The 131,231-nt window shown below is 59.7% G+C and overlaps 6 protein-coding genes and 2 long non-coding RNA genes across 11 annotated transcripts; 5 read left to right on the plus strand and 3 right to left on the minus strand.

Moving 5' to 3' along the window:
- The first annotated feature begins 13,021 nt into the window (after nucleotides 1-13,021).
- Mknk2 (MAPK interacting serine/threonine kinase 2) lies at nucleotides 13,022-25,683 on the plus strand. 2 transcript variants are annotated; one of them, XM_027952447.2, is made up of 14 exons: nucleotides 13,022-13,154; nucleotides 13,292-13,426; nucleotides 17,010-17,097; nucleotides 17,218-17,319; nucleotides 17,397-17,494; nucleotides 19,780-19,859; nucleotides 20,102-20,175; nucleotides 20,345-20,449; nucleotides 20,562-20,617; nucleotides 20,721-20,816; nucleotides 21,243-21,437; nucleotides 21,975-22,139; nucleotides 23,076-23,119; nucleotides 23,372-25,683. In XM_027952447.2, the coding sequence occupies exons 2-14, from the start codon at nucleotides 13,376-13,378 to the stop codon at nucleotides 23,613-23,615; spliced, it is 1,398 nt and encodes a 465-aa protein (XP_027808248.1). In that variant the 5' UTR covers nucleotides 13,022-13,154; nucleotides 13,292-13,375; the 3' UTR covers nucleotides 23,616-25,683. The 2 variants fall into 2 exon arrangements, with proteins under 2 accessions (XP_027808248.1, XP_071460439.1); XM_071604338.1 differs by lacking the exons at nucleotides 13,022-13,154; nucleotides 13,292-13,426 and adding exons at nucleotides 13,897-14,036; nucleotides 16,285-16,402.
- An 11,156-nt stretch (nucleotides 25,684-36,839) lies between these two features.
- Btbd2 (BTB domain containing 2) lies at nucleotides 36,840-51,787 on the plus strand. Its single transcript, XM_027952445.2, has 9 exons — nucleotides 36,840-37,216; nucleotides 44,482-44,601; nucleotides 46,168-46,324; nucleotides 46,863-46,968; nucleotides 47,350-47,547; nucleotides 49,676-49,868; nucleotides 49,951-50,038; nucleotides 50,207-50,353; nucleotides 50,551-51,787. Exons 1-9 carry the CDS (start codon nucleotides 36,840-36,842, stop codon nucleotides 50,710-50,712), a joined length of 1,548 nt encoding a protein of 515 aa, XP_027808246.2. The 3' UTR covers nucleotides 50,713-51,787.
- A 5,016-nt stretch (nucleotides 51,788-56,803) lies between these two features.
- Csnk1g2 (casein kinase 1 gamma 2) lies at nucleotides 56,804-79,458 on the minus strand. Of its 2 annotated transcripts, XM_027952513.2 has the most exons (12): nucleotides 79,351-79,458; nucleotides 64,389-64,839; nucleotides 59,709-59,749; nucleotides 59,552-59,621; nucleotides 59,324-59,472; nucleotides 59,022-59,256; nucleotides 58,872-58,957; nucleotides 58,704-58,788; nucleotides 58,460-58,608; nucleotides 58,139-58,222; nucleotides 57,950-58,056; nucleotides 56,804-57,850 (listed from the first exon to the last, which is right to left on the minus strand). In XM_027952513.2, exons 2-12 carry the CDS (start codon nucleotides 64,573-64,575, stop codon nucleotides 57,796-57,798), a joined length of 1,248 nt encoding a protein of 415 aa, XP_027808314.1. In that variant the 5' UTR covers nucleotides 64,576-64,839; nucleotides 79,351-79,458; the 3' UTR covers nucleotides 56,804-57,795. The 2 variants fall into 2 exon arrangements, with proteins under 2 accessions (XP_027808314.1, XP_027808315.1); XM_027952514.2 differs by lacking the exons at nucleotides 64,389-64,839; nucleotides 79,351-79,458 and adding an exon at nucleotides 60,564-61,109.
- Nucleotides 78,494-83,544, plus strand: LOC139702693 (uncharacterized). Its single transcript, XR_011705263.1, has 2 exons — nucleotides 78,494-79,058; nucleotides 81,158-83,544. It is a non-coding gene; the product is annotated as an uncharacterized lncRNA (long non-coding RNA).
- A 3,370-nt stretch (nucleotides 83,545-86,914) lies between these two features.
- Scamp4 (secretory carrier membrane protein 4) lies at nucleotides 86,915-102,818 on the minus strand. 2 transcript variants are annotated; one of them, XM_027952777.2, is made up of 7 exons: nucleotides 102,749-102,818; nucleotides 94,291-94,341; nucleotides 92,860-92,988; nucleotides 92,347-92,503; nucleotides 90,855-90,956; nucleotides 89,852-89,969; nucleotides 86,915-88,539 (listed from the first exon to the last, which is right to left on the minus strand). In XM_027952777.2, exons 2-7 carry the CDS (start codon nucleotides 94,295-94,297, stop codon nucleotides 88,360-88,362), a joined length of 693 nt encoding a protein of 230 aa, XP_027808578.1. In that variant the 5' UTR covers nucleotides 94,298-94,341; nucleotides 102,749-102,818; the 3' UTR covers nucleotides 86,915-88,359. The 2 variants fall into 2 exon arrangements, with proteins under 2 accessions (XP_027808578.1, XP_071460500.1); XM_071604399.1 differs by lacking the exon at nucleotides 102,749-102,818 and adding an exon at nucleotides 95,512-95,594.
- Nucleotides 90,931-92,067, plus strand: LOC139702683 (uncharacterized). Its single transcript, XR_011705239.1, has 3 exons — nucleotides 90,931-91,008; nucleotides 91,116-91,197; nucleotides 91,380-92,067. It is a non-coding gene; the product is annotated as an uncharacterized lncRNA (long non-coding RNA).
- Adat3 (adenosine deaminase tRNA specific 3) lies at nucleotides 95,567-102,826 on the minus strand. The gene is made up of 2 exons (XM_027952772.2): nucleotides 102,749-102,826; nucleotides 95,567-96,932 (listed from the first exon to the last, which is right to left on the minus strand). Exon 2 carries the CDS (start codon nucleotides 96,918-96,920, stop codon nucleotides 95,865-95,867), a length of 1,056 nt encoding a protein of 351 aa, XP_027808573.2. The 5' UTR covers nucleotides 96,921-96,932; nucleotides 102,749-102,826; the 3' UTR covers nucleotides 95,567-95,864.
- Nucleotides 102,827-115,634: 12,808 nt separating this feature from the next.
- Nucleotides 115,635-125,338, plus strand: Abhd17a (abhydrolase domain containing 17A, depalmitoylase). The gene is made up of 5 exons (XM_027952774.2): nucleotides 115,635-115,724; nucleotides 119,527-120,102; nucleotides 122,324-122,518; nucleotides 124,589-124,768; nucleotides 124,872-125,338. Exons 2-5 carry the CDS (start codon nucleotides 119,771-119,773, stop codon nucleotides 125,095-125,097), a joined length of 933 nt encoding a protein of 310 aa, XP_027808575.1. The 5' UTR covers nucleotides 115,635-115,724; nucleotides 119,527-119,770; the 3' UTR covers nucleotides 125,098-125,338.
- The last annotated feature ends 5,893 nt before the right edge of the window (nucleotides 125,339-131,231 follow it).

Consider the following 131,231-nt stretch of genomic DNA (forward strand, 5'->3'; position numbering starts at 1 on the left):
GGGCTGGGGCTGGAACCAGGGCTTTGCACATGCTGGGCAGGCACCCTACCACGGAGCCCACCCCGGCCCCCTTTATTGTATTCTGAGACAGGGTCTCATTGAGTTGCCCAGGCTGTCCTGGCTCATGCAGCTCTCCTGCCTCGGCCTCCTAAGGTGCCCTGAAACTGTCACATGTAAAAAAATGTGGGGCTGGGTGCTGTGGGACACACCTGTCATCCCAGCAGCTCGGGAGGCCGAGGCAGGAGGAGCACGAGTTCAAAGCCAGCCTCAGTAAAGCCAGGCACTCAGCACCCCAGTGAGACCCTGTCTCTAAATAAAATGCAAAATAGGGTTGGGGGTGGGGCTCAGTGGGCAAGGGCCCCTAAGTTCAATCCCTGGTACTAAAAAAAAATGTGGGGAGCGGGTGACGGTCTTGGAGCCTCTGTCAGTGTGCAATGTCTGCAGTGGCCTGTGCTGCTGGCCTGGTGGACAGGAAGAGGCCACAGTGAGGCCCTGGGGGTCGGGCGGCGGCTTCCTGGATACCTGGTCCTCAGCACCGCCCAGTGAGAGGAGGCTGTCACTGGGAGGGGCTCCTGCCCTGAAGGCCACACCTCTGTGCCACTCCAGTGCGTCCTCAGGCAGCAGGGGCTGGGAGCAGGGGGCAGCCCACGTGGGCAGAGGACCAGGGCCTCTGTTCCTTCCTGGCTCCACCGCACCTGGGCCTCTGCTTGGTCAAATCCAGGGGGGAGAGCACAGGACCAGATGGGTCTCCGATGTGACCTAGTGATGCCACATGCTTAGCCACAGCCACCCCATCCCTGCGTGGGACCAGGCAGGCCCCACCCACGTGGCTGGACCCTGCGGGCGTCTCTGGTGCCCCTGGTAGGAGGTGGAGTGCACCTCAGAGCCTGTGCACACGGGCGGGCTCCGGCCTGGGCCTCACCCCAGCCTTCTTAGTGTCCCTGGGGGAGTCCCCAGAGCAGGCCCCAGGGCTGTGGGCAGGCCAGGTCCTTCTGGGTGGCGTCCTGGGCCCTGAGGGTGCAGGGCAACAGTCCCTGCCTCCTCCCCTCCAGGCCAGGAGCTACCCAGTTGTGACAGCCAAACATGTCCCAAGAGGTGGCCCAGGGTCCACTGGGGGCAGAATCAGTCCCATTTGAGAGCCTCTGGATCAGGGGTCACCACAGTAAACACAGCCCAGCGTCCCCCGGCTGAGCCACTCTGTTCCTAGACAGGACAGGATGCCACGCCTGCCTGCCTGGGCAGCACTGCTGAGCGCCCTCCACCAGGGCTGGCCGCTCCCCTGACTCTGCCCCTCCCGAACCCTGTCCTGCCCCCAGTGCCCTGGGTCTGCCCCACAGCCCTGCTGGGTGGCAGCTCCTGCCGGCTGCGCCCTCCGCTCCTTCCTGATGCTCTGCTCACCTGTCCCTGCCCTGGAGGTCAGCAGTGCTTTCTTCAGGTCCAGTCCTGGCCAACAGAGGACAGGCTGCCTGACGGCTGCCTGGACCCAGGTGCAGCTCACAGACCTGCCGCCCGCGCCCCACAGGCGCAGTCCAGGGTTCTCAGTGCACTGACTGTGGACGCTGCGCAACCGTGGCCTCCGCCCAGCTCCCGGACAGTCCACTACCCCAAAGGAAGCCGCGACCCATGAGTCTGTCCCCAGCCCTGCACCGCGAGTCCACGTCCCGTCTTGGCACCCTCCTGTTGCTGGGTCACACGCTGTGGCTCTCACTGAGCGCAAGGTCCTCAGGTCCCTCGGCGCTGCCGCTGCCACCGCGCTCCTGCTGGTCATGGGACAACGTTCCAGCACAAGGATGGGCGTGCTAGGGTGCGCTGTCCCCCGCTGGCTGGGCACCCCCATGTGTCCAGCTCCGCTGCTCTGCGCTGCCCTTCACTCGGTACTTCTGCTCACCCCCTGGGTGGCCGCCTAGGGGTGCTGCTGGGCCATCGTCCCCCTCCCAAGCTGGTTAGTGGGTGGAAGACAGGAGCAGCTGGCAGCTGCCGCCCCTCCCCTGGGAAAGCAGCAGAGGTGGCCTCAGCTCCAGGCCACCGGCCCTGTCACTCTGCTGCTCAGCCTCTGGAGACCAGCCCTGGCCTCCCGAGAGAGGCTGGAAAGCAGAGGAGGTGCGGTCAGCCCGCGCCACCCCCGACCCCTCGGCCCGGGCCCCCAGTGCTGATTCACCAGCTGCTGGAAACTTCTCTGGCCGTGCTCCACTGCTGCCCTGGTCTTGACCTCAGCATGTGACCGGCACGAGGCCGCGGAGGCCCCACCGCCAGGTCTCTGGAGGGCCATGATGCGGGGAGCTGCCAGGGTCTGCACAGTGGCCTGCAGTGGCACAGCCCTCTGCCTCCGCCCAGCCTACACCTGTCCCCTGGGCTGGCCAGGCCATCTGCTGAGACTCCTGGGAACAGAACCTGGCCAGCGCACCGTCCACCCAGTGTCCTCCTCAGCCCCTGCTGCCCACAGGTGCTGAGAAGCCAGCCTTCTGGTCACTTGTCCACCAGGAGACAAAGGCCCCCTGGCACAGAAGGGCAGCCAGGTGGAGGCTGTGTTGGTCTCCGAGGCTGTGACCAAGCGAGGGCGACAGCACAGGGTGTCCTCTGGGTGACTCCAGAGCCCCTGCAGTCGCCCTCTACACAGTGCTCCGCTCCACCGAGCTCTGACCTCCTGTCCCATGTCCTTCTGTCTGGCCCCAGGTCCCCTGGCCACCCACACTGTGCTGTGTGGAGCCTTGCTCTTTTTTTTTTTCATCTTTTTCCTTTTCCCCCTGTGCTGGGGATTAAACCCACGGTGCTCTACTACTGAGCTGCATCCTCAAAACTTTTTTTAAATTTTATTTTATTTTCAGACAAGGTCTTGATAAGTTGCCAAGGTGGCTGGAATTTGTAATCCTCCTATCTCAGCCTCCCCAGTGGCTGGGATGATAGGTGTGGCCACCACACCCAGCTTGTCTTGCTCATTTTCATGGCTGAATAATACTCCATTGTATGGAAGGACCACTTTTAAATTACTAATTGATGAACAGTTATGTGGCTTCCACTTTTGGGTAATTGTGAATAATGATGTTATGTACACAGGTGTATAAACATAGGTGTAGCTTTCCTATTTTAAAAAATAGTTTAAAGAGCTGGGCACCGTGGTGCATGCCAGTAATCCCAGTGGCTTGGGAGGCTGAGGCAGGAGGATCATGAGTTCAAAGCCAGCCTCAGCAATGGTGAGGTGCTAAGCAACTCAGTGAGACCCTGTCTCTAAATAAAATACAAAATAGGGCTGGGGATGGGGCTCAGTGGTCGAGTGCTCCTGAGTTCGATCCCTGGTACCTCCCCTAAAAAAATAGTTAAAGGAAATAAGGAAGGCCATCAGGGAGGAGGGAAGGGAAGATTCACTGTTGCTAGCTGCAGCCTGAGAAGCAGGGGAGACAGAATCCTGTCACTCAAAATCCAATGCTGGATGGGGCGGGGACTGTGGCTCAGCGGTGGAGCGCTCACCTAGCACGGGAGGGACCTGGGTGACATCCTCAGCACCACATAAAAATAAGGCATTGTGTTGTGTCCATCTACACCTAAAAATAAATAAATATTTAAAAAAAAAAAAAAACAATGCTGGGGTTTGGGGGGGCGGGCAAACTGGGCTCCAGCTGTTGGGGTGGTGGAGAGGGTAGGGCGAGGTCGGCCTGGCCATCAGAAGGATGGAGCAGCCGGCCGGCCATTTGTCACAGCCACAGGAAGCCAGCGCCCGCCCGGAGGCCTGCACCCACATAGCCCTGGGTGGGGCTGTCTCAGTTTCCCACGGCAGCTGTGGGTGTGGCCTGCAAACCTAGAGACAGGCGGACTCCACCAGGGCAGAAGGAAGGGTGGCAGGGACCAGCCTGGGGCGCCGAGACTTAAAGGACCAGAGGGAGACCCCGGGTTCATCCCAGCACTGCAGAAGACAGACCCGTAAAAATAAAGGGCCGGGAGCAGTTTTGAGGACCTGCGGGGGGCTTGGGGCCGTGGGGACTCAGAGCAGAGTGAAGACCAGATGTTCCCCCTGGGAAAGGCCTTTTCAGGGAGAGAGATGCCAAGGGATTGGATGTCGAGGTGCAGACATCTTGGAAATGAGGTGTGAGGTGAAGAGCAGGACCTCGAGGGCCCAGGGGCGAGACAGGTGAGAGAGACTGGTGGCTGGACCACAGCCGGAGGAGACGCTGTGTGGGGACAGAGGCTAGCTGCCCAGGCGGGGCAGGGGCAGATCCCCGGTGCGGCCTCCCGGGGTTCTTTGTATCAGAATTTCACAAAAGCACAAGTAAGACAGGAATGAGGCCCCTCAGCTGTAAGCTGGCTCCTAAGAGGAAGCCCACGAGGACAAAAGCTCCAGGCTGACTCCAACTGAGGACAAAGGGGCACAGCTTTTACGGCATCTGCCATGGGGGCCACCTCTTGACGTCCTGTAGAGGTGGGGTCTCAGCGGCCCTGCGCTCCACCACACCTTGGCACACACCACGGAGCCTTAGCGTCGCATTGTACTCCCCACCTTGGGGCTGATTTTGTAAGCTGACACAGCCAATGTGACCCTGTCATGGCAGCGGGCGTTCTAGGCATGTGCTATGGCAGGGAGAGGCCCTGGTCGTATTTTCAGAGCAGGACAGACTATTGGCTGTCTCAGTAGCTTGGTGACCCTGTCTTTCTGGTTCTGACTTCTTGGTCTCTCGGCTGACCACAGAGTCTCAGGGTCAGCCTGCCTCCCCGACTCCGGCCTCCGGCCTCCAGCTATGCTATCTTCATCATACAGCTTTGAAGACCCAGTCTCTTTTTAACTCCCGATTTTCTGGCACGTCTGTTAATCCCATGGGACAGGAGGCTGGCTTGGCTCTCCGGTGGTGATCTGAAGACGAGTGCAGACATCAGACTGCTTCTGTGTATTTCTGTAATGAAAAATATGTGTATCAGAAAAAAATGAAAGTCCAAGAGAAACGTAGACTATTTATTTATTAGTGGAACTGGGAATTGAGCCCAGGGCCACTTTACCACCAACACATCCCCAGCCCTTTGTGTTTAGTAGTTAAGGTTTCCCTAAGTTGCCAAGGCTGACCTTGAGCCTGACATTCTTGCCTCTGCCTCCCAAGCAGCTGGGTGACAGGCGTGGCGCCTGCCCAGGAAGAATATGGACCTTTTAAAAGCTCTCTCAAGGGATGTTCGACATGGGGGCGCGGGTAGGGGCAAGCAGCAGGAGCCAGACTCCGGTGTTGGCTGCAGACAGGAGACCCCCCCCCAGTGCTCCAGTGGGAAGGAAGTGGGGTTCAAGAGGGTCCCAGTGGGAGGTGAACGTGGGGTCTTAGGGATCCTGCAGTTAGCTGAATCACAGCTCCCAAAGACATCTACATGGTCACCCTGGAACCTGTGAATTGGTCGCTTCAGGTGACAAAAGGAACCAGCTCCACTTGAGCCCTGGGCCTTCAGCATGTCCACTCCCCTACAGCCACCCCGAGCACGCTCCAGGGATACGCAGAAGTCCCTTCACCGTGTCCTCGCGCAGGGTCTGACTTTGGCTGATGGGCCAAGAAGAGCGCAGAGGAGGGCTGTCCGGGTGGTCCTGGGGGACACTACTGCCTGGCTGCTGCACCCCTAATGGTGGCTCAGAGCCTCACCACCTGCCCCTCCAGCAAGGTAGGGGTGCTTGAAAGGGATGTCTCCTGGCCACCTGGTCAGAGCAGCTGGAGCTGGTCCCCTGGGGAAACAGGCCCAGGAGGCCAAAGTCCTGGCCCGGAGTCAGTCATACCGCCGGGCATAGGAGAGGCTGACCTCGCCAGACCCGTTGACCACAACCAGGGGCCCAACGTCTCCGCCCAAAAGCAGGGGCCAGCGAGGCGCGGAGGGATGTTCGCAGTCCCATTAAGCAGTTCCCGGTCCTGCCGGCCCGGCCCGACTACGACTGTCTCATTGGGTAGACTTGGGCGTTAGCCACGCCCTTCAGGTCCCTGGAATCCTATTGGTCCAGCACCCAGGCACCGCCTCTCACCCCTGGAGCCCGGGAGACCCGCCGGTTAGATGACGCAAACGTGTTTCTTTGGCAACCGCTCCCGGACCGGACCCGCCCTCTAGCCAAGGCGCATGCGCGTGGCCGCTACGGCTCCCCGAGGCTCGCAGGCAGTTCCCCGGGGCCCGCCGTGTCCCATCTCCCGCCGCCCGTCACCTTGGGGCGGAGAGCGAGCTGAGCCCCAGAGATCGTCCTCCCGAAAGGCACGTCCGCGGAGTGGAAAAGGGTGTGGCGCGGTGGAGACCCCGCAGACGGGGCAGGCTGGTGGCCGGTGGCCTTGCCGCCCGGCGGTAGGTCGCTGGAGGGTTTGGCAGCGCAGCAGATCCACGCACCAGGGCGAAGGCAGCCTGAGCCAGACCTCGGCGCATCCTCACACCGCAGCCCAGGCTGCTGCAGTCGGGGACCAGCTGGCTGGACCTTCCTTGCTTTCCCCCTCTGCAAGATGGGAATGGGGAAGACCGCCGTGTTCCTGCCTGGATGCGTCTCCTATGGCTGCTGCAACAAGTCAGCACAAGTTCAGGGCCTTGAAGGGGCCCCAAATGATCCCCTCAAAGACCTGGGGCCTCCTAGAATTCCTGAGGCCCCGGAGAGTCCATGTCCCCCTCTTCCAGCTCCTAAGCCCCCTCAGCCCTGAGCTCCTGCCCCCTCCTCCAGCTCCAGGGCCAGCAGCAGTGTCTCCCAGACTGTCTGATTCTGACCCTCCTGCGTCCTCTCATGGGACCTGTGGTGACCACAGGGTGACCCCAGCTCAGGGTCTCCCCTGATCCCACCTGCAGAGTCTCTTCTGCCATGGAAAAGTGCCAGTCACCTCCCAGGATCTGCACAGGTACCCTAAAAGCACCCTCTCCAAAGTAGGAGCTGTAGGATGTGATGCCCCTGGTCCCTGGGACTGGGTGGGTAGCCGAGTCCTTCCTGTTCTCCCTGAGGGCCACACAGGTGTCCTATGGGTTTCATCAGTGGGTATAACTTAGAGGATGTGGCAGGAGGAAGTCAGATGACAAGCCAGGTGCCTGGACCTCAGTTACTGGGGCAGGGTGGTGGCCTTTGCCCATTTGCTGGGCCAGCCCTGCCCAGCCACATAGCCCTGCCCCCATGCCTCCTTTGGGGACTGTGCAGTGACCAACCCCCAGAGAGTCCAGACATGTGATACTACCCGGTCAGAGCAGGACAGGACCCAGGGCTGCCCAGCGGCCCACCCCCAGTCCAGGACAGCAGGCCCTGGCTCCGTCCCCAGCACTGCTGAGCCACTGGAATGAGCGTGCCTGAGTCAGTCGGCAGGAAGGGACACTTACAGCCACTTGCATCAGATGGCCCCATGGGCAGGAATGCCAGCTCAGCAGGAGGCCTGTGATGGCCTTGCCATGCCCCTCACTTAATTGGGGACCCTCCTTGGGCCTGTGGTCCCCATCCCTGGATGAGGTGGGGGTGCAGTCTAAGCTGGGTGCTGGGCCTGGACACCTGATTCCACCTCTGGAAATCCAACCTCCCAGGAGCTGTGATGGCTAGGGTGCTGCCATCTGGGCTCTCCCACACCTGCTGGTGCCTGAGGGCAGTCCTGCATCTCCTAAGCCTTGCTGGCCAGCTCTGAGCAGGGCAGGAGGGAAGCTAGCCACCCCCTGAAAAGCGCAGCTCAGTCTTGTGAGGAGGCTGCAAAGTCCCAGCAACACAGGCAGGTGCCCGTGAACAGCAAGACTCCCCTCGACAGCCAAGTTGGCTCTGTGTCCCATGGGCTAACAGCAGTGCTAGAAAACCCGTCTCAGGTTATGGGAGTGAGATGACACTCCAGGAGGCGGGAGGCTGAGGAGTCAGCCCAGCCTTCTGAGACGACTCGGTCAGTAGCGGTCAACAGAGCACCGTCTGCCCCATTCTGAAAACAATAAAACCCAAGGCTCCCAGAAGAGAAGGGTAATTCCAGGTGAGGGGCCAACGTGTGTGTGGAATCCTCACCAAAGTGAGGCACAGTCCCCCCTCCTTAGCAAATGCAGTGCACACCCTCCTGGAGACGGAAGGTGGCCTTGGCCCCTGGATCACACACATGGGACTTGGTGCACATGAAGTCTGATGAAGGCCACAGGCAACTAGAGTTTTGCCTCTGCACATGGGGAGTTGAGACGGAGTTCCTGCTTACCCCACGGATGCCATTAAAGCTCTTCCCCTTCATCCTCTGCCGAGTCAGCCCGGGGTCTCTGTCCCCCAGTGCTGTCAGACACCACAGAACCGCCCCGACCCACCCCCAGTAAAGTCTTGCCTGTGCTTAAATTATTTCCAGTTCCAGGGTTCATGTGTACAGCTCAGAACCCGACACCGCGCATGGTGCCCACTTAACGCGTGTGCGCAGGGGTGCACGCAGGCCCAGCACCCACTGCTGCTCCCACCTGTTTTGCCTGCCCAGCCACAGGCTCAGTGCCTGTCTGCAGCATCTGCTTCAGGGACACGCCACACGGTCTCTAGGCTGCAGGAGGGGAAGGATCTTTACCGCCACCCTCTAGTAGGGTTGCCAGACAAAACAGGTGAACTTCAGGTCCTCAGGAACCCTCGCTCACCTGGGTGCATCTATGCGTGGACGTACTTACACTTGGGATGTCTACGGAAAATTTGTTACTTACCTGAAATTCAGATTTACCTGGGCAACACCGTCCACCTCTGCTGCCCTATGCACAGGGTTCCCTTCCTGGCTGTGGGGCAAATGACTGAGAAGGTGACAGATGGCACGGGAGCCCAGGACATCCTGGGGCCTTCAGGAAGTGGGACTTATTCCTGGGCATTTTGTAGAACCCTGGCCTCTCTGCCAGGGTCCAGGAAGCCCTGGTCATGGGACACCTGGCAGGCCAGCTAGAGTGAGGGCCAGGCCAGGCTGGCTGGGGTCTCTCGTGGGAAGAGGGAGGTGCCTGGTGCTGATGACCGTGAGGGAGACAGCAGGTGCACATGGGGCCTGTGAGGGTCCATAGGACGTGAGAAGAGGAAAAGCAGAGTCCTGGGCTGGGAGGGCCCTGGAGTCCATCCACATGGCCCCCCTTGAGTGGTCTCCCCGCCCCCACCACCACTCTGGCTCCCTGGGCCTGATCTGCCCCCAAAGCACCCTAAAATGGGATGGGGGCCAAGGCCTGCAGTCACTGCCACTGGCCTTGGGTATCGATGCCTGTTGGTGCCCAGGTCAGGAAGGGCTAGGCTGCCAGGGCACAAGCATGAGGCTGAGCCTGGGTGGGGGACACGTGGGCTCACAGGCCGGGCCTCAGGCCTGCCCTCAGTGTGGACACAGGAAGCCACGACTAGGGCTTGGTCCCAGCCTGGGAAGGCACCTTGGCCAGGGAGGGAGGCTGCCCTGGGTGAGAGGAAAGAAACGGTCCTTCCCGACAGGGGCTCAGGAAGTGGTCCAGGACGGAGGGACCCCCAGGGGTGCGAGGCTCTGTTCTTGTCCCTGAGGCACCTTCAGGTGTGGCTTTGTGAGTGTGAGGCCGGGGGTAGAGGGTCTCGGACTGAGCTGTGGGGGAGGAAGGGAGGGCGCAGGAAGGACAGGATGGGGGCCAGGGAACCCTGCCCACTGAGGCACGACAGGGCACCCCAGAGCGTGACCCTCCACTTACTTCCTGTTTGTTCTCATTTTCGGGGGGCCAGCACCTCCAAGACCTTCTGCTCGGTGGCCTCTGGCTGTCAGTTCCCCAGGTCAGCCCTAAGTCTCCTCCAGGGCTGGCCATCTCTCCTGGGGTTTGGCGGGCACCCCTCCTGGGCCTTGCCAGTGCAGCCTGCTGCGCTGGGCCCCTGTTCTTTGCCCTTGGTGGACCTGCCCTGGTCACGTCCATGGCCCAGCCCAGCCACATCAGGAGGATCCAGGGCCCTGCTTCCTGCCTCCTGCCAGGGAGCCATGCCTCCCCAGACAGGTGGGGTCTTTCTCCAGAGGCCTGCCAGACCCTTGGGGTTGAGGCAGAGCCACCAGCCCTCCTGCTGCCCTGGCCACCATCAGGTGGAGGCCCCTGGGCACCCAGCACCTCTAGGAGCTTGGCTTATGAACGGGCATCTGTGGGGAAGAAACATGGCCAGTGGCCAGCCCCAAACAAGGCAGAGCAGGACAGGGCAGGCTGAGCGGCAGCAGCCAGGCCAGGTGGCCACCCTTCCTGTTCCCACTGGCTGCACCCAGGGCCTGGATCAGGGCCTGGCTGCCTGTGGGAGGGCCACCCCACCCTGGCCAGGACCCCCATCACAGGTGCTGGACTGAGGGACTTGGGCCAGTCTGTAGGGGTCTCCAACCTGCCCCAACCCTGGAAATGAGTGTTGCAGGGGCATAGGTGGGTCCCTGTGTGTTCTAGCCTGCCCGTGGACGTGCATGCACGCGGGAGACTGCCTCAGACACAGGGAGCCGTGTGTGTGCGCCAGGTCCTCCCAGCACACCCCCCCACACAGGTCACCCTCCCGGCTCCTGGTCCTCAGGCGGGACTTGGCTCACTCCAAGGGTGGAAGCAGAGGTCTCAGCTGGGTGACCCTCAGCGTCCAGCATGTCTGGGCACATGTGCAGATGTCACAACAGGGGTGTCCTGGTCTGGAGTGGAGGCCAGGGATGCTACTCAGTGCCCTGCAGTGCCCAGGACACCATCCACAGTGCCAGGGGGACTGGGCAGAAGGAACCCAGGGCCAGGGGTCTGCATTTCCTCAGTTTTATTACCCACAGAGTAAGACTTCTAAAGGGACCCACCTGCTGGGCTGCAGCAGACGCACACGCACAGACACACAGATGCACACTCACACACACGCGCGCGCGCGCACACACACACACTACCATGATGCGCAGGACAGGGCCTGGCTCGGGTTTGGGGAGCAGGCCCATCCACTTGGGCTCCCACACTAGACCCATACCTGGCTTGGCTGGACTAGAGCCAAGGTGCTGGGCAAGACCTCACTCCAGGGCTGCTCCCTGTGGCTGCATGAGGGACAAATTCACTTGGGTCCCGCTTGAGGGAGGACACAGCTAACCCCCCACGGAGAACACACATCCCAGTCACCCCAGGAAATGCTTCAGCTGACTGCCATGAGCTGAGCTGTGTCCCCAGGAAAACCTGGGTGTGTCCTGAGTCTTGCTGCACCTGTGAGGGGGACTTCATTTGGAAACAGGGCCTTTGCAGGTGTGAGGAGTAGAGGTGAAGCCCTGAGGGCGGTTCTGTCCAAGGTGGGTGCTGACGCATGACGCTGTCCTTGGAAGAGGCACACTGGGACGGGGAGAGATGCCCCAGGAAGACAGGCGGGGGCTGGAGCCGTGCAGGCACCAGCCAGGGCTGTCCGAGCCCCAGGGGTTGGGAGAGGCAGAAAGGGTCCTCCCTTGGCCACTGGTGGGACCGCGGCCCTGTGCCCCCCTGGGTCTCAGACCTCTGGGCTCCCGAGCACAGCAGCGTCCATTCCTACTGCTGAGATCACCCAGCTCGCGGTCATTTGCTACTTGAGTCTTTGGGAGCCCATACACCTCCTGGGCTGGGCCAAAGCTGTGCCAGGTGAGGGACAGACATTCATGGGGAGTGGCCTTTCCTCCCACCGGTTGGTGGTGTGTGGGAGAGGTGCAGAGTCCAGCCTGACCTCTCATTCTGGGGTCTTCTGATGTTCCCAGTGTTCCTCATTCACCAGCCAGCCAGCCATCCCACACACCTACACAGCCCAAGTGCACGCTCACACATGCGCACACTACAGCCAGCATTCCTATGTTGGGGTCCTGGACATGCAGGGGACAGATCTGAGCTCTTCTGGAACTGACACTGGAGGGGGGGCAGGGGCCCACCCATTCCTGTCCACACACAAAAGCACAGTCATGTGAAAGCAAAGCCTGACCCTTACACACAGAGAAGTCCCTGACCTGGACCCAGAGGTGGGAGGGGACAGCCAGGCAAGGGGGATGTGGGGAGGAGGAGGGGTTGAGGTCTCTCCTGGGCAGGTGACCTAGCAGCCCTACACAGACACCTGGGGCCTACACAGACACACAGATACACAGACGCACAGACACACAGATGCACACAGGCGCTCTCTCTCTCGCACACACACACACACACACACACACACAGAGCAGGCAAGGAAGTCAGGGGCTCCTCGCTGACCATCTTTGGCCAACAGTTGTGGAACATCAACACTGGGGTTCCTCCAAATGTCCCTGTGGCTTTAGCTGGGGTCTTGAGGGCAAGTGAACAGAGGCTGCCCAGCAGGGAAGGGGCCCATGCAACTTCAGGTCAATGGGCTCCAGCATCTCTGAGCTCAGGGCCTGGTTAGGACCAGCAGAGAGAGGTGGTGGAGGCTTCTGGAGGGACAAGACGGGGTCGGAGAGGAGGGACTACTGGGATCACAGCTGGCGAACCCCTCAGTGCCTAAGGCAGGGACCTCAAGAGGGGCTGTGCCTTACGGAGATGGCAAGGTGCCAGGACAGGGGTGGATTCTACTGGTCTGGTTGGGTTTTACCTCCAGACCCGGCCTCCTGCCCCCAGCAGCTCCTTCCCACTCCTCCCTGATATGCTGTTTCACAGACCCCAGTCCCCACACCTTCTTCTCTGCCAACAACCGGAGGTGCCTGCTTCCTGGCTGGAAGTGGCCCAGCTGGGGTAATCCTGGTGGGACTGTGCAAGGGGGTCGGCTTCGGAGCATCAAGGAACTGCAAGAGAAAGTCATAGCAGGTTGTAGAGCAGGGGCATTGCTAAGGTTAGGGGTGTTGCCTTGCACGGGGCCAGACAGAAAGATCCGGGTCACTGCCGGAGTTTCGCCGGACCCCAAGCTTCAAGCAGCTTAAGGCAGGTCCACGCCAGCTGACGCCACCAGGAAGCCCGCCTGGGTTCCGCGATCGCAGCCCCTCCCCCCTGACCCTCAGCGCCATACGCGGACTGCGCAAGCGCGCGCGCGAGAACCGGCGCGGGGCCGCCCGCTCCTAGAGCGCGCAGCCGCACTCGGCGGCCGCTCCACGCTCCACCTCACTGCACTGGGGGGCGTGTCCTGAGTGGGGGCGGGGCCAGGCCGGGCAGGGCCTATAAAAGCGCCGGCGGCGGCGGCGCGCCCGGCTCCTCTCGGCGGCGGTGGCCCAGGCGGAGGAGTCCGCGGTGGCGGCGGTGGCGGCGCTGTTCCCCGCGCGGTCCGCGGAGCGGGGTCCGGGTTGTTCGACGTCGGGCGTCGGTGGCACTGCGGCCCCGGCCCGAGCCCGACCCCGGTGAGCGCGGCCCGGAGGACCTCAACCCGGGCGCGAGGAACGGGCCCCACGGAGTCCTGGCCGCCTCCAGCCGGCCGCGCTCCCTGCGGGCCGGCCGCCACCGCTCACCGCCCTCCCTTTGTCTGCTCCGCCCGCAGGGTCCCCTCCCTGGCCGCCCCCCGCCCACGGGCCGCCCCCCGGGCCCTGTGTCCCCTCCCCCGCTGGCGGGGCCCGGACGGAAGATGGTGCAGAAGAAAACAGCCGAACTTCAGGGCTTCCACCGTTCGTTCAAGGTGAGGGCCGGGTCGGTTTGGGGGCGCTGCCGCCTGGACCACTGGAGTGGCCGGTGGGGTCAGAGCTCACCCCGGAAGCTTGTGCGGGGTCCTCTGCCTGTGCTTGGGGGTACCGCCAAAAGGGTGTGCGCTGGACTGGGTGGTCAGCAGGCCCAGGCCCTGTTCCTTGCTGCGATTTGCGGGGTCCTTCCAGGAACCCCAGGAATGGCTTAGAGTCTCCTGCCTGGTGGTTCTGTGGCCCCCGCAAGTCCTAACCAGGTGCGTGCTGGGCGGGTGGTCAGCAGTCCACAGCCCAGGGCTCTAGGTTGAGTGTAGTCCTTCCTAGAATCCCTGGCGCGGCTGGTGCCCACTGCAAGCCTCAGCGGGTTGTGCGTGGGTCGGAGGGGGTCAGCAGGCCAGAGTCTCATCTCCACCTTTGTTTGGCTGTTGGGAATCTTCCTCCAGAAATTCCTGGCCAGGTCATTGCCTCTGGCTCCCACCTCCAGATGGCCTGTGAAATGGAGGAGTGGATTGGACACCCCTCCCAGACACCCCAGACCCAAGCACGATTTCCTGTCGGAGTGGGAAGTTTCAGCAGAGGCCCAGTGGTGGCTGCGGCTGCTGAGTCCTGGTCTCAGATGAGCGAATCTGGGGGCGGTGAGGAGGGCAGGTGCTGGGCAGGGGCCCCTGTGGGGCCTGGCCCAGGGGACGCAGTGATGTCAGCTTGCCCGCCCCACCCCGCAGGCCTGGTTATGTAATGGCTTCCTTGGGCTTCCTTGGGCAGGGACCTGTTGCCCGGTAGAGAAGGCAGAACGTGTGTGTGGTGTGGGTAGGAAGGCACCCACACCAGTGTGGGAGGAGCATTCGGAGCCTAGTGAAGAATTCCCAGTCCAGCCAGTGTCCCTGGCCAGCTGCCCCACCCCTGCCCCACATGCCTGTCATCCTTGTTTCCCTCTAGGGCAGCCATGGTCATGGCCTGTTGGGAGTGTCCGGGACTGGTCAGTAGAGGGATGGACCTGAGATGTCACCTACAGTGGTCTTTCCCCTCATGGGGCAGGGTATGAGTCAAAGTGGGGTCAGCGCAAGGGGCCAGTGAGGCAGCTGTAGCAAACCTGAGCTTTCTGGATGGTTCCAGATGCCTCCTGCCAAGGCCTGCTGACTGGAGGCCCCTAGCCAGACCCACACTGCCAGGACTGTCAGACAGCCCTGCTAGGAATTAGGACTGTAGTAGCCCCCAGCGTGGCGACTCCTGTTTGACAGTCCTGATTGTGACTAGGGGGGCCCTCCGTTGGAGGAGTCTCCTTCCACAACCCCACCTCACCTCTCCTGTAACCCTTGCTATTCAGCAGGGAGGCACATCAGCCAGGCCTCTTCAGGTGATTTTTCTTTTTTTTTTGGGGGGGGGTGTTGGGGTTGAACTGACGGCCTTGGTGTGCTAGGTGAGCACTGAGCCCCATCCCCAGCCCTGTTTTCTTCATTTTACGTGCAAATGTGGAGGGTCCAAGATCATGCCAGGGTCCCCAGCACATGGTGTCTGTATCACTGTTCCTGGGCCCCAGCAGACCTGTCCCTCACCAGTGTGGCTCTGGCCACCTCATCTGTCTCAGCCTTTCTGAGTTGGAGGCTGTGGCTAGCACATGGGGACCATGATCAGAGAAGGCCAGAGGCTTACACTGGGTCCTGCAACCTTTTGAGTCCTTTCACCCTTAGGAGGTTCTAAGAGTTGGGGGCAGCTGCCTCTCCTGTCTTACCATGACAGTGGTCAGGGAGCAGGTGCCATGACTCCTTTGACCTGGAGACTCAAGTCCACCCTTCCTTCTAGTTGCCCCCTTGTGTGGTGGCTGCCCTGAGCCCCGGGTGCCTCTGTGCAGGAGCCTTATAAGAACGCTGCGTGCTAGATGCGTGTGCCTGCCTCCCTGCCGGGCTGGCGGGGTGCCCCCTTCTCCTGCCGGCCTATCAGCTCTCTGCCAGGGCAGGATGGGTGGGGAGGCAGGGAGGGCCAGTGCTTGCTTTTCATTCCCACCCACTGCCTCTCTGTGCCAGGCGGCTTCCTGGCCTCTGGTTGCCTTTTCTGCTGCAGGGTCCTTAGAGTCTCCTGGAGTGATTTCTCTACCAGATGACCCTCCTGTCAGAGCCCCGCCCAGTGGTCTCAAGGCCCAGAAAGGGGCAGTAACTTGGCCCAGGTCTCCTTGCACCTACGTTAGCATTACTCGGCACACACGTCATGGCCCATGCTGCCTGCTGCCTGTTCTCAAGGTGGTGGGGACTAAATGAGAGCTAGTTTACTAGGGAACCTGGTAGAGCCTCAAACTCCCCAGCTTATAAGGCCTGCCCCTCATGCAGGGGACTTAAGTCTAGAACTGGACCATCCATTCTGTGGAGACATTTGTTCCAATAGTCTTCTGCTTGGGGACCAAGAAGAGGCTTCTGTGACATCCATCTTCCCTGATCAGGGACTTAGACTCTCTCTCCTGTCCTTGTTCTGTCTCTTACCCAAGCACTTGGCTGAACTTGAATCCTGGCCTCCACTGGCTCCTCCCCAAAGGGGTGGGCTTCTTAGCTGGTACCAAGGCTGAGGGGGCTCCCTCCAGGGGTGTCAGGCTGACCTAGACAGTGGAGACTGTGGACTAGCCAAGGCCTGGCAACTCCTGTCCATGTCCCTATAAGCTTCTGGAGCCAGAGCAGTTCAGCTGGACTCTGGCCACCCACAGGTGTGGTGCTTTGTTTCCCAAGGTGGGTTGATGGTACTCAGAAGATAGTTTTGGATGCACAGAGCAGTTGTGGGAGGGTGTTCCAGGCAGCACAGCACACGAGCACAGGTGTGGAGGGTGAGATCTGTGTAATGGCAGAAGGGCCAGAAATGGCCTTAACCCTTGTAGGGCTCATGTCCTCGGATGCAACCTGGGGATCATGGGAGAACAAGCTGGAAGTCCGGCCTGGCGGCTCCTGCCCTACCACTGCCTAGCTGCTTTTGATCCTCACAGCCCTGTCCCCAAGGTCAGCCCTGAGGTCATGTGTCTGGGGAGGTTGTCCACATTTTGGGGATGAGTAGACTGAGGCACAGGACATGGCTTGAGTCCGTCTATGACTCAGTCCTGGGCTGGGGGTAGCCGGCCAGGTTCCTCATGGTCAGACAAAAACAAGGCTTCTCCCATGTACATGTGGGACTTGGGTCTGGATCCCTCTCTGAGGTGGGGTCCTGGGCACTGTGGAGTACTGAGCACCAACCTGGCCTCCGCCAACTCCATGCCAGGAGCTCCTCCAGTAGCCACAGCCATGAGTGTCCCTAGATATCACTCAGTGTCTCCTAGGGAGGCTCCCTGAGTTAGGTGATCACATGGACCCCTGAGAAACTGCACCGCATGGTCAGGTGCCCTGCTGAGGCCCTAGGATGCTGCACACAAGTCAGTCCGGGAGGCTGGGGTCCCCGGCCCATCCGGTGTGCACTCACTTCTAGTGTGAGTAGGGATGTGATAGTTTTTTTCTGTGCTGGGCACCCAAAGTCTCTTGCCTTGGCACTGTTGACATTTGGGTCAGTAGTTCCATGTACTGGGGGCTATGGCCACCCAGGCCTGAGTGCTTTCTTCTCTCCTGTCCTCTACAGGGGCAGAATCCTTTCGAGCTGGCCTTCTCCCTAGACCCAGCCCACCACGCGGACTCGGACTTCAGCCCGCAGTGTGAGGCCCGCCCTGGTAAGGGCCAAGAGGGCGGGCGTGGCACAGAGTTACCCCTGTGCAAGGGTGAGGGCTGCCCTGTGGGAAGGTGGGTTAGGCAGGGAGCACCCTTCTGAGCCCTTGGCCTTCCCCGTACAGACATGCCCACAAGCCAGCCCATCGACATCCCAGATGCCAAGAAGAGAGGCAAGAAGAAAAAGCGATGCCGTGCCACCGACAGCTTCTCGGGCAGGTTTGAAGGTGAGTGAGGCAGCCAGCGCAGGGTGCTGGGGAGCTGGCACCAGCCACCGTCCTCACCCCTCCCCGCCGCTCCCCAGACGTCTACCAGCTGCAAGAGGACGTGCTCGGGGAAGGGGCCCACGCCCGCGTGCAGACCTGTGTCAACCTCATCACCAACCAGGAGTATGCAGTCAAGGTGAGCTTCTCCCCACTGCTCCCCAGAGCTGCTAGCACTACTGGCCAGGGCCTGGCTGGTGTTCAAGCTCTAGCCAACAGCCTGGGGAAAACCAGTGTCTAAACATGGCCCCGGGCCCTGCAATGCAGGCCGCCCCTGGGAATCTAGGTCATCCCTCATATCCGCTGGGAAGTGACAGTGAGAGCTGGCCCCTGCCTACCCTCACCCAGGTACCAAGAGCCTAAGAGTTGCTGCCATGAGCTGGAGGCTTTGGCAGAGGCCATGCTGGCCTGCTGCGGGCCTTGCACCCAGCCCTCAGCACCCCAGGCACCACAAGCACTTAGTGGATTGGTTATAAGGACCGAAAGGCAAGGGTGCAGTGTCTGGGGCCCAGCATGGGGCCTCTGCACTTGGGGAAACCCAGTGCAGGTCCACGAGAGCTTCCTGTGTTCCCTTCTCCCCCAATTCCTCTGGGTATGTCCAAGAGGTCTGCAAGCAGAGTCCAGATGAGGCCCTGGCGTGGCCTTGGAACCTGGCAAGGCTGACTGGTCAGAGCCTGTGTTCTGAGGAGCCTTCAGGCTTTCCTCGTGACTCCACATCCGGCTCCTGGGCTGGGCGGGGTCACAACAGGGCTGCCTGCCCAGGGAGGAGGGCCAGGTGCTCCCTGGCAAGTAGGCAGAAGCCTGTAGACCCTAGTGGACATCCAGGCCCTGCCAGTGGCTTCTGCATCTGAGGCTCAGGAGGAGCCTGAGGAGGAGGAAGAGGAGAATCCCATTTGAATAGGGAGGTAGGAACCTTGTCTAGGAGAAGTTAAAGGAGGCTCTTGGCATGGTGCGAGGGCCAAAGAAACGGTCCCTCCCCTGGGAGCTCTTGGGCGGGGAACTCAGACCTGCATGGCAGCGTCCTTCTGAGCTGGGAACTCTGCAGGGCAGACTCCCTCTTCCTGTGGGACGGGGTAGGGGAACCGAGGCTTGGAAGGGGTAGGTAGCCCAAGTCACACTGTGTGGCCTTTTGGTGGCTCCTGACTGCCTCCCCAGTGCCTTGCCATGACCCAGAGGGTTTGGGGAGCCCAGGGGGCTTCCTGGTGATAGTGTCAGGGCTGTTTTGAAATCTGCAGTGGCAGGAGGAGGTGTCCTGGGCACAGGAAGCAGGAAATATTGGGACTCAGGCTGGGTGGGGCAGAGTAGCCAGATTGCCCTCGGGATAGTTTGGGGAATGTCCCACTCTGTGGGCACGGTGCAAGGGATCCCTGCCAGGAGGGACTGCACTGTCCTCCTTAAAGTGGGAGTTCTAGCTCACTTCCCCAGGGGACAGGATGAGGTTCAATGTAGTCCAGAACCTGGGGAGTACCCTACCCTCTGGACTTGGCACTCAGCAGTGGATTGAGTAACAGTGATGTCTCTTGAGACCTCTTGCTGGGACAGGTGTGTTTGTCACTAGACATGTGGGACAGTACACTAGCTGTTGGTGCCCTTCAGTTTCTCCCCCAGCCAGCGGCTGTAGTGGGAGACAGCTCTGGGCATGTGAGGTCACCCAGCGTCCACTCACCCGGTGAGAGGAGCTTGGGTGTCTAACCTGGGGAGAGAGTCCCAGCAGGAACTGGGGATCCCTGCCAAGCACCTCTGACCCCACTTCTCTGACAGCAGATATGGCTAGGTACCCGCAGAGGCAGAACCCTCTTTAAGCTAATGGGAGGAGAGGGCGTAGGCTACAGAGTGTGGGCTGACTTCCCAGGGCTCTGGGGTCCTGGGAGGCTGGACCGGCTAGTGGCTAGGAGGCTGACCAGGGCTGGCCTAAAAGACACAGGCTTCTGGAGCTCGTGGGGCCATCTGCCCAGTCTGGCACAAAGCCAGGGAGGCAGGACTTGCGCAGCCGCATGGCAAGTGGGACTGGCTGGGCTGGCAGCCAGGTGCCAGAGGCCTCCCTAGTTCCATGGGTCATGTGGGAACCAGCCGTCTGGGAGCAGAGAACTGTGGCCGGCCAACTTGTCCCAGCGCCCCCCTCAGGTATCCTGTAGGCCCAGCTCCTGATGTGCGTCAGGCCCGCAGACTCAGGCGGAGAGCTGCCCCCACTTCCTTTCCTTCCCCTGGTGCTGCTGGCTGAGGTGGCACCGTACCTCCTGCCTGTGCTGACATCGCAGTCCTGACTTCTAGCAAGTTCTGGGCCACGAAGGAGAGCTCTCGTTTCCAGAGGGGAGGGGTCTGATCTCTGATGGTGGAATTTCAGGCAGCATTCAGGGCAGGTTTCTGCCGGGGGCTTGTCTGTCCTGCTCACCCAGGTGGTCTGTGTCTCCCCACCTGTTTCAGATCATCGAGAAGCAGCCAGGCCACATTCGCAGTAGGGTGTTCCGGGAGGTGGAGATGCTCTACCAGTGCCAGGGACACAGGTAAAGTGACCTGCCCTCACCCCGGTGCCAGTCCCTGAGTCATCTTTCCCTGGATGAATGGGCCCAAGCCCCAAATCACCGCAAGCAGGATGCTGACCAGGCACTGCTGGGCAGTGTGGGTGGGTCCAGTGGCAGGCTGCAGACAGGTCCTGGTGGGCATGGGAGGGCTGTCCCTCCTAGGCTAGACACTGGGTGCTCAGGGGCCTCAGGAAGCCTCAGCTCCTCCTCTGCCCCCACCCCAGGAATGTTCTGGAGCTGATCGAGTTCTTTGAGGAGGAGGATCGTTTCTACCTGGTGTTTGAGAAGATGCGAGGTGGTAGGTAGGGGCTCCTGGTTGGGGAGTGTTGGGAGACATTTCCAGCTGCATCCTTAGGGATGGGGGCTTCGGGACACCAGGAGGAGCCTCTCAGGTGGAAGTGGGCGCTAGACATTAGCGCAGGGACCTGGAAGTGACCATGTCCTCCCTTGGCATGGCCTTGCCCCAGGTTCCATCCTGAGTCACATCCATAAGCGGCGACACTTTAACGAGCTGGAGGCCAGTGTGGTGGTGCAGGATGTGGCCAGCGCCTTGGACTTCCTGCACAACAAAGGTGGGTGGTGGGGCTGACTGTGCACCTGCAGACTGCAGGTCTGGGGTTTCTACCTGCCTGGGACTCCCGGGGAGATGCCTCCACCCCTAACCCCCTGCTCCACCTCCCTCAGGCATCGCCCACAGGGACCTAAAGCCCGAGAACATCCTCTGTGAGCACCCCAACCAGGTGAGGCAAGCTCCCACCCGGGTCCTGTGGGGTCACCCCTGGGAGTGTCCTTCTCTGCTTGCCAGGGCTGGACCCCTCCCACAGCCCTCTGGTGATCCTCCAGGTCTCTCCTGTAAAGATCTGCGATTTTGACCTGGGCAGTGGCATCAAACTCAACGGGGACTGCTCCCCCATCTCCACCCCAGAGCTGCTTACCCCGGTGAGAGTTAAGGGCACCCCACGGGCGTGCAGGGAAGGGCTTGCTGCATAAGCTTGCGTAACCTCCAGGTGCCTGGGCCGGCTCCACAGCTCCTGCCCGGCTACCTTCCCTGGAGCCGGCTTCTCGGCTTCCGCTTAGCAACAACTGCTGATTGGCTGCGGGGGGGTGGGGCGGATTCCCTTCGCCTGATGAAGCAGGGCAGTGCCAGTCCAGTTCTGGGCACTTGTAGATTGGGCGGGGTGAGCTCCAGCAACAGCTGCTGGTTGGCAGGCTGTGGGTGGGGCGGGGCCTCGGGTGGGCGGAGGTGGGGCTAGGTGGGTTCTGGGCACCTGCTGATGGGGCGGGGCAGGCTCCAGCAGCAGCTTCTGATTGGCTGGATTTTGTGGGGGGGGTGGGTCTTTTGACCACACCCTCTTGGCCTGGCAGTGCGGCTCCGCAGAGTACATGGCCCCAGAGGTGGTGGAGGCCTTCAGTGAGGAGGCCAGCATCTACGACAAGCGCTGCGACCTGTGGAGTCTGGGTGTCATCCTCTACATCCTGCTTAGCGGTTACCCGCCATTCGTGGGCCACTGTGGCAGTGACTGTGGCTGGGACCGTGGGGAGGCCTGCCCTGCCTGTCAGGTATCCCCCTGCTCTGGATGCCCCTTGTATGTCTCCTTCCTTCCTAGGGGCTACCCTTGTGCCCCAGGCATCTGTCCCTGATTGGGTCTGCAGGGTAGTGTCAGGCGTCCGGGGTTCCCTAGCCCATGGGAGGAGACATACTGGTCAGAGCTGAGGATTTGAGAATTGGTGCCAGGTCTGTGGTTGGGCCTTTTGTCCAAGATGTGAGGTTCATTATTCATGACCTTATGTCCCCGGGGCCAGGCTCCCTGAACTGCCTTTTGTAAATCAAGCTTCACCCTAGACAGTGTTCAGGTTCCCTCCAGGCATCTGTCCCTCACTTTACTTTGGCCCCAGAGCCCCCAGCGTGTCACTGGAATTAGGGCCTTGGCCCTCTCCAGTCCTCCACCCTGCATGCCAGGTGGCTGGTCCAGCACCCTCGCCTGTAGTGGGTTCTGGGGACCCTGGTAGGGCTGTCAGTCTCTGGCATCCACATTTGCCCACTGGGGTGACAGGTGTCCTTGTGGGCTGCCGCTGATCATCATACCCCTCCCGTAGAACATGCTGTTTGAGAGCATCCAGGAGGGCAAGTATGAATTCCCAGACAAGGACTGGGCCCACATCTCCTTCGCCGCCAAAGACCTCATCTCCAAGTTGCTTGTCCGTGATGCCAAGCAGAGGCTGAGCGCTGCCCAAGTCCTGCAGCACCCCTGGGTGCAAGGGGTGAGCCCCAGGGCCTGGGAGGGGACACCCAGCTCCCTGAGCTGCACCTTCCTCCAATGGATAAGGGGGAGTCTCACAACAAGTATCTGATACCCAGAGGGTTCAGCATGGCCACCCTGAGCTGCAGGGGTGGGTCTGTGTCTCCTGGGCTACACTGCAGTCCTAGGCCACGGGGTTTAGCTGAAATCCCACTGCCTCCCTGGCAGCCCTGCAAGGGGCTCACAGGAGCAGCTGCTCAGAGATTCCTGGCCTGGTGGGCCCTAGGCTCAAGAGCCACAGGGTGCCACTGTGCACCAAGCAGGGATCAGCCAAGGGACAGGTGGGCAGCAGCCTCAGGAGAGAGCCCAGCCCAGCCAAGGTAGACTCTCCACCTGCCATTTACAGTCCAGGGCCCATCCCTTTGCCTACTCTAGGATGGGCCTCAATCTGGGAAGGGCCAGGCACTTCTCTAGGTCAGAGGTCATCAGGGCTGAGCAATACCCCAAGAGAGTAAGACCACCAGAGTGCCAGAAACTGGGGTCCCTTGGAATTCCATAATCAAGGGGCAGCTCCAAACCCCTTCCAAGAGCATCCAGAAACCTGTGAGCTGAGAAGGCAGTGGGGGGCTAGGGGTGGGTTTGGGCTGGAGACTCTGTCAGGAGGGGTGTTTATTTGGAGCCCCTGGCCCTCCTGCCCCGCACTGGTGGATCTCTGCTTCATCCCCACCCTCACCCTGGCTCAGAGCTGCAGGTTCCTGGGAGCATGGGAGGGGGAGGGGGAGGGGTATCTGATGCACTGGGCATCCAGCTGTGTTCCTGGTCTCAGGAAGTGTCCAGGTGATGGAGCATGGACCTGGAGCTTCCCTTGACAGGACCCCCATTAGCCCTTGGGGACCTTGGGATGGGTCTTGTTTGGTCCCGTCTGCTTTCCAGCCCTGAGTTTGCTGTCTTATTGCAGTGTGCCCCAGAGAACACCCTGCCTACGCCCATGGTCCTGCAGAGGTGAGGCCACCAGTGGGTTGGGGGCTTGGGGGGTTAAATATTCAGCTCAAAACAGAAGAGTTTCTTTGAGCCGGGAATGGACACCTAAGCACTTGAATGTCCCTGTACCAGTTAACTTCACATAGGTCCTCTTTGGGATCCTGCACTCAGAGGGGCCCAAAGGTGTGGGGCGGGGGTCAACACAGCCCCCGGGTCACTGGAGGAAACAGGGAAGGATGTGTGTTTGTAGATGGCTCCTACCCTGTCCCACAGGAACAGCTGTGCCAAAGACCTCACGTCCTTCGCAGCCGAGGCCATCGCCATGAACCGGCAGCTGGCTCAGCGAGAGGAGGATGAGGCTGAAGAAGAGGCCGCGGGGCAGGGCCCGCCTGTTGTCATCAGACCTACCTCACGCTGCCTGCAGCTGTCCCCGCCCTCTGAGTCCAAGCTGGCCCAGCGGCGGCAGAGAGCCAGCCTGTCCACCGCCCCCGTGGTCCTTGTGGGGGACCACGTGTGACCCCCCAGTCCCTTCTCTGTACATAGGTCACCCCCTTCCCATCAGACCTAAAAGGCTTTGGCGCTGTGGCCAGTCAGGGCCCAGGGGCTGCCCTCCCTCTGCTCTGGCTGTGTCCGGGCTCGCCCAGCTGGGGGTGTTTTATAGAAGGTTTTTGCTGTTGGTTTTTTTTCCTTCTTCCCCTCGTTCCTCTCCCATTTTTTGTTTTTCTGTTTTGTTTTTGTTTGTTTTTTTCTTCCTTTTGACGGTGTTAAAAGCAAAGCAAGTGCCCCGGGGAGGAGAGCGGAGGGCGTGTGGCTGGGCGAGCCCCTCCTGCACCTGCCCGTGATGCTCACCGGTACTGTGAAGGTCTCTGTGCCCCACCCAGGCGCCTGTGCCCCCGCTGCCTCCCTCATCGCCTGCTTCCAGCCAGTCCGCCATCTCTGAGTGCTGGGGGGACGCACAGGGCCCCGCCCATCCCTCCCCACCCTCAGTATTTTCAGGGACAGCCCCCCTCCCAGTGACAAGCAGAAGCCCCTTCATTGCTTACCCCCCCGGGCACCCTGGCAGCCTGGGCGGGGGCAGGGGCCTCACTGTGGAAGGAGGGCTGGGGTTCCAGTAGGGGGCAGCACTAGATCCCCAGCCCCAGCCCCTGGCCCGAGCTCGCCTGCCCACCCGCCCTGTCCTTTGAGAGCTGACAATCGGGGCTCCTTCCCAAGCTGTCTGAATGGATCCCTGCCAGCTGGACTTGGTCTCTGACCTTGACCTTAAACTGCAGCTGGCACGGGGACATACCCACTGCTCCCTCCCACTCCCCCGGGACTGAAGCTGGAGCCTGATCAACAATCTGCCCCCAGCTGGTTCCACCAAGGTGGGTGAGGGGCAGGACAGGCACCCATCAGCCAATGTGGGGTCCCAAGGTGTCTCCTAACCCCCAGGGCACCTGAGTGCCCCTTCTCAGGGCTCAGTCTGACTATGCCCATGTCCTGCCCCACATTGGCCCCGAGTCTGGCCTTTGGAAGCTCTGTCACACACCCCCATCTCCAGAGCTGGGGCCAGACCCAGGGGTACCCCAAATCCCTCCCATCCCCCACCTCCAAGGGCAGCGACTTGTGTGTGCCCACCTTCAGGAAAACGGCCACAGCTTGGCCTCCCTTGGGGAAACCAGGAATGGCTGGGGAGGGGCCGCTGGGTGCCCCGCCAGCTCTGACCCACTGCGCCTGGCCAGCCGGCTGTGGGCCTGGGGGTCTGCCGCTGGGTCCTTGGCCGTGAACTTCTATGCAATACCAGTTCCCATTTTCTATGTGCAGTGCAGCCCTGCTGGTCAGGGGGGCAGCAGCGGGGGTGCTGGGCCACTGCCTGGCCAGTCCAGGCCTGCTCAGGTGTCTTGGGGCAGGGACTGGGCAAGCCCCCTGGCCTCCGAATCCGTGGTCAGGATCGTTTGTCACATTTAGTTAGTTTTTTTAAACCATCATTTGACTTGCTTCCCCGTTGAAGAATACTTGAATGTCGGAGGGGCCTCGCCGGAGGGGGCTCAGACACTGCCCAGCCCCTTACCGGCGTCACAGTCTGGTGGCCTGCGGGGGGGCGACGTCCTGCCCCATCCTCTGCCCTTCTGTATCTGTGGACCGACCTTTCCAAAGAGCCGGGAGGGGTGGGGAGCCGCCCGGCCCCGCCCCATCCTCGCTGGTGGCGGCGCTGCCTGCCCTGGGGACTCTGCCTGGCCGCCTCCTTTGGAAGGCCAGCAGCAGCTGTCGAACCTCCCCAGAGGCGGGCCTGTCACTTCCTCTCCCCCATTGCCTCCACGCTGCCACCGGAGGACTGGTTAGAGCCGCTACTGTGAATGAGCGACGGTCAGGAGCCACCCCTGACCCGCTCCCGGCGCCGGGAAGGGGGCTGGCGGCTGACCATGTCCAGAGGCTCAAGACGCGGAAGAACTCGAAACTGAGAAAGTGGGGCGAAGACATCCAAGCACTTTAACTCCATTGTACCAGGTGAACGATTGAGCTCGAAAGTTTTCCTTTACACCAACTGTCAATGCCAGAATTTTGTATTCTGTTTTGTAAGGATTTAATAAAAACCGTAAAAAATGGCCCCTGCCTGCACCCAGCGCTCTGCCCCTGGCCGCGCAGGAGAGTGGCACCTGGGGTGGCAGGCAGGCCGCGTCCTCTCCACCAGGACAGTGCGACAAAGGCCAGGCCAGGCTTTTCCAGCCTTCCCCGGAAGGAGGGACTGGGCACCCCAAAGCTGACCTGAGTCGCCCACGCGGTGACGGTGGCCTCCCCGCGTGCCTTGGGGTACTTCTTAACATGGCAGCTGAAGCCCTTGCAGGTGACCTGCCTCAGAACCTCTGAGCACACTCAGGTGTAGGAGGGGACAGCACATGGTGTCCTTCTCGCAGCTACCTCTGCACATGATCTAACAGCATCGGGGATTCAAACCCTCCCAGTGTGGCCAGTGCCCTCCTCTGAAGTCCAGCCCCTTAGCTGTAATCGAATTCTTGCTGTATGCAGCCTCTGTACTGAGATCAGGGGCAGAGGAGGTGAGCTGGACTGACCAGGGCTGGCTGCAGGTCTTAGGGGGATGCAGAAGTCAGGGAGGGCTTCCTGGAGGAGGGAGCACAGGGCAGACAGTGAAGCCCAGTGGTAGAGTCCAGCTCCACCCAGACGGTTGCGTGCCTTGCTTGCGGACCCATGCAGTCAGGGGTCTGAGAGTAGCCAGGTGTGGTCATGTGCGGGCCCCACAAAGCCCAGCAAGGCCAGGCCAGTTGGTGACGTCATCACCGAAGAGCCTGGGGGCGTGGCGGGATAGGGAGGTGTGGCTTATCTGGTAGGCGTGGTTATATGTCAGGAAGGGGCCGGAGCCGGTGGGGTGCTGGCTAGGGGTCCTGCGCTCCCAGCAGCAGGGGTGCTAGAGGCGTGAAAAGAGGAAGAAACTGGCGCCTGCAGACCCGCAGGGGGAGAGCAGTGGCGGTGTGCCCAGGCGTTGGGGAGGCTGAGCCCCGAGGACAGTGGGGAGCCCCTGCAGGTTTTCATTTTCTTAATGTTTGCGGTGCTGGGGACTGAACCAGAGCCGCCCTACCCCTGAGCTGCGCCCCATCCTTTATATCGTATCTTGAGACCCTCTCTCGGGTTCTCGCTGAATTTCCCAGACGTTCTCTTGCCTCAGCCTCCTGAGCCGCTGGGATGAACCCGGCACCACGCGCCCAGCTAGGCCTTATTGAGATAAAATTCACACATAACACTTACCCATCGAAAGTGCACACTTCCCAGTGGCTCAGGAGGCTGGAACAGGAGGGTGCGAGTTCAAGGTCAGCCTCTGCAACTTAGGGAGGCCCTAAGCAATTTATTGAGACCCTGTCTCAAAATAAAAATTAAAAAGGACTTGGGCTGTAACTCAATGGTAAAGTGTCCTGGGTTCAATCCCAAGTAACGAAAAAAATTAAAAATAAAGTGTGCCCTTCAAGCCTGGCGTGGTCACGCATGCCTGTGATCCCAGCAATTTGGGAGGCTGAGGCAGGAAGATCACAAGTTTGAGGCCAGCCTCAGCAATTAATTTAGCAAGACTTTGTCTCCAGCAGGACCGCGGGGTATATCTCAGTGGTAAAGGCCCCTGGGTTCATTCCCCAGCACTACAAAAATTAATAATAATAAAATAACAAAGTGTGTACCCCAGTATCTTTTAGTACATTTTCGGGGCTGTACAAACACCACCTCTAATTCCAGACATTCTCAACATCCCTACAGTACACCCCATTCCCACACCAGGATCCACGCCCTGTCTCTGGACTTGCTTGTTCTCCACATCTCCTGTCAACGGAGATGACATGTGTGGCCTTTCTGTGTTCTGGTTCTTTCTTATCTATCATCTATTAGTACTGAGGACTGACCCAGGGTCACTGTACCACTGAGTCACATCCCCACCCCTTTTTATTTTTTGAGATATCACTAAGTTGCTTAGGGCCTTGCTAAGTTGCTGAGGTTGGTCTCAAATCTGCGATCCTCCTGCTTCAGCCTCCTGAGCTGCTGGGATGACAGGTGTGCACCACTGTGCCCAGCTAGGCTTTATTTTTTAAATAAAATTGAAAGAAAAAATACAGGGCTGGACACGGTGACGCATGCCTTTAATCCCTGCAGCTCAAAGTTCAAAGCCAGCCTCAACAACTTAGTGACTTAGTGCTTAGCCCTAAGCACCTCAGTGAGATCCTGTCTCTAAATAAAATTTTAAAAAAGGGCTGGGGTGTTGCTCAGTGGTCGAGTGCTGCTGGGTCAATCCCCAGTGTCAAAAAAAGAAAGTTTTAGGTTTGCAGAAAATTTGTGAGGATCAGAGCTTCTGTGAACGCAGCATCCAGTTTCCCTGATGCTGGCCTTGACTCTGGCATGTCCCAGTCTTCCAGAGCAGTCAGGCAGCAGGACGGGATTTGGGCAGGAAAAGATGCAGCTGGCCCGCACCCTTGACCTGGCTGAGACAAGTAGGCAAGTGCTGGCTGCATACCGGCACCTGGAGGTGGAGACTGGCCAGGGACACTGGCGCGGCCCTGGTCACCCATCCTGGAAGAGGCTCCACTTCTTCCAGTTCCAGGATTTTCCTGCCACTGCTCAGGAAAACCAGTCATGGAAGAGGGCGGGCTGGGCTGGCTGAGGAGAAACCACAAAAATAAAATCTAGAGCAAGTTCCTTCGCTGGACAAGCTGTTCCTGGCAGACGGCAGGGGGCAGGGAGCGGTCAGCGGCATGGCCAGGCAGGGCGGGCAGGACGTGGTGCCACCTGGGAGGGCAGGGACTTGGCATGTGGCACTGCCGTGTCCCCTGCACACACATGCACAGATGCACATCTGTGCACTTCAGGCCCAGGCCTGGCAAGAGTCAGGGCAGCCGGCCAGGGAGCCCCGGGGCTCTGGGGTTGGCCCGGTGAGAGCTGAGCGGCCTCCTGGCTCGCTCAGTGTCTGTGAGCGAATGTGTGTGCAAGATCCTCACCGAGGGCAAAGGACCAGGCAGCAGGGGCCAGGCCCAGCTCCGTGGCAGAGGGCATCTGGGTTCAAGCCCAGTACTGAAGGGGGTAAATCCAGGGCCCGGGAAGCCCCCGGAGCACCCCACAGGCAGTAAGAGCTCCCTGATGGGCTGAGGGACCGCTGTGGTTCAAGGACTGGGGACTATGGTGTCCCGCCTGCAGAGGGTGGGGACCCAGCATTCTGTGGGGCCCAGGACACCCACCGCAGAGAAGGGCCCAGCCCCGTGTCCACTGTGTGGAGACCCTGTTTAGGGCAGGTGGACTCACAAGAGGAAGGGAAGCAGGAGAAGCCACCAAAGTCCCCTGCAGGGCACCTGCAGCTCCACCCCTCAGAGGAGGCTGGAAGGGCCAAGGTCACACCTCCAGGTGGCCCTGCTGGGGCCAGGAAGCCACATGAGGTGTTTGTATGCCTCAGTGACACACTACCCCCACGGGGACACCAGGAGTGCCCAAGTCCAGGTGAAGTAGGTGCCAGCCTTGGGGGCAATGGGAACCTGAAGGGGGAAACCCCCTGGGGCTACAGCAACCAAGCTGGGCGGCAGCTGGACAGCTGGCCAACAGTGGCCCAGGACTGTTTTCTGACCTAGAGAAGGAATTTTCCCAGGATGTGGCAACAGCCCCAACAGGTGCTCCGAGTGGATGTCCTGCAGAGCAGGAACAGAGGTGGGGAGAGTCGGCCTTAAAAACCCTCCATGCTGGGCACAGTGGCCAGAGACGCAGGAGGCTGGGGCAGGAGCATCCCAAGTTCAAGGCCAGCCTTGGCTCTTTAGTGAGATCTTGTCTCAAAATAAAAAACAGAAAGGGCCGGGGGTGGGCTGTAGCCCAGCGGTACTGCCCCTGGGTTCAATCTCCATCGTGAAAAAATTAATTTAAAGAAAAGTCCTGTTGGGCTGGGGATGTGGCTCAAGCGGCAGCGCGCTGGCCTGGCATGTGTGCGGCCCGGGTTCGATCCTCAGCACCACATACAAAGATGTTGTGTCTGCCGAGAACTAAAAAATAAATATTAAAAAAAAAAGAAAGAAAGAAAGGTCCTGTTGTGGGGTCCCAACTCGGGGGTCCCTGGGGTGGCACCAGTCTCTGTTCTGGGATGCCCGACTGACACTTGCTATCAGGGTGTCATCACCCACAATACACAGGGCCAGGAAGGGTAACCTAAGGGACGTTTGAGAGTAGCCGTGTGACCTCTGAAGCCAGGCCCTAGCACACACTGTGGCTTCCGCCTTCCTCTGGGACCGGGTGCTCTGGGGAGAGCCAGCCAGGTGCTGAGGAGCCTGGAGCAGCCCGGTGCAGACGACCCTGTGCCCAGGGTTGGGTCCGTGTGCCCTTCTCCCATGACCAGGCCTCCCTCAGAGACCTCCCACCTTCAGCGGGCACTGGGGTAGCTAACTGGGCCGCCTCTCAATGTCTCCTACCTGGGAAACTAGATTCAAAGGCCGAGAGGGTCGAGGCCATGTTTTGGCTGGACTGTTTCTCCCCGTTTTGTTTTGGGGTGCTGGGATGGAAGCCACGCTCTCGGCAAGGAGTCGGCACTGAGCTGAGCTACACTCAAGTCCCCAGCTGCTGCTGTTGTTTTTTCTCTTAAACTGGGGACTGAACCCAGGTTCTACCACTAAGCTACACCCCAGCCCTTTTTCCTTTTTATTTTAAATTGCCCAGGCTGGCCTCCATTTTGCGACTCTCCTGCCTCAGCCTCCGGAGTCGCGCCTTGAATATCAGGGCGGGAAGGGAGCCCCCAGGAAAGGTGAGGCTGGAGAGCTGCTCTGCACCGAGGCCACGACAGAGGAACCCCGCGCTGCCTCCCGGGGGGTTAGGCCTCTGTCGGGCGAATAACCCTCAGGCTGAAGTGCCATCCTTTGGGCACGTCCCCGTCCCCACATCTCTTGTGGCCTCCCGCTGAGTTTTTGCTGACCCTCTGATTTTTTTATCTCCTCAATGCCAGGCATTTTGGTTGTGAATGCTATTCCTATGTGACAGTCCCAGTGTCCTTGAGCTGGAGGCCAGGGAAGGACCGAAGGGAGAAAAACGACGCCCCACCCTGGGGGAGTGCCGTTCCGTGCTGTGGCCTCTCCGCATCCAAATTCCCGGGAGCGGCTTTGCACGTGCGCCCTCTAGAGGCCACTGCCCACCGGCCAGGCCGGGTTGTCCCAGGATCCGGTGAGACGCTCAAAATGACCCTTTAAAAATCAATGACGCCAGTGGTGCAGCGTGAGTTCCATTCCCAGCACCGAGGGAGAAAAGTAAAAGAAAATCTGCTGCAGGCCAGGTGCAGTGCCCATGCCCATCACCCCAGCGACGAGAGAGAGGCTGAGGCAGGAGGATCTCAAGTTGAAGGCCAACCCCGGCAACTTAACCGGGCCCTGTCTCAATAAAAAGTAAACAGGGCTGGCGTGCGGCTCAGAGGTGGGTGCTTGCCCAGCGTGCCTGGGCCCCGGGCTCCACCCCAGCGCGGCCAGGGCCCCAGGAGCCGGTGCTGCCTTGCTGGTAGCCCCGCAGGGTTCCCCTGGCCAGAGCCCGCTGAGGCTGGCCCTGAAACTCCTGGGCTCCGGGATCCTCGGGCCTCAGCTCCCTGGCAGCTGCGACCGCAGGAGTGTGCCCTGTGCCCACCTTGTTTTGTCCTTTGTGAACGTGGTGAACCAGCCTCGTGTGTTGATCCCTCCACAGCAGCCTCGCTGACCGCCCTGCGCACTGTGTCCAGCCGCAGCAGGGTCGGGCCTCACACTCCACCGCTCCCAGGGCCCCTTCCTCTGAAAAGCCAAGGAATCTGCGCTCTGCCACTGGGATCTCTCATAGCTCGCAGCTTGCAGGACTCACTTCAGCAAGGAACAGGACCCTCTGGGCAGTAGTTGGGAAAAGGCAGTGACTTTCCCCTCAGCAGGTTCTGTGGAGTCCCAACTCAGGCCACCCCAGGCCTGCCCGCTTGCTTGCTTCCTTCCTCCCTCCCTCCCTCCCTCCCTCCCTTCCTTCCTTCCTTCCTTTCTTCCTTTCTTTCTGTGCAGGGATGGAACCCAGGGCCTTTTGCATGCAAGGCAAGCACTCCACCAACTGAGCCGTATATCCCCAGCCCTGAAAAATGCTTTTTAGTGTAGTTGGACACATACCTTTATTTCATTTTATTATTTCTATGTGGTGCTGAGGATCGGACCCAGTGCCTCACCTGTGCTAGCAAGGGCTCCACCACTGAGCCACAACCCCAGGCCCCCAGCCCTTTATTTTGAGAGCCTCGCTAAGTTTACAAGGCTGGCCTCCGACTTGAGATCCTCCTGCTGCCTCAGCCTCCTGGGCTGCTGGGACCACAGGCATGGACTCTGTGCCCAGCGTCTTTCCTCTTTCTTTTCTTTTCTTTTTTGGTATGGGGGACTGATTGAGCCCGGGGTGCTTAACCACTGAGCCACCTCCCCAGCCCTTTTTATTTTCTATTTTAAGACAGGGTCTCACTGAGTTGCTTAGGGCCTTGCTCAGTCGCTGAGGCTGGCTTTGAACTCGAGATCCCCCTGCCTCAGCCTCCTGAGCTGCTGGGATGACAGGCGTGGCCGCTGCATTAGCCTTTTTTTTTTGTATTAAATAATCACTCTACACATAAATCAGAAAGACAAGCGATTCTTTTAAAAGATGGACAAGAAGGCTGGAAGAAAGGAACATTCAGGGTGCCCAGAAATGAGGTTAAAGTTACTGCAAAATATCTTTTAACAACACAAAACCCTCCCAGCAGACAACAGGAAGGAGGACCGCCATCCCACTGAGAAGGGCTTTTTTGAAGCCAGCTGTCACACAGCTGAGGGATAAATTTTTTTCTTTGAAAGTAAAATTTCAGACAAGGATTTGCACAGATCTTCAGTGAACACGGCTGAGTTTCCAAGCAGACACAACTGTGTCCCAGAAAGGTCCCTCAGGACACAGAACTCGCGGTCTCCCTGTGGTGGACAGAGTAACACCCCCGAGGTGTCCAACTCCGAGCTCAGGGCCTACACAGCAGAAGGGACTTTGCAGAACAGATTGATTTAGGAATTTTCAGATGGAGGAGTCATTCTGGGTCATTGGGGCCTTGTGTCACCACAGGGTCCTCATGAGAGGAGGCAGGAGGGTCAGAGTCTAAGAGCCTGAAAGGCATTGTGCTGCTGGCCCTGGGGCTGGGGGAGGGGGCTGGACCCAAGGGCTGCAGGGCCCCGGGAGCTGGAGGAGGCCACCCTGTGGCATCAGGAGGAACCAAGATTTAGCCCAGGGAGGCCCATGTTGGACCTCTGGCCTCCACACTATGCAAGGGCAGCTATGTGTTGCTTTAAGCCCCTGTCTTTGTGTGTTACAGCAGCCACATGAAACTCATACACACTCCCCGTCCCTTCCCAGTCAGCTCCTGGCTCCCAGCCCCAGCAGAGCCTCATCTTTCTCTGGTGCATCCTGTGCCATTAGGCCAGAGAAACACTGTCAGGCGGCTGCTTGTATAAATGTCAGCCACGCAGCACTGGCCTTCGCTGGCACTGTTGGGACAAAGATCACTAACGGAAGGCACTGGAAGGTGGCCACCAGGGTCAGCCGCAGCAGTCACGTGCATGTGGCCACAAGTGATGGAAAAGCTAGCCGGTCTGCTTGACACAGGACATTTATCAGCTCTCAGAACAAAGGCCCAGAGCTAGAGCAGCCTGCAGGCATGGAAGGCAAGGAGCCCCCAACCCCAGGCCACCCCAGGACTGCCCTCATCCTCCTGACCCTGCCCGGGACTGGCCAGTGAGCCTGTGGGCTGCTCACCCTCACCGGGGGCTGCTGCGTCTTAGCCCTTTCTCTCCAGTCAGGGGGTATTTCTGACTCTGGATATTGGTAGTCTGACCCAGACTTACACCTTACGTTGAGAGATAAAAGAAGGAAGAAATGACACAAGTTATGACTGAACACTTCAGAAAGACCCGGCCCGGCTCCGTGGCCCACGTGGGCAACCCCAGAGACTCAGGAAGCTCAGGCCGGAAGGTCACAGATTTCAGGTTAGCTGGGCAACTTAGCCAGACCCTGTGTTGAGATTAAAAAATAAAGAAAATAAATCAACAAATAAATAAACTTACATGACTCAACAAATAATAAAAAAACAAAATTATATTTGGGGTCAGAGGCTAAGAATTTAAGGAGAGATTAACAGAGCAGGGGGGGGGCAGACATTTTTTATAGAAAGTCAGACGCTGGGCATGGTATGGCAGCAACCTGGGGTGGAGGCTGAGACAGGAATAGCATGTTTGAGACCAGCCTGGGCACCTTAGTGACAGCCTATCTCAAAACAGAATAAAAACAAAAAAATCAAAAAGAACTGGGGATTTGGCTCAAAGGTAGAACACCCCCTGGTTTGAACCCCAATACCAAAAAAAAAAAAAAAAAGCTAAAGAAAAAATAAGCCACACAGAGCACCTGTTTGGCCTTACCCGAGCTCCCCTCTGCAGGTCATGGGGAGAAGAGGCACAGAGGACAGGAATGGGCACAGCAGTGTCCATGAAGCTGTGTTCACAACTACAGGCAGTGGGCCTGAGGTGGCCGGGGCAGCACAGGGCCGGGAGGGTCTGGGAGCCAGGGTTTCCCTCTCCTCCCTCCCACCCCTCGGTGGGTTCCTTCCTTTCTGGTCCTGGGGATTTGACCCCAAGGGCTCTCCCACTGACCTACACACACACACACACACACACACACACACACCCTTTTCACTTTTAGATTTTGAGTCAGAGGGTCTCCAAGTTTCCCAGGCTGGCCTGGGGCCTCCCGCCTCAGCTTCCCCAGCAGCTGGGACCGCAGGCGTGGCCCCTGGGAAAACAGCTAGGATTCTCACAAAAGGGACTTGGAAATGACCGGGGCTGCCGGCTCTGTGATCCATGTGTCTCCACCAGTGTTTCTGACCTTCCGGGTTTCCACAGCTGCTCCTTTATTGTTCATAGGTTCAGAGTGAAAAAATAAAATAGGCTTTGGGCTGGGGGTGCGCCTGAGTGGTGGAGTGCTTGCCTAGCAGACAGGAAGCCCTACACTACATCCTGTCCCTGCAACAGAAAAATAAGTTAATTTAAAAATGAAACAAATTAAAAACATTTTGTCTCCAGGCTGCGGCTGCCTTTGTTTGTGGTTGTAAAGGTTTATGGTCAGGCCTCAAGTAAATTTCTGTTCCTAAGCCAGAGGTTGTGAGGTGGTGGGCCAGACTCCATAAAACCCAGCTGCAGAGGATGATGGGAGAATGTTCTGGAAGACAGAGCCAGATCAGGGCTTCCTCTATGGAAGCAGATGGAGGTTGTCCCCAGCACAGGGGGATGGTTTCTACCCAAGAGATCCCTGATAGCTGGGCACAATGGTGCACTTCTGTAACCCCAGCAACTCGGGAGGCTGAGGCAGGAGGATTGCAAGTTCAAGGCCAGCCTTAGTGATTTAGTGAGTTCCTCAGCAACAAAAAACAACCCAAGAGTGGCCCCTAGAGGACTGCAAACAGATGCTCCAAGAAACCTCCTGCTGGACAGAATAAACAGAATAAGAAGCTGAGAAAGTGCAAGCTGTGGGGCTTCAGGTCCTTCACCAGCAGGCCGAGAAGGAGGGGGATGGGGAGCTCTGTGGAATTTGTGGGGTCAGTACAGAATGAAAACACGCCCCCTACTCAAAAACTACAGACCAGGTGCCTCCCTAGCAATGCAAACTGCAGCCCCTCTAGAAAAGCTACTCTGAAGCTCAAGGCGGGGCAGCCGAGCTGGGAGTGAGGTCACCCTGGGAAGCCCAGTCCTGAGCTGCTTGGAGGTGAAGGACTGGATGAGGCCTGCACAGGAGCATGGTGGACCTCAGGGTGGAATGTGGGCTGGCGGCTCCCTGTGTGTCATGGTCAGTTCCCTTCTCCATGTGAGTGTGCAGGACAAGACCCTGAGGGTGGGGTCTCCCACTACTCATGAGGTGCCAAGTGGTCAGGGGGCACTCACAGGTAGGGACAGGAGGTGGTCACCCCAGCCCCTATGGGGATGGGACAGCACTGACCTTCTCCTCTGCCCATGGCACCTCAGGCTGCCCAGGGCACCTGTGGGGCTCCAGCTGACTCACGTGCCTCCTGGGTGGGGCAAAGTCCTGGGGGTCCAGCAGCTTGCTCTGGGAGCCCCTTCTGTGCCCTCCAAGCCTGCACCTTGAACTGTGGATGTGGTTAGTGCTCACGGGTCCCACCTTCATCTACCCTGGGCCCTAGATGTGGCTGGAGGGGGACACTGTGTAGCCATCTGTAGCATGCACAGAGCACCCCCATCCCTGTCGGCTTCCCTGGGCCTCAGTTTCCCCTGGAGCAGCAGAGTCCTTTCCACACCACAGGCAGGCCACTTGGGTCTGGGGTCAGGGTGCCGGGTTCAGGGACTGGCCTCTGGGTCTCCAAAGTGGGATTTGGAATTTGGAGTCTGAGATATGAACGTCCTGGGTTCAGAATCTTGGACGGTGGCCCAGGGTTTAGGATCCCACGTCTGGAATTTGGGCCCAAGGATTCCAGTCTGATGTCCCTGAAAATCTGGGAAGTCTGTGACTTGATGTCCAAGGTCCAGGGTCCAGGATCTGGGGCCTGTGGGCCCAGTCTGGGATGCAAGGTGTGGAGTCCCGGGTCTGAGCTCTTAGGTCCTGGCTCTGATCCTTGGTCCGGGGGCCATCTAGGTTCTGGGGACAGGATCCAGAGTCTGGGGTGAGACCTGGAGACAGCCTCTGGGTTCCCAGCCAGAGTCCTAAGCCGTCCCTCGCACCCTGGCTCCCGCCCACGCCCCGCCCCTGCTCCCCGCGTCTTTCTCTCGGCCTTCTCCTCCCCCTCCCGCCCCTCCCCCTCCCCTTCCCGCCCCTCCCCCTCCCCTTCCCGCCCCTCCCCTCCCCTCCCCCCTCCCCTCCCCCTCCCGCCCCGCCCCTCCCCCTCCCGCCCCTCCCTCCCATCTCCTCAGCCCCGCCCCTCCAACCGCCCCGCCCTCTCACCTCCTCGGCCCCGCCCCTCCCCGCCCTCCCGCGCCGCGCGTCTTTCTCTTGCGCCTTCTCCTCCCCCTCCCTCTCCCATCTCCTCAGCCCCGCCCCTCCCATCGCCCCGCCCTCTCACCTCCTCGGCCCCGCCCCTCCCCGCCCTCCCGCGCCGCGCGTCTTTCTCTCGCGCCTTCTCCTCCCCCTCCCTCTCTCCCTCCCGCCCCTCCCTCCCATCTCCTCAGCCCCGCCCCTCCCATCGCCCCGCCTCTATCCCCTCCCCTCCCCTGCTCCCCGCCCTCCCGCCCCTCCCCCGCGCCGCAGCGACAAGATGGCGGCCGGTGGCAGCGGCGGGCGCGCGTCGTGCCCGCCGGGGGTCGGCCCGGGCGCGGGGGGCGGCCCCGGGCCCAGCGCCAACGCGGCGGCCCCGGCCCCCGGCAATGCTGCTGCCGCCGCCGCCGCGCCCGGGCCGCCCCCGCCGCCGCTGCCGGGCCCCGGGGCGGACGCGCAGGCCGCGGGCGCGGAGCGCGAGGAGGCGGCGGGCCCGGGCGCGGGGGCCGCGCTGCTGCGCGAGCCGGTGTACAACTGGCAGGCCACCAAGCCCACCGTGCAGGAGCGCTTCGCCTTCCTCTTCAACAACGAGGTGCTGTGCGACGTGCACTTCCTGGTGGGCAAGGGGCTCAGCTCGCAGCGCATCCCTGCGCACAGGTGGGCGCCGCGGCCGGGCCTGCACACCGAGGGCGCCGGGCCCAGCGCCGGAGCTCCGGGACCCCTGCACCCCCGGGTCCCCACCGCCGTCCGGGAACCCTGCACCCCCAGGACCCCTGCATCCCCGGGTCTCCACCGCCGGCCGGGACCCCTGCACCTTTCATCCAGGCTTTGCTCCAGAGCCGGTCCAGGAATCCCTGCACCACTAGGTTCAGGCTCTGGACCCACTATCCTCCCGATGTCCCCAGCCGTTGTCTAGGACCTGGACCTGGACCTGGACCCCTGCACCCAAGACCCCATTCCTTGCCCAGGCCCTGTGCCACAGCCTGCCCCGGAACCCCTGCACTCCTCAGTCCTCAGATCCTCGTGTTGCCCTGCGCCAGGAGCCCCCGCATCCTCCTGCCCAGCTCCTGCATTGGGACCCGCCTTGGGAACCTTCTGAGCCTGGGGCCTGCTACCTTTGATACTCCCAAATATCCCCGCCATCTCTAGCCCGCCTCTGTGCCTGCAATCCCCTCCAACTTTGGCCCTGGTTGTCCTGAAATCTCCCTGCACCCATCTCCTCTACCTCAGGACCCCACAACTGCCATCCCCGCCCTCCCCATTCAGCTGAGGTCCACCTCCAGGCCCAAGCTTTTGGACACCCTCTACCTGTCCTGGACTCTCTGTATCTGCAGGTCTCCTTTCTGGAAAAGGAGGTATTGGTCTGGGGTGCAGCCCCTAGGTGCCCCCCACTGTGGGCTCCTGGGCCCTCCTCATTTTGCAGGGTGGGGGGTTCGGCTGGGGGGCCTAGGTGCTTGGCCTGGAATGTTGTCCCGGCCTTGCAGTGAGCCCTCCACACCTCTCTGGCCTGTGGCTTGTTCTGGTCCTGTGCCCTAGAGACCCCTCTTGCTACCTCTTCCTGGGTATTGCTGTGCATCTGGTCCCCTCTGGGTTTTTCCCAGAGGCCTTGTTCATGGAGGGTCCCCAGGACCTTCCCTGTCTGTATCGCAGGCTTCCGCTCTGACTGCAGCAGGGACTGGGCCTCTCTCCTTCCCCACAAGCTTGGAGCGAGAGGCTGGTCAGTTTGTGGCCTGTGATGCCTTCGTTGCTTGTCCGGCAGCCTCCTCATAGCCATCTGGCCCTGACAGTGGGTCGGATTCTGAGCAGTTGTCTCTAAGGATGCCACCTTCTCCTTCCTGACCATGCGCCCTTGCAGGGTAGGGCAGGGCTCCTGCCCATTTGCACAAGGAATTGGAGACTCACACTCAGGGTTTCTTTTTCTTTCTTTTTATATTTTTATCTTTTTGGCTCTGGGGATTGAACCTAGGGGTGCTTAACTACTCAGCTACGTCCCCAGCCCTTTTTATTTTTTATTTTGAGACAGGGTCTCGCTAAGTTGTTGAGGCTGGCCTCCAACCTGTGATCCTCCTGCCTTGGCCTCAGTCCCGGGGTTTCTGTTTGAGGGTGCTTGTGCCCCTATCTCATGCTGACCTATCTGGGCACCTGTACCTGATTGGATTTGGGGGTTCATAGGTTTGTGGCAAAGTGAGGGCTATAGAGGTGGGTGTAAGGACCTCCAGAGAGAATTGGGAGGAGTCTGTGGCTGCCAGGGTGGTGAAGCGGGGAGGGGAGCACAGGGCTCCAGGTGCAGGAATGTGCAGGCTTAGAGGCCAGAGGAACTGGGCAAGTCAGGGCAGGGGACAGCTCCCGGGGTCTGGCGAGCCCCGTCCACTGAAATGTGGAGTGGCTGCGGAGGAGGGGCAGAGATGGACATGGCGGGTTCCCCTCCTCTGCATCCCCGTGGCAGGGCAGGGTGAGGGAATGTGGGAGGCTGCGCAGGGGTCTCATGACCTCTGGGGACGCTGCTTGGGAGGGAGCAGGGTCGGCTTGAACCTGGTGAGGGCCGTGGTGGGGCCCTGCGTGGAGAGCTCCTAGCCTCGTTCCCCGTGTGGGCACAGACCCGGCTGAAGGCCAGTCCGTGCTGATGGAAGCCCAGCAGTTGCTGCTCTGGGGAGCAGGAGCCCTGTCTTCCCTCAGGGATGCTGGAGTCTGGGGGTTTGCTCCCAGATCCCGAGTTCCCTGCCTCCGGGCGGGTGTGGGGACCCACTGCCAACTCAGTGGCTCTGGAGGCCGGGGCAGAGGATGGCAGGTTCCAGGCCAGTCTGGGCAGCTTAGTGAGACCTGTCTCAAAAAATAAAAGGGCTGGGGTACAGCTCAGTGGTAGTGCCCGGGGTTCAGTCTCTAGTACCTGGAAAAGAGGAGAGTGGGAAGGGAGGGTGGTAACTGAGGGCTGGAACCCTGGGGCCCACCTGTGCCACCTGGACGGGACCACCACACGGTGCCTCCTCTCTGTTCCTCCTGGAACCATAGCCCCTGGGTTGGATGGAGGCCTGGGTGCCTGCATCCTCATTCCTGGGACCTGTGAATGGGACCTGGCTTGGGAAAGGGTCTTTCCAGGTGGTGAAATCACCCTGGGTTCCCCAGGTGGGCCCCAAATCCAGTGAAAAGTGTCCTTATGAGCCAGAGGACACAGGAGGCAGCCCTGTGACCACGGAGCCCGTGGAGAGGGCAGCCCTGCCCACACCTCAGCCCCAGGCTGTGGCCTGCAGGACTGAGGGGTAGACTCCTGTGGTTTTAAGCCACGTGTGTGGTCATTTCTTTCTTTTTTTTTTTTTAATATTTATTTATTTTTTTAGCCGTAGTTGGACACAACACCTTTATCTCACTTGTTTATTTTTGTCTGTGGTGCTGAGGATGAAACTCAGGGTCTCACACGTGCGAGGTGAGCGTCCACCGCTGAGCCCAGCCCAGCCCCTGTGTGGTCATTTCTAAGGCAGCTGGAAGAACCCAGCAGGCCCAGTGTAGTCGCAAGAAAACGCAAGTGCTGAGGATGCCCTGCAGGACACTGGGCCAGGCCTGGGGACTGTCACCAAGCCAAAGTCTGTGGGAGGAGGCACGATGACCGTGGGATCCTGGACGGGTCCTGGGCAGAGAGAGGAGCCAGGGGAGCTGGTGTGTGGGAGTGCAGCGGGGGCTTCAGCGGGGAAAGCTGCAGCTGGTGGGCCTGGCTGGCTTCAGAGGTGGTGCCAGGCCACCCTCCTCCCAGGGCCCAGCCACAGTGTGGCCCCAGCACCGTGATGGTAGCACGAGGCTCTGACGGAGAGGCCAGGCCCTGTGTGGCGTCAGTTGTGCGTGGTCAGTGCAGCCCTGCTCCTGAGGCCCGCACACAGTAGGTGCTCAGTCGATGCTGACCTGCTGGGGCTCAGGGCAGCAGTTCGTATGCACTGCAGGGCGGAAAGGTGGGCTCCCGTCCTGCCTGTTCCTCGGTGGCCATCACTGGGTGCTGGGCAGAGCAGATGCCTCCTATTTTATCTTTGTCAAGACTTCTTTTGGGGGGAGCTGGGGAGGAAGCCCGAGCCCTGTGCATGTGGGGCGAGCCCTCTGCCCTCTGAGCTGTGGCCCAGCCCCGGCCCTTTTCATTTTGAGGTGGGGCCTCTAGTTTCCCAGGCTGGACTTGAACTTGCGTCTGCCTCCGGAGCAGCTGGGGTGACGGGTGGGCCGCCTCCCAGGCTGGTGGCCTCTCTTCACAGCTGAGCGTCGTGGTGGGTGCTGGCTTCTGACTAGTGCCCTTAGCACGTAGGAGGCTCCCACTTGTCACTGAGTCTGGAGCCTGGTGTCGTCAAGGGCCTTTGCTTCTGGTGTTTGGAGTCTTTGTTGGGTAGTCGGCTCTGTAGAAAGTGGACACGGGTGACCGTCCCCGTGGGCTGGTTTTGGAGCCCTCAGGCCACCCTCAGGTTTCTTGTTCCCCCAGCCAGGCCGTCGCCGAGGGCTAGAAATGTGAGTGGTCAGCTGTGCGCTGTGGTCTGTGGTCGGCTTTGAGCTCCCGTCGTGCCTTGGGGCCTCCTTGCTTCAGTAGTCTGTTTCTTTTTATTGCTAAAGTGGCGATAAATCGAATTCTGCTGCTGAATTCAAAGGGACGGACGGCCCATGGTTTGCCACCAGTTGTCACGGGCCTTCCCAGTTCTACTCGGGGCTTACCTGGCCCTTCCTCTTGGTCAGCACCTCAGTGGAAGGGCTGGTGCATCCCAGGAGGATTTATGTTTCACATTTTAAGAGAAACTGCTGCCCAGTGCGGAGGCCTCGCCTGCCTTCCCAGCAGCTTGGAGGCTGGGGTGAGACAGCTGGACGCTCCAGGCCAGCCTAGGTGGCCCTGCGAGGCCCTCTCTCAAGCAAAAAGGGCTTTGGACATAGCTCAGTGGTAGAGTGCCCTGGGCTCAGTCCCAGCACCAAAGAAAAAAATCCACCCAAAACCGGAGGACGGAGAAGCCCTGAGAGAGCATCTTCCCGGAGGGGCTTCGCAGGTCCAGGGCAGGCCCTGCAGCCAGCGCCCTCAGCCTTCGCTGTACTGAGCCTCCCAGGGCCCTCGGGTCCCCAGCCACCCACTTCTCTTTGGGGAGGATTTGAAGTCTCGCTGGGCTCTGGTGACAAGCTCATCTGGACTTTCTCTGTGTCCTTTTGAGTAGTGGCCTCCCATGCCCGTGGCCTTCCTGGTCAGCCCAGAGTTGTTCCCAGCAGTCCCGTCGAGTCCTCCTAAGTGCACTGAAGCTCATGGTGACACTCCCCCTTTTATTCGCGGCTGTGTAGCTTCCGTCTTCGCTCTTGGTCGTGACCCGTCTACCAAACGTCCAGCATTGATTGGAGTTTTTTTTTTTATCCTGTTTTAGCTGTTGATGGTCTTTAGTGTCTTCATGTGGTCTGAGGCTGGAACCCAGTGCCTCATGCCTGCCAGGCGAGCGCGCACCCCTGAGCCCCAGCCCGGCCCTGTTGGACTCTTTTGAAGAGCAGCCCTTGGTTTTGGGGGTCCCCTCTTGGTCCCCACCTCACTGTGTCTGCTCTGAGCGGACTGGCTGTTTTTCTTCTTTGGGTTTGTCTGCTCTTCATTCTTCTAGGTTTTGGTGGACGCTGCCACCCCTTCCCGGGCTGGACAGTGTGCAGATCGGCTTCCCGGTGCTGTTCTGGCTGCACGTGCCCATTCCGAGGTGTCCCGCCCTGGTTCCACTTGAGGGACCCCTTGACTTCCCTTTTCTTCTTTGACCTTGGCCGCTCAGAACTGTGGTGCTTGGTTGCCGGTGTCATGTCGGGCGTCCTAGGGACTCCTGTTGGCCGAGTGAGCGTGCGAGCGGTGCTGGGGATGAGCTCGGGTTTGGGTGCAGTACTTGTGGTCTTTCATTTTATTGTTATTCATTTATTTTCCAGTTGTAGTTGGACACTAGTCCTTCCCAGGGCCTCCCACGTGCCAGGCGAGGCTCCGCCCCTGAGCCACCACCCAGCCCCACTTTTGGTCTTCTGCCTTGCTTTCCAAGGGAGCCCGGGGCTGCTTCTCAGAGTGGTTCACCATTTTCGTTGTTTTTACCTTTGACTGATGTCAAGGCCAGGAGTGGTGCTGGGGTAACTCCAGGGACCAGGAGGCGGTGGAGGAAGAGGGCCCGTTTGAAGCCAGCCTCGGCAGCTTAGTGAGACCCTGTCTCAAAAAATAAAAAGGAGTGCGGGGTGGGGGCACACTGAGTGCTGAAGCACCCCTGCTTCAGTCCCAGTACCAAAAATAAGTGACTGTGCTAAGGTGACCTTGTGCACCTCAGCCGCACTCGGGGCACCCGCTGTTCACCTCCAGGGCTTCCTCATGTCCCAGACTGAAATCGGTCCCCACTGAGCACTGACTTCTGTCCCCTCCCCAGTCCTGCATGCATGACCCACGTCCATCCCTGGACCCTGCTCTCCTGGACTCTGCTGTCTCTGGGTCACAGGCTGTGGCCTTGTGTGTCTGGCTCTCACTGAGCACAGGTCCTCAGGTCCGTCTGCTCTCCTGCTCCAGGGGTGCGTGGCCACGCTGGGGGCCTTCCCTTGTTGTCGGACGCCTGGGCTGCTCGCTGGTGGTGCTGTGGGCTGTCCCACACCCTGGCGTGGTGTGTGTGTGTGTTTAGTGTGGGTGGACACAGCACCTTTATTTCACTTATTTATTTATTTATTAGAGAGAGAGAGAATTTCTTAATATTTATTTTTCAGTTTTCGGTGGACACATCTTTATTTTATTTGTATGTGGTGCTGAGGATGGAACCCAGCGCCCCGCGCATGCCAGGCGAGCGCGCTACGGCTTGAGCCACCTCCCCAGCCCTTCACTTACTTATTTTTACGTGGTGCCGAGGATGGAACCCAGGGCCCCCCAAGGGCTCTGCCGCTCTGCTCTTCTGGGAGGAGGAGCCTGGCCGGGAGGGGCTGGGGACGCACTGTGGACCTGCAGAGGTGTCCAGGCTAAAGGTTGCCGGGGTGCCTGGACAGAGTGTGGGGTGGAGCGGCCACCCTGGGGAGGGTCATGTGCTGCTGTGGGCCCCGCAGGGCACTGCCCCCACTGCCTTGTCAGGTGGCCCTGGGCTGGGGGGCCACACCAGCCCAGCAGGCACCACTTGGTTTCTGCCTTTGGCTTCCGCCTGGTTGTCAGCTCCCCCTGTGGGAGGCCAAGAGGCTCTTTGTGGAAGTGAGGTGTGGGCCAGGGGTGGAGCTCCAGCATGACTGTGCACATGGGGTAGCAGGGGCCTGGTGCAGCCCCCAGGTGGAGACCTGGGGCAGGGAGGGAGGAGCAGGCTGCCCGGGAGCAGGGAGGGCCTGGGTCCACCTGGAGCTGGTGCTCCGCCCACTGGGAGGGTGTGGGTGCTGGGCGCTCAGAGCCTGCGTGTGCGCAGTGTGACCCACCTGGGGGGAGCTGACGCAGGGGCTTCCTGTTCCCAGGGGCCGTGGGGAAGCTGTGTGCCTGTCCCCCGGCCCCAGCTCTCAGCTCCACCTCCCAGGAGCCCTGGTGGGGCCTCCCAAGAGACCCTGCCCAGGACCGAGCAGAGCCGTCCTGTCTGTCACCATGGAGGCCTCCTCCAGCCCCACACAGGCCACACCAGCTGGGTGGCTCCTCTGCTTTCACAGAGCTGGGGGGTCACCTGGCAGCCTGGCCCCGCCTGTCCTGCCCCCTGAAGGCCCTTCCCCTGCTGCACCTGGCTCCAGCCTCCCGTGCTCTGCCAGCTCAGGCTGACCAGCCACTTGTCCTCTCTGCCTGTCTGTGGCCAGGTCCGCATGTCTAGCCTATGGCCTGGACAAGGAGCCTTCAACGGGTGCAGGAGTGAGTGGGGGATGGACAGGTGGGGGCCCCAGAGGTCCCCAGCAGAGTGGCCACAACCAGGGCCAGGGGCCAGGGCCCGGCCGGGGACACAAGTGGCTCACGGGCGCTCTCTCATGCCCAGGTTCGTGTTAGCTGTAGGCAGCGCTGTCTTTGACGCCATGTTCAACGGGGGAATGGCCACCACCTCCACGGAGATCGAGCTGCCCGACGTGGAGCCGGCCGCGTTCCTGGCGCTGCTCAAGTAAGCTTCGGGCCCTTCTTGGAGGTGTGGGCAGGACGCAGAGTCAGGACGGAGACCGGCTAGAAGCAGCTGTAGAGCCCGCGCCCCGGGGTGGGTGGGCTGGGCTCTGGAGAACCCCCCGTACGTTTTTTTAGTTTTTTTACCTTCAATTTTTGCAGTGCTGGGGTGAGCCGGGCTGCATGTGTGCCCACAGGTGCTGGCCACCGGGCGCCCGTCCCCGTCCCCCCGGGGGGTTGGGCTTTTTCAGCTGAAGCAGCCCCAGACCCTGGGGAGCCTTGCCTCCCGTTGGCCTGGTCAGCATGGGTTCTCTGGCAGCTCCACGGGACACAGGGCATGGGGTCTCATTTGCGCTCCAGAGACGCAGACCGAGGTCACAGTTGGAGCTCCTCACCCCTCTCTGCAGCCTGGCCCTGCGCCATGCCATTAGCAGCTGAGGACTGTGAACAAGGAGGCTGCCCGCTGACCAGCGTGGTGTGGGGACTCCGTGTGCCCAGCCCCTGGGAGGCCGAGGGGGGGACAGCAAGTCCCAGGCCAGCCTGGGCAGCCTGGCAAGGCCCTGTCTCCAGATGGAAAGTGAGGAGGTCTCGGATGTGGCTCGGGGATGGAGCACTCTGGCTTCATTCCCCAGCACCAAAAGAGAAAGTCACAGTCTGGTTCCGACCCTGTGGGGTTGGTGTCCCCCTGCACTGTTCAGGGTTAGCCGTGGGCTCAGAGGTGTGCAGCCCTGCATTCTGTCTCGTTCCAGAACCTTCTGTCTCCCATCAAGTAACTCGGCCCCCGTGAGCAGTCCCCTGTCCCTCCCCTGTCCTGGATCCTCCTGTCACCAGGTCATACATACACTGTGACCTGTGTGTCTGAGCCCCAGGTCCTCGGGTCCCTCCACCTTGCTCCTGCGCTGGCTGAGGACATTGCAGGGTGCATGGCCACGCTGTCCTCCAAGGACATGTGGGCCGCACCTTTGGCAGTGTAGGTAGTGCTGTGTCCTCCGCGTCTGAGAGGGTCCTGCCTCTGTCCTGGAGAGGGGCCTGCCGCCTCTGGTGTGGAGGGTCACTTCCCATGCCATGTTCAAGTACTTTTGCCTTTTTTGAAGAATATAACTGTACTTTATTTATTTGTTTTTGGGTGGTGCTGAGGCTGGGACCCAGGGCCTCTCCTGGGCTGGGCAAGCGCTCACCACTGAGCCACACCCCAGCCCACTTTCGCTTTTTCGACCAACCCCAACTCTGGTCCACGTTCAGTGTGGTGGACAAAGTGATGTCAATGCCACGCAGGACCTGGCTGGCCTGTGGGTTCTGTCACTCACCAGAAGTGGCCAAGGTGACAGCCCGGGAGGGGAGCCACAGAGGAGCACTGTACAGCGTTCGTCTGTAAGCGGCAGGGAGCTCTCTCAGGCTGTGTCCCCAGTCACAAACTGCTGCCCAGTGCCCATTCTGGAAGGTTCTGGAAGAAGCCTTCTGGCTGGTGAGCCAGGGTGGCCAGACCCTGCCTACCTGAGGGCCGGCACCTGGGTCTGAAGGTCGAGGGGCACCTGAGCCGTCGCCATGGCCGCTGTGTCCACCTCCTCAGGTTCCTGTACTCAGATGAGGTGCAGATCGGGCCTGAGACGGTCATGACCACGCTGTACACAGCCAAGAAGTACGCGGTGCCCGCGCTGGAGGCCCACTGCGTGGAGTTCCTCAAGAAGAACCTGCGGGCAGATAACGCCTTCATGCTGCTCACGCAGGTGGGCGGTGAGGGGAGGGGGCACAGAGGGGAGGGGGCACAGAGTGGAGGGGCCGGCCGGCCAGAAGGGGGAACCCGCCCAGCACTGCGGGGAGCCAGGGTGGGTGGGGAGGCGGGTGAGGAGGAGCAGCTGGCCAAGGCGGGGGGTGGCAGGGGTGCAGGTGGCTCTGCCCAGGGAGCTCGGACACCAGGAGGGCACTGGGTGCCTGAAGGGTGCTGCTCTGTGGGTCCCAGCTCTGGGCCCCGAGGACTGGGGTCCTCAGACCTCTCGCTGGGGTCTCCCTTGGCCTGGGCCACACACCTGCCAAAGCTCTGTTCCTGTGAGGGGTGGTGGCCGCCCTGAGGCGGAGGGAGGAGCCCTGCCCAGGCCTTGCGAACGCCGCGGCTGAGCTGGAACCACAGCAGGTGCTTGGAGAGGGCGCTGCTGGGCTGGTCCCCACTCCTGGCTCGAGGCGAACTCCCTGCCTCCCGAGCAGCCGTGCCCCAGGCCTGGGCGTCAGCGGTGCCGCGGGCTCAGGGTGACGCCTGCCCGTTGCCAGGCGCGCCTGTTCGACGAGCCGCAGCTGGCCAGCCTGTGCCTGGAGAGCATCGACAAGAACACGGCGGACGCCATCACGGCCGAGGGCTTCACGGACATCGACCTGGGTGAGCACCGCGGACTGCCCGTGGGACGTGGGAGGGACGGGATTTTAGGGTGGCCACAGGCTCTGTGCAGCTGGGCAGAGGGCTGGCTGGGCGAGGACTGGACACTTGTCCTGGGGTCAACATGATCCCCATCCACTTAATGGGTCAGCAGACTTTTCCTCCAGAGGGCCAGGTGCTCCCTGTTGGGGACCACTGGGTGAAGTGGCCCTTACTGAGTGCTCGGCTGCCCTGAGGGGGTGGGGGGTGGCACGTGCCCACAGGCCTTTCCCCCAGTGCGGGCAGGGCCAGGTTTCCCCGCAGCCCCAGCCCCGAGCCCCAGCCATGGGCACAGCCCAGCTGCCTGGTGGGCACCCAGCTCACGGCCCCTCCTGCCCGCCGCAGACACCCTGGTGGCTGTCCTGGAGCGCGACACGCTGGGCATACGCGAGGTGCGGCTGTTCAACGCTGTCGTCCGCTGGTCTGAGGCCGAGTGTCAGCGGCAACAGCTGCAGGTGACACCCGAGAACAAGCGGAAGGTGCTGGGCAAGGCCCTGGGCCTCATCCGCTTCCCCCTGATGACCATCGAGGAGTTTGCCGCAGGTAACCGTGTGCCGGCACCGGCCCTCGCGGGGCTGCTTTTCATCCCCCGAGAGCTCTGACCAGGAGCCCAGGGGCTTCCCTTGCTGGCCATGGGGTCCCGGGTCATGGGAAGCTGGGAAATGCAAGCAGCGCAGAGCTGGGGCCCAGCCTCCGCGGTCAGGCCCACCCGCCTCGCGTTCCCGCCTGGCCTCGCGGCCTGCAGGGCTGCCCTTCCCTGCCACTGGGTCCTGGCTGCGTCCTGGCAGCCCTGGCCTGGGAGGGCGGCTCGGACATCTGGGGCTCTTGGGCTCTGGTCCGGCTCAGGCCTCTGTGTCTGGGGCAAGGCCGTCTGAAGTGGTGGGCCCCACTGCGTGCCAGGACTGGCCACCGGGTGCTTGTGGTGGGCTTTGGGTCTCCAGCTGGAGGGTAAATGGGGGCCAGCCTCAACCATGCCTCTGCCTCGTGTGAACACTGGGAAGGCCACCCGCGGCTGGTGGCACTGTACCCCACCTCACCAGGTCCACACGCCCTGCTCCCACCCGAGTGCTCAGCAGAGGCCGCTTCATCACATCAGTTTTGGAGGGAGCAGGGTGGGCTGGACGGGGCACTGCTTTGGGCAAGACCCACCCTGGGGGTCGCACATGGTGTGTATGGGCACCAGCAGGGCAGAGTCTGGCCTCGGCCCAGGGTACCGTGGTCTCGGCGCCTCCCATCCTAAATCCCTGGCCAGCCCTGTCCTTTCATCTGCCCTGCACCCCACTCCCACTAGGCGCCAGCCATACCTCTGGGACCCACCTTGTGTCTCCGCCCCCTATCCAAACCAGAACCCTGATCTTCCCCTCATCCCAGAAATGACCCTGTGGGTCACCTGTCTGCTGGGTCAGACACCTGAGAGCTGCCACCACCAGGGTCTCCAGGCCCCATTCCAGCCCCCACCCCAAGGTCAGTGCCCTTTCCCCAGATCCTAGACCAGGGTGGCCCCGATGCCAAAGCAGCATCCCTGACCTTCAGAAGGGAGGACCCCACCCCTCGCCCTGCTCAGTGGTGAAGCCCCCAGGTGACTTGGTGGTTGTAGGAGCCTTCTCCCCAGCTTGTTCCCCTGTGGTGGCAGGGACATTGTGGCTCTGCGGGGCAGGAGGCAGTGCAGGGGCTGGAGCTGGAGTGAGTAGGTGGCCTCTTGCCCATGCAGACTGGGGCACCACCAGGCACCCTGCTGCTTGCCCACCCCCTCCTCCTGGGGGAATGTACTGCTCACTGGTTCACTTGGGAGTGCCAGGTGGCAGGGGGACTGCTGGTGTCCCAAGGCGCAGGCTTGGCCGAGGTGTGTCCTCACGGGGTTTAAAGGCCCTGCCCTTAGTTCCTCTGTCCTGTTGTCAGGGGCTCCTCAGCATTGGGCCGTCACTCCGGGGGCTGTGGACCAGGGGTTCTGGTGAAGCGAGCTGGGAGAGGGGCCCGGGCGGCGTCCAGCCAGGCTGGATGGGTCTGGCCTCCCGCGCTTTCCTGGAGGAGGCGGCTGCAGAAGGGTAGGGCTGTGAGGTTCCTGCTGGCGCCTGCCTGCCCCTACCTACACCCTGTGGCCTCTGGCTAGTGTCTACCTGTGTGTGGCCATCTAATCGGTCACCCGTGTACGAGTGAGGCCTGTCCATGTTCACTTCTGTTCATGCCCCGAGTGTGACCTATCCACTCTCCTGCCACATCTGGGCATCTGGGTTTCGGCCTTCTGGACTCTTCCCTGGCCCTGGGCCTGCCCAGGACAACTGGTCATCATCTATTAGAGTAGGTTCTTTGGAGCAGGCCTTCAGGGCCCACCCTGGAGCTGGGAGCCTGAGTGAGACCACCTCAGAGGCGCTGTAGGGGAGCCCTCTGTGGCCAGGACCCTCCCCTCCTCCGCTGTGAATGGAGGTGGGTCCCAGGACCAGGGAATGGGGCAGGCCCCTGAGCTTTCACCCAAGTGAGCAGGTGGGCGCTACCCTGCCCCAATTCCAGGGCCTGAGGGGATAGCCCCCCGAGGGGATGGCCCCGAGGTTGGAAGTCAGGCAGGCATGGCCACTGGGAGAGGAAGGCAGGTGTCCTGGGCGTCCTGGGGCTCGCTGCCGGCCTCGCCTTCCCCAGCCCTCCCGCAGCCTGCCTACCAGCCCCTCTGCCCTAGGCCCCGCGCAGTCGGGCATCCTGGTGGACCGTGAGGTGGTCAGCCTCTTCCTGCACTTCACCGTGAACCCCAAGCCCCGCGTGGAGTTCATCGACCGGCCGCGCTGCTGCCTGCGGGGCAAGGAGTGCAGCATCAACCGCTTCCAGCAGGTGGAGAGCCGCTGGGGCTACAGCGGGACCAGCGACCGCATCAGGTGCGGGGAGGGGGGGGGAGGGGGGGAGGGGGGTCCGGCGGGGGTCCTCCCTTGGGTTTTGACGGGCTGGTCGCCTCCGCAGGTTCTCAGTCAACAAGCGCATCTTCGTGGTGGGCTTTGGACTGTACGGATCCATCCACGGACCCACGGACTACCAAGTGAACATCCAGGTGTGTCCCGGGCCACGCCCACGCCGGCCACGCCCACGCCGGCCACGCCCACGCCGGCCACGCCCACGCCGGCCACGCCCCAGACCCTCCCACGGTGCTTGGTGGGAGGCCTTCGGGCCCCTCCTCCCTGGCCCCACCTGCCGCTGAGCAGCCCCTTCCCGCCCCCAGATCATCCACACCGACAGCAACACGGTCCTGGGCCAGAACGACACCGGCTTCAGCTGTGACGGCTCGGCCAGCACCTTCCGCGTCATGTTCAAGGAGCCCGTGGAGGTGCTGCCCAACGTCAACTACACGGCCTGCGCCACGCTCAAGGTGCGCCTCCCGCGGGGTCAGCAGCGCCTCCGGCTCTGGGCCTCGGGGGTCTGCCTCCTGGTGAAGACCCCTCTGGTGGGGGCTAGGCCACCTGTGCCCCGTTGGGTCCTGAATGCTGTGCACACCCAGGCGTCCCCTCCCTCAGCACTTGGAGGCCCTGGGAGACCTGACCCCATTGTGCCTCCCACTCCCTGCAGGGTCCTGACTCCCATTATGGCACCAAAGGCCTGCGCAAAGTGACCCATGAGTCCCCAACGACAGGGGCCAAGACGTGCTTCACCTTTTGCTACGCGGCCGGGAACAACAATGGCACATCTGTGGAGGACGGCCAGATTCCCGAGGTCATCTTCTACACCTAGGCCTCCCCACGCCACGCCCTGTCCACAGAGGACAGCCAGGCTCTGAAGTCATCTACACTAGGCCACCCTATGCCATGTCCTCTCCATGGAGGACAGCCAGGGCCAGCCCTGAGGTCATCTTTTATACCTAGGCCACCTCCTGCCACCACCTGTCCTGTGGAGATAGCCAGGCCCCTGAGGTCATTGTCCACACTTAGGCCACCCCACAGTGTGCCCCCAGCCAACCTCCCTTGGCCATGCGTCCACTCCCTGCCCCTTCTCAGCATCACAGAAGGTGACCATGTGGCCACTTGTGTAGAGGCACTGGGGAAGTGGCTAGGCCGGGGCTGGGGCCCTGAGAGATGGTCCCTCAGGTTTGGGGAGCAGGGCTGTCTGAGCTGCCCAGGTCAGCCAGGGCCAAGGGTCAGCCAGGTCCTGGCTGGGCTTCCGCCACTGTCCCTGCCGCTCAGGGCCCTCTGACCAGCTCACCAACCTCAGGCCCTGGTTGCGTGGCCCGAGCGTGTCCAGCTGCACACTGCGGTGCCCTGGACCCCGATTCTCTGCTGAGAGACCCTGTGCGGGAGCTCGAGAGCCACTGGTTTGGGTCTTGTGTTCCCTCTGTGCTTGTATGCTCCCTGGGGACACTGGGCCTGGCCTGCCGTGCACCTGAGGCTATGGTGACCCCTTGCCTGCTGGGTGTCCCCTCCTCCAGGGCACTGACCCAAATCCCAGGGAGTAGACTCCGTGGGGGCTGGGGCTCCTGTGCCATCCCGAAGGGCAGTCCCAGCCCAGGTGAGGAGCCCCACGGGAGGGCCAGCCCCTCCAACCGTTTGGCCCCTGTAGCCCAGAGCAGGGCCTCCAGCCTGTGTGCTGAGGACAGTGCCCCAGCTGCAGGCCGGGCCGGCCAGGTGGAGCAGGAGCCCCGAGGGCACCACCCACTGCCTGGCCCAGAGGCTCTGGAGGGTGTGAACCACCCCACACCCCGCGCCCATCCCTGACTCCTCCTGGAACCCACGTGCTCCCCAAAGCCATGGAAGGTGTGCCCACCTCACACCACGTCCCCAGATGATTTTTTTAAATAAAGGAAAGAAACGCAGCTGCCCTGAGCCGCTGTGTGCTGCTGCCCACTCGGTGCTGTCCGCCCAGCGAGTTTGCGAGGGCATCTCCCCAGGATCAGCCTCTGCAGCCCAGGGTGGGGACTCGGGGCTAGCGCCTGGGGTGGAGGGACAGGGCCTGGGGCAGGGAACTGCAGAGGCCACCCTGAGGGCCCACATGGCAGCTGCTCCCAAGCCTTTGGCGGGTTCCCATGCCCATGGATAGCAAGACCCCAAGAAATCCAGCAGGAGAGGTCACAGGGGCCTGAGGACGGAGCCGAGCCTGGCAAGGTGTGTTGTCATGGTGGACTCTGGGCAGCAGGGACGGCCACGCCACGCTGGGCAAGGGTGGGGGGAGGGTGCTGCCAAGCCACGGAACACCAAGCCAAACGTGAACAGAGAGGCACCCCACCAAGGACCCAGCAAGATGCAGACCGCCTGGCACAGGCCCCCGTGCCCCAAAACTGGAGTCATCAGAAAACTTGTGTCTTCAAGGCGGGCAGAGGTGGACAAGAGGCGCAGTGGGAGGGTCGAGTTCAAGGCAGCCTCCGCAACAGCGAGGCCTGGGGGGGCTCAGTGGTGAGGGCCTCCGAGTTCAATCCCCAGGACCAAAAAAAAGGAGACTAACGGTAGGAATACAAACAGAATTCTAGAATGGAAAATACAGTAATTAAGAACTTTCAGGAGCTGGGATTGTGGCTCAGGGGTAGAGCACTCCCCTAGCACGGGCAGGACCCGGGTTCGATCCTCAACACCACATAAAAATAAAATGCATTGTGTTGTGTCCATCTACACCTAAAAAATAATATTTAGAAAAATAAAAAGAACTTTTAGCTGGGCATGGTGGCACATGCCTGTAATCCCAGAAGTTTGGGAGGCTGAGGCAGGAGGATTGTAAGTTCAAGGCCAGCCTCAGGCCCTGTCTCAAAATGAGGGCTGGGGGTGTAGCACACTGTAGAACACCTCTGGGTCCATCCTCCTACAAAAAAAGAAAGAGTCAAAAAAGAAGATGGTAGAGTTTAATTCAACTCCATCAATGATCACACTAAATGCAAGTAGCTTTATTTATTAATTTTTTAGGTTTTTGGTGTTTTTAGTTTAATTTTTTATTTTATTTATGTATTTGTGGTGCTGAGCATCGAGCACAGTGCCTCACACGTGCCAGGCAGGCGCTGTCCAGTGAGCCCCGCCCCTCCCCAAGCTTGCGCACTGGGGAGGAGCCCCAGGGCCTCTCCACCTCTGAACTGCACCCCAGTCCTTTTTATTTATTTACTTATTTGTTTGTGAAGAAGGGTCTCGCCAAGTTGTCAGTCTGGCCTTGACCTTGTGTCCTGCTGTGGCCACCCAGGCTGCAGGGTGGCCTGCAGGGTTGACGGTGGCGCCCCCCCACGCCCAGCAAGTGCATGGACACTGAGCCACGCTGAGCCCAGCATGGACAGCAGGTGTGACCCGCGAGACCTGTGTTGATGCACATGGCTCCGACCAGAGCCAGGGGCACCTCCAGTGCGGTCCTAGACAGTGACCTGAGCAGGCAGAAGGTGGCCAGAAAGTCCCCAAAGGTTTACACACAAAATCATACAGAAGTTGGGCAACACTGAAGATCTTGAAATTATACCAAAATTGGACCCAGCAGAGAACTGAGAGGAAAACATGCCCCGACTGTGGGAAGCCCGGAGCTGGACACTGAAGAGAGACGCAGGGTGGGTGGGGCCAGTGGCCGGGCACTTCCCGCACAGGGCCCCGGGGTCACCCCAGACACACACACACACGAAGAAAAGGGAAGAGAGTTCAAACTCTGTGGTCTCAGCTTTCATCTCAAGAAATCAGGTTCTTGATGGAACCCTGGGACTCAGCCCAGGGCTGTCCTGCGCTGAGCCACCCCCAGCCCTTTTTATGTTGAAACAGAGTCCTGACTCGCTGGGCCTGGCTCAGTCGGCGACCTCCTGCCTCGGCCTCCCAGGTTGCTGGTGACAGGTGGCAGGTGCGGTCCTCATGTCCACAGATTTTCCTTCTCGCTCTTCTTCCTCCTCTTAATTAACATTCTGCAGGTTCTTAAGTTTGTTTTGAAATGATGTCAGATTCATAGAGACTCTGAAGAAATTCCACAGCCAGTTCCTGATCATGTGCCGACACTCGGCTTTCCCCAACTTCCTGACAATGTGTCCAAGTGCAGTCCTGAGACAAGAGGAGCATCTTGCTGTTGTGTCCCCAAGGGCTGCTCCCAGGAGGAGAGTCGGCTGTGCCTCTCAGGTCCTCCCACGCTGGAGTAAGGGGCGAGGGGCTGGCTGGGCTCATGGCAGAGTGCTCGCCTGGCGCATGGGGGACACTGGGTTCCATCCTCAGCACCACATAAAAATAAGTAAAAGAAAGATATTGTGTCCATCTACAACTAAACACACCCACACACACACACACTCTCAAAAAATTGGTGAAAAGGGCTGGGGCGCAGTTCAGTGGTGGAGCACCTTGGGGCTCAACCCCAGTACTGGAAAAACGGCCCCACCCAAGGTGAGGAAGGGAGGAAGCCACACTCCCTTGGGACGGAGGCACAGCTACAGGCCTAAGCTCCAGGGGGGAAAGGGCCTCCTGGGGAGCAGAGGCCACTCTCCTGGGGCACCGCTGACTTTGGGCACAGGTGGGCTGGCCGTGCTGCAGGAGACGTGACACTCCTGCTCAGTGCTTGCTGGAGAGCTGGGCCGGCTCCTGAGTCTCTCCAGGAGAGGCCAGTGTCCAGACCTGGCCCAGGGCTGAGTTCAGGTGCGATGAGTGCCGAGCAGTCCTCATCTGTGAGCTCAGCTCCCCACCAGAGAAGAGAGCTGGCCTCCTGCACGCTGTGGCCCTGCTGGGGACACAGCACAGTCATGGCAGTGCGAAAGTCGATCCCAGAGCCAAGAGCCGGGCAGCCAAGACCCCTGGGCCCAGGCGTGTGAACCAGGGTGCAGACCTGCGAGCACACAGCGGGGCTGGGGGGGAACCTGCCCTGTCCACGTGCGCTGCTGGAACAAGCTGCCTGAGGCGGGGAGCTATGAGGAAATGAGGCGCACCAGCTCACAGTTCCTGAGGCACAGTGTGGCACCTGCTGGGCCTCATGGCGGGGTGGCCCGAGTGTGTACAAGAGTGGCTGTGTGTGCAGAAGGGGGCAAAGGCTGTCCAACGCCACTCTTGTAGTGGCCAGTGGCATCCCTTGACACCCCGCTCAGTCCAGGGAGCCTGAGCCGGTCTCTTGGGGATAGTGATCCACTTTGGGGGGTGGAGCCCATGCCTCCTGCGTGGCTTGTCTGAGTCCCCAACACCTCTCACACTGTCATGTTGGGCACTGGATTTAACCTCAGTTTTTGTTGGGGACAGACTAGAGCAGAGAGGGAGAGAGGTATTCTATGACTAACACATCTGACTGGGCTGGGTGCAGCTCAGGGACAGAGCCCTGGACAGCAGCACGAGGCCCTGGGCTCCTCCCACCACTGAGAAAGGATAAAACAACCTGAAAAGAATCCACTGGGTGGTTTAAACAGACAAAGTGAAAAAAAAAAAAAAAAAAGATTAAAAAGTCCAAAAAAATCGTCCAAACTAAAAAGAGAAAAACATGGAAAAAAAAATCAGCAAAGAGCCCTGGAGGACTGGAGGTGGTACAAAGTGGCCGCCCTGCACAGGAGGGGAGTGGGAGGGAAGGGCTGCAGAGCGGCCGCGCACAGACCTCCAGCCACAGAGCCCGCAGGTCAGCGGGGAAGCGGAGCCACAGCCCGGGGCTGAAGACCGGGACAGCGAGCGCCCCGACCAAAAAGGGCCTGGCTGGAAGGGACGACGGCGACCTCTCTCAGGAGCTGGGAGTCATGTGAGGTGCTAAAAGGCACCTCAAGAAGCGAAGCAAACCCCCAAATTCATTCCCAGCAGAAACCACGCTCCGCTGGTGGAATAGAGATCCGGGCGGCGCCACTGCGGGGAGCTGTGCGGGGACCGCGGGGCACAGCCCAGGAGGCCTGTGCCTGGACCGCGGAGGGACAGGGACAGCACAAAAGGGGGAAATGGAACCGGAAACCATTCGTCCACTTGCACTTTCCCATCAGTATCCAAGGCCGCCGCCCAGGCTGGGAGTCTGGGTCCGCCCCCAGCTCCCGTCCCCCCCCCCACCGCCCGGTCTCCCGTCCTCTCCCCGCCCCCGCCGGTCTCCGGTCTCCGGTCTCCCGTCCTCCCGGTCTCCTTTCTCCCAGCCTCGGTCTGGAACGCTGCTGCACCTGCGCAGGCTGGAGTTCACGTCCCCACCCTCGGAGTGCCACCAGCAGAGCGGGGTGCACTGGCCACGCCTGTCATCCCAGCCACTGGGGCGCAGCTCCCCCAGCAGGATGCTCGCTCTGAGGCCGCTCTGCGCGGAGGGGAAGGGACCCAGTTGGCTCAGGTCTCCATGAGCTTGAGAGGCGCTGGGCTGTGCAGGGTGACAGGCGGTTCTCGTCTCCGTAGGTGAACTCGGCTGTTTTCAGGGAGGCTCCCAGAGTGGGGACCACCGTGACGGTCCCAGACCTCTGGCTTACTTTCCTCAGGGCCCATTCGACGGGGAGACTCCAGTCCGCTTCCTGGGAAGTACCCTGGGACGACAGTGTCAAGTCCGTGCGCCCCCTCTGCGCCCAGGGAGGTCCTCCTCTTCTGGCGTTCTCCAGTCTTGCTTCCTCCCTGGGCCGGGGCTCTCCCCACCCGCGGGAAGCGGGCGAAGGGCAGGAGGCTGGGACCCGCGTTGGGGTCGGCCTGCTGCGGGCGGAGGGCCGCTGCCCGCCTCTGGCCCGAGGAGAGGGCTCTGGGCTCCACTGTAGCCAAGGGAGGCGCTGCCTGGCTCCGTCCGCTGCGCGGGTGCTGCGTCCCCCAACATGCGGGCCGGCAGGGACCTCCTGGTCTCCGACCTGAGACGTGCATCTGGAGACCCGTTTGTGGCTCTCCCGGCCCCTCGCGTCGGCTCGATTCCTGCTTCGTGCTCCCGTCTGCAAACTCTCCTGGCCCTCCCTTGGAAATACCAGGCCGGCACCCAGGAGTGGTTTCGTTTTTCTTTTATTTTTTAAAAAAGCCCCTAAATTCTATGGCTTCAAGGAAGCGTCAGAGAAACGTAAATGCCATTTCTGTACACTTTGTAAAGCAAGTACTACTCTCCACCACCGCTGGGGAGGCCCCGGCGCCTCCGCCCACCCCCGCAGCCTCCAGGCGCCCCCACCACATCCTGGTGTGGGGCGGGGGCTTTAAGGCGTGGTCTCCCGCGGCGGTGCCCCTGCAGAGGCCGGGAGACCAGGAGCCGCAGCCGGCAGGCAGCAGGAGCCCCGCAGCCCCTGCGCCAGAGTGGGGACAGAGGCCGCACACCCTCGGGGTCCTAGGCGCCTGGGCACAACCTCCGGGAGCACGTGCGCCCACCCGGTGCAGGCCGGGCTGGAAAAGGCTGCCGCGCCCTGGCGCCAGAGCTTTGGTGCAGCATTTTGGTTGGGGGGCTGGCTTCAGCTGCAGCCCCGCCCCCACCTTCCCCTTTGGTTTGGGGGAGGCCCGGGGGGGGGGGCTCACCCAGACAGCAACGCCTGGGCCCCCTCCTAGGTGGCCTGACAAGATGACCCAAAGTGCCCCTCCCAGGCTGGGCCTGCCCCCCCTCGAGAAAACGGGCTTTGGATCGAGGGAGACAAGCTGGGCTTTATGAGGCTAACGAGTGGCCTGGGGGCCTCCAGGGTCACGCGACTCATCACCACGGAGACGGGAAGGGCTGGGGCAGGGCAGGCCTCTGCTCCTTTTTCCTTGTTTCCTTGTTTTAAATAGTTAATGCTCTCGAAGGGGAGGACTAGACACAGCTGTAGACATTTCGGCCGAAGTCTTAGGTGAAGGAAGTGACCCCACGTCCTGGGGGTGGGGGCCTGCGGTCCACGCGCCCCGCAGTCTGCCTTGGCTTTCGGTGGGGCTCCGGCCCCAGACACCGTGGAGAGCCGCGGGCCTCCTGGACAAGCTCAGCCAGAGGCTGCGCGCAGTAGGTGCAGGCGCTGCAGGCACCCGGTCACTTGTGTCGCTGCAGAGATTTTCTCTTCCTCCTCTTGAAGAAACAGCAGCACCTGTGCGACAACACGAACGAGGGAGGGAGGTACCAGGCTGGCAGTCCATACACACTCTGCCCAGGTGCCCCCTCCCTAGAGGTCCGCCCCAAAGCTCACTTGGTATCATCTGTCACTTCCACCTCAGCAGGGGCTGTGATTGGGGCATTGGAGTGACCGGCTGTGGGGTCATCTGCATTCAGCTCTCCATTGGTGGAGTTCAGCGCCTGGGTGGGCGGGGGCAGTGGGGGAGTCATGCCAGACGCCTGGCACCTCCCTGGGATGTAGGGGGCCCCGGGCCACCCTCACCTGGTTTTTGTTGTGTGGCTGGGCTTTGTCCCGGTGCTGCGGCTGGGTAGGCAGGTCGGTGTGGACGGTGCCAATGGGTGTTGGCTGCGGGAGCGGGTGTCAGGATAGCCCGGGAGGCCCGACTCTGACGCCCTAGGATGGGGTTCTGACCCACTACCCACTACCCCTGCACACAGGTGTACCCCAGCGCAAAGGGCCGAAGCCCCCCTCCTGCAGGGGGCTTCACAGCCCACTGCCCAGCATCACCTACTAGGGACTTCCTGGCCGGCCACCCACCTCACCTACTAGGGACTCTCTGGCCCACTGCCCAGTGTCACCTACCAGGGGCTTGCCGGCCCAGTCGTACTCGTAGTCGAACACGAAGCCGCTGCGGTCGAAGAGGTCGGAGAAGAGCTTACGCAGGTAGTCATAATCGGGCTTCTCAAAGAAGTCCAGGCGCCGCACGTAGCGCAGGTACGTGGCCATCTCCTCTGCAGGGAGAGGACACCAGCTGGGAATGAAGGAGAGGGCGGGGACAGGGGCAGGACGGGGGCTGGTGGAGGTGCGGCAGGGGCGGGCCTCTCACCTGGAAAGCTCTCGCACAGCACCTCGATGGGTGTGGCCCTCTTGGTGTCCCCGATCTTCTGGTACCGCTCCTTGAGCGTGTCGGCCTGCGGGTCCCACGGTCAGTGACCACGCCCCTCCCCACCCACGCCCCTCCCCTCCCCTCCCCCGACCCGCACCGCCCACCTACCTTGAGCCCCTGCCAGGGCAGGCTGCCGCGCAGGAAGTACATGAACATGTGGCCCAGCGCCTCCAGGTCGTCGCGGCGGCTCTGCTCTGCGGGGGACAGCAGGCTCAGCGCGGCCCGCGCGCCCGCCCCCCGCCCGCGCGCGCAGCTCACCCTTGCCCAGGTGCGTGTTGATGCTCATGTAGCGCGCCGTGCCCGTCAGGCTCTTGTGCTCGCGGTACGGGATGTGCTTCTTGGTCTCGGGGTCGATGTACTCCTTGGCCAGCCCGAAGTCGATGATGTGGATGACGTGCTGCCGCTTGGTCCCCGGGCGCCCCACCAGGAAGTTCTCGGGCTTCACGTCCCGGTAGATGAGGCTCTTGGTGTGCACGTACTCCATGCGCGTGATCTGCGGGGGCCGAGCCTCAGCGCGGGCCCCGGCCCCGCCCCCCCCGCCGCCCGGCCCGCCCCCGCACCAGCTGGATGGCGATCATGAGCACCGTCTTGAGCGTGAAGGTGCGGTCGCACAGGTCGAACAGGTCCTCCAGGCTGGGCCCCAGCAGCTCCAGCACCATGGCGTTGTACTTCCCGCACGGGCCGAAGTAGTAGACCTGAGGGATGCCCTCTGCCGAGGGGACAGCGTGCTAAGCTGGCCGCCGGCCGCCCCCTGCCCCGCGCCCCCCCCCCCCGGGCCTGCCCCCTACCTGCGGCGCTGAGCTGTTTATAGAACCGGTACTCCAGGTGCAGCTGCGGGGCCCGGGACTTGATGGGCTCCTGGGGAAGACGCAGACGTTACCCCTCCGAGCCTGCCCGGCGCCCTGGGACCCTGTGGGCCTGGCTGGGAGGATAGGAAGGACTCACCAGTTTGATAGCCACGTACTCATTTGTATAGAGGTTCTTTCCTGTGGGGACAAAAGGCCATCAGGGCAGCAGGGCCCTGTCTTCCCCACCCTGCACGTAGCCCCCACGTACCCCGAAGCCGGTCCATACCCCATCTCCGTTCACCGGAGGCCCCAGGGAGGCAGCCCACTAAGTCTGACCAGCACCCCGGGGCAGGAACCTTGCACCCCAGGCTGGTTAGGGCAGAGTCCCTCCCCCCACACGAGGCCCTTCAGGCTTCCATCCCGAAAACGGCAAAATACACTGCAGCACGTCCTAACAGTTTGGGCTTTCACTGCTAGATGGAGAGGAAGGTGTTCACTAAGCCTGCCCTAGCCCTGAACCCCGTGAGGGCAGTGTGGCCCCAACTTGGTGACTTAGTCTAGCTCTAGGCAGCAGCCGGCCCCAGGTGGGCATCTACTGCATGAGCAGACTCCCACCCCACCCCCTCAGGCAGAGCTGCCCCCGCACCCTGGTGTGTTCACCTCGCAGCACACACACCACTGCCCACCTACACTTGTCAGTGTGGAAGGCCACCCCCAGCAGCCCTGTCCTGCCCTGGCTCTGACCACAAGGCCACATGCTATGTCAACGACTGGGGCCCTCCTCCTGCCCTGGTCCTGCTGCAGGAGAGGCCTCCAGGTGCCCTCCACCCACTGTAGCTGAGTGGCCTAGGTGCTTGAGACGGCAGCCATGGGAACCCTGATGAGGCGGACAGCACACAGGCCAGGTGGCCGAGACCACAGATGGCCACACTCTGCCCTGTGCCTGCAGCCAGTTGCAGTGGCTCCCCTGGCTTTGGTGTGTTCCTGGGCCATGCTGGCCACTCAGTCTTACCAGTGTCTCCAGTGGCCTGCAAGTAGGAGCCTGCAGGATGTGGGCGTGAGCGACTGCCTGCGGTGAGCAAGCTCCTCTCCACTACTGCACACTGCCCCTGGCCTGGCCCCCAGTTCTGGGAACAAATGGGGCTGTCCATCAGCATAGTTCCAAACATGCCAAAAATGTGAGGAGAGCACAGGAGGTGGCCTGCAGGCCCACACCACCCAGGGGGAACTCCAGGAAGAAGGGCTCTCAAGAGGCAGCTGGGCGGCACCAGGCCGCAAGTTCGGGGTGTGCACCTGCTTTCTGCTATGGTCACCCACTTGGGGTACGCATGCGTGGTTTCCAATTTGGGACCCTCCTGAGAACTGGTGCTGCCAGGGATGCTGGTGCCCTGGCCTCTGCAGGGCCAGGTGGAGTGTGCCGCCGCACCCTGCCCCTTCACTGAGCGCCGGCCATTCTGGGTGCCCTCTGTTCAGGTCTTCTGCCCGTTTTCCACTGGGTGGTTTTCCTTCGTATCATACGGTTGTGGTTCCTGTGATTCTTGTTTCTCGGTTCTGGAGACTGAACACAGGGTGCTCTACCACTGAGCCACATCCCCAGACTTCCTTATTTTCTATATTGGGGCAGGGTCTTGCTGGGATGGCAGGCTGGCCAGGAACCTGTGATGCCTTAGCCTCCCAGGTGCGGGGAGGACAGGAGGGCCTCTGCATCTGGCAGCCAGTGCTGTCAACGGGTGCTCTGCAAACACCTCCGCACAGTCCCGTGTGCCTGCTTAGCAAACGCTCTTAGTGTGGCCTCGGCCTAGCTCCGAGGACATCTCTTAGTTGTCGGCGGTGATTTTCTTCCTGTACTCTGTTGGAGAAGCCTTCAGCTGCCCTGGCCTTCTGACTGCATATCTGGGAGCATGAGAGTCCAAGGGCTTGGAGGTGGCCTGGGCTTGAGAGGGGCATGTACACAGGCGTCTGAGGTCTCTGTGGACCTGTGACCCCAAGGGGTTCTCTGAGGGCTCCTGTGAGGGCCCTTGCCACACATGCAGAAGGTAGGAGACTTCCAGGCCTGACACAGTACAGCTCCCAGGGACCCTGGGCCAAAGAAAGACTCCAAGGCCACACAGGCTGAAGGACCCTAGGGCGTAACCACTGAAAACAGACACCTCCCCAGACTCCCTGAGGCCCTGCTGAGACTCCAAGTCCAGAGCCCACGCCCCATGGAGGGGGGGTAGTAGACCCGATGTGTCACCAGTCCCAAGCCTGCAAGACAGCAGAGTCCCTGGGCCAGCTTCAGGGGCCAGACCAGCACCACAGAGCTTCGCCAAACCCCTGAGCAGGAGGAGCGAGACGCAGCCAGAGCAGGGAAGGAGTGAAAGGTGCCACAGATGGGGGCCCTTAACAGCGCTGTGGCTTGGACATGCCCCTGGAACCCCAGACTCAAGTGCGGAGACTTGACCTCCAGGGCAGGGGGTGTGGCAGGGGTGTTTGGCCCACAGCACCCTCAGGGAGGGAGGTCTCCTGGAGGGTGACTGCAGCCTCACTCAGGCCCGGCCTCTTGGCCATGGAAGGACAGGAGGCCCCTGCCCGTGGATCTCCAGCCTGCAGAACAGTCAGCCCATAGGCTGCTGTTCATTATGAAAAAGGCCTCATCTGGGATCCTGTGCCGAAGCCCAGAGCAGATTAAATTAGCCACTGCAAACAAGTTCAAGGAGGCTGGGCACCGTGACCTCGCCTGTCATCCCAGGACTTGGGGCTGAGGCAGGAGGATCACAAGTTCCAGGCCAGCCTGGGCAACTTAGGGAGGTCTCTCTCAGAATAAAACTAAAACGGTGGGGGACATGGCTCAGAGGCAGGGCCCGAGTTCAATCCCCAGGACCAAAAAAAAAAGCATTTTTTGGTTCTTTGCTCATGCTAAGCCCATGCACTCAAAATTCTAAAACAACTGACACCTCAAAACAGTGGGAGACGGTGTGTGGAGGACCCAGTGTGGAGGGTATGTGTGGTGCTGCCTGTGGGAACCCCACGTGGGAGACCGCTGTGCAGACAGACCTCAGGGTTTCTCCTCAGCACACAGACTCCACGACCAGGGAGGACAGCTGCGCCCCCCACAGCCCAGCCAGGGAAATGCCACACATCTCTAGCAGGAAGTGAAGGATGCAACGTGCTGCTCTCCGCAAGCAGGTGGCCTTACAGCTGTGCCGAGTGACGGCTGAGAAACAGCCCCGTCACTCAGACACACACTGCACCACGGGGCAACGCCCGTCACCCAGCTGCTCAGGAGGCCGAGGCAGGAGGACGGCAAGTTCCAGGCCAACCTGGCAACATGGAGAGGCCCTGTCTCAAAAATAATAACAATAAAAATAAAAGTAAGGGCTGGGGCTGAGTGGCAGAGCGCTTGCCTAGCACACATGAGGCCGAGGCCACGGGTTCCGTCCCCAGCATCACATAAATAAACAAGTAAAATAAAGGTATTATGTCCATCTACAATAAAAGTTAAAAACAAAACAAAAAAGTGAAATACGCTGAACCAAAGAAGGGAGACAGGAAGAGCCCACACTGCGATTTTAAAACCTCGGTAAAAGCCCCCCAGCCCCCACGGCACCAGCTTCTGGGCTCCCTGCCCAAGGACAGAACCCATACAGCCACCTGGGTCCCCAGAGGTGTACGAGGCCTGCCTGGGCTGTCCAGGGACTGCTGTGTGTGCGTGCGTGTGCGCACGTAAGCACACTAGTGTGTGTCTGTGTGAGGGTGTGCGCATGCTCACAACCTGGGTCTCGCAGTCCCGGCAGGTGGGACTCCACCTGCTCCTGAAGACCCGGAGCCTGGCTACAGGCAGGAGGCTCCGGGGCCAGTGGCTTCTGCAGAGCTGAGCAGGCTGGGGGCAGGGCCACTGCCTGCTGAAGAGAATGCAGGGAAACACTGCCCTCCTCAGGAGGGAGGAGGGGCTGCCCAAGTGCACAAAGCAGATTATGGACCTGGCGTTGGCCACGCACTCGTCAGCCTGACCAATTCCCTGAAGCCCACATCAGTCCCTCGAGAGGGGAACTGTCATCCACCCCATCAACAGGTGAGGAACCTGAGGTGGAAGAGGGGATCACAGACCCCAACACACAGGAAAGGAACAAGTGGGGCCTGGGGTGTCCACCACCCGTGTCCTGGGCCCCAGGCAGTTGCCACAAAGGTGCTGTTAAGTCAATGTCCACTGCTCTGACAACCTGGGGCTCTGATGAGGCCCAACCTGCATGGGGCGCACACAAGGCAGGTCCTGCTGCCACCCTGTCCCTTATCTGTCCTTCTGCCTGTCCCTGCTCCCTCTAAGTGACCCTGATTCCTGTTATGACAGGCACCAGTGTGGGGTGGAGCTCCCAAGGGTGTGGTGCTGACCACCAGGGCCCCCAAGGGAAGGCACCCCCGGCCAGGGAGGGGCCTGACCCTGGGCTCCCAGTGCGTGCCCCTGGGACCCGGCTATGCCAGGTGTGGTCTGAACGTGGAACAGCACGGGCCCTGATGCGGAGCGTGGCCAGAGCTCTCCTGAGCTGACCACCGAGCAAAGCTGGGCCTGCAGAGTGGAGAGGCCTTTGTCCAGCTCAGAACCTGGGCTGGGGTGGGGTGGGGAGTGACCACTTTAAAGAGCATGGCTTGGCCTCTTTTCCCACTGTTGTGAGCCCCTCCCTGTGACAACACCGCCCCCAGGAGGGAGAGTGGGGCCCAGGCTCTCTGCTCCCCAAGCCCACTCCAAGGTGAGAGGCTGACCCCCATTTATGATCCACAGCAGCTCAAGGGGTGTTGGCCACCACGGCGGCGGCCTTGCCGCACCGACCTCCCCAGCTGCTGCCGGTGGGCGGCTCACCTAGGCGAAGCTCCCCGAAGTTGCCACAGCCTATCTTCTTGCCAACGCGGAAGTTGGGGCCCACCATCAGGACCCCTGAACTGGTCCCCGAGCTCCGGACGCCATGGCTGCTCCGGCCCGCGCCGGTCTTGGACATTCTCCGGCCCTCCTCCAGCTCCCCTTTCCCTCCTTTCTTGTCAAGATCCATCAGTTTGTGGTACCCTGGCCTCTCCACGGTGACTCTGCTGCGTGCAAAGCCCGTCTGTGAACCAGAGGTCGCCGCTCTGTGTTAACACGCCATGGGCCCAGCGGCGTGGGCGGGGCGGCCTGCGGCTCCCGGCAGGGGAGCTAGTGAGAGGAGGGCGCTCTGGTGGGCCCTGCCGTGGTGCTCATCTCCCGGGCCTCAGGGTCACGTAGGGGGAGAGGCATGCTGCTGGCAAGGTCCCTCGGCCTCAGATCTCGTGGCGCCCAGCTGCAGAGAGAGAGAGGCACAGGTCAGGAAGCCAGGAGGACCAGGGCAGAGCACTGTGGGCCCCCCAGGGGGGTGGAGGCAGTGAGCAGGGTGACTGAGGACAGCACCCAGAGGGGCCCCAAGTAGCCGGTGTTCTGGAAGGATCTCTGGAGGTCTGAGCGGGACAAGTGACATCCCTGCCCCAGACCCTGGGAAGCCCTTGTATGCACCCACCCCCCACCAGAGACACTGATGATGGGGTCAGAGGCACAGCGAAGTTGGTGGGATGGCCAAGAGGAAGCCTGGGAGTTGTCAGGGGACACTGGAGTGGCTGGGCCCATGCTGAAAACCACGTGGCCAGGAGGCTGCTGGCAATCGGCAGGTGGCCGAGGCCCTGGAAGGCTGAGCCAGGAAGAGGTCTCCAAACCAGAGCAGAGGGCCAACCCTCCAGCTCATCTCTTGGCCAGGGAGAGGAAGAGGGCACACGACAGAGGACAGCAGACAGCATCCCGGGCAGAGGCGTGGCCTCACTGCCCGACCTCAGCTGGCATCCCTGGATGGCTGGCGACACTGGGGAGGAGGGGCAGGCCTGGGAAGGGCAATGGCTTCCCGCGGCCCAGGTAGCCCTGGCAGCTGCACTACTCCGGTGAGAAGGCAGCGGGCGCTCGGCTGGCCAGGGTGGGGAGGGTGCACCTGGTCCTCCAGAACTGCCCTTTGACCTCCCCTTTCACTCAGGCCTAGCACCAAGGCCTTCCTAGCCAGGTTCCAGGTCTTGCCCTCCTATCCAGCATCCAGCTGCTCCCAGCAGGGGCCTCCGACCTCCCCACAGCACAGGGAGGCCTAGCGCTAACACCACCACTCACCAAACTCGTCCGCTGCTAGAGGCCGCACCCCTGAAGCAGGCTGGTGCCTGCCTGCTCTGGCCTCTGTGCCCGGGCTCACCCCTGCCTGGTTGTCCTGTCTCTGGCCCACTTAGCAGTTAGGGTCAGGCCGAGATGCAGGGCTGAGGGGGGCTGGAGGAGGACCGGTGGGCACTAGGGCACTTGCAGGCCATACCTGCACAGGCGCACTCACTCAGCCCTGACACAGCTGGCCTGCACATGAGGGGGGGCCCGGGGCCCACCCAGGACCCAAGGACACTCCTGGGGGTCAGCAGGTGATAAAGGGGCCACGCAGGTAGGTGTGACAAGGCTAATAACCCTGCCGCCCCACCTTGGGGCCTCACAGCCCCCGGAGCTGTCCACATTAAAGGGCCTGCCAGCTGCAGGTGGACCAAAGGTTCAGGAGCCACTTCTGGGTCGCAGATGGGGACCCGAGATGATATGGTCACAGGGACATGACGACACAGGGCAGTCTCAGGGTAGGTGCATTCGTGAGGCCTCCTCAGAGGCCCAGACTGCCTAACCAAAATGGCACCTCAAAGCTGCCCCACCCTAGTGTCAGAACAGTCCTGGGGGCAAGTGCAAGTGCCAGTGTTGGAAGGAGGCTGGTGTCACTCCCAGTTCCTGCCCAGCAGGGCAAGAAAGGGCTGCAGTCAGGGTCCCTGAAAACCTGGCCTGGGTCCTAGGAAAAGTGCTCCGGGCACAGGAACCAGAGAGCTAGTGCGCCCAGGCTGCTCCTTGGCCCACACCTGGACGGAGCCCCAGGCAAGTAAGTGCTCCCCGGCCACACACCCCACCACTCCCCGCCCACCACTCCCCGTCCAGTCCTGCACGTCTGTGTTGGCTATTGACTTCAGGCAGCGCAGCCCACCAGGACCTCTCGCTAGGGTGGCCCATTCTTGGGGGACTGCTATTGACACTCCAGGTGGTCAACAGGGAACCAAAGTGGGGGACCATGCACAGCACCAGCTCTCTGGATGCTGCTGCCATCACCTGGCTGTCACCATAGGGCACAGCAGCAGCATCTGAAGAACATGTCACTGGGCCCCTGAGAGCAGAAGCAGGTCAGGTCAAGAGGGGAAGGGTCACCTCTCTAGGGCCAAGGGCCTCCCAAAGGCAAATCCCACAGGTCGGGGCTGTACCCAAGAACTGTCACCCAGCCTTAGTTGGCAGCCCAGCCCAGGGGAAGTCAGGGTGCCTAGGCTTGGAGGGCAGCAGCCTTCACTGTGGCCCTCAGGGTTTGACGCACAACCCTGAACAGGACTGCCACCTCCCAGATGGTCCTGATCGCACCAGCCACTGTGTGGGCCCACAGGGCCGTGCTCACTCCTGCTCAGCCCAGGCTGCCACCACTCAAGCCCGCATGTCTATGGCTTCCTTTCCCCACCAGGGAACCGGCCATTCCTTGTCCAGCTGAAGGGCAGATACAAGCCCTTGCATTCAGTGCCACTGAAGCCACACGTCAGCCACACACACTGCCCTTGGGCAGCCACAGGGGCTGGAGAGACACCTGAGAACCACCCAGGACCCCAGGTGGGTTCCCCGCTGGGAAGGGGACATGGAGCTTTAGCAGGCGGCCACCAGCCTCCAGGACTGCGGGCACTTGGCTGCCCTGCCCTGCTCTGCTCTGCCCGCCCCTCCAGGACAGCTTCCTTCTGTGGCATCTGAGTGGAGAGACGCAGGAGGACACAGAGCAGTGTCCTGGGGCTGTGCTTGGGATGACACTCACACCTCAGATCACACCACACAACCTCGGCTGACCAGTACCGAGGCCAGACGGAGAAGCAGGCCCTGGCCCTGGCCGATGTCACACAGCAGGAAGTCCGGCCTCCAGCTGTGAGGGTGGCTTCAGCTCAGGCCCTGCTGAGTCAGGCAGTGGGTCAGCATGGCACACAGGTGTGGGCTGGAAACAGCCGCTGGCTGGCTGGGGACGCAGGACACAGCAAGACCAGCACACGCTGAGAGTCAGTGGTATGCAGAATGCCCAGATCCATCACTTTATTATAATCTGTAAACTGTGCCACGGAATTCACATGAACCATCATTCCTACATCCTGTCTCTGCAAACTTCCGTCCTGGACTCTCCTGTCACGGGGTCACACACTGCGGCCTTGTGTGTCTGGCTCTCACTGAGGTCCCTCCACACTGCAGTTGTCACCACGCTTCTGCACGTGGATGGGCATGCTGTGTCCCTTCGTCCATCATGGATGCCTGGGCTGTCTGGGTTGTCACCCTGTGGAGCTCCAGGGCCGTGTGGAGACTCTCGGAGGTCTCTAGAAGCAGTACCGCGCCTTCCCACAGCTGCACTGTTGCCCACTCCCACCAGCTCAGGCCCCTGCGCACGCTCCCAGGTGCTGTGCTGCTCCACGGTGGCCACAGCCCTCTTGGTGGTAGGGGAGAGCTGCAGAAGGCTCGCTGACCCAGTGTGCACGGCTCTGCAACTTCTCCCCAGACCACACGGGGCAGTCAGCAGCAGGGTGCAGATGAATGGCCATACCTGAGCAAATGGTAAGGATGGGCCACCCCCGCCCTGCTCGGCGCTCCTCACTGCCCCCGCCTGCAGGACTGAGACGACTGGTGAGGTCTCCAACCTTCCTAGCTGTCCAAACTGAGCCCTCCTGGACACCAGCACAGGGTCTCCCAGTAGGCCTGCGTCCTCTCCCCTCTGGAGCTCTCTCACCCCGAGTGGGGACCTGGTACCACAGGGGACACCCAGTACATGGAGATGGGAGGCCAGTTCTCAGCAGCAGCACCTCCAGACATCACTGGCTAATGCTGGAGCCTCCTGGCAGGACTGTGCTGGCATCCAGAGCAGACCCACAGCGGTGGAACCACCAGCAGGGACTTCCTGGGGAAACACAGGGGTGGCAGGACGATGCCCAGAGGGCTCCTTACCAGAGCTACTTCAGAAGAAAGCATGCTCTGCACCCCAGGCCAACAGGATGCCCTAGAAGCTAGCTCACCTGGCACCTCAGGGGAAGGACAGCAGCTTCAGGCTGGGCCAGGCCCACATCCTGACCTGGGGGAGCCACGCCCACCTGCAGCCTCCACTCACAGGGCTGGCCCTGCCCCACCCAGGAGGACCAGGAGTGCGCACCTCCCCTGGGTGGGGGTTTGCCAGGGGCCGGCTGGGCCTGTCCCAGTCTGCCCTTCTGCTGTGGGTGCCTTGCTGCCAAGCAGACAGGCGTGGAGGAGGCAAGGTAGATGCTGCTGCACTGGGGGGAACCTCATGGCAATGGCCAGGGCACAGCCACACCCAGTGCAGAGGGGAAAGGGATGGGCACCAAAGAGGCTCTGCTGGGAACTCCCATGCTTGTTGAAGGCCTCCCAACATGGAAAACTGCCGCCACCAGCCAGGCCCTGGCTCTTGCCCTCCCAGCAGGCAGCTGCTCCGCCTGTTGTCCGTTGCCGGAGTCCACCAGACCCCTCCTGGCTGTCAGGGCTGTGACACTGGGGGTGGCTGCTGCATGCCTAAGGCTGCTCCTGGTGAGCTTAGACATGTCCATTCCGGACCAAGGCCTTCTCTGGAACACAACTCTGGACAAAGGAACGTGAACTGAATTCCAGGGAAGAGACAGGAACCCAGAAAACAGGCTCATGAGGGAGGCAGGAACATCGCTGGCTGTCACAGGACCGGCAGGGCCAGTGCTCACAGGGCAGGACAAGGCACAGAAGGAAGCCTGGCTTGCTAGGCAAGCGGGAAGACGAGGTACTGGGAGCAGAGAGCTCCAGAGGACCAGTGCCCGTGGGGCAGGCCCGACCTCAGGAACCTGGTGGTGAGACAGTGTGGATGGTTCGGCCCAGAGGAGCCTAGGCCTCGGTGGGACCCTGAACCCCAGCTAGCAAGGAGGCGCAGACTGGCTTGGTGACCACAATAGGGGTTCTTCACAGGGTGTGTGGCAGTGCTTTGTGCTTTAGTTTTTCCTTACATTTAAAACTGCTCTTAAAAATTAAGGCTATCAATCAAAAACAAGAAAAAGAAACTTGCAGAACCCAACAGACTTCCCAGTGCCCTCCCTTTCACTTGGTTGGTGGATCAGTCCCCCAAGCCAGTCAGCCAAGTGTCCACACATCATCCACATAGGCCCCATCCTGCAGCGGTGAGAACAGGGCTGCCAATGCCCATGAGCGTGCAGTCGCAGGGCCCGCATGTTCTGTTGACCGCACAGCCTGGCCTCCCATTCCTGGTGACCAGCACCCTATCAGAGTTCCACCAGGTGCCACGCCACGCAGAGCCAAGACCTCTCAGAGTAACAAAGACCACAGCTGCACCAAAACACTCAAACCTCCCCAGCATCCCTCAAAGTCGCCCAAGTACAGCACCTGAGGCCAGCAGGTGGGGACCCAGAGGTGGTGCAGCGGGGCCAGGTGATGGCAGCCCTGCACGCCAGGCTTGCAAGACTGGGGCTGTGCCCCGGGGACGACCTCCTGAAAAGGGCAAATGTTCACGCCACCGACAAGTGGCTCTCGGGCCTGCTCCCTGAGGCCACTCCTGGGGTAACGGCCCTCCTCCCCTTGATGGTGGCGGGCTGGGCAAGGCTCACAGGGAGAAGCTGACTCCAGGGAAAACAGAGCTCGGCACACTCCCTAACAGCAAGACACTCAGGCCCTGAAATCTGCACAGAAGCACCCAGGACACCACCCCAGGAGCTGTGCTTAGGAGGTGCATCAGAGCTGTGAGCACTATGATGTGGGGGCCAGCAGGGCACCCCCAGCTCAGGTGGTGTGGTCACCTCAGTGTCTGGGCTGCCACAGGGCAAGGGCACAGAAGTCACTGAGGCCAAGCGGTTCCCACACCTCACCTGGGAAGGGGCTGTGGCCTCTGCTCGCGCGCCTGCTCTGGGGCAGTGTGATGCTCACAGCCTTTCCTCTCCCCCAGCTGGAGCTCCACCTCCCAGGCTCACTAGGCCCCCCAGATCACACCTGCCTACCCCATGAGCATGAGAAAGGTGACAGCACCTGGGAGACCCCAAGGCCCCTCCTAGGGAAGAAGCTGCCACCAGACTCAGGCCTCCTGGTAAATCCTGGCCCAGGCAGGGCTAAAGGGTGACGGTCATCCACCAGCAGCACAAGGTGTCAGCCTCTCCTGGACACACTGACCCAGCAGGGCTACCTATGAGGGGGCCAGGCCTGGGAGTGTGGGTTACCTAGGACAGAAGAACAGGGGGACCCTAAGCCACTAGGCCCATCTTTGCCTGGGAGTGGGTTCTGGGGTGAACGGAAATGTCACCATTAGACCCAGCTGGGCTAAAGTGAAGCTAAAAATACCAAGGGGGAGGGTGGGTCACTAAGCCCTCTCCCTGCCCTAAAATCAAACTTTGCCTCAGCCTGAGCCGTGAGGCCCACAAAACAGCTCTCCCCACGCAAGGCTTCCCCCAAGGGTGGAATTTCAGGGCACAGATTGGGGACAGCTTCTGCCCAATGGTCTGGCCTGGGCAGAGGACAGGGCCCAAGGCGAGCCTGTGATGCTCACTGCCCAGGCAGCTGACCAACAGCAGGGCAGAAATGGGGAGCCTACTTGACTGGACATGGCTCTGGGTGGGCGCATCCCCTCCCAGTCAAGGCCCGCCCAGGAGAGTTACCTGCCCTGTTCTTTTTGGGATTCTCCATCTTGCCAGGCCCAGGCCAGCTCCCCTGCTGGAGATACCAGGGGCCCCTTCTCTGCCTCCTCCACTCAGTGATGTCACAGTCCCTGGCTGACATCACCAGCACAGCTCCCAGTCCGGAGCCAGCACCTATCCAGGGGCACAGGCCAGGTAGGGTGTCACTGGGAGGGGAGACCTGGCTGCAGTCTGCATGCTGATCCCCAAAGAAAGTGGAGCCTTGTGACATGGGAGGGGAAGACGAGGGTCCACAGGAGAGAAACTGAACACCACGGACCTGCCACGGACCTGTCCCAGCCCAGAGCTCACGCACTAGCGTCTCTGCCAGTGGGGCCCTTGAAAACTTCTATAATAAAAGCCAAAAAGAAAGAGGCAGAGCCAGGTGAGGAGGAAGGGCAAGGAGGGACGGCTGCATTCATCTCATGGGCCACAGGATGGGTCCATCCCTGCTCCTGCTGGTCACAGTCACAGAACTGCCAACAGGCCAAACTCAGGAAGCTAGGGCCCCGGCTTCTGGGCCTGGCCTCTCCTCAATTCGTGGACTTCACCGTGGGCAGCACCCTCAGGCTGCAGGAGGCAGTGCTCTGGGGACCCATGGAATCCCGGCACAGAAAGTCTCAGATGATTCTGCCTCCCAGGAGGCCTTGGGCAAGGCCTGGGGACACCTGAGGTGTCAGAATGGGGAGCACCTGGCATGGAGTGGCAGAGGCCAAGGATGCTGCTCAGCACATGCAGTGTCCAGGACATCACCCAGAGAATAATCAGGCCCAGGGTCCGTAGTGCCCAGCAAGGACCACAGGCTCAGGAGAGGTCCACACTCCCCCAGGTGGCTACAATGTCATACAAAGGTCTGTGGGAAGACACAGACATTGTCACCTAGATACCACAGCACAAGCAGATGTAGTAATGGGCACACAAGGAGCCAGCTGCAAGAAGCCACCACTGGGGGCAGCCCAGCTCACTTCCTCTTGCGCTCTGTACTTCCCTCCACACAAGCCTGACCGACTTCCATGGAAGGAAACAATCCACAGAGCAAAGGTGACATCAAAAGCCATGGACAGGCTCTTATGGCAGATGGTGGCAATTAGGGAATACCTGTCCAGCCGGTCACAGGGGGGGAGCGTCCTGTGTCTCAGGGTAATAGTAAGTCAACTGGGGTAGCCAGACAAGTCCTGGCAGGGAAGGACCACCCCAGCCACAGTCCCCATGGGAGGAAACCCTGTGGTTGGGGAGATGAGGGGGTCCAGTTGAATCCTGGAGGCGTAACCACGAAGGGCTGCAAAAAGCTCTGCACTTTAAAAATAAAAAACAAACAAACAAACAAAAAAAAACCCCCATTAAACGTAGACTTTTAATGGGTGAATTATTTTTTAAATATTTTTTAGTTGTAGTTGGACAAAACACCTTTATTTATTTATTTATCTTGCGTGGTGCTGAGGATCGAACCCGGGGCCTCGCAGTGCTAGGCGAGCGCCCACCGCTGAGCCGCCACCCACCCTGCACTGACGTTTTATATTTACTTTGTCTTCAGTGCTGTGACTGAACCCAGGGCCTCACACAACACCTCTGATACAACCGCAGGTTCACAGTGACTTAAATTTCTTTTAGATTTTTTTTTTTTTTTTTAGTTGTAGGTGGACACAATACCTTTATTTTATTTATTTTTATGTGGTGCTGAGGATCAAACCCAGTGCCTTACATGTGTTAGGCAAGTGGTCTACTGAGCTAGACTCTAGCCTATTTTTTTTGTACTGGGGATTGAACCTGAGGGCACTCTACCACTGAGGTGCACCCCCAGCCCTTTTTGAGACAGGATCTGCTACATTGCCCAGGCTGGCCTGGAACTTGCCATCCTCCTGCTTCAGCCTCCCAAGGAGCGGGGATGACAGGTGTGGCCACCATGCCCGCCCTGTGTTTTTTATAGACTGAAGTTTGAGGGAGTACCTGCCCTGGTAAAGACACCACCAGGCCCAGAGTGCAGAAGGATCTGGAGAACACCACATCAAGGTCAGGGCTTGTGGGGGCAGTGCACAAAGGGCCAGGTCCACAAGCTGGGCCTCTGTTTGGGAAAGTGGCTATGTGATGTATGGACTACGAATGAAACTGCTAAGAAACAGTGGGCACAGCACTGGCCAGTGCCCAGGGGCCAGCTGCACAGGCCAGGAAACTATGAGAACCTGTTGCCATGTAGGACCAGGGTCCTGCCTAAACCACTGGCTTTTACTGTGGGAGGGTGTATACATATTCCAGAGGAATGCAGAGGTGTGCGCTCACAGGAGGTACAAGACCTGGAGCTGGGGGTGCAGAGAGGAGTGGGCAGGGCTGTGGGAGCACTGGTAAGTCACCTACTAGCCCTGGCCCCCAGGGTGCAGTCCAGGGCTCCTGCTCCTAGCACGGCACACCCCTGACCTGGTCAGTGAGGTACTGGGCTCACCTCACCTGTGCACAAATACCAGAGGCCCTCTCACAGTCCCAAGACCTTTTCTAGACCATTCTAGGGGCAATGAGGAGGGGTGCCCCAGCATCATCTGCCTCCAGGAACCCCCAGCCCTCCCGATCATAAGTAATCTGGGACCTGTTGGCTGGGGCTTCCTAATTCCCAGAGGCCTAGGTTAACTGCAAAAACTGAACTTCCAGAAGCCAGCTGCTTGTTCCCCTCCAGGAAGGCCAGACAGTTCTGACCGCCCCTCCTGGGGGGATGTCTGAGGTCATTAGGAGGGATGTGCCTGGCCCTACCCCTACATGGGCAACCCCCTCAAGGCCCTAGCTATATTCTCCCTCACACCAACAAAGGAACTCAAATGGCCAACCCAGGAGAACAAAGGAGATGTGTGCGAGCCTCTGTCACTCCCAGGATATGGGGAAGCACAAGCCCAGCATGCACCTACCAAGCTCAAGTCACCCAGAGAGCCCTCCTGGTAGGGCAGGGTCATGTGTGCAAACTGCCCTTGCCCAGGTATTCCACAGACCAATATGGCCACCACGGACCTAGGAACAGTCTTTTATGCACACCACTTCCCTCTCACCTGGGAACTGGGGGGATCAGACAAAAAAGGCAGAGGTCACTATGAGTCACACAAACATCCTGAAGCCACCTCAGAAATAAGGTCCCCGAGGAAGGCGAGCCTCCTTCTACATGGCCTGCAGACTATGTCCTCATCTGGTTTCAAAGACAGAGGGGTTCTTCCTATGGATCTAAACTGGGCCATGGCATGTCTGAGTTCTGGGGAGCAGAGACTTCCAGCTAACTAGAGGTTTCATTGAAACCCATTAGTTTTAAGCCGAATGGTATCAAGGTAAAATTATGAGCTACAATAAATCATCTACAGTATCAACTTCTGCTTTTCAGAGAATTGGACAGCCCTGAGGCCTTCCCCAAGCCCACCCTTGGACCCCACAGTAGCCCAGGGCAATGCAAGGTAGCCTCAGGTGGTGCCCACACTGCCCTGAGCCCTGAGGTCCACACACATACCTCCAGCACAGGGGCTGGGAAGCAGAGGCCCAGCCAGAGACGGGGAGACCCAAGATCCCCCCTAGGGACTCCTCTGCTCTGCAGGGGGCTCTGGGGCTTCTGGGCTTTAGGCAACAGCGTGTACCCCTCCAGATCGGGCACAACCAGACCTGCAACCTCTTTCTGAACCTCCATCAGGAGGCTCCTGGGTCACCCATCAGGTTCAGAGCAAGGTGTCCTTATATGGCACTAGCCAGTCAGGCAGCCCTCCATTCCTGCCCCACAGCCAGGGGCAGCCCAGCATGGCTCTTCTCTGGAGAGGGATGTGTGCCTTTGGCCCAAGAGGCCCTCGGAACACACAGGCTCTGCATCATGGCCCACACGCTCCTCAGCTGGACTCTTCACACGCCAAGAAGTGGCAGGCAGAGCCTGGCAGTTACTTACCAGGATGGGACGTAAAACGGCCAGCCATTCTGAGGGGTGCAAGCAGATGGGGGAAGCCTCAGGGAGGGTGCTGGGCTACTCTCTGATGGGGCCCTTTGAGTGTTCTGGGGGAGGCTAAGCAGGGCTGCAACTTGAACCCTGGGTCCAAACTGTGGCTAGTTCCTGTGTGTAAGGGAAACACTCAGGCTGTTCAAGCGAGGAACAAGGTGCACTACTTACGCCTCCCTGAGATGACCCGGAAGCCTCCTGGGGGAACCCTCACCCCACGGCACAGCCCTGGGATGCTCTGTGGCCGTACCTGAGTGGGAAGTACAGGTGTCCTGCCGCTGGGCATTAATGGGCATAAGCAGCAATTTCCTTCTGGGCCTGAGGCACTGCTCTGGCCACACTGCCCCGCTCTCAGCCAGCCCCACTTGCAACAGGGACCTGGTACCTCAGAGACACACAAGAGCTCTCACAGGACCCCTGGGAAAGGGAGTGGCAAGCAGACCCTGAGCAAAGGAAAAAAGTGCTGGTGGAGCTGGATCCCTAGCCATCCAGCCAGGCCTTGTTAGGAACAGCAAAGGACACAGAGCAGAGGAGACAGACTTGATGGTGGTGGACTCCCAGGCTCGGTTCTGACTGCCTGCTGCCCCACAGACTTCCTATGTCCTCCCTCTGTCCAGGATGGAGCCAGCTGGGGACAAGGTGTGGCAAAGCAAAGGAGTGTGGAGGTTGGCAGGACGCCAGCCTGTGGGACACACTGGGCCCCTCTCAGAGGTGATCGAGGACTCGGGGTCCCACCCACGCCAAGAGTCAGCAGTCAGAGAGGTCTCATCTGGAGACTGGGAAGCCAAAGGAGTTCGCGCTAATTGGCTGGTAGTCCCCTATTCAAACGCTCCAGGTACACCGTTCTGTTTCAGGAGCTCGTGAGTCCTGCTGGTGGCCACCAGTGCCTCACCGTGAAGTCCTAGCCTCAGCCCACTGAGCAGTTGTGCCCTAACTGGGTATACACAGATACAGAATGGGGTATGCTCCAAAGCCACAAAGCCAGGCCAGTTCCAGGACAGGGCCACCTGCACAGCCACAGTACCTGAACACAGGTAAGGTGGAGCTGGCACTACTGGCAGGAACAGGGAAGATGCCAAGAGGACAGGAGACGTGTCCTCGCTGCTCCACAGGACCAGCCCAGCCACCATCTGGACTCCCACGAAACACAGCCCTCCTTGCTTCCACTGGCACCGCAGGCGCTGGACCAGCCTCACCAGCCCCAGTCCTCCTCCACCCAAGCAGGAGGGCTAGGTCCCTCTGGAAGCAGGGTGCTGCGGTGCAGCTACCTCAGAACCAACACAGCACGAGTACCATGAGCCACTGTAACGAGAGCAGGCTGAGGGGACCTTCCCCACCACCAGACAACTGCCCTTTGAGCATGGAGATGTGTGTTTGCCGCCACAAGCCAGCACCAACAGTTACTCCGCAAACATGACCTGGGACACTCACAGACCAGCTGGAAGAGGCTCTGCCAGCGCATCTGACGCCCAGCCCAGGAAAGCAGGCCACAACTGAGCATGAGTAGGGTCACTCTCAGTGCCCAGCGGGACACTACGTAGGGCATGAGGCCCCAGCTAGGGCCCTGCCATCACCACAGCACTGCCTGGGTCTCCTGGGCCCAGGGCCTCCTTTGCATGGAGTCTCTCTGCTCTCCAGGTCAAGAGAAAGCCAAGCAACCTGCTGATGCTGACCTGTCCGAGGGTACCAGGGGACTAGAGCCCACACCAGGCCTGGTCACACAGATACTAAGATCCATCAGAACCCACAGCCTGGCCTCTCTGTCTGCCTTCTCCCCAACCACACCCACCACACAGCCTGTTAAGGCTGCCAGGGACTGTGAGCCCCTTGCAGAGGGAGAGGCTGCTGGCTGCTCTGTGGCACCCAAAAGGGACAACAAAGCCACATGTATGTTCCTCCATGGAAGCTCCCAGGGGAAATGCCAAATACCAGCATAGCTTCTGTCCCAACTATCTGGTGACAGAGCTGGCCAGGGCCCCAGGGCCTGTTTCTCAGATGGGCACCAGCCCACCTGTAAGTTCCCACGCTGCAAGTGGCTCCATGTCTGTCTGGCACACCACATACTTGCCCTGATCCCCAAATTAATGGCTGGCATGCTGGCTTCCCCAGAACTGGCATGAGCAGATAGGGAGACTTTCAATTTTAAAAAGCCTCACCTACTTCCTTTTGCAACCCAGAGGTAATTACCGTATAATTAAAAAGAAGGAAGAGAAGTAAAGAAGACACAGGAGTTGGTAACTCACACAAATATGTCTGCACAAAGCTCCGCACTGTCATCGACAGCACCGCAGCCGGCTGGCCTCCCAGACATGTCCAGAGCCTACAACAACAATTCATCCCTCATTTCCCAGAGGAACTAGGGTGATCAAACCAGTCAGAAGGCTGCCTGACATGCTGGCAGGTCCTGCTGCAAACACAGCATGTTCAAACCAGACCTGTGGCAGGATGGCCACTGCAGACTCACTGGCCACCGTGGCGAGGAGGGGAACACAGCCAGCTCCTCCTAGAGCTCACCCCACCTGCCCACTGGAAACTCAGCTGGCCTCTGAGCCCTAGATCTGGCCCTCCCCTGGGGCCCCCAGTTCCCCTGCAGGGGGCCCTCCCACACATGGCTCCTAAGAAGCACCAGAGCTCAGTGTACCCGGCTGAACACAACATCTGAGCCCAGGAGACCCAAAGCAGGCCTGTGTGTGCCTGCACGGCGCTCTGGGTGCTGCCTGGGAAATTCATCAGTCAGCGCCACCCAGCCTTGGTGGAGACATAAGCAGAAAACAAAAACAAACTACGAGCCACAACCGCAAACTTCCCCCTTTCAAACCTGTGGGTCCTGTGCACGATCTGCACTCTCCCCAAGGCTCCTGGGGCAGGGCAGGGTGCCCAGCCCCTTATGAGAGGGAGAATTCTCCAAAGGTGGTTGGGTTTCCCCCTAGACTGGAGGGCCCTCCTATCTTCTCACTGGTCTCACACCCACAAGCTCCCAGAGCCTCTGTGCCAGAGACACCCAATGAGGACAGGGCCTGTCCCAGTGATGGGGAGGGAGGACCCCAGAAGTGGAAGGTCCAGTGGATGGGGGCTGAGACAGTGACCCAGGCCTGTAGTCTATGGAGTAGAGAGAGAAAATGCTGGCCTCCACCTACACATACACACCCTCCAGGGCTGCTTCCTGCAAACAATGCCATCCGGAGGCCGCAGAATAAGAACCAGCTGCCCCAAAGCCGGTCTGGTCCTTAACACACACGTCTCTCCATCCCAACCTCGAAATCAAGAGTCTTCCCCCCAGAAAGTTGGGGCAGAAGGTCTAGGCAAGGATCCCAAGGGCCAGCTCAGACATCTCACCCCTCCCTCCCTGATCTGTGTGTTTCCGGAAAACAAAGCCAGTGGCCAGGGCGGAAGGCAGAGGACGCTGCCAGCCCAACTGGGAGTTCCCCAGCAGCACCCGCAACAGGTTCCCCCAACAGACCCCTTTTCTCGCACCAAATCCACGGGCTTTGCACCTCAAAAGCTTCAGGACCACACAGTGGAGGTGGGGCACAGGAGAAGAGGGAAGGACTGGGAGTGGAGAGGCATAAGGAGCCAGGCCCAGACATCAGGAGGCCATCGGACCATGTGGGCAGGGGGCCTCAGGACGAGCAGGAGGCTGAGGAACACCTATGGGTGGGCGGTGGGCTAGAATCTGGGGATCAAGAGAAGGGACAGATGGGTTGGGGACAGAAAGGATCAGTGGAGGCCAGCAGGATCTGGAGTGTGGGGGTCAACAGAGTAGGATCTGGAGTATGATGGACACGGACAGAGCCTGGAGGTCCAAAGCAAAAGGTCGGTGGGGTTGGGGTCCCGGGGTCCACAGCGCGAGGCCCGCGGACTGCAACACTTCCCCAGCGTGGAGGCGGGGTCCCAGGGCGAGGCGGGGGCCGGAGCTCAGGGTCCGCGGGACCTCCGGCGAGAAAGCCGGGTCACTGGGGGTCACCAGGGTCCGGAGCTCGCGGTCGGCGGGTGTGGCACGGCGGGGTCCCCGGCACGGGACAGGGCTCACGGGGGCCCCGAGCTGGGGCGGGGTTGTGGGGTCGCGTGGGGCGGATACCCGGGCGGCGGGCGCGCGCGTAGTTACCTGCGCTCCGCCTGGGGCCCGCGGGCGGCAGCGGCCGGCCTCAGCAGCGCGGCGTCCCCCGCTCCGGGCCCCGTGCGCGCTCACGGTCCGGCTCGGGCTCGGACTCCGGCGCCCGTTCGGGCCCCCGCTCCGGCTCCCGCGCCGACGGGGCCGGCCTCGGCATGTTCGGCGGGAGGGCCGGGCTCGCCGCTCCGCCGCGCCCGCTCCGGGGCCCGCGCGCCTTACGCCGCCAGCGTCGGCCAGCGGGGGGCGGCGGCCTGAGCGCGCCACTGCGCAGACGCAGCTGGGGCGCGGGACGCGCGCGCCGCGCACGTCACAGCGTGGGGCGGGGCCGAGGCCTGTGGGGCGGTGGCGCGTCTCTTTGCGACAGCGCGGGTTTCCGCGCGACAGCCGCTGCGCTTTGCGGCAGCCCCGAGGCTGCTGGGCCTTCGTCCTCTGGGACGCCGCAGGCGCGCGGCCGCGGGGTCGTGCGTTAGCGGGGAAGGGGCCGAACGGATCCCAATCTCCGTGAGGCGTGGCTTCCGCTGCCCGCCCGCCCCGCCGTCGCCATGACGACGCGTGTCCCGGCGCCACCCCACCGCGGGGTCTGTGACGCCACGGTCTCGCCATCTGACGTCATGGCGGGTGGTGCCGCGGGGCGTGGTTTGCGTGGGCGCGGTGGTCTGTGTGGTTCCGAGGGTCTTGCTGCGCCGAGCGAGCCTCGCACGAAGGGCCCGCTGCGGCGCGGAGTGCCTCGTGTGCACACAGGACGGTGGTTACCGCGGCGGGGGCTTCCCGCCGTGCTGAGCCGTGGTCACGCTGACCAGGAGGAGTGGCGGGTGTCAGCCCTGGCGTGACCCACGGCCCGGTCTGCAGCGGTGACCCGGGGCCGCTGTCCAGTGCCAAGCGCAGGCCGCGCGCCGTTGGAGTAGTTGCCGAAGTGCCCTCTCCTGCATTGTCTGCCTGCCTTCGGCAACTACTCCAACGGCGCGCCCGCTGCGCTTGGCACTGGACAGCGGCCCCGAGGAAGGAACTGGGGAGGGTCCCGGGCCCCCTCAGTGCAGCACCCCAGGAGGAGCCCTGGAAGCAGGGATACCGGGCTTCCAGAAATGGTTCCTGGTATCCCCATGTCCCCCACTGCCTCCCGGGTGGGCGCCGTTTTGAGCTTGGAGGACACATACCCATTCAGATAGGTACTCGGTGCCTGCCAGTGCTCTGAGGATAGAATGGCCAGCTAGTCTCTTGGCAGCATGGCCCAAGGAAGGGGGAGGCACAAGAAATAAATGGACACGGTGGTTTCAGATGTTTAAAACGGTGTGTGGAAGGGCACCCTGGGGTAGGATAGCACCTTGGGCCAAATGACCAGAGCAAGCCAGACTCTAAAGGCTAAATGTAATCAGAAGGGTTCTCCTGCAGGTCTGTGGCCACTTAGAACTGCCCGATGGGAAGGTAGAATGGCAGTGTTCTGGGGGCCAGCCCTGGGAGGTGTAGGTAGCAGGTGTGTTCTGCAGCATTCAAGCACTCAACCACAACATGGGTGCCTCCTCCGGGGGCATTTGCACCTTGAACCTCAGCTCTGGCCATGTTCCTGCAAGAGTGACCATGCAGCTGGAAGAATGCAGGACACAGGCCAGGCTGGGGCTGTAACAGGTTGGGACCATGTGACTCAGGACCAGTCACTTACCCTCTAAGTCCTCTGCATTTTTGTAAACCAAGGATAGCCCAGGGGTACATCATAGGAATACACAAATTAGTGAATGAACAACTGTTAGCATAGGACCAGAAAATGTATTTCTTTTTTTTTAATTTTTTAACATTTATTTTTCAGTTTTCGGTGGACACAACATCTTTATTTTATTTTTATATGGTGCTGAGGATCGAACCCAGCGCCCCACACATGCCAGGTGAGTGCACTACCGCTTGAGCCACATCCCCAGCCCAGAAAATATATTTCTAATCGTGGGATATTTGAAAAAGCAAATGGTACCGGTGGTGGGGACACCTCCTTCATCCCAGGGGGGCAGGAGGAACACAGGTCCAGGCCAGGGTGGGTGACTTAGCGAAGCCCTGTCTCCAAAGGGCCACAGAGGTGGCTCAGGGTGGAGCTCCCCTGAATTCAGTCCCCAGGGCCACACAAGAAGAAGTGCCTTCCGTGCTGACCCTGTTTTGCTGCTGCTGGAGAGGGAACCCAGAGCGTCACACTTGCAAGGCAAGTGCCCCACCACTGAGATACCCCGCCCTTTTTGAGACATGGTCTTGCTGAATTGTCCAGTTGTGATGCTCCTGCCTCAGTGTCCTCGGTTGCTGGGGTTACAGGTGTGCACCACCACGCCTGGCCCTCATTCGGTCCACTTCAAATGGGCTCCATATGTACCTGATTACTTTTGGTTAGTCGTGGGGAAGCCATTTAGGGAAAGCTGGCTGGGGGTAGAAAACAGCCCTTTTGGGGGTCTTTGGGGCCCACCTTCTCTGCCTCACTATGGCTACATCCAGGTGTCCAGCACCAGCCCAGGGATAAGCAGGTGCCTTGGTTAATATTTATCAAACCAAGTTCAATTAATGCTCCGGTATCCAGGCCTCCTTCCCCAACTGGTGTGAGACCTACTTGCCATGGGAGGCCCAGGTGACCTGCTGTAGACAGGGGACTCTGGGTCACCCCTCAAGACCCTTTCCTCTGCTGATTTGCATATTCCCATTTTCAAGATGTGCAAACTGAGGTTTAGAGAAAGTAAATGAATTGCCCACTCTGTCTGGGATTGGAAACTCCCACGCTGCTGCTCTTAACTGTCAAGAGCACTGCCTCCCAGTGTCCCATTAGGTGGGGACCAACACTGTGCCACCCCAATCACAGTAGCTGCAGGATGTAGAGCTGTGCCCTGGAACACACAGGACTGACTGGGGGCCCAATCTCCTGTGTTTAGATGTTGTGCACCTCAGGGCGAAACAGGCCAGAAGGCGTGAGGGCTGTGGGGCCCCTGATGGAGGCAGGTGAGAGGAAGCACAGGGTTGAGCTGGCCACCACTCTGACTGGCACAGCAAGAGCCAACCTGATCTGTGAATGTCACGGGCAGCGGAGGTGTTGGCCCTGTCTGGTATTAATGGCGGAACAGATGGTGGACTTGACCTGGTCTGCCTTCTAGAACATCTTCCCTCCTGTTGCCTAGATAATGCACAGGGTGACTGACCATCCCCGGTTACCTGAGTTTCCTGAAGCTTTGGAATTTCAACAGAAAGTCCAGCAAACCCGAGACAGACACCCTGAGCCTGGGCCATGCAGGGCCTTATCAGGGACCCCCAGCAGCTGCCAGGAGGGCGGCCTGTTCACCCACTCCCTAAAGCTAAGTTCAAGGGGTGAATGATGTTATGGTGCAGATACTGTGTCCCCCAAAAAGCTCATGTGACAGTGCAGGAATGTTCAGAGGTGAAATGGTTAGAACTGTAACCAATCAGGGGACTGATGGTTGGTTCTGTTGGACTGTCTGAATGGATCATTGGGTGGTGACTGTAGGCAGGAGGGTGTGGCTGGAGGGCGTGGGTCATTGGGTGCCCTTGGGGGTTGGGTTTTGTCCCTGGCTCCTCACCTGCTCTGCTTCCAGGTGGCCTCTCCACACTCTGCCTCAGCTCAGCCCCAGAGCAGCAGCCACCGATCATAAACTAAACCTCTGAAACTGAGCCCCAGATAAAATTTTTCTCCTCTAAGTTGTCACAGCAGTGAAAAGATAAAAACAAATGGTATCCTCTCCAAAATTTATGTCCACCTAGAACCTCAGAATATGAACTTTTTTGGGGAAAAATAAGTGTTATCCTGGGTGTAATTAGTTACATTAAATTGAGGTCATAGCCAGATGCGGTGGCACACACCTGTAATCCCAGCAGCTCAGGAGGCTGAGGCAGGAGGATCACAAGTTCAAAGCCAGACTAGCAACTTAGCGAGAACTGTTTCTAAATAAAATATACAAAGGGCTGGGGATGTGGCTCTGTGGGGTCAATACCTGGAATTAAAAAAACATGAGGTCATAAGGTGGGTGCGGTGTTTGTGCCTGTCATTCCCAGCTACTCCAGAGACTGAGGCAGGAGGATCACAAGTTTGAGGCCAGCCTAGGCAACTTAGTGAGACCCTGTCCAAAAATAAAAAGGACCGACAGTGTCACACTGTGGTGTAAGTGTCCCTGGGTTCAATCCTCAGTACCAAAAATAAATATAAATAAAATAAGATTCCAGTGGTCCTGAATCCAACGATGGGTGTTCTTAAAAGAAGACACATAGAGGGGTCACTTGGATACAGTCAGGGGTGGGTCTGTGCAGCCACAATCCCAAGGCTGCCTGGACCCCAGGAGCTGGAAGTCAGGAGGGAGCTCCCTGGGAGGGGGGAAGGTGGCCCTGTGGAAGCTTGTGCTGGTGGCCTGCCATTGCCCGCCAAGAGGAAAGAGCTGAGCAAGTCACCACTGCTGGCACCTGGGCATTCAGCGGGCCCCAGCTACAGAGGGCTTTCCCATCTCAAGTGGCCAGGGGCCCAGTCTCGCCACCCCCCAAGCAGACGTCCTCCGAGAGGATGAGAAGACCTGGTCAGCACCTCACGGTCTGGATCAGGTTGGGAGCAGTGGACAGCAGGAGTAAGTGACTCACGCCCAAGGTCGACGCTCATGACATGGTGTTTTCCTGAAGCCGCTCCAGGGACAAAGGGCCGAGTGCACTCCCAGAAGGGCAAAAAGAGGCAGGGAGCGTCTGCCCTTGTCGTCACCCTTCGCCAGGTGCCCGGGCCTCAGCCATGTCCACTCAAAGACAGAGTAGGCCTGGCCTGGCCTGCCAGATGAACCTGCTCACAGGAAGCCATCCAAAGGGGCTGGCCATGCACAGGAGGAGGGAGCAGAGTCCCTGGCTGACCTGAACTGGTGTCCCCGACCCTCCAGCCCACTGGACACCAGTTCTGAGCTCCCCTCAGTGTCCCCACTCCAGCTGTTCCCTGCTCCTTGGCCATGCAAGCCGCAGTCCTGGTGGGCCGAGCACCGGGCTGGAGGCAGCAGGCACCCCTGGAGACGAGGCTGCCGGCCTAGCTCCAGTGTCTGGAGGGCACCCGAGGAGAGCAGGCCTGCTGGTCCACCCCGCACACCACCCAACGTGAGGCAAGCCCTCAGGAGCTGGGCCCAGGAGCCGAGCAGGGGCCACTTGGCCTGCCTTTCCTGTAGGCAGGGCATCCAGAGGACAGGTGCCTCTCCGCTGTGCCCTCTGGGTAAATGCATGTGTGTCTGGTGTGGCCTGGGGCCGAAGGTCCATGTGCTCCAGGTGGTCCTGGGACTACTCTCTCCAGCAGCACGGGCTCCCACCATGGTGCCTGACCACACTCCCACACACAGGGCCGCCTCATCTTGGCCTTGAGCTGCCAGAGCCGTGAGTGAAGTAACCCTTCCCTCGTGGTCACCCTGTGCTGGGGGTTTTGTCACGGCAGCACAAAGCTGGCCGCCGGTGTGCCCTCAGCCCGTGCAGGCGAGCTGGTGGTCTGGTGAACCCGTGTGAGATGGACTGTGCTGGGTGAAGCCCGGGACTGCGGCTCTGCGAGCCTCGCCCGGCTCAGGCACGGGCCGCCCGGGGGCTGGCTGCTTCCCGGAGCAGCAGTGTCCTGGCTGATGCTGGAGCCCGCTGGGAGGTGGCTTTTTCTGGTGATGTGTCCTTGGCTGTTGCCCTGGTGACCTGGCACAGTGATGCTGAGGAATCCAAAAAGTGATGAGGACTCCCTGTGTCTCCTGTCACTGAGGCCAGCTGTGGAGGGAAGCCCATAGTGGACAAGGTGCTCAGAACACAGGGAAAATGACGGGCCTGTTCCCCAGGTGTCTCCTGCCCCGACACCCACCCCGAGGCCAGCTCTGTGTGAGCCTGGTGGTGCTGACCTGGCACCTAGGCCCAGGCAAGGGATGGCCACAGGTCACCAGCAAGGGGACATGAAGGAAAAGTCAGTCCTTCAAATCCGTGGTGGCCACAGACTCTGCCTCTCCTCCCATCAAAGACACTGTTTCTATGCTGAAGACCGCGTTCCCTCCCCAGCACTGGACAAAAGACGGGGGCCAAGCGCTGGGTGGTGGCTCAGCGGTAGAGCGCTTGCCCAGCACGTGCGAGGCCCTGGGTTCCATCCTCAGCACCACGTGAAGTTAATAAAGGTGTTGTGTCCACCTACACCTGAAAATAAGTAGATAAATAAAAAGACCAGCAATGCACACATGTGCTCCTGTCTCTGGACACACAATGGCCCGTGCCACCCTGGGACCCTGCCAGCAAGAGGCCGGCACCCAATGGTGGGCACCCAATGTGGGCCCTTCCCTGGGGGCCTCTAGAACCATGAGCCGAAATAAGCCTCCTTCCTTTGAAGCTTGCGCAGTCTGTGCTGCTCAGCAACCAGCAGCAGAGGCAGGCTGACCAGGCTGCGGGCAGCTCGGGGCAGAGTGCCCGCCTGCCCTGTTCCAGGCCCTGGGCGCCAGGAAGGAAGGAAGAGAGGGAGGGAGGGAGAAGGCCCTCGGCCTGGAAGGACCAAGCTCCTGGGGCCAAGGGGAGCACAGAGTGGGCACAGACTGCAGACCGGGGCCCGCAGAGACAGGGCCTCAGGGGGGGGTCCACCATAGTTCCCAGGGCCAGGCCCTTCCACGGACACAACTGGAAGCCAGAAGGCAGGGCGTTGTCCACACAGCCACCTGTGGCCAGGGATGTACAGAGAGGGACCAGGACCAGTACAACAGGACTGTCACCTGGCCTGAGGAGTCCTCGGGGCAGTGGCCACCAGGGATCCCCAGGGCAGCCAGGCTCTTGTCCTTCCATCATGGTTTCCTCATTCTCTTGACCATCCTGGGACCCCCAAAGGGACAGGGCACTCAGAGAGAAGCCTGTGTCCTGCCTGGGTTCTCGGTCCTCAGTGGGACCCCCAGCGATCCCACTTCCATTTTTCCGTCTGCCAAGGCTATTTGGCAGGGGCTGGCAGACAGCCATCTGGAGTCTCCCAGGAAGGTGGACGGAGGGGAAGATGGGCAGAGGACACTCAGGAATGACTGGAGAATGACAATTTCAGGGAGTGTGATGGGGGTTTCATGGGGCTCTGGTCTGTGGTAGGGATGTGCTCCCGAGGGGCCGGGGAGGCATGGCCAGGGCAGTTTGGGCCACGTGCTGGGGCAAGCTCTGAGGAGCCCAAGGTGCCCCTAGTACCAAGTGGCGTGGCAACGGCGCAGGGGAAATGGGTGGGAGGCGGAGGCTGGGAGGGGCCCGCCTGTGTCCTCAGGGCACCCATAACTCCTGACACAGGCACACACACATGCAAAGATGCCTCCCAAACAAAACACCTGGGCACAAAGAGGAGGCAGCTCGAGGCCGTGGAGGGACCTGGGTCCGTGTGGACATGGAGGGACGGCGAGGCCCTGCACCCTGGAGGCTCAGCTCTGCTGCCAGGTAGAATGCCCGTCAGGGAAGTGGGCATGGTAGAGCCACCTTGAGGACTGGACACGGGCCACGCTCACGCTGGCCACATGCTCTGGGACCCATTGGTGGACAGGAGACCTAGGGACACATACACACACGTGTCACACACCACAAACAGTCCCTTGCTCAGTCTGATGCAAAAAAAGGATTTATTTCCAGAATATTTTCACCTAACAAAAACCACCAGTCTTGAGGGTGCAGGGCTGGCGGGTGGGGCAGGTGCTACTGGCAGTTCGAGGCTCTTCCCCATGGTGGCTGCACTGCTTTGCCACCCAGGGGGAGTCACAGGCAGGGCAGGCTTCTGCGGGCAAGAGGCTGGCCGGGGCCGTGGGGCTCTGGGGGGCCCTGGGCCTGCATGGCACCAGGCTGCCTTCCCCTCTGCTCTGGGGTGGAGAACGTGGGTGCCTGGACTGAGTGGTCCTGGCGAGAGCCGGTGACCCCCGGTGTGCTGGGAAGGGCCTGCCCTGCAAGGGGTGGCAGCTGGGCACCGTGAAGTCTTGGCCAGCAGCACAGAAAGGCCACCAAAGGGAAGATTTTATGCCCAGATGTCACCAAAGGGGACACAGACATGTCCGTGAGACACTTTGGCCCTCTTGGTGTGATAATTCTGTAGCTGTGGGTAGACGCGATACCTTTATTATATCAATTCTTTTAACGTGAACTGAGGATGGAACCAGGGCCTCCTCTGCTCGGCGCGCTCCACCACTGAGCCCAGCCCAGGGTGCACCCGGCTCCTCCAAGGACACAGCGCCCCAGAGGGCAGGAGTGGAGGGACAAGTCCTCTGTAAGGCACAGCTCGGCCCTGAGGGGCCATCCCAGGGCTCCGCCTCTGCCTGCCCGCGGTCCCCCAGGGTCCTCTGGGCTCCTGAGCAGGAGGCAGGGCCCCCTCGCTGCCCTGCTCTGGGGGGCCACACCCTGGGGCGCGGGCACAGGCTGGGCTAGCCCAGGAGGGGAGGGACTGTCACAGCCACAGTGTGGCTCCAGAGGCCCTGTCCAGCAAGACGCACGGGGAGGACTGCTGGATGGGTGGACGGGCAGTGCAGGTCACTGGGGAGGTGGGTTCTGCCTCTGGCCATCCCTGTGGGCTGGTCCCATGAGTCACTGGCTGCAGGTGAGCAGGGACGTAGGAGGATGACAAAGACACAGAGGGCCAAACGTGCACCAAACCTCTGCCACCTGCAGGGGACCTGGACCCTGCAAGGCCTCTTCCTGGTTGGCACCAAAGATGCCACAAGCAGCCAAGAGCGAGGACACTGTGTCAGCAACTCTGGATGGACGGTGGGCACCAGCCTGCTGCCACTGTCCCCCTGGGGCCCCTCAGCTGGGCCCTCTGTGACCTGGAGACAGAGGCTGTGCCTGCCACAGTGGGTGCTGAGTGGCCACGTGTTCTCAGGAACAAGAGACGCCCTGCTGGACAGCAGAGGCCAGAGAGCCGCCAGGAGCCAGGAGCCCTGCTGTTGGGGCAGGAGGAACATGGGGTCCACAGGCCCTGGCTGGGGAGGGCCATGGGGACCCGAGGGCAACAGGAGTGGGAGTGGCAGAGAAGGCGGGCGGCAGCTTGGCCAGCGGCTCCCTCTAAGGCCACTGGCTGCCACTGGCTGGGTAGTTGGGCACGGTGGGGTACTCGGGCAGGCTGTTCCCCGAGAAGTTGTTGTACTGGGCCTCCCGGGAAGGGGGGTTCCGCCAGGCACCGGTGCTCCACTCCGTCTGTGCCTTCTGGAAGTTTCCACCAGTCCCACGGTAGATTCTGTGCACCTACAGGGTCAGAGGAACGAGGCAGGAGCCAGTGGGTCTGTGCCCGTGCAGGGACTGCCCGTGCCACGCAGGCGCCTTCTTCTTCCTGTGAGTGTCTGCAAACACAGCCACCTGGCTCCTTCACCACGTCCGTGGCCACTGGGACCCGAGAGCGATGGTCAGCACAGGCCGGCAGGGGGCTGCCCTCGGCCTCGGCAGCACCCCAGCCGCCACGCAGGAGGAATGCATGCTTTACCCCAGGGAGGGGGATGAGGCCCGAGTGGACACCAGTGGACGGGGCAGCTGTGCCGACTGCCCACCTGCACAACGCGAGGAAGAGGTCTGCGGGAGCCGGCACAGGAGGGGTCCTCAGGCAGTCAGGGGCGGCAGCCCCACTGCTGGTGTCAAGTAGGCCGTGCTTAGGTTTTGTTTTGCTGCTGGGGACAGGACTGGGGCCTGGTGCATGCTCAACATCCACCTCTCTACCTGGCCCTGCCCTCATGGGGCTGGCCAGCAGCCTGGACACCAAGCTTGCTGCTGCAGACCTGATTACAGTCAGTGGAGACTGGAGGGGCAGGGCTGCTCTGGAGGGCAGGGCTGGGGCCTCCGTCGAGCGCTGGGCACACAGCCCCCGCCTGGTGCAAGCCCCTCACCTTCAGGCTCGCCCCACGGGCAGGTCTTGGCAGTGGCAGGTGTGTGCTGGTGAAGCCTGGCACTTGTGAACCCCTCGTTCCACATCCGGCCACAGACCTCCACCGGGCTCTGGGCACGGCTGCGCCCCCTCCAGGACCCAGGTCTCCCCACTGCAAAGGGCTGCCCGCCTCCCGAGATGGTGGTGGTCTCAGTAAGTGAAAAACAGCTTCTCCATCCTGATGTCCTCCAGCTGGGCCCGGGGGGCTGTCTGCCTATCTGTGTGCCTGTCTCAGGACCCAGAGCCTGCCCTGCAGCCTGAGGCCGAGCTCAGGAGGGGCTGGGAAGCTGGCCGGGCTTCTGGGGACCTGGCCCTGGGGCCTCCACCCCCCGTGACAGGAGGGGCTCCTGGGCCTGAGCCGTGGGGCCAACAGTGTGGCTTCCGCTCAGCCCCTGGGCGCCTCTGGATCTGGGATCTCAGCACGCGCCAGGCAGAGGGGCCGCGTGTCCCCCACTGACCCCAGGCGCTGGGTCTCTGTGAGCTCTCAGCCACTTTCCACAGGTGTGTTGTGGGGACCAAGTGCACCCTGTGGGACTCCCTGGGAGGAGACTGGAGGCCCTGCCTGGTTTCCCCCAACTTTCCCCACTTTAGTGACGGGAGAGGAGGGGCAAGGGCTGCACATCCCAGGACCCAAGGACTCACCTTCATGATGGCAACTGCCATCATGGCAGCAGACAGGGAGAACATGATGGCTGAAAGCAGCATGACCACAGCAGCCCCAATGCTGGTCTGAAAGAAGTTGATCGCTGCCAGCCAGCCACTGCAGGGGAGAGTGAGCTTCAGCATGCGTACTGGGCAAGGGCCTGCTGTCCTTCACATACAAAGAGCTCTGAATAACCAATAAGAAATGGTAACTGTGGAAGACTGGGCATTCGAGGACTACTAGGTGACTGACACCACCCGGAATGCTCAGATCACCACCTGAGGGCCACAGGCCAGGGCTCCTTTTCCTGCCTCACAACGGCAGCTCCAAGTGCAGGAGAGAAGTGAGAGGGCTGCCTGTTAGCTGCCCTCTGTGGAGGGCCAAGGAGTACCACCCAGAAAGACTTCAGTGCTCCTTCCTTCCTGCTCTGCTCCTTTTTATTCCCTTTTTTTTTTTTTTTAACTTTTTTATGTTAATCAAATGATACAAAGTCACCATCACCTGTAAAAGCCCAGCACGAGCTGGTCCTCTGACCCTGAGTGAAGCCTCCTCGTCCCTCCTCCCCCTGTGCTCCCTCCCTCCCCTCCCGCCCTGGCCCTGGACAGTCTTGGAGGACGGTGGGCACAGCTGGAGGGAGGAGGGAGGACCCGGCCAGTCTGGGGTGAAGAGAGGAGGGCTCGGCCCTCGGAGGCCCTTTCTAGTGCAGGCACTCGTCTGGGTCCACTCCACAGCCGGCTCCGCTGGCCCTGCACCCCTCTCCCTCCAGCGTCCCTGCACGTCCTTCCTGTCCCACCTGGGCCAGGGCTTCCCCAGTGGGCCTCTGTGGGCACCCGGAAGGGAGCCTGCAGAGACCCGGGAGCCAGGAGCCCACCGGGCAGAGGAGGAAGGGCGCGTCGGGGATGGGGTGGCCGCAGGTGGAGCCAGGGCCCCGCGGCCAGGCCCCTGCTCCCCGTGCGCTGTGCCACCAGGCGGTGCCCACCCGCTCAGGCGCCAGCAGCTTACCACGCGCCCCATCCTGAGAAGCCAACGGCCTGGAGGACAGTCAGGACAAACTGGGCTCCGAAGAGGAAGAAGAAGGCCATGAAGTTAAAGGAGCTGTCGGCTCTGGAGGGGACAGAAGAGGTGACCGTGACTGGGCCTGCGCTCCCACCGGAAGGTGAGGCCAGCAGGGTGGGCGCAGGGGCTTCCGAGTACTGGGGCACTGGGCAGCTCACGGACTTTCATGCATCACTACATGGCTCCACCTGGGCGCTGACCACCAAGGCACCGCACCGGCCACACCACCCTGACCGCCCATCTCCTCTGAGGGGCACCGCAGCCCTGGGTCTCTGCTAGGAAGAGCCAGGTAAGCCCTCCGCGCAGCCCGGGGGACCCTGCGCAGCCCGGGCGTGTCCAGTGAGGCAGAAGGGAGGCATCTGGGGAGGGCAGGGAGGCTCCTGCGCCCCTTCCTGCGCCCAGCTGTGCTCCTGCGGTCCCCGCAGCCCTGGGGGTCAGCCCGGCGATGAGCGCTGTCCTGTCTTGTTCAAGCCCTGAGTCTAGGGCTGAGGGAACCCTCAGGAGCAAGCATGACACGTGCCCAAGTCACTGGGGGCCTGCTGAGGGCAGCGTCTACAGCAGTGACGCCCTAGGCAACGGTGGAGGCAGCCCCGGGTCCACCCCCAGGAGGATGAATCCCGACATGCTCCATGCACATCTGCAGCACGGTCAGACCCGAGGACCTAGTGCTCAGTGACAGCCAGACACACAAGACCACACGTGTGACCCCGTGACAGGAGAGGCCAGGACAGGGGAGTCCAGAGATGAGACATGGACCTGCAGGAGCAGGGCTGCGAGGGCTGGGGCTTGCTCTGGAGGTACCCGGTGGGCATCTGCAGTGTCCAGCAACACACTGGAGGCCACGCAGGTGGTGCAAGGAGCACCGGGGTCGTCGATGGTGAGTCGGCAACAGCTGGACGTGGCCTGCGGGCTGCAGCCTGCCAGCCCCGACACAGCGGCCTGTCACCTGGAGAAGCCGGGCCCGGCGGTCAGGCCGTCATCCCAGTAACTGGGGAGGCCGAGGCAGGAGGACTGCAAGTTCAAAGCCAGCCTCAGCAACTTAGTGAGGCCCTCTCTCCAGATAAAAAAAAAGACAAAAGGGGCTACAGTTGTGGCTCAGTGATGGAGCGGCTGCCTGGCCCATGCAGGCACCGGGCTCGGCCCTCGGCACCACACAAAAATAAATAAAATGAAGGCATCCTGTCTGTCTCAACTAAGAAAAAACTAAAAAAAAAAAGGCAGGGGAGTGACTCAGTGGTAAGCTGTCCCTGGGGTCCAACCTCAGGACCAAGCTAGATGGGAGATGAGCCCAGGCTCCCCCTGCATGAAGGTCAGCAAGGGTGACCAGGACACCCCCATGGGCATCTGAGCCACCCACCCTTCAGCGCAGTCAGACAGCAGCACCAGAGGTGTCCAGAGACCCTGAGAGGGGACAGCCCGGCAAGCCTGGGGCACCTACCGGAAGGCCTTGTAGGCCGGACGGAACCAGCACACATAGCTGCAGGGGCTGAAGAGCAGCAGCCAGACCAGCGCCAGGCCGAAGTTGGCACCTGCGCCTCCGCCGATCCACCAGGCCAGGCAGGCGACGAGGTTCACCACCAGGGTGGCGCAGTAGACTGTGGGGAGGGAGGCCGGCTGGGGTGCGGGAGGCACGCCACTGAGGACCCCGCCAGCCTGGGCTGTCCAGTCCCCCGCTGCACCACCCTACCTGGGTAACCCAGGACACTGGGCCCGGCCCGGCCCAGGGAGTAGGCCCTGTTAACCACAGGGGCCACCAGGGCCCTGAGACAGCCGGGTGGACAAAGGGCTTCTGCCAGGCTGCCGTCCTGCAAGCCACTCACTCCCCGGGCCAAGCCAGGCTCTGCCCACCACAGTCACCAGGGAAGGCATGCAGCAGGCCCCCGCCTCCTGGGCCCGCCCCCCCCAAGCCCCCACGTCCTGCCGCCCGCTGCCCGTGGGGCCCAGGGCTCACACATCCACAGCCGGAAGATCCTCTTCACCAGCACCTGGTGCTCGGCGGGGATCTCGCTGGCGACGTCCTGGTAGAAGCAGGGCTTGAGCGGCAGGAACCTGGGCAGGGGCGGGAAGTTGTTCTCCTTCCCTGCAAGGAGAAGCCCCAGGGTGACCGTCCGCCCGGCCGGCTGCGCTGTGCCCTCGGGGCCAGCACCTGCTGCCTACTGCGGAAGGGCCCTGAGCTGGGGTCACCCAGCTCACCACAGGGTCCTCCTGAGAGGAGGCAGGAGGGCCAGAGTCAGAGGGCCTGGAGACGCTGCGCTGCTGGCCCTGGGCTGGCGGAGGGGGCCGAGCCAAGGGCTGTGGGCCTCAGGAGCCAGAGAAGGAGGACGGTGACTCCCTGGGCCTCACGAGGCCAGCCTGCGGCACCTGGGTGCAGCCAGGGGGCCCGCGTCCTGTCCTGACCAGAACTCTAGTGGGGACCTCTCTCCCTATCGTCTCTGGCTGGAGGCGGACACCACACCCCCGTGATGTTCGCTGACCTTCCTGTGGTGCTGAGGACGGGGCCAGCGCCTCACACGTGCCAGGGGGGCACTCGGCGGGGGTGACCCCACACCATGCCAACACAGACTGTGCCTGGGAGGTCGCCTCCTCAGGCTTCTGTGACTTCAGACCGCCGGCATTCCCCTCTCCGTCCCGGAGGCTGGAGTCCAAGGTCCAGGGATGGGCAGGGTCACATTCCCGCACAGGCTCCAGAGAGGGCCCTTCCTGTCCCTGGGCTTTTGGGCATGTCACCTGTCCCACCTCACACAGCCGTCCTCCTGCGTCTGTCCCAATTTCCCTTTTTACAGGGACCCAGTCACTGGACTAGGCCCACCCCACACCAGTGTGACCTCACCTTCACGGTCATCTGCACAGATCTATTTTCAACTGAGGCCCACAGAGCCCCAGGGCCGGACGGGCAGACCCTCTGGGCATGACTCGCACATGGCATGTGGGCGGGCATGCTGCACCCACAGGCCCCAGGCTTCCTCCCAGGAGGCACCCCGAGGGCCGAGAGGCAGACCAGAGGAGGAGGCCCGGTCTCAGGGGCTCCCACGCCAGGAGGCTGCCGCGGAGCTGTGAGCCGGCACAGAGGCAAGAGGACCAAGCGCCACAGGGACAGGACCTCAGCGCTGCGGCCTGAGGAGAGCCGTGGACTCAGGGAGAGGCAGCCAGGCAGCAGGCACAGCCGGGGCAGAGGCCCTGGGGAGGCGCAGAGCGCAGGAGGCGGGGAGGCAGCCGCAGAGAGCCTGGCACCTCCTCTTTCCAAGCCAGAGGATACAGGAGTGGCCCAAGGCGTCCCAGGGCAGAGGGTCCAGAGAATGGACCCCATGATAACAGGCTGGGGCTGGGGCGTGTGAGAGCTGCTGGGGTCCCTTCTGCCGAGGGACACTTCCTGGGTACTCACCTGACATTTCTGCTCCGCCTGGCCCGGCCGGGGGCTAGATCCTGCAGCTACCTGAAAGGACACAGGAGGTCAGGGCCATCCCATGCCCAGCCAGGAAGGGGTGCCCACTGTCCTACGCTCCTGCCCGCAAGGCCAGTTCAGCTGGGATTCTGGCTCAGCAGGCGCCACTGGCCAGATGTGGGGTCTCCAGTCACCACTTCCCTGGGCGCAGCTGAGCACCTGGAGGGGAAGGGCAGGGCTGCCCCCTCCACCCCCAGCCCCGGGGCACCCCCGTCTCTCCCCACCAGCCCGCCACCCTTCCTGCCTCCCCCTTAGATGGCTCTAACCACCTCGGCAGCCCCCAGGACTGTCCAGGCTCACTGCTGTGTGACCAGAGGCCACAGTTCTCCCTGTGAGCCTCACAAGGAGGACCCCATCCAACCCCAGGGCCACCCAGGCTCGTGTCACCGAACAGCCCTGACCCAGGCAGCCACCCGCTGGCACGACTGAGCAGGGTCTGGCCAGCTGTCGGGCCTCGGAGGAACAGCCAGGCCCACGCGCCATGCCGTGGCCCGGAGCTCCCGGCGCAGCAGGCCCACAAAGGAGCGGGGTGGGCAGTGCCACGGCAGGAGCAGTCCAGGAATGGGCCTCCCTGTGCTGCCCGGCTAAGTCCTCCATCCTGACCCCCGCCTGGCACAGCAGCAGGGCCACCTCCAGCAGGGCCTGCACTGGCTCCTCCTCTGGACTCATCTCTGCTCTGGCCCAGCCCAGCTTGGCCCCTCCCTCCTGGAGGTCAGGGGGGCTCACGGCCAGCAGCAGGGTTCTGTCTGCTGCGCGGGCACCTCAGGCAGGCACGGCTCCCTGCCTGCTCCCGAGGGCTGGGGTCCTCCAGGACAGGCACGTCCTGGGTCAGGCAAGGCACGTTGCTGGAGAGACCAGCAGCTGTCTCCAGAGCCTAACTTCAGCAGAGCCCAACCGCCCCGGGACACACGCACTGGCCCTTGTGGGGTCCTCCTCACCACCCATGAGATACAGTGAATGGGACAGCCCAGGAGAAGCCCTCAGGTAAGCTGACCCTGACCTGGTCAGTGTTCAGACACTGCTAACGACTTCCAGAGGCCAGAGAGGTGCCACCTGGGGCCTCCCCTGCCCTAGGAAACACGTCCGAGCCCCTGGATCACTAGGTAGAGGCCCCCCCTTCGAAGTCCCTGAGCCCAACATGCAGACCTTGTCCAGTCCCACCTGGTCCCAGGCTCCCTCCCTGGCGGCCACATGGGTGCTCTAAGCAGGTAGCAGCTTGGTTCTGGGTAGTTTATTTGCAGACATGAAAGCTGTTTCTGACACAACCACAGAGACGGTAACAGCCACGCAGGCTCACAGAGGACCCTCCCCGGCTCGCTCTAAGCAGAGCGAGCCCCGGGCTGCCTATCAGCCACCCAGCAACAAGCCCTGGCCCTGGGGCACGGGCCAAGGCAGGCGGTAAGCATCCTTAGCACAGATAGGAGGGCGGCCATGGAGGGGAGGCCCCTCAGTCTCCAATGTGGCCAAGACTGGGCAGGAGCAGAGAACCTTCCAGAAACAGGAAGACACCGGGCCTAGGTGTCGGGGTCTAGGCAGCGACACTGGTCCTCGAGCACCCCGCGGAAGACCTGGAAGCGGTGGTTGAGGCCTGGCTGGGCGTGGATGCGGAAGCGGGTGCCCAGGGCACCGTCAGGCGAGGGTGCCCCGTAGAAGACCCGCTGGATGCGGGAGTGCACCAGGGCCATGGCGCACATCACACAGGGCTCACGGGTGACATAGAGGTCACAGCCGGTGCACACATAGGGCAGGCCGTCCTCGGCCTCAGCCTCTTCCAGCTTGCGCACGGCGCCTACCCGCACACACTGGGCTGCAGCTGGGGCGAAGGAGCAGGCTGGGTGGCGCCTGAAGCTGCGGGTGCCCCGGCCCTGGCCCTGGGCCACCAGGTCCACACACACCATGACGGCATGCAGCAGGGGGCTGCCGGCACAGCTGCAGTCATGGCCCGTGGCCAGCACGTGGCCCGAGGCCGGGTCCACGACGACGGCTCCCACGGCTCTCAAGCCTTGAGCTGCTGCCTGCTGGGCCACTTGCACGGCCCGCTGCATGTGGCTCTGCATCACTGCCCGCTCCTGGGCTGAAAAGAGCTGCCCGGCCAGGGCGCTGGTCACCTGCTTGTCCTCGTGGAAGGATATGGGCCAGTGGGCTTGAGCCTCTTCAAACTGGCCCCGGGTCAGGGGAGGCCAGGCAGGCACAGGCACCAGGAAGGGCTGCCCCAGGCCCTGGGGGTCCACAGCTGGCCTTGGGAGGAGCTCGGCCAGAGAGCACGAGCCCGTGGCGGGTCCCACCAGGCAGAGCAGCATTTCCAGGGCGTGGGGGCCGTGGGCATCTCGGCTGCGCCGCACCCGCTTGAGGTGAGGGTGGGCGGGCAGTGGGTGGATGGCCGTCACCTCCCTGAGGAGGCGTGAGGTCTGGCGCTGGTCGAGGACGGGCGCGGCATAGGCCAGCACCAGCTCCACATCCCTGGACTGCTGCTCCGACAGGACCGGGAGCGCTTGCCACGGCGCTGGCTCCCTCGCGGGGCTCCTTGCCTTCTGACCACGCTGCTCTGTGAGGCCGGGGGCCGACTCCATCCCGCAGGCCGACTGTGGGAGAGACCGAGCAGAGCATCATCCTCAAGGGGGGCGCCCGGGCGAGCTGAGGAGGCCTCCTAAGAGGCTGTGGAGATCCAGCCCAGGTCAGGGCGTCCCGTCGCGCACGCTCACGTCCCACCACCTCCCGGGCTACAGAGGCCAACCTGCCTCTGGCTCTCCAGTGACAGGGCGTGAAGTGGACAACCAAGGGTACCCCGTCAGGTGCACCGTTCGGCGCTCGGGACACCGGAGCAGTGCTCAATCCATGGCAAGTCACTGCCCTGCCACACCCCCCCCAGGCAGCCACTAATCTGCCATCGGGGTCTGAAGAGTCAGAGGTCGGAAGCCTGAGAGCCGACACGTGGGGCCTTCAGGATGGAGGGTCTGTGTGCCAGGAACAGGTACCCCGGGACAGCCAGCAGGCTTCAGAGACCTCAGTCCCAGGCCAAGAACGGGATTCTGCCAAGAGTGTCAGGGCAGCCCTTCCCCAGCCAGCCTCCAGGTGAGAACGCAGCCCTGGCTGACCCCTGGACTCCAGCCTGGTCCAGGCTCCTGACCACAAGAGGAGGCTGGTAGATGAGCGTCACTGAACCTGCTGACTGTGGGACAGTCTCCTAGGTGGTGGCAGGACACCCCAGGCTGGGGCCATGCGGCTGCCTCCAGGGAGAGTGCAGAGCCCAGGGTCAGCAGGGGACAGAATTCTGCCTCTAGCCTGCCTGGCCCAGCGGGCTGCAGGAAGAAAGGCCCCGAGACCCGTGCCCAGACGAGCCCTCCTGCAACGGGTACAGGCTTCCCATGCTCTGACCACAGCCCTGCAGCCAGGTGGACACTGGCTTCAAAAGGGACCTGGTCCCAGGCTCCCCACCTCTTGCTGGGCCCAGCAGAAGCCCTGGAGGACGTGGGGCTGCGTGAGTCAGGCGAGGGAGGAGGTGGGATCGCGCCCAGGTGGGCCGACAGGGAGCTGGCCCACTGCTCCATCCTGTCCCTCCCCTGGGCCACAGGATGCTGTGCCAAGGGTGTTCTTCTTTTTTTTTTCTTTTGGGTCCTGAGGATTGAACTCGGGGCCCTTGACCACTGAGCCACATCCCAATCCTACTCTGCAATGTTTTTTAAATGTCTTTGTTTTATTTTTTTTTATATGGTGCTGAGGATTGAACCCAGTCCTTACGTGTGCCAGGCAAGCGCTCTGCCACTGAGCCACAGCTCCAGCCCCTCTATGCTCTATTTTATTTACAGACAGGGCCTCACTGAGTTGCTTAGTGCCTGGCCATTGCTGAGGCTGGCTTTGAACTCGTGATCCCCTCAGTCTCCTGAGTCACTGGGACCACAGGGACAGCATATGCCACCGCGCCCGGCTTTCTTTCTTTTTTTTTTTTTTTATATTTATTTTTAGTTGTAGTTGGACACAACATCTTTATTTATTGATTTATTAATTTTTTGCGGTGCTGAGGATGGAACGCAGGGCCTCCCACGTGCTAGGTGAGCGTCCACCCCTGAGCCGCGGCCAGCCTGGCTTTCCTCCTTGACCACACACACCACACTTGTTTTCGTGCTGCAGATTGAACCCAGGAGCATCTTACCACTAGGCCACAGTCCAATGCCCCCCCCCCTTTTTTTTAATTTAGAGAAAAGGTCTTAGGGCCTCACTAAGTTGCTGAGGCTGGCTTTGAACATGAGATCCTCTTGCCTCAGCCTCCTAGTTGCTGGGATGACAGGCGTGGCCACTGTGCCTGGCTTGTGCCTTCTTACAAAGCTTGACCTGCCGTCACCAGCATCTCCATTGCTGTCACCCCACAGTGCACAGCCTTGAAGTGTGGCTGGGAGCAGCAGGGCGGGCTGGGGCCCTAGTTCCTGGCCCACAGTCTCTGGGGCCAGACAGCCAGGGCAGGGGAGGCAGTGCAGGGACAGCGAGCCTGCAACAGCCCCCTGGGACTCTGCACAGGGAACATGGGCAAGGCACTCTGGCTCCCAGACTTTGGCATGGGCCCAACATGACACCTTGAAGCCACCAGCTTGCTGGGCCAGGTGCTCCTCCCCATGTCCCCAGGGCCAGGTCTGCCCCCAGCTAACTTGCCCCTAACAAAGGTGGCCCAGTCTGGCACCGAGGCTCCGTCAAAACACACCCAAGGGTCTTGGCTTGACTCCAGGGAGGCAGGACCTGGAACAGAGGTGCCCATGATGCAGGCCAGCTCACGGCCACACAGCCGCCCTGTGCTCAGCAGGGCACAGCCCATAATGCAGGCCTGCGGCCACATCTTCAGAAGGTTGGCAGCAGGGTCGGGGACTTGGGCTGCCGGGACTGCCCACCCTCCCTTGACCAGAGGGGATCTTGGTTCTTGACTGCCTATGCAATAGGGGTCCTCCCAGCAAATCATGTCTAGGGTGGTCTTGGGACCCTGAAACACAGGCTGTCCGTGTGACAGCAAGCAGTGCCCAAGCCAGGTGTGGTGCCCGTGTCTGCAGTCCCACCTAGTAGGGGGCTGAGCGGGAGGAGGGCTTGAGCTAAGGAGGTTAAGGCCATCCTGGGTAACACAGCCAGGCGCCATCTCAAAACGTTAAGATGAAAACACTGCCCCAGATCATGCCCAGAAGCCCGAGAGGCACAGGGACTGAGATACTTCCATGCCTGGGCTTTGGACTGGTACAGTGGTCAGACAGCGAGATGGAGGTGCGGCGTCACCGTGGCCGAGAGAGGAAGGGCTGGCCAAGAGCGCCCAGGAAGTGAACCCACAGAAGGGAACCCTGAGCTGTCCCTCCAGGACCCAGTGGCCGTACCCCTGAGCCCACAGTGGATTTCAGACCCTTGATCTGAAAGGAAGAAAATAACCGTTCTTGTTAACTGTTTCTATGTATCAGTCACACGTTTAAATAACAATGCTTTGCATGTTTTCTGTTAAATAGTGCATGTCATTAGCTGGCCATGCCTTCAAGGGCCATGCCTGTCATCCCAGCGACTCCAGAGGCTGAGGCAGGAGGATCACAGTTTGAGGGCATCCTGAGCAACTTAGTGAGACCCTGCCTCAAAATAAAAAGTAGAAAAAGGACTGGGAATGTGGCTCAGTGGTAAAGCACCCCTACCTAGGTTCAGTGCCAGTAATACGAGGGAAAAAAGCATACTGTGAAGATGAATTTAAACCTTTCTGTTTTACATTTTTTTAAATATGTATTTTTTAGTTGTTGAGGGGCTTCTATTTTATTATTTATTTGTATGCAGTGCTTAGAATGCAACCCAGTGCCTCCCCCGTGCCAGGCAAGCTCTACCGCTGAGCTCCAGCCCAGTCCTTGATTTACTTTTTTAAAACGTGGCTTCTAAAAAACTTGGCGTCTGTGCTGGGGTGTGGCTCGGTGGTAGGTGCTCTCCCGGGCATGCACAGGCCTGGCCTGGCCGCCGCACAAGGGGAAAACGCCACCAACTTCACGTCACCTGTGTGCTCGTCTTGTTCCTGGAAGAGGGGCCTCAGCAGACATGAGGGATGTTCACAGACAGTGATAAAATGACTCTGGATTGTCTCAAACACACTTGCCCAGACTCCACGGCCCTGCCTTGGCGGGCCCCACCCCACCACCGCTGAGAGGCAGTCGGTCATCAGTCCGCACAGCAGGCTGCCTGGCTCCCACCTCAGTGGCCAGGAGTCCCGGGTGGCAGACTCCAGCATCAGCAGTCACTTTGCAGGGCACACTGGGCCTGCCTTTGTTTTTTTAACTACTGGGGTTAAATCCAGGGGTGTTCCACCACTGAGCCACATCCTGGCCCTTTTCATTTTTTTTTTTATTGCTTTTAGTTGTACATGTACACAACACCTTTATTTTATTTATCTTTATGTGATGTTGAGGATGGAATCCAGGGCCTCACATGTGCTAGGAAAGGGCTCTACCACGGAGCCACACACACTCTCAGCTCCCCTTTGCATTTTTATTTTGAGATGGGGTCTTGCTAAGTTGCTGAGGCTGGCCTTGAAATTGTGATCCTCCTGCCTCAGCCTCCCAAGTCGCTGTGATGACAGGCCTGCACCTTGGCCCCAGCCCATGCTGAGGCCTTCTGATGTGAACAGCTGGTCCTGCGCTCTGCAGAGGTGCTGGTGGGAGCAGGAGACAGAAAAGTGGGAGTGGTTCCTTGCAAGTGTGGTGCCACCGCAACTGCTGCCACCTGAGGCCCCAAGCCAGGCAGCACCCACAGAAGGTTCACAGCAGCCATCTGGATCCCAATTCTGTGGCCCAAACAGACTGCCTAGGCCACAAAAGGTCCACTGTCTCCAGGGCAGAAGACAAACACAGCGTCATCTGTCCCCAACCTCTGTCTGACAATACAAAGCAGGCAACACAAGGCCATGGCCACAGGGCCACACAGGCCCAGCTCCAGGGAGGGCAGCCACAGACCACAGGCACAGCCCCTCTACACTTCCTGCTGCTCTGCCCCTCGTGGCTGGCTGACAGCAGCCCAGGGCTGGGGCATGCTGGCTCCAAAGCAAGACAGCTCCTTCCTCACCGGCCCCAGGCTGCAGGGAACCAGGAATTGGGACCCCTCAGCAGATGAGGACACTAGCCATTTCTTGGGGCCTCTGTCTCTCCTCTCACAACACCAAGCCTAGGCGGGCAACAGGTCCAGCAGGAGAGGACAATCAGGCCCCATCTGGTCTGGCTCTATGGAGAGATGGCAACGCTTCTTGGGGTGAGTGTGCATGGGGAACCCCAGGAAGTCTTAGGCTGGGAGGCCTTGTCCTACCTCCAGATGAGGAAGGAGTCAGAGCCTGGGCCCAGCCTGTCAGGCCAGGAAACACACAGTCCTGGCCTGCCACAGAGGCTCTCACCCAACTCAGACATGCTGGGCCAGGAGACCTCCACCACCAGCACTAACCCCTCAAGCTCAGCTCCCACCCCTGTGAAATCGGCATCCAGTCACTGTTGGGCAGGGGATCAGGAGCAGACAGAGAGAGAATGCCCAGGAGACCCAGCACTGTCCTGGGACACAAAGACACTCCAGAAAGGAACCTCACAGAGGGGCAAGTGGCATGACCATCCCAAGAGGGATCCAGGAGGGCGAAGCAGGGGCCCACGCCTGGAGGACAGGCACAGGAGCGGAGGGGATCCCTGAAAATCCACATTTCCAGTAACAGCGGTGATGTCAATTCCCAGGATGTATAAAAAGACTGAGGTGGGGGCCGGACGTGGTGGCCACGCCTGTGATCCAGCAAATCGGGAGGCTGAGGCAGGGGAATTGCTTGTTCGAGGCCAGCCTCAGCAACTTAGAGAGACCCTGTCTCAAAATTAAAAAGTGAGGCTGGGCTGGGGCTCAGAGGTAGAGCACTCGCCTAGCATGTGTGAGCCACTGGGTTCGAGTCTCAGCACCCCGCATATAATTAAATGTCCGTCCACATCTAAAACAACAAAACAAAAGACAAATAACACGGTCTGGGGGAACGCTTGTCTGAAGGCAAAGTCGAGATAGGGAGGGACACTAGAGGGCGGGAAGTAGGTAAACAAACAGCCCAGGGGCAGGGGACTGGCTGTGGTGACCCACGGTTGGCAGCACGGGAAACAGCTGGGACGCACAGGGTCTCTAGAACCGGTAGAGGAGCGCGCGCAAGCGCACAAAGGCAACGGGGCTTGGGTGGGGGATTCCGACCCTGCGCGCACGCGTACTTGTGTTGCCTGCTCGCACCCCACGCACGCGCACGCCCACCCGCCCGCCCGAGACGTGCGCCAGCTGGACGGGCCCACCCCCTCATCCGCCACACGGCCGCCCACCGCCCAGATCCCCGCCGCCGCGCCTGTTCCCCCTCCGTGGGAACCTGGGCCGGGAAAACTCGAGTCCTCGGACCGCTGCTCACCTAAAGGAGACCGCGCGAGCGCTGGGCTTCGCCAAGTCCTAGCAACCGGCTGGCTCCGCCCTGAGCGCGGAGCACGACGGGACCGTAGTTCCGGGGGCGGGGCCTGCGCGAGGCCGAGGTGGGGCTGGGACCACAGCCCCCAGAAGGCCACGCGCGCGGCGCTGGCCCCGCCCTGCCCGGCGTGGCGCCCCCGCGACGAGCGGAGGCGGCGGTGCGGGCGGTCGCGGGGGTGCGCGTCCCCGCCCGCCCGGTGGCCCGCGGAAACGCGCTCCCTGCAGGAGCCTCTTTGGGAAACCAGCGGAGGGGGGCGACTGAGGCGGGGAGACGCGACAGCTGTCTGCAGGCGTCCCGAGACCCGGGGCCTGGGCACCTGCAGGGCGCCAGCTTGCACTTGTGCCCTTCGCTGCGTCGGGGTGACCGCGGCCTGCACTCTCAGGCCTCAGTTTACCCTTGTGTACAGTGGGCGACGGCGACCTCCTGGGCTAGAAGGCACGTTCCGTGAGCACTTCCGGGACTCGGTCACGGGGCCGGTCTGGCGCGGGGAGGGTGAGTTGTCACCCCGCACACACCTGGCGGCGCCCGGGACGTGGCTGTCTCGGATTGAGGCGGAGCTCAAGGCGTCGGGGGGCCGGGATGCCTCCCGCGCCCCCGAGCGGAGGTGGCGGCGGGCGCGTCCCCGCGGACCAGGGAGGGTGAACCCGGCTCTAGGGCCCGCTCAGGGCGGGGCGTGGCGGTCAGCGCGGCCCCGGCCACCTCTGCGGGCCGCGGTGGGACCCGAGCCCGCGCCCTCGTCCCGGCCTTCTCGCACCGGGAGCTGTTGCTTTCAGCCCACCTCCTTAGGGCTTTAAAATAAAGACTCCAGCGAGCTCTGCTGCACTTCGTCTCTCACGTCTCACCGCTGCTAGCTGAAAGCCCCTAAGTACGGCCTTTAATTGATAAGCCATTGAAAGCAAAGCCTAGATTTTCTGTATATAAAATGAATATCGAAGCTGGGAGTGTGACTCAGGCGGAGCGCTCGCCTGGCATGTTCCAGGCCCTGGGTTCCAACCCTGGGTTCCTCAGAGGACGAGAGGATGTGAACAGGTAGCGCTGTAAGTGGTAACGTGAGGTTGCTATGGAATGATTGGTAGTTACTCCAGTGTTAGTCACAAGCTGGGCTCTGTGGCCACACCTGGCATTCCAGCAACTCTGAGGCTGAGGCAAGAGGACCACAAGCTTGAGGCCAGCCTCAGCCACTTAGCAAGACCCTGTCTCAAAATAATAAAAGGGCTGGGATACAGCTCAGTGGTAAAGTATCCTTAGGTTCAATCCCCACCACTAAAAGAAACAACAACAAAATCCCACAAACAAGCCGGGCTAGGTAGCGCATTCCTGTTATCCCAGCAACTCTGGAGGCTGAGGTAGGAGGATCACAAGTTCAAAGCCAGCCTCAGCAACAGCGAGGTGCTGAGCAACTCAGTGAGACCCTGTCTCAATACAAAATAGGGCTGGGGATGTGGCTCAGTGTCCAGAGTTCAATCCCTAGTGTCTAGGACTTAGGGGATGCTGGGTAGGGGACCAGTCCGTGGTACATGCATGCTGCCTTGCTGTGCAGCAGAGGCCTCTCGAGAGCTGGGAGTTGCTCTGAGCAGCTCTCTTCTGTCCTTCCCTCCTTCCTTCCTTCCTTCCCTCCTTCCTTCCTTCCTATGCTGAGGATTGAACGTAGGGATGTCTTACCACTGAGCTACATGGTATACCCCCAGTCAGGTTTTGGTGTTTTGCTTTTGTACCAGGGACTGAACCCATGGGGGGCTTAACCACTGAGCCACATCCCTAGCCCTTTTTGTTTTTTTTTGTTTAGAGACAGGGTCTCGCTAAGTTGCTGAGGCTGGCTCTGAACTCACCATCTCCTGCTTCAGCCTCCCAGCCGAGGGGATTACAGGTGTGCACCACCATGCCAGGCTCATTTTTATTTTTTTGAGACAGGGTCTGACTGAGCTGCAGAGCCTGGCCTCAAACCTGCAATCCTCCTGCCTCCGACTCCAGAGTTGCTGGGATGACAGACCAGCACCAATGCTCCTGGCTCTCTACCCTTTAGTAATTACAATTTCCTTTTAAGTGTAAATTTCCTTCATTAAAGGGGAGATTTGTATTTTATTTTAAGCAGATGAAAGGGAGTGGAAGCATTTTTTTCAGTGTTGGCTGCTTCTCAGTTTCTTTTTGCTCAAAATAATCAACATACCTAGAGGCAGGAGGAGGGGTGGCCTGTTCTGACTTCCTTCACCTTGTTTGTCATCAGTTGTTTTTTTTTTCCTCTCCTAAGCAAATTTGAGTCGTGATTTCAAAGCCCAACTGGGATAGAATCCCTTCTTTATTAACATGGTTCATCTGGCTGGGGTTGTGGCTCGGTGGTGGAGTGCCCGCCTAGCATGCATGAGGCACTGGGTTCGATCCTCAGAACCACATAAATGTAGAATAAAGATATTGTGTCCACCTAAAACTAAGAAATAAAATAAATATTTTAAAAAAAGAAAAGAGGTTACTTTCTAAAAAAAAAAAAATTAACATGGTTCATCTTAGAGAATCTTTAAAAAGTAACATAATTTTTAAGACACACACTAGGTGTGTGCTAAGTTTCTGTTAGTGTAACCAGTACCCACGATGATCAGGTCAGGATGGGCACAGTCTGCACACCTGCAAGCCCAGCAGTCTGGGAGGCTGACACAGGAGGACCACAAGCTCAAGGCCAGCCTCAGCAACATAGCAAGGTCCTGTCTCAAAAGAAACAAAGGTCGGGGTGCAGCTCAGTGGTATGTGGGGACAGGTGCATGGAGTACTGCATACATGGCATACATTAAGGGTGTCTGAGTGGCAGGCCGCTCCCCTCGTGCTTGGTGTGTGAGTGGCAAACCACTTACTCCTTAGGCACAGCCCTGGGCGTGAGGCGCATGTTGCAGTCCCTGCACCTGCTCCATGGCCCACTGGATTGGTCACTGCAAGGACAGTTAGACGCGGCATTGGTGGCTGCTGTAATCTGCCTAGCTGCTGCCTGAGTATACATATATTGTAACTGCGCAATAAAATCAGACCTGCGTCCTGCTTGGTCTCCGGAGGCCTTGATTAGCGACTCCGCAGCCACACTCTACCCTGTTCCGAGGACTCCTCGTTGGATGAGAGAGAGCCCACACAGCGTAGAGCACCTCTGGGTTCACCCCCCAGCACCAAAATAATAAAAAAGAAAGGTGTATGTGTTGGTCAGCTTTCTATTACTGTGACAAGGACAGTCTCAAAGGCCCCTGTGTGGGGCAGCTGGTGGTGTGTGGTCAGCTGGCGCTGTGCTGTGCCTGTGGGAGGCAGACTCACAGCAGGAGGAGGGGGGGCAGCACTCATCTGCATCTGGGAGGCATGGAGTCCAGCTGAGCTCCCACTGTACCTGCAAGGGCACGCCCAGAGGAAGAGGACCCACCTTCCTCCCACCAGGCCCCACCTCCTGAGTGTCCACCACCTCACAAGGGTACCCAGGCTGGGGACCAGGCCTTCCACACGGGGGGCGGACTGCACCTCTTCCTGTCTCGGGGTGAGGGCTGCATTTATCTGGCTCCTCATCCCGCTGACTTCCTGAATCTGCGACTGGCATCTTTAGGGGCCCAGGTGTTTCTCACTTGTGCTGAGCCTCAGATCGGGGTCTTCCTGGTATGGGGTTTGGGGGCTCCCTTAAGCTGATGTCTACTGGAGCCAGGGAGAGGAAGGTTGGCGTCTTCTCTGTCTCTGAGGGCAGAGGACATGGCTGCCCTGGGAAGGTGTGTCAGCAGACTGCCCACCCAGGTCTCCCATGGCAGCCACCTGTCACCTCCCGCAGAATGGAAAGCACACAAGTGTCACAAAGCTCCAAAACTGCACCTTTCTGTCCACAGACCCCCAACCCCTTGGCACACAACCCACCGTTGTCTATCTGTCCAGGTCCCAGAGCCGAGGCAAACAGCACAACTAACAGAGGCTGGGGATTGAGCTCGGCGGCACTGGGCCACTGAGCCACACCCCAGCCCTGTTTTGTATTTTACTTAGAGGCAGGGTCCCACTGAGTTGCTTAGCGCCCCACTTTTACTGAGGCTGGCTTTGAACTCGTGATCCTCCTGTCTCAGCCTCCCGAGCTGCTGGGATGATGGGCGTGTGCCACTGTGCCTGGCTTATTAAGAGGGTCCCACCAACGAGGCTGGCCTTGAACTTGTGGTTCTCCTGCCTCAGCCTGCAGAGTAGCTGGGGTGACAGGGCCGCACCACTGCGCCTGGCCATGATCCCCATTTTAAAATGGGGATGCAGCTCAGTGGTAGTGTGCATGCTCAGCAAGGGTCAGGCCCTTGGTTCAATCCTCAGCATCAAAAAGAGAGTCAGGATCAGTGGTCAAACCTGTGGTCCCAGATACTCTGGAGGCTGATGCTAGAGAACTGCCGTTTAAGAACACCCTTGGTGACTTAGATTCTGTCTCAAATAAAAAAATAAAAGGAGGTGGGGATGTATCTCAGTGGTGGAATGAATAAGGTTCAATTCCCAGTACCACAAATTAAACAAGTGTAATACAAATGAAGAGGAGCCAGGTGTGGTGGCCACGCCTGTAATCCCAGGGGCTCTGGAGGCTGAGGCAGGAGGATCATGAGTTCAAAGCCAGCCTCAGCAACACTGAGGCCCTAAGCAACTCAGTGAGACCCTGACTCTAAGTAAAATACAAAATAGGGCTGGGGGTGAGGAAAGAGATGAAACAGACACTCTGTCACTACCCTGCCCCCCTGGGCTGTGCCCACTGCCTTTTGGCTTCTTCTAGGGCTTGGTTTACTGCATGGGTCTGCCCTCCACACACCAGGACTGATGCCCCAGGGCAGGACTGGCACCCTGCAGCTGTCCACTGTGTTGGGACCAGCCACAGTCAGGACCTGCCCAGCCAGCACTCGTCCTGTGGCTACAGCCTGGGAAAAGTGTCCTCCTGCCTTGGGGCAGAAGCCTCCGTTGGCCTCTCTGCAGCTGGACCAGTGGGCTGCTGGTGCTGGGTAGCCAGTGCTGTCTCTGTCTCCTGGCCCGTCCCTAGTTCGACTGTACTTATGCAGAACGTCAGTGTCCGCTGTGCCACTTACTCTTACCTGGACAAGGTTACTGTTTCAATTTGGCAAGATACATGGGGTAATGCATGTGTCCCCAGGGCCTGCACCAGATGGAGCCCTCACCCTCTGGGGATCAGGTGGGCACTGTTGCCACCTGCAGGCCAAAAGGCCAACTCACCCTGTTCAGAGCCCCAGGCTGGACAGCGAAGCAGATGTGACTGCTTAGGTGTCCTTCCTAGACCAGGCACAGCCACCGCACCAAGGAAGGGTCCTGTTCTGCTCTCAGCATGCCAAGGTCAAAGGTCCTGCACTCATCATGCGATCTCAAGTTACTTCCCTGCTCACACTGGACACCAGAGTCCACTCCCCCTGGGGCCCAGGGATAAACCAGGGGCTCCAGCCTCTGGGCCTGACCTCCTCTCCCCTCCCCACTCAGCTTGTGAGCTTTGGTCCGAGCAGTGCCTTGGGCTTCAGGAGGATAGATGATCATGGGGCGCAGGGTGTCCCTGCAATCCCTTAACCTAGGAGCTCACCCTGGGTCATATCTGGGAACATGTGGTTGTCCCTACTGAGGATGCTCCTGGCCTGGAGGTCAGGGACATTGCCCAGCTCCTGCAGGGCCCAGAACAACACCAGAGAAGGACCCACATGTCCATGGTGTGAACGCCAGCCCCCCATAGGCCAGCAGGGAGCAGCATGGACCTGGATGTGTGTCTACTGCCTCCCTCCTGCAGTGCGGGCCAAAGGCTCCTGTGTGCTAGGTACACATTTCACCACTGCACTGCAGCCGGCCCTTTTTATTTTTTCTTTTGAGACAGTTGCCCAGGCTGGCCTCGAATTTGAAATCCTCCTGCCTCAGCCTCCTGAGCCTCTGGGATGACTGGTGTGGCCACCATAGCTTCTGTGCTTGCAGGTGTTGATTCCAGCTGCCCCAGGGTGATGTGGTATCTCACAGTGTTGAGATCTGCATCTCCTAGATGTTGGGAGTGCACTCAGAACAGTGTCCTCAACACAGAAGGGCCTCTCCCAGGTCCACACAAGGCTGGCGGGAGTGCAAAATGGTACAGCCACTTCAGGAAGCCCTTTGGCCCTTTAGATGACTGGGACTGAGTTGTGATACCCTTGTCACAAAATTCATAAATTGAAACCCTGACCAGGCATGGTGGCACACATCGGTAATTCCAGTGACTCAGGCGCCTGAGGCAGGAGGATTGCAAGTTCAAGGCCAGCCTCAGTAATGCAGAGACCTAAAGCAAATTGGTGAGATCCTGTCTCAAAATAGTAAATAAAAAGGGCTGGGGCTGCAGCTCAGTGGTTAAGCACCCCTGGGTTCAGTCCCACAGGACCTCATACACCCCTCCTGGACCTGTTACTCTCAGCCTCCCCAGCTCCTGGGCTGGTCCCCGGAGGCAGGGACGAGAGTTTTGTTTCGTTTTTTCCTTTTAGTACCGGGGGGGGGGATTGAACCCAAGGCACTTTACCCCTGAGCTGCATCCCCAGCCCCTTTTACTTTTTATTTTGAGGTAGGGTCTCACCAAGTTGCCTAGGCTGGCCTTGAACTTGCACTCCTGGTGCCTCAGCCTTCTGAGATGCAGGGCTCCACAGGCACACCCAGCCACTTTGATGCTTTAAACATCACTCATGGCTGTCCACATGAGGGAAGGTCCAGAGGAGAGCAGCACCTGAGTGGCCAGTTTCAGCAAGCCTGAACAGGTGGCATTGTCCAAGCCCATGAGGCCTCAGTAGCACCAACAGGAAGGAGGAGGAGTCACCGCTTCTGCCCCTGCCTGTTGCCTGTCGGGCCCTGCGGCTGGGATTCTCCCCAAAGGCTCCCCTGGGTCTGCATCTGGCCTACGGCACAGGGTGGGACTCCTCAGCTTCCGTGATTGCACGAGCCAGTCCCTTATGATAAATCTCTGCAGATCTCACACCTGTGGATTCAACCAAACATCTGTCAAGAATGTTCTAGACCAGGGTGGGCATGGCGGAGCACACCCGTGGTCCCAGCTACTCAGAAGGCTGAGGCAGGAGAATAGCAAGTTCAAGACCAGCCTGGGCAACTTAGTGAGACCCTGTCTCAAAATTAAAAAAAAAAAAAAAAAAAAATCTAGCCAGGCATGGGGGCACATGTCTGTAATCCCAGTGATTCAGGAGGCTGAAACAGGAGGATCAAAAGGTCAAGGCCAGCCTCAGCAACTTTTTGAGACCCTATCTCAAAAAATAAGGGGACTGAGGATATGGTTCAGTGGTTGAGCACCCCCGGGTTAGAGTACTGGAAACAAGATCTAACAGCCAGCTGCATCTCTCTGAACGTGTTTGGGCTTTCCCTCCAACAGCACCTAGAGAAGCTGCGCAGGTGTTTGCCTGGTACCAGGATCACGTGATCCAGAGGCGACTCGCCTACGTAGTAGGGCTGCGGGGTGCCACGCTGATGCCACCCTGCTTGGTGCAGCAGTGGTCCTGCCACCGTGTGATGTCAAAGCAGAGGAGCGCAGCCCATGCCTCGCGGCTGGGAGAACCGACTGCGCTGCAGGCAATGCAGAGTGCGGCACTCAGGCCACACAGGCACGATGCTGGGTCACGGTCCTGGGGACACATGGCCGCGAGGCTGCCTCTGTGTTGGCTACATCATACTTCTAGTTAGAATGGACTTTTTTTTTTTTTTTTTTGGTCAGGTGGCCTGTGCTGTCCACCCTGCTGCTGCTTCTCTGGAGGCTCTGCCCAGGGCAGGTTCCCAGGATGCCCCTTTCTGTAACCCCTTTTTTGCTTCGGAATCTAATCCCAGGTTGGAACAAGTGGGGGGCCAGGGGGCCTGGTGGGGCTGTATAGAGGGGTGAGGGGCCGGATCCAGGAGGGTGTCTGGGAGTCCTCTGCCTCTCACCCTGGCGCTGGCTCCTCCGGTCGTCTCCAGCCCAGCCCCATCTCTGAGCAGCTCGGTTGGCCTGCTGTTTTTAGACACCCCCACTTCCTTCCTTCATGGCCTGCAGCGGCTTCCTGTCTGCGTCTTACGCTGTCCTCATGAAATGGGCTAGGCCTCGCCGCGCTGTGACCTAAGCTCCTTACGTTAGATTGTCTTCCAGGAAAAGACCTTTCAGAACTTGGAACAGCTTTTCAGGAATGTGCCTGTCCTCGGAGAGACCTAAGCAGAAGCCAGGCCACCCAGTCAAGGATGTCGTAAGCTCACAGTCCTCTGCTTAGAACATGTCTATCCAGAAAAGCAGCAGACCTAGGTGTTCTGGTCATTTGAACACCCAGGGTCACCCTCCCTTCCTAAGAATCCCCTGCCGTCAATCAGGAGGAGCAGCCTTGAGCTGAGGGCCTTGGCCTCCCGTCCCCGCCCCCGAAAGCCTTTCACACTGCAGAGACCCTGGTGTCCTAGGTGCTGGCTTCCGGGGGCACTGGCAGTGAGCTCCTCCTCAGTGTCCTCCCATTGGTGGGTGTCCCTCCACCCATGCCCAGGTCCTTCCCTACCAGGACTGGCTCGGTCATAATTTATAGGCCCCTATTCAAAATGAAAACATGGGGTTTGCGGTTCAAAAAATCATTAAGAATTCCAAGAAGGGGACCACAGAGCATCCAGCCCTGCTGAGCAGGGACCCTTCTGAGAGGGACCCTGGGCGACCCTCAGGTCTCAGGCCAGGAAAAAAAAAAAGTCGGTCTTTCCCCAAGCCCTCTCCCACCTCAGTGACTTGGGAAACATCTATTTATTAATTCTATTGTGTTAAAATATACGTGATATAAAATGCACTGACTCACCCGTGCGCTGTTCGGGGCAGGAGCACCCACAGCTGTGCGCCATTCCCACTGTGGTCTCCAGAACGCCCTCCTCTCCCTACACTGAGCTCCTGTCCCCTCCCAGCCAGGGCGGCACTGTGCTGCTTCCCATCTCTGTGGATCTGAGCATTCCAGGGACCTAATGTGGGTGGACCCTGTGTCCTTCTGGATCTGCTGCACGTCACTGTGCACCGTGTCCCCAGGCCTGTCTGTGCTGTGTTGGGGTTCCTCTTCTAGGCTGAGTGATACTCCAGCAAGTGGATGGGCCTCCTGTGCTGTGCATTCATGGCTGTGGGGACACGTGGGTGAGGCATCCTGCTGTGTGCTCACAGCGCTCACCTGTGCGCCTGAGCATCTGTCACAGTCCCTGCTTCCGTCCTTTGGGGTGTACCCTGATAAGCATGCTCATTAACTGAGGGTTGCTCCACCACTGAGCTATAGCCCTAGTCCCTTGTATTTTTTTAAATTTTGAGACAGTCTCCCTAAGTTGCTGAGGCTGGTCCTGAACTTACCATCCTCCTACCTCAGCCTCCCAAGTCACTGATTTACAGGTGTAAGCCATCAGGCCCGGCATAAACATTAATTTTTTAAAATTTCTTTTTCGTTTGGGTCTTGTGGTGCTGGCATTCAAACCCAGGACCTTGTGCGTGCTAGGCAAGCACTCTGCCACTGAGCCACACCCCCAGTTCCAAATATTGATATTTTTAAAATGTTTATTTTTTAGTTGGAGGTGGACACAACATCTACATTTCATTTTTATGTGCTGCTCAGGCGTGCTAGGCGAGTGTTCTACGACTGAGCCACAACCTCAGCGCCCCCAAATATTAGTTTTTTAAGAGAAAAACCTTCCCTTAGTCATCTAGTTGGTTTTCTGCTCCCGGCTTTTCATCACCACTGAAACGCAAAGCAAAACCAAAATTTCTCAGCAACCACATCAGATCATGAGGAATGACCAAAGACCACCTGTACCCTTGTCCCCCGGCATCCCCTGGCTGGGTCTCACTGTGGTGGAGTTCAGACAGGAGGTAGTTATTTCCTGGGCAGCGGCGTGGATGCTCCCATGAGGACCTCCCATCCAGCACCCGTCCCCACAGGTACTGCCCATTCAGGGGAAACATCTCCTGTGCCCTGTTTAGTTCCAGCCAAAGCCAGAAGCGGGTTACAGGCAGCTCAGTGGTGGACACGTCTGAGTGTGTGCTGCTCTGACTCCATCTTCAGCACAGGGAAAAAAAAAAAAAAAGCCAGAAACACCCACGTGTCCATTAAGAGGGCAACAGGTCTTCAAGCTGCGGCTCCTGTGGCACCACGGGAGGTCCTGAGGCCACCGAGGCAGAGAAGATGGTGAGCTGTAGAAAGTTTGTCAAACGCTCCTGTTTGTGTAACAAATAAAAGCGCAGGGTGTGGGGCTCTTCTCACGGGCTCTCGGGTGCAGAAGGCATATGGATTTCTCAGCTTGGAGATGGGCCTGCTGGGAAACCTGTTGCTTTGCAGAGGGGTCATATGCCTCAGTGGTGAGAGGACTGAAAGAGACTTCTAACGGACAGAGTTTGGAAATTCTTGTTTTTTCTTACTAGGCATTGGACTGAGAGCCTCCTGCATGCCTGGCAGGGGGTCTAGCACTGAGGCACACCCTTTGTCTGCAGACTTTTTGATTTTGAACCATGTGTATTAGCCAGGGCTTTCCAGAGAAGCAAAAGTGCAGATATTTAGAGATATTTGGAAGACATTAATCATGGGAATTGGCCGCCCTCTGCCCACTGCAGGCTGGAAACCAGGAGAGCTGGTGCTACAACCCAGTCAAAGACCAGGACCTGGTTTGACCAGGAGACCCGAGGCCCAGGAGCAGCAATGTCCCAGAGCAGGAGATGGAAGTCCCAGCTCCAACAGAGAAAGAGAGGCCTTAGCTCACCATTCCTTTACATTTCTGTTCTCCCCCATCCCTCAGGGATCGCATGCTTTCCATACCCATGTATCAGTGGGTGCATCTTCTCAGTGCACTGATCTGGTTTCTCATCTCTCTCAGAAACACCTTCAGAGACTTTGTTAGCGTCTCATCTTTGTGACAAAACACCTAGATACATCAACCTAAGTGGAGGAAAGGCTTATTGTAGCTCGTAGTGTCAGGTTTTTTTGTTCCTTGTGTTACAGGTTTACAGTTGGTGCTTTGACTATATCCCTCATCGCCTTGAAATTTACACGTTTTTTTCCTTTTTCCCAACCTCCTTCTCCCTGAACTTCTCTTGATCTTCTTTTCCCTGATCCTTTCCCTGATCTCCTTCTCCCTAACGCTCTCCTTCCTCATCTCATTTTCTCTGAGTCACCTCTGTAACACCCCCCTCCTTTCCTGCTGAGGGGCAGAATCACAGCCTCTGGGACAGGAGTCCCCTGTGTTTCTCCTTTGCTAGCAAAGCAATAGACCCTTTTTTTTTTTTTTCCTTTTTCTCAAAACTGTGTCTCATTATTGGATTGTCATCAGGGACAAGGATGGAGATTTCAGCCACAGCTGCTGCTTGGAGCCATTGCTCTGTGCCTGTGGCAGGTCAGGACGTCGTGTCGTGGCAGGAGTGCAGGGCACAGACCTGTTAGCCTCATGGTGGGGAGGTAGTAGAGAGAGGGAAAAGGGCTGGGTCCCTGTATCCCCTCAAGGGCACACCCCCAATGATCCAACTCCCTCCCATCTGGCCCCGCCCCCTACAGATGTCACCACCTCCCGTCGGTGCCACAGGCTGGACACCAGGCCTTCCACATGTGGCCCTCAGGGCTTTCCCGACCCAAGCTTCAGCACAGGGCATTTTTTAAGACCCTTGATTCCTATGGCCAAGTTATCTCCCAAATAGGTTAAATGTCTCAGAACAGAGGGAAATCAGGGGTCTCCACAGCCTGAGGTCTGCGTGCCCCCACCCCACACAAAGCCTCCGGGATCATTCTTTCACCCTTTCTGGGGTTGGAAGTCATTCTCATCCCCCGTGATAATTCATCCATTGACTTATCAGGCAGCACAGGGATAACTGGGAACCCAGGGGTGACGGCTGCCAGGGTTCCTTCCCTGGGAGCTCATGGTCTGAGGAGTCAGAAAAACTGGATAATAAACAAGAAAACAACTGAATAAAAGGATCAGAGTGGCAAGGACCACGATGTCAATGACAGGCATCAACCCAATCAGGGAGGCTCTCTGGGGAGGTGACCCTTCATGGAACTCTGGGGATAAGTCGGTCTGGGTGGCTCTATGGGGAAAGGGCACCTCAGGAAGGAGGCTCCTCAGCCCCTGCAAATGTCCCTGAGATAGGAGCAAACACGGTCAGGATGCCTGGTACAGTGTGAGCAAGGCCCGGGATGGGCTGGGCCAGGCTTGGTCTGGGGTGGGGGTGGGGGTAGGGGTGGTGGAAAGAAAGGGTACTGACCCTCTGAAAGGTTTCCGGTTTACAGCAGTGGCTTTACCTTTTACAAAGTGCCTGGGGTGGGTGGGAGGAGTCTGTGATGGGAGGGGCAAGCCATGCTAGGTAGGGAATTGAGCCTCAGGGCCACCTCGTAGCTCCTCCCCTTCACAGGAGTCTCCGTGTGTGTCTTGTGGCCAAAAGAGTGGATCTGTGCTTTTTGGTGCTCCGTCCTCGCCCCTGCCAGCTCTAAAACACTTCATCTGAGGGCTTAGCTCAGCAGCGGAGCACGTGCAAGTCCCTGGGTTCAACTGTCCATATATACACATACATATAAGTACATATACCCATAGATAAATATATGTACATATAGAGACATATTTGTTTTTCAGTACTGAGGATTTAACCCAGGGCCTCCCACTTGGTAGGGAAGGAGTAGGAGGAGGAGGAGGAGGGAAGAAAACAAATGAATGAATGAAATGGGAGCTCAGGCCCCGCCCCAGGGCCACAAGCACCGCCCATAGCTCCACCCCAAATTTCGGCCCCGCCCCCGGGACGCTCTGCTCTCCCGGCGCATCCGCGCGTCACTTCCGGGGCGGTGGCGGGAGCGAGGCTCACTTCCGCCCGCGGGGAAGCAGCGGTGGCGGTGGCGGCGCAGGAGGCCGGGCCCGGGCGCCGAGGGACCGAAGACGTACGGGCGGGCGGCCGGGGAGCCATGGAGCGCGGCCCCGGGGCCGGGGGGCGCGGGCCGGGGCGGTGAGTGCCGGGCCGGGCGGGCGGAGCGGCCCGGTGTCGGCCGCGGCCGTTTGGGGAGCCGGGCCGGGCCGCGCGGCCGGGACGGCCAGGTGGGAAGCCCCCGAGACCCCGCACCGCTGGTGCGGCCGCGGGTCCGAGGACCGGGGTCGGCCCGCGGGCCGGCGTCGCGAACTGCTGCCCCGCCGTCCGTTTCCCAGCGCCCACTCTCCTGGGGCTCGGCCTCCGGCTTCGGGGAGTGCCCAGCCCAGCCGGGGACTCGTTCCTGCCCGGAACCTGCCCGCGTCGGCCGCCCGGGCTCCACACTCGCCCCTGTCAGGCATCTTCCTGCGGGCTGGGAACCCAGAGCAGGCTTCCCGGTCTCCGCTCCGTCTCCAGGAGCAGCCGGGGCTGGTTGCACAACCCCTCACCTATGATGGCCATTCCGACTTAGGACTGCGGGTCCCGCATTTGCCCCAGGATGAAGTCCAAACAACACAGCAGGCTCAGGGGCGCGACCTGACCCAGCCCTGGCTCTCTGGGACCCCTGTTGCTGACCCCTCTTCCTGCCACGTTCTGCCATAGTTCGAAGCCTGCGGTTCCTGGAACTCTTTCACCTCCAGTACTTAGTCCCTGCTCCTCCATCTGTCCAGTCCTCTGACACCTGGTCACTTGAACCACACCTTCCTTCTGGCAGCTTTTCCATTCTGGCTGGCTGGGTGAGGTGCCATCACAGGCAGTCATATGTAGGTGTCTTAAAGTGTTGCAGTTATCTGGTTGTTTGTTGGTTCTCATAAGACCTAGCTGAGGGCTGAGCAGGGTGGCATTCACCTGTAATTCCAGCAACTTGGGAGGCTGAGACAGCAGGACAGCAAGTTCAAAGTCAGCCTCAGCAATTAGGCCCTGTCTCAAAAAACACACAAGTCTGGGGGTGTAGCTCAGTGATAAATATGCCCTGGGTTTGAAAAGAAAAAAAATAAAAAAAGCCCTACTGAGGTGCATGTCGTGGCAATAGTTGGGGTTCTGGGTGCCAGGCGTGTGTCCCCAGTAAGTGAGGCATCTGGGTGTGCACTGCCCAGTTCAACCCATCAGAGACACACAGGAGGTCCTAGCATCTTGACTTGAAGATGCTGGGCCTCTACCTTAACAAACTGGTGGACCCTAGAGGCGCTTGTTATCTTCCTGTGGCTTCCTCTTCTCCTCCTGCCCCTTAACACATAACATCCAGTCAGCAAATTGTTGTTGAGCCAAAGTACATAGTTACTGGTCCTGCATACGTGGTGTTTCTACTTAAGTGGCCGGGATCTGGTTAAATTTGTGAATAAAAGCAGTGGTGAGTATCATGGAGACTAGCCTGGAACTGTGAAAGTGTAGGAGCAGTCCCGGCAGGTGTGGAGGATCCAGAGAGCACTGGGAGTGAGATGCGGGGAGGAGAATGACCAGCAGGTTGGGGGGTGCTCAGGGTGACAGAGATCCTAAGACAGGATGTAGGTGTATGTCTTCTGGAGAACTGAGAGCAAGGTAGTGAGACCTGAGAGGTGGTCCGAGCCTAACTGTAGGTCTGGCAGGCAGGTGGTACAGAGGGATGGGATCTGGGAACAGTGGGAGGCCACAGGACACCCTAGAAGGAAAGTGGCTTGGCAGTCAGATTTGTGGTGGGAAGCCTGGCGCGATGGTGCACGCCTGTAATCCAGTGGCTTGGAGGCTGAGTCAGGAGTATTGCTAGTTCAAAGCCAGCCTCAGCAGTTTATCAAGGCTCTAAGAAACTTAGTGAGACCCTGTCTGTAAATATAAAAAGGGCTGGGGATGTGGCTCAGTGGTTAAGTGCCCCTGGGTACAATCCCTAGTACAAAAAAAAAAAAAAAAAAATTGTGGCGTGAAAAGATGGATGTCCTGGAGGGACGATGCTTGCTGAAGAGAGACTGCTGCGAGTGGAGGCCGTTGCCCCAGTCTAGGGCAGGGTGCTGGAGGAGGGGAAAAGGTGGTTGCTGGTGAGGGTATTGGCAGGTAGAGCCATCAGACCTGGGGACAAATTGGATTGGATCTGGAGGGTGGAGACCAGCCTTGTCAGTCTGCAAGATTGCTAGGGGCCTCCAACCTGCTCCCTGAGTACTCAGACAAGCCTTTCTCCAGGACTGAGACCCCCTCCAAGCCACCTGTCACCAGCGGAACACCCCTGGTGGAGAGTATGTTGATGCTGACATTTCTCAGTCTTGACATTGTGGATATTTGGGCCTGGGTCATTCTCTAATGGGGCATCCTGGCCAGCAGGGTGCTGAGCAGCCTCACTCTATTCCAGGAGCATCTCCAGTTATGATAATCACAGATATCTTCACATAGCACCAAGTGTCCCCTGGTGGGGGAATACCTCTGTTTGAGTGCCAGCATCATAGACTCTCCCTCTGAAAAGGACTCTTACATGAGGCTTGCATTCTGCCCTGTGTTGTCCTTGTGTCTGCCTGGCTCTCCCAGCTTTCCTCCTTGTGCCACTGGATCCTGTGACTGTGATATGGCTCTCTCCAGACCCTGCCCATGTCTCAGTTCCAGAGGAACAGATGTATTTCTGCCCCACCCCAGCTGAGTCTGTGGGCCTACAGTTTCATATGCACTAGTGTGTGTTCCCATTTGCCTCTGAACCATGTCCTGATAGCCCAGTGTTCTTCAAATGCTGTGACTCAAAACTGGGCATAACCAGGTATTCTCTGTGGAAATTGAGCTGTGTGTTTGTTGCCCTTGTTCTGTTTGCAAAGGAAACACCATGGGTGCGTAGGTTTTCCTCAGACCTGTGTTTTCTTGATCTGTGGTCTGGGACTCCCTGTGTGGTGGAAATTGCTTTGGCACTTTAGCTGTTGTTGGTTTAACACATTTCATGGCATCCTGCAAGAGGAGTAATGTCTGAATCCCCAGTCCAAGCCAGGAATTATCTTCCAGTTAACTCTTCCTTTCATTTATGTCCCCTGTGAGGCAAGTGGCATCCACATTTGTACAGGAGGACACTGAGGCCCAGGGATGTTCAGTGAGTCACCCGAACTTAGTGAGACCCTGTCTGTAAATATAAAAAGGGCTGGGGATGTGGCTCAGTGGTTAAGTGCCCCTGGGTACAATCCCTAGTACGGAAAAAAAAAAAAATTGTGATGTGAAAAGATGGATGTCCTGGAGGGGACGGTGGAGTCAGTGCTGGAGAAGGAGTTCCAGGCTCCCTAGGCCCCGCCCTCCCATCCGCCTGCCCCAAGCACGGGGAAGAGCCATTGTTCCCAGCTCAGTGGCCTCTGCCCAAGCTGAGCCTTTGTTTGCTGATTTCCTTTCTGGACACCAAGGTCCTGTGAACTCACAGGGAGGCTGTGGTAGGGGAGGAACTTGTGTACTCCTGGGTCCCCTCAATTCGAGATCTGTGCATTCCTCGGCTTCCCTTGTCATCTGGGGGTGGCCAGATGAAAGATTGCACAGAGGTGAACTGGGGAAAGGTCTGGACAACAGGATGGACAGAATCCTGGGTGTGAGGAGATCTCCTTGGACTCAGAGCTAGGGGTGTGTGCTGGCGGGACAGGTCTGATGGCCTGGCATGTCCTACAGGCCATACCTGGGTGGAAATGGCAAGAGTTGGGGATTACAAGCTGAGGAGGGGTGGCAGGAGGCTCCTTCTGGTGTGGGCTGGGGCTGGGGCTGGGCCTGGCCTGAGGCTGCCCGTGTAGCAGTCTGAGCAGGAGAGGATCAGACTGGGCCATGAGGATCTGCGATGAATGGGTTTGGGACTACACTTTCCCACCTGGCACAGGTTGGGCCCCCAGCTTCCCTGAAGGAGCCCACATTTCTGTGTCCCCTGCAGGGTTTCCCACTGCACGACGACATGGAGACCTGTGGCCGCAAGGCTCCTGGGGGCTCAGCTTGGACGGCAGTGGGGCTGGGCTGCAGCCTCCTAACAGGGCTTTTGTCTGGGGTGGTGGCCTGGGAGACGCCCTCCCCACTGCCTGCATCTTGGAGCACCCCTGCATCTCCCCTGCCAAGTGAGGCTGGGCAGCCTTGTTGGTGGGTGCCCCTGAAGAGGCCCAGTGAAGGGCCCGGCGCCCGCCATGAACGGCCTGTCGGTGAGCGAACTCTGCTGCCTCTTCTGCTGCCCACCGTGCCCTGGCCGCATTGCTGCCAAGCTCGCCTTCCTGCCTCCAGAGCCTACCTACTCACTGCTGCCTGAGCCTGAGCCAGGGCCTGGAGGGGCTGGAGCTGCCCCCTCAGGGTCCCTGAGAGTCTCTGCCGGCACCCCAGGGCGCTGGAAGGTCCACCTGACTGAACGTGCTGACTTCCAGTACAGCCAGCGTGAACTTGACACCATCGAGGTCTTCCTGACTAAGAGCACCCGTGGCAACCGCATCTCCTGCATGTATGTGCGTTGCGTGCCTGGTGCCAGGTGAGAGCTGGAGGGTTTTTGGGATGGGGTTGGGAGCAGGCAGGCATGCACCTGGCCCAGGATGCGCTATTCTTGGATTCCTGTTTCTATCCAGGGTGCTAAGAATGGTACTTGGCATGGTTGGTAGTAGCCTCCCCAAGTGCCAGAGCCAGGATGAAAGGCCATCTAGTTGGCATGGGCGTGGGTTCCCTTATCCTCCCTGTCTTGATTCCTGTTACCAATGGAGCTACTGCCCAGATTTGGGCCAGAGCAGGCCCCCACCTGTGCACTACAGAACTACCTCAGGCCCTCAGTGCAGGGCCTTTCCGCGTGCAGTCCTCAGGAGAGCCCCCTCCCCCCGTGTGCTGCCTCTTGGGGATGAGGACACTGAGGCTCAGGGTGGGCAGGCCAGGTGATTCAAGTGGAACTCCAGTGATGGCCTTGCCACCTGCTCTCAAGGGCCATATCTCCCAAGCTCCAGCCAGAGGGGTGAGGCAGAGGTGGGGCAGTAGGCCTTCTTACCAGGCAGGGATCTGAGTCCAAAGGGCAAGCTATTACCTTTGGGCTGGGCTGGTACTGCCAGAGGAAGCTGCCCATGGGCCAGGGCCAGGGCCTGCCTGGTATTTGCTCTTGTTTGACTTAGAGCAAGGCCTCATCCCACCTCAGGTCTTACAGGAGGGGCACAGGCCTCTGTGAGCAGCATTGCCTTTATTCATGTGTGGGGCTGGGGTGGGCCCAGCTCACAGCAGTGCAGCTCCTGGTCTAGGGAGGTTCCTAGCAGTGGCAGGAGTGTGAGCACCCCAGGGACTGTCAGGCCATTCCAGGAGAGTTTCTGCAGCAGAGATGGCCGCTGTCCAGTGGGGCTGGAAGTGGTAACTGCTGTAGCTTGCCAAGCTCACACTGTGGGTCACCCTTCAAATGGGCAGGGAAATAGTAGTGTCAGGGGTAGGTTCAAAGTGAATTCTCAAAAGAGGGCATTGGGAAATCTGGGCGCAGTGGTGCACGCCCATAATCCCAGTGGCCCAGGAGGCGAAGGCAGGATTGTGAGTTCAAAGCCAACCTCAGCAAAAGTAGGCCCTAAGCAACTCAGTGAGACCCTGTCTCCAAGTAAAATACAAAAAAGGGCTGGGGATATGGCTCAGTGGTCGAGTGCCCGAGTTCAATCCCAGTTTCCTTTGCCCCCCCACCAAAAAGAAAAAGAGGGCATTGGGAACTGTCTCCAGTTGAGGTGCCAGGTTCACCTTCTTCATTGCGGCCCTTCAGGCCCAGCGCTCATTTCCATGGAGCAGGTGGGATCTGAAAAGGACTGTAGGAGCAGCAGCAAAATGGCAGAGGTAGGAAGGTTCCAGAGGACGTTGCAAACTTGATTCACAAAGTGGGCGTAGGATTGTCTCCCAGCTGAGGTGGCATGCTCACAGTCTTCGTTTTGGCCTATTGGGACCAGTGCTCCTTATTGCTGAGTATGTATGATTTAAAAACAGCTTATGTGAGCACTAGTGAGAAACGGGTGGCAGGGGTGTTCCCGAGGCAGGCCTCACTGAATCCACAGTTCACGTGGGGCATTGTCCCATTCAGCTCAGGCTCACCTTCTTCATTTCAGCCCTTTTTGGCCAGTGTCTGTGATGGCTGAATATGTGCAATTAAAACCAGCTTGATGGGGCTGGGCTGGGGCTCAGTGGTAGGCCCTGGGTTCTATCCTCAGCACCACATGAAAAACAAATAAAATAAAGGTATGAAAATGCAGTTATAAAAAAAATAAAATAAAAACAGCTTGAAGGTGCAGCAAGGAAACGGTGGTGTAGGGAGATTCCAGAGGAAGTGTCAAACTTAGTTTTTAAGGTGGGCATTGAGAATTACCCCTGGTGCAAAACCAGTGTCACTATGCTCATTTTGGCTGAATATGTGCAATTTGAAAAGAGCTTATGATTTGTCTGAAGCATTCCTTTCAGAAGGAAGCCTGACATCATGGCCAGTCAACCCAGTGAGAGGAGCTGGCCATTCTGCAGCCCAGGTGGCTTATGCCCTGGCCAATGCTCTTGTCCTGTCCCTGTTGGAACCTTGGAGGTGGAGCTGGGCCATCTTTCTTTGCCTTGCCCTTGCTGGTTGTGTGGCCATTTGGGAGGGAAGTAGATGACGTGACAGGTGCCTCTGGCTGCCAGGATGGACCGTCACAAGTCCTCTGCCCTGGGACAGTCTCCCCAGGCCAGGCCTGTGCTCCCGTCCCCCTGACCTGTGCCCCCAGGTACACAGTTCTCTTCTCGCATGGCAACGCAGTGGACCTGGGTCAGATGAGCAGCTTCTACATCGGCCTGGGCACCCGCATCAGCTGCAACATCTTCTCCTATGACTACTCTGGCTATGGCGTGAGCTCAGGCAGGCCCTCCGAGAAGAATCTCTATGCAGATATCGATGCTGCCTGGCAGGCCCTGCGCACGAGGTGAGGGCCACAGGTCAGCTGTTATGCTCCCCAGGGAGTGATCAAGCTTTCTTGGGGGGAGAGGAAGCACGCACCAGGTCCTGCTGGGTGGACCTTCAAGAGAGAGATCTGTAGAGTCCTTGGGGTGTAGTTGCCCATCTCCTTTTGACTGAGGTGGGGCCGGGCTGGCCTGGGATTGGGGAGCAGCTGCTCCTGGGTCCTCATTAGGTCCTCATTAGACCTTAGACAGCTGTCTAAGGTCAGTGAAGCTCTGCCAGGTATGAGAGGCTGGACAGAGGACACTGGGATCAGAAGGTGGTAGTTGAGAGCTGTGTGAGACGATAACTGGAAGCCTGAGACACAAGGGCCCCTTAGAGTACAGGGTGGGCGTGGCCTGCTCTGTCTGGATTGGGGGTGTGTGACTGTGGAGCACAGCTCATCCTGGGGCAGTGGGCAGGTAGGTCTTGCAACTGAGTCTGGAGAACTCTGTCCAGCATTTTGGAGCCCAAGTTGGTTGGGGGATCAGTGGGTATAGGCTTCAGCTCACACCTGAAGTCTGGGCCAGCCTGTCTCCAGACTCTTAGTCATGTGGTCCCTCTGTCCATACCCTGCTCTCCTGGTCATCCAGGTCCCAGGCAGTCCTCCCTGCCCCACCTCAGAGTGGTACACACTCTGCCCCTAAACCAGTGTTTGCAGAGTGCAGCTTCATCTTAGCACTGTTGTAGAGGGTGGGCAGCGCAACCCAGTCCTCCTGCTCAGGGCTGCCCACCATGGCCCTTCCTGGCTGACTGGTTTGACCCCCTCTGGTAGGGCCCAGGTGCAACACTGGGAAGTTAGCAGCCCAAGGGAGGTGGGAGCCCTGGTCACCATGGAGATGTGCCAGGCAGTTCCAGAGCCCAGTCCCCTAGCACCTGGCACTGGGGACCCATCTGAGCATACCTTCCCCTGTGGCTCCTGTACAGTGTTCTCAGCCTGCTCACTTCTGTCCCCACTGCCTCAGGCGCTGGCAGAGTCACACAGCCCAGTGGGGGGTATGAGACTGTTCATCTGTCCTGCCACCTGCACTGTCCTGTTCTCTTACCTCCACAGGGACCTGTTGTCTTACCTCCACAGCTGTGAGTCAGTGGGAGGTAGGGAGACCTGGGGACAAAGACTGGCTCCATTCATGACAGGCTTTTTTTGTCCAAGCACTCAGCACAGTAGTGGCCATTGAGGCTGGGAGCAAGCCAGTGGGCCTGAGGCAGAGCTAGGGGTCTGGGTATAAGCTGGGGACCTGTATTGGTGGCCTTTGGGTGGGCAAAGAGGTAGAGTCAGATTTCCCTGTGGATTGTCCAGGTAGAACATAGGATGGCCTCTGTGCATCAGGAAGGGTGGCCGCTTGGAACAGGGTCAGGAGCTTCTGGAAGGAGAGCTGTGGCATCCTGTATGGGGAGGGTAGCCAGTGAGTCCCTACGTGGGAGCCAGTGCAGTGCTAGATCAGCCAAGGCAGAGCAGATGGGCTGCACACGGACCTGCTGGATGTGCAGGCAGCAGAGTGCGGAGGGGCCAGGCCCAGAGGTGGGAGCTGGTGGTGGAAGGCCATCTGGGTCCTGGCACCATTGTGTGGATGAGGTGGCATCTACCTGCTGCAGCCACCGCCACAACTGCTTGTCTGTGTTGTACTAAGCCCTTAGTTGGATACTGGGGGCCCCAAACTTGGCTGAGACATCCAGGGACACAGCCACCTAAGTTCCTAACAACCAAAGTGGGTGGGAAGGGTGCAGAGGAGGAGAGCCCCACACCCTACACGGGCAAAGGCTTTTTGTTCAGGAACCAGGGGTCCTGAAGCTGGTTGCAGTGTAGCGGCAGCAGGCTGTACCTAGGTGTGCTCTGATCAAATGTGGGGGGAGGGGGAGAGTGGGAGTGGTTAGGTCCTGCCCTGCACCCACAGCGAGTCCCAGTACATGCTGTGGTAGGAACACAGGGAGGAGGGTGGGTGCTGAGGCTGTTGCCAGCGCTATGTACCCATTTCTGAGAGGAGCGCAGAGACCTGCCCTGGTCACTGTGGGGGCTGCCTCAGGCCTAGGCTGACCTTGTCCCGGCCGCCGCCAGGTACGGCATCAGCCCGGACAGCATCATCCTGTACGGGCAGAGCATTGGCACAGTGCCCACAGTGGACCTGGCCTCGCGCTACGAGTGCGCTGCGGTGGTGCTGCACTCGCCTCTCACCTCGGGCATGCGCGTTGCCTTTCCTGACACCAAGAAGACCTACTGCTTCGATGCGTTCCCCAAGTGAGCCAGGGCACGTGGGGGTGGGGTGGGTAGTGCTGAGGGGCAGGGAGGGGGCTGGGCTGGAGCAAACAGCTGACCTGCCCTGCCTGGCCCCATTCCGCAGCATTGAGAAGGTGTCCAAGATCACATCGCCCGTGCTCATCATCCACGGCACGGAGGACGAGGTGATCGACTTCTCCCATGGGCTGGCGCTGTACGAACGTTGCCCCAAGGCCGTCGAGCCACTGTGGGTGGAGGGCGCTGGGCACAACGACATTGAGCTCTACAGTCAGTACCTGGAGCGCCTACGCCGCTTCATCTCCCAGGAGCTGCCCAGCCAGCGCGCCTAGCGGCTACCTGTGCACCACTGCGCCGGGACTTCAGCAATAAGGCAGCCGCCTGGACTTGTCCTGCTGCAGCCCTGGGGGCTGCATGTGGACCCCCAGGACTCCCAGGCAGCAGGCAGGCAGCCGTGACCCCGCCCCGGCCCAGGGGCCATGGACATTGTACAGGAGATAGAGCTATGCTCTCTTCCTTTTGAAAGCAAAAAGAAGAAAAGACGTGAAAACAAATTAAAGATTTAAGATTTTAGGGTTCCTTTCCTTTTTGTGGTTCATACGCTTTCTGGGTCTTGGTGAGCTCCAAGAGGAGCAGGGATTCCAGGGTTCTTGGCTTTAGCACACACCAGAGAAGCTGGTTAAGCCCTGTTCCAGGGCAGCCCTTGCAGCAAATTGCTTGTGGTTAGTTGCAACTTGCTCTGGGGGAGCCCATACTGGACCCAGAAGTGCCAGGCTCCTCAGGCCCAGGACTGGGACCATGCGGCTTCCTTTGCAAACGGGAGAACAGATTCCTAGAACAATGGCTGTTCCATGGATCTCCCCGGGGAGCCAGTTTTGAGGTTTGGGGTCGCGGGGAGCACTCCTGTTAGGACCCATCCAGTTCTGGTTCTTCCAGTCACACGCCAGATCTTGTGTCCTCCAAGGGCCGTTTGCGTTGTGTTTTCCAGGTCCTTCCATGCCCTGCGATCTCTAGGGCAGGAGCCCTAGAGCGAGAAGGGTCAATCACCCACTTTGGCCTCGGGCATCCCCTCAGCCTGTGCCGCGCGACCAGGCAGGCGGTGGAGAGACCAAGACCTAGATCTGGCTCAGCCTAGCTATAGTTTGCGGCCCCTTTAAGGACCTGCGGTACCTAAGCCCGGGGGTTGGGTGGGGAAACGGGAGCAGAGGGCGTGGCTCTCGGGTCAGCGGCGAGCGGAAGCGGCGCAGCGCGCATCCGGAAGTGGATTCCGTGGCCCTGGGACCGTGGTAAGTGGCTACTCCTCGCTCTCCGCCGGGGTTCCTCCGGGACAGCCTCTGCCCCGCTCCGCCGTTTCTTCGGTGTGCGGTCCGCGAGTCCCGCGGATGGGAGCGCGGGGAGGCCGCCCCGCGGTGGGGCGCGTCCGTGCCGGGGTTCGCCGACCGGCGCCTCCCGCCGCCTGGCGCCGTCAGGCCCGACCCTCAGCGCCGGGGAGCAGAAGTGCGTGCGGGCACCCGGCGGAAAACTCGCGGAGCCCGGGGCTATCTGGAGCCAACGTGGAGGCGTGCTTCCCGTGCTTCCCGCTGTGGTCCTCACGGCCGGGTTCCCCCGGGGCGGAGCCCTTCCTTACCGTCCGAGGTGCGCACGCACACCTGCGTGAGGGTCTGGAAAGGACCGTCCGGTTACTAGGGCGCTTAACGCAGCTGGGAGTGGACGGTATACTCGGACACCAGCTCATCTCGTTTTCATGGTTGCACAGTATTTTTCTAGTACTGGTTCGTTTATCCTGTTTCCTGTCGATAGAAACGTGGGTTCTTTTCAGCCTTCCGTAATGAAGAGCAATGCTCCTATTGAGGTTAACTATAATTTTTAAAAAATTTTATTTTTTAAAGGTTTTTTCTTTTATGATTTTTTTATATATTGTTATTATTTTTTTTAGTTTTCGGTGGACACAAAAATCTTTATTTTTATGTGGTGCTGAGGATCGAACCCAGCGCGCTACGGCTTGAGCCACATCCCCAGCCCTGAGTTATGTTTTATTACGTATTTATTTCTGGCTGCTGGGCTTGGATCCCAGAGCTCCACTCCAAAGTATTGGTCCTACCACTGAACCACACACCTGGCCTATTGTCATTGTACTCCAGCAGGAATATTTCTTTGGGCTCAATTCCTCACTGCAGAAGTGCTAGGTCAAAGGACATTGTGTAGATGCGGAAGGTGCCCAAGTTGTCCCCTCCACACAACACCGGAGACGTCTGGTGTTCCTCAAGCTTTGTTTTGCAGATGTGGAAGGCATAAATGGTGTGTTATTGTAGCCTCATTTGAAATTCCTGTAATTAACTTTTTAGAATACTAATGTCAGGTCATTTTGATGTTAGTAGTTCCTACCACTTTTAATATTTTGAAATCGGAAATTATGTCTGTGTTATAAACATGTATATATTTAAAAGCCATTTGTATTTCATATTATTTGCCCATTTCTGAATTGGGTCTTGGTGTCATTTGGGGGGAACAATTTATATATTAGGGAAATTAGTCTTTTTGTTGTCAAAAGTGTATCCTCCATCTTTCATTTGTCTTTGTAGGTTTTTTTTTTTTTTTTTTAATGCCAGGTATTTATTTAAAATTGTTATTAGTGATTATTAGTTTTTCACCATGGCTTCTATGTTCTGTGTCATATTCAGAAAAATGTTCAAATATAAGATTATAAAACACTTGGTAGTTTCTTTTAGAGATGAAATGACTTCTATATGTATATTTTATACATATACATGTAGATTTTTTGTCTAATATTAGACAAAAGAATACTGTCTAATATTAGAAAATACTTCTGGTAAGGAGCAAAACTTATTTCCGAATCACTTGCTTTGACTTAGTTTTTCCAAAAACATTTTGTCCTCCACTGTCCTATTGCGTGCTGAGGCTCGACTGGCCCGTTTCCTCAGCGTGCTGGAACCCCACTGCCTAGCTACATATGTCCAGAGGACCTTTTCCCCTCCTTTTCTTGGGCAGGTTTCTTTTTTGTCAGAGACACTAGGCGAGTTCATCTTGTTTCCCTGCCCTGTTTTTTTTTTTTTTTTTTTCTAATTGGGATTGCTTAGATTTGTAGATTAAGTTGCAATAAAAGTGCCATCTCGAATACTTGATGCCTTGTACGGAGTACTTGAATGCTCATTCTAGTAGGTGCTCTGTGATAGAGGAACCTGAGGGCTTCCCCAGCTGTGCATACTGCTGTTTGGGATGTCCTTGTGGCTGGTGTGAACTCTGCTCTCTGTCCCTTCAGTCTCGCTGACAGGCACCTGTGGCACACACATGGCCAGCTCAAGGCACTGTTTTCTCTGGTGCCTGCTCGTTTCACATGAGGCATGGAGTTAAGCTGGACAGTGACCTGCAGACTGCTTGGGTGACCTCAGTGCCTGGGCCCTACCTGGATACAGGAACTCAGCCCTCTCCCTCGACCCCTTCCCACCCACCTTGATCTGGGTCCCTGGGAAGCCAGCAGTCTATTCCAGGAAGCACCTCCCCCTTCTGCTTCCAATCGCCAGGATTCCTGGGACGAAGGCCAACTTCCAATTCTCTATTTTGTGGATTTTCCAGGATACACTTGTTTATACCCCAATAGCAGCAGTGTCTCCTAGCCCAGAGGCTGATTCATGGGCCCTCCCCATGTCATCTGTCATCGACACACTTCAGACAAGATCTCTGAGGGCAGAGACCAGGTTCTGTTCCCTGGCTCACCAGCCAGGTGACCCTGTGGCCTAGACATGCTGTGGTTCTTAGAGACCCATGGACAGGACCTGTCCAGGAAGACAGGCCCTCCCCAGGAGGACACAAGCCCTTATAACTGGCCGTATCTGAGGCAGTACCTAATGCCACCACCTCTGGCTCCTCCCTGGGGACCTGAGTGCCCCAGGCTGGCATTCCATCTGGGTTCCGGCACCGGGGGCCACCCGTGCTTCTCTCCTTCATTGGCAGCTACAGGTCGTGGTGTCTTCCCATGACACTGGGCTGGCAGGACCCACACCGTGGTCTCGGCTCTGCCTGGATATAGGGTGGAGAGGTTGGATGCTCTCTGGGGTTCTGTCCCCTCCTCCACTCACAGTGGCCTCTGGTTGGACATGAGCCTCTGGGGCAGGGCCACCTCCTTCCTCCTTCAGGTCACTGCTCAGGGCACTGTGAACCTGGTTGCAGGAATGCGTGCTCCCCAGGAAGGGCTGGTCTGTCTGTTCACCTGGGTCCAGGTGCTGGCCAGGGGTCGGGGTGCAGGGCTGACCCGTTGACTGTGTTGGTTCAGCCAGGTGGGCCCCCACCCTGCATCATGTGGCCCAGGGACCAGCCTGAGTTTCTGGCCCACCTCCTTCCCATTTTGAAACTCCTGCCACAGACCATGGTGGTCTTCCATTGGCTCCAAGAGAGAAACCCTCCAGAACTCCAGAACACAGGAGCACATGTGGCTTGGGAAGAACACTTTGACACACATCTGCAAGCTGTATACTGCCTCTCCCTGGAACCTGGTTCAGAGCAGGCACAGACAGGGTCCGTGAGTACAAAAGGAAAGGGGTTCTGAGGCAAGGCCCTGGCCAGGGTCACTCAGGGAGTGCCCATCCCAAAGCTGCGAAGTGCACCACTCTAGGTGGTGTCCTTAAAAACTTCCAGCTGGTGCAGTACCACATGCCTGAGGACTGAGGCAGGAGGATCGGAACATAGACCAGCCAGGGGAACACAGCAAGACCCCATTCCCCCAACCCCTGGAAAAGAAAAACCCCCAAACCTCTGTCCACCTGACCCTGTTATAGCTGGATAGTTCTTAGGACTTTTCATCTTCCAGAGGGTGGGGGGACTGGAGGAGTGACAGGCCTGCTGCCAGTGGTGGTCCAGAGGCCCCACCCCGTGTGTCCCAGCCTTGCAGAGAAGACCCCATGCAGTTGGCTGCAGCATGGATGGTGTCTTCATGAGCTGTTTTCCAGAGGTCTGGGCTCTGGATTTGGCTTGAGTTGCTGGGAACATGTGCCAGCAAGAGCTGGACCCTCCTGCCACTGTGGAGGTGCTGGGTGCAGCCTGGAACTCGTAGCATGGTGGGTGGCTGGTGCTTCCTGAGCAGTGTTCTACAGCTCTGTCCTCCATCTGAGAGCATGTGCCCCAAACGGAGGAGGGTGGCCACTTGTACCCTCTCACCAGGCCTGATGTTTCAGCTGCTTGCCATCCTGCATGTGGGCCACCACCAGACCGTGGTAAGTACTGAGTTCATGTTGGAGTAGAGATAAATGTAGATGGTTATGGGGATAAGTTATCAGTTATGTAACAAAATGTGCGTGATTTAAATAAACCCTTCAGCACCCAGGCCGATCATCCCACTGTGCCTCAGCTGCATGGGTGGTGGGGACTCCTGTTCACTGGCAGGCACAGCAGAAGGAGACGGGTCATGCCTGCAAGTGCTAGTGGTAGCAGGGCTGGGCACTCACTGCCTGGGGTGCTTCTGAGGAGCAGATCTGCCATCTCCTCACAGCTCACTCACACCCACTCACTGCTCCCGGGCTGCTGACAGGTTGGGAGAGTCTCCACACACAAAGACCCGTGCAAAGAGAAAGCAGACTACAGCCAGGGCTCGCCCCAGACCCGGAGTCTGTCCCCTAGGACAGGCAGTTCTGCTGAGTGTCCCAGCAGGCAGAGCGTCCCCTTCATCTAGTAGCGGACACTTGTTCTTTGTTTCATTACACACAGTGCAACTGTACCAAGCCTGAACAGGTTTCCTTGTGATTATGTTTGGGCACTTTAGTAGGAGGTCCAAGGGCATGGCTTATTTCACACCTTGGTAAGCTGTGCCCAGAGCAAGGAGCATACTTGTAAAGCTCTGTGAAGGAGCTGGACCTGGTGGCCACATCTGTGATCCCTTGTTCGGAGGCGGAGGATCGCAAGCCCAAAGCCAGCCTGGGAACTTAGCGAGACCCTTTCTCAAAATTAAAGATAAAAGGGGCTAAGGGTGGAGCTGGGGTTGTGGCCCAGTAGTAGAGTGCTTGCCTGGCATGTGTGAGCACCGGGTTCAATTCTTGGCACTGCGTATAAATAAATGAACAAAAGGTTCATCAACATCTAAAAGATTATATATATAAAAGGGGAGGGCTCAGTGTGTGGCTTAGTGACACAGTGCCCCTGGGTTCAGTCCTCAGTACCACAAAACAAACAGGCAACTGGTGGCACATGCCTGTAATACCAATGATTCAGGAGGCTGAAGCAAGAGGATTATAGTTTGAGGCCAGCCTCAGCAACTTTGCGAGGCCCTACGCAAGTTAGACCCTGTCTCAAAAATTAAAAATGTAGCTCAGTGGCAACACGCCTGTGTTCAATCCCCAGTACCAAGGAGGAAAAACATTTTTGGGGCATGATGGCACACTTCTGTCATGCCAGCCACTCAGAAGGATGAGGCAGGAAGCTCCAGGGTTCCTGGCTTGGGTCAACTACCCAGTGAGAT

This window comes from Marmota flaviventris, chromosome 1 (assembly GCF_047511675.1).
Source record: "Marmota flaviventris isolate mMarFla1 chromosome 1, mMarFla1.hap1, whole genome shotgun sequence".
NCBI classification, from domain to species: domain Eukaryota; kingdom Metazoa; phylum Chordata; class Mammalia; order Rodentia; family Sciuridae; genus Marmota; species Marmota flaviventris.

Coding starts and splice junctions, on each gene's coding strand:
- Adat3 (XM_027952772.2), bottom strand. CDS start 96,920: ATGGAGTCGGCCCCCGGCCTCACAGAGCAGCGTGGTCAGAAGGCAAGG.
- Csnk1g2 (XM_027952513.2), bottom strand. CDS start 64,575: ATGGATCTTGACAAGAAAGGAGGGAAAGGGGAGCTGGAGGAGGGCCGG. Junction 59,622..59,708: donor AGTACGTGGCTATCAAACTG/GTGAGTCCTTCC, acceptor CGTCTTCCCCAG/GAGCCCATCAAGTCCCGGGC. Junction 59,257..59,323: donor TCATGATCGCCATCCAGCTG/GTGCGGGGGCGG, acceptor CGGCCCCCGCAG/ATCACGCGCATGGAGTACGT.
- Abhd17a (XM_027952774.2), top strand. CDS start 119,771: ATGAACGGCCTGTCGGTGAGCGAACTCTGCTGCCTCTTCTGCTGCCCA. Junction 120,103..122,323: donor CGTTGCGTGCCTGGTGCCAG/GTGAGAGCTGGA, acceptor CTGTGCCCCCAG/GTACACAGTTCTCTTCTCGC. Junction 122,519..124,588: donor TGGCAGGCCCTGCGCACGAG/GTGAGGGCCACA, acceptor GGCCGCCGCCAG/GTACGGCATCAGCCCGGACA.
- Btbd2 (XM_027952445.2), top strand. CDS start 36,840: ATGGCGGCCGGTGGCAGCGGCGGGCGCGCGTCGTGCCCGCCGGGGGTC. Junction 46,969..47,349: donor CTTCACGGACATCGACCTGG/GTGAGCACCGCG, acceptor TGCCCGCCGCAG/ACACCCTGGTGGCTGTCCTG. Junction 49,869..49,950: donor GGGACCAGCGACCGCATCAG/GTGCGGGGAGGG, acceptor TCGCCTCCGCAG/GTTCTCAGTCAACAAGCGCA.
- Scamp4 (XM_027952777.2), bottom strand. Junction 92,504..92,859: donor GATCTTCCGGCTGTGGATGT/GTGAGCCCTGGG, acceptor CCCTCCCCACAG/TCTACTGCGCCACCCTGGTG. Junction 90,957..92,346: donor CCGGCCTACAAGGCCTTCCG/GTAGGTGCCCCA, acceptor TGTCCCCTCCAG/AGCCGACAGCTCCTTTAACT.
- Mknk2 (XM_071604338.1), top strand. CDS start 13,912: ATGGCCTGTGAAATGGAGGAGTGGATTGGACACCCCTCCCAGACACCC. Junction 20,817..21,242: donor CCCCAGAGCTGCTTACCCCG/GTGAGAGTTAAG, acceptor TTGGCCTGGCAG/TGCGGCTCCGCAGAGTACAT. Junction 21,438..21,974: donor AGGCCTGCCCTGCCTGTCAG/GTATCCCCCTGC, acceptor CCCCTCCCGTAG/AACATGCTGTTTGAGAGCAT.